General features: G+C 43.6%; 1 protein-coding gene, 1 long non-coding RNA gene and 1 other non-coding gene across 4 annotated transcripts; 1 reads left to right on the forward strand and 2 right to left on the reverse strand.

Moving 5' to 3' along the window:
- Positions 1-5,995: 5,995 nt before the first annotated feature.
- ANTXR2 (ANTXR cell adhesion molecule 2) lies at positions 5,996-115,537 on the forward strand. Of its 2 annotated transcripts, none has more exons than XM_061443894.1 (17): positions 5,996-6,302; positions 7,022-7,093; positions 9,398-9,469; positions 15,704-15,785; positions 16,787-16,894; positions 16,992-17,060; positions 17,838-17,918; positions 35,011-35,071; positions 37,612-37,707; positions 41,877-41,946; positions 63,889-63,967; positions 67,806-67,901; positions 74,353-74,394; positions 75,430-75,525; positions 79,726-79,893; positions 80,947-81,027; positions 113,655-115,537. In XM_061443894.1, exons 1-17 carry the CDS (start codon positions 6,157-6,159, stop codon positions 113,691-113,693), a joined length of 1,458 nt encoding a protein of 485 aa, XP_061299878.1. In that variant the 5' UTR covers positions 5,996-6,156; the 3' UTR covers positions 113,694-115,537. The 2 variants fall into 2 exon arrangements, with proteins under 2 accessions (XP_061299878.1, XP_061299886.1); XM_061443902.1 differs by lacking the exon at positions 5,996-6,302 and adding an exon at positions 6,544-6,819.
- LOC133264999 (5S ribosomal RNA) lies at positions 69,829-69,947 on the reverse strand. Its single transcript, XR_009741828.1, has one exon. It is a non-coding gene; the product is annotated as a 5S ribosomal RNA (ribosomal RNA).
- Positions 72,793-82,399, reverse strand: LOC133264028 (uncharacterized). Its single transcript, XR_009741594.1, has 3 exons — positions 82,301-82,399; positions 80,511-80,602; positions 72,793-73,021 (listed from the first exon to the last, which is right to left on the reverse strand). It is a non-coding gene; the product is annotated as an uncharacterized LOC133264028 (long non-coding RNA).
- Positions 115,538-144,179: the final 28,642 nt, after the last annotated feature.

A 144,179-nucleotide genomic window follows, 5' to 3' on the forward strand; every position in this document is an offset into this window, starting at 1 on the left:
TACTCTCACATTTATAGCTTCTCTCATCCAACATAGTGCTAATATGCGAGCTGCCTTGAGTCAAAATCTGGTTTTAAGCCAGAACAGCTCAAAGGTTCACATCAGCATTGCCGCTGCCCTTCGGTTTGTATAGCTCAGAGTGTCTCTAAGTGCTGGCTGCTACCTGCAACACACTGCCAGCCCCTGCTGCTTGGGAGCAGGCATCCAGGTATCCTAGACCAGAACTGAATGTATTGAGCAACAAAGACCACCCAACCCTTTGTAGTCTCTAGCAAAGGCAGCCCATGTGTTTGCTGACTGACTGTTTGACTTTGGTTAAGGCCAAAGGTCCATCCTCCTCTTGCTGAGTTCACCTTGCCATAGCAATAAAGTTATTTCCCACCACAAAGCACCACCTTTCAGCTGCAGCATTAACAATGATCTAAGGGCAGGGCCAGGCTTACAGCTTGAGTCACAGGTCATCTTCTCCCTCCAGCTACTTCTTTCTGACGTGCTGAATTGGGTGTGGCACACATACAGTTTGCCTAAGGTCTTTCCAACCAGCCTGGGCCAAAGAGAAGGTGGGAGCAGGTGGATCTTAAGGGACAACATGTGGGGGAATCATCTTCAAGTACTGCAGAAAAGAAAGAGAACTGTATAATCCCATACATGTTGTTAACTGCACTGTTTACTACCTTGCAGTAAATCTTGGCAGTGAACTTGTGTTTATCTGTGCATCAACTTTCCACATGAAAACTTCTGATTCTATTGCTGGGTTATTTTTAAGTTGTATTTAAGAGTTCTGTTTTAATCGACCACACCTTTTCTTGATCTGGAATAGCTAGCATTTGCTTTCATTATCTGTATTTGCTGCACGCAAAAGAAAAGGCTCCTCAGAAGTACTGCAACAGCAGGACCATAGACTCATCACTGCAGTCTCTTCCTGCAGTGTGGAGGTCTGTCTGGGTTCTGTGTTTGACGGACAAATACTGCCATACCCTCCTTTCCTTCCCCAGCTTGAATGGTGGGCAGAAATGAAACAAAACCCAGCACTTCTGAGAGGTAAGAAAAGTCTGAAAGGGACCAGCTGTCATTAGCCACTTCAAGAAGTTTTAGATACGCCCATGTTTTGGGAGATGTTTCTTTTAATTGTCCTCTCCAAATGCTGTCAGCTTTATACATACCAGGCACACCAGAGGATGCTTTCTCCCTCTTCCTGTTTTCCCTGATGTCCCAGGTGGGGGTGAATACCGTGGTGCAAGAAACCCATGTAAAGGAGGACAGCGAGTGAGGAAAAGCTGTTGCTAGTCCAGATGTGGAACCAACACCCAGAGCCAGCAGGAGGCTCGCCTGGTGTTGAGGCAGAGGTTTGCAGCTGGCTTTGATCCCTCAGTACAGGCAAGGGCATGAAGAGTTCCCTCCTTCTGCTGGACACCCCATACAGCTGTTTTTATACAAGCAAGCATCTCCATGGTCACTGGAGGTAGCAGCATGAAGATCTAGTTTGAGGAACATCTTGCAGTATTTCTCCCCTCAGCTCCATGAGTCTGTTCTTCTGCTGATTTGTATACAAACAGTCACTAGGGCAGTGACATTTCCCCGCACTGTGCTTCTCGTGTTGGTGTGCACACAGTGAAACCCACCCATCCCACTGGGGCTGGCTGCTGCAGTCCAAGATTTACTCAGTAGTGGAGGAGGAGGAAAGGAAAGAGAAGAACATTGTCTAATGAGTTCTGAGAACTGGGAAAGGAGGTCCTCAGGCCTTTGGGTGAATGAAGCCAAACACATATATACAGCCATGATACTGCCCAGTACTTCCCTCTGTACCTCCCTCTCTCTCATCTAACCTTTTCAGCAAAACAGGCATGACTTATCTGCCACTTCAGCAGAAATCACAAACTGAAAGAAGAATCCACATGCTTAGAAACAAGAGCAAACCCCACAACTGGCAGGGGTGGTTCAATCCAAACACAGCCAGTCACATGTGCCTGAAGTAAAAATTCCAACAGCTGGAAAACGTGATGTACTCCCAGGCGAGACAAGTGCTCCTAGGGCTTGGGGCTGACTCTGAGAGCTAAAGTGCAGCTTGTTCTGGAAAACCTTATTCAGCCTGTGCTGCTGTACCGAAAGCCTTGGCAGAGGGAGGGGGAGCTGGCACTGCACAGTGTTTCTGGGGTGGAACTATCAGCCTTCGCTTTTGTGGGGTCTTTGGCAAAGCACAGGCTGCTCGGTCCTTAATCTTCCATATTTTGTGCATCCACAGGGACTGTAAAACACCACACACCCTTCAGCCTTGCTAGCTCAAAGACATTAGGAACTTCATGAACAAGATCTGGCTGCCATAAATCACTTTTGGTCCCCAGACTTCTGTGAAATTTCCAACTTGCATCATCCTGGGGCTTGGCTTTGAATTGGATTGATGCAGGGAAGACACTGTGGCATGGATGTGTCAGGTCAGAGCACTGTGCCTGCAGGAAATCATCCAAAGACAGTAGGAAATGCGATGAAATGAAAAATCTCCAGCAAGCCACCTTTGACTGCAGCTTTTCCAGTTTGTCTTGCAGAGGGCAGAGGCTTACAATACTTTTTGGAGAAGGTGATGTGTCTGATTCATCTACATGGCCTGCGAGAGCTGCACAATCCTTGTTAGGTTCTTGCGTTGGTTAAAACCCAATTCTGTTGTGTTTGTGCAGCTGAAACTTTCAGTCACTGGTAGACTAAGATACGCAGACATGGTACAGATTTAGACTGAATTCTAACTGAATATAATTTTGTGTATTTATTTCACACAGTTCATTTTGTAAAGCTCTTTTCAGTGTTCCCATTCTAACTTCCTGACAGAGACACCTCATCTGGCTGTTTTATTTGCACTGAGAGCAAAATGAAATGATACAGAAAGGGGAAAAGAAATATTGCACCACCAGTATATATTTAACATTAAATTTGTTTGGGATTTAATCTATGACACGGGGACTGCCGACAGCAATCTGCAATCCTCAAGTCATTCCATCTGTAAGAAAGAGTACTTGTGTAAAGACTGAGGCTGTTTGAAAGTCTGCAGCAGGGAAAACAGAGGTAATTTGTTTGGTCTCACAGTGGTGGGGCTGCACTGTGACCTAATTTAACAAGAAAATCCTTGATAATCATAGAATCATAGAATGGTTAGGGTTGGAAAGGACCTTAATTCTGCATGAAGTCCTGTTATTCCAACCAGCAATTCATCCTGGAGACCTATCTGTTTGAAGTGACAAGAAGAAGATGGGTGTTAAAGATACCAGTTTTGCCAGCTCACCACTGGCCTGACTGATGTAAGATTCTTCTTATATCTTATCATGCATGAACAAGAAAGATGTTGACTGAAAGGTGGAGGCTCAACAAGGATAACAAATATCAGCCTCCCCTATCCTGTGTATTTTTCTCACCTATCAACAATGCTCAAGCTCTCTTGACTTCCCTGAACAGTATGCCAGACTTTATATCCATAGTGAAACAGAGATCCCCGTATGGAAGCCTGCAGTAAGCTGTGCTTTTCCCATAGCCACATCAGTTCTTGCCAGAGAGAAATACAAATTACGTGTTTCTCCTTTAGACTGTTGTTTAGTAACCCCTCCTGAATCAAAGATGCACCTCTGGGTATGAAGGACTTACCTGTGTGAGACACAGCATTGGGGTTTAGCGGCTATGGTGCATGAGGCACCCATACCTCTGTGTAACACCAGCAGGATGCCCTGCAGTGTGAGGATTATCAGCAAATTAAAAGCTGACAATGGAAAAGCCACTGTTGAAAGGGAAATGTAAATTAGATGGTCAACCTAAGTAATGAGGTAGTTACTATGAGAGTAAAAGAAAAAGCATCTTGGGAACAAACGGTATGGTTCTAGGTAATATCCCCTATACAGCCCCATAAAACATTAATTTAGTAAAAGCCATGAGGCCATGACAGCTTTCTGCCAGTCACAAACACACACCGCCTCATGAATCATTTATTGGGCAGGTGATGGGGGAAATCAGTAATTTCTGAGGTATTTTTGTCTTGGTAAATGGCTCAACCTCTGACCACTTCCACCACAAGCCAGAGCTGTCAGATTATGAAGGAAACATGGGTATTTGTCACAAGGCACAGGGCACCTCTGGACTGCGTTTTGTCTTTCCCCAGCTGGGGAGCTTTATTGACTCATCGCTTCTGTGATTGATGTTATGATGGGAGACAGATTTCTGAGAGCTCTAGCATGTTACCTGACTAGTAAAATGTCACTTAACACATTAAAAGAGAGAATCATAGAATTACAGAATAGTTTGGGTTGGAAAGGACCTTAAGATCATCCAGGTCCAGCCCCCTGACATGGGTAGGAATGCCTCACACTACACCATGTAGCCCAAGGCTCTGTCTACGTTGGCCTTGAACACTGCCAGGGATGGAGCATTTACCACTTCTTTGGGCTACCTGTTCCAGTGTCTCACTACCCTCACAAGGAAGAACTACCTTTTTATATCTAACCTGAACTTCCCCTGTTTCAGTTTACACCCAACACCTGCTGTCCTATCACTATAGTCCCTAATGAAGAGTCTCTCTCTGGCAATTCAAGAATCCTGAGTCTGGTCCTCATCTGAAGTCTCCTGAAGTCTCTGGTGCTCGAGAGCTGGATCCGGAGCTCCTGTGCATTGCAGTGGTCAGCACAGCCCCCTGTAAATCAAAGCTGCTGTTAAAACAAAGCACTGGGTACACAAATGGGGAAAGCCAGAATAACTGATTTCATCTCAAGTCCTCTTAACTGCTTGTCACATTGTGCTTGTGAAGAGAACTCCAGAAAGGAAACAAAGACATACAGGCTAGACATTTATTAATAACTTAGGGGATAATTTTGGTGTATGAAGCATACCACATGACTGGCATTTTCCTTCTAAGAAAATTCATGCATCTTTTTAGCCTTCAGATAATATTTTAAGTTTATTAAGCATGTTAAAACCTGAAACCACAGATGGAAAACTCTGAAGGATGATATTCTTGCAGCACAAAGCAATGCTTTCCACAGAGCCTCATGTTCGCTGTGAAGAATCCAGCCTATGCCTCAAATCAAATGTCTGCTCTGTATTTAGTTTTGCAAAGCCTGCTGTAAATCGGTGGTTACCACGTGCACTGTCCCAGAGCACCAGTTTAGAGCTATTGTAGCCAGTTTCTGACACCAAGGACATGGCCAATGTATATGGGTGTAGTAGGGGTTGCAACAGCCTTCAGCTGGCTGCTGGTTCAGAAATCTGTTTTATATGCAGCATCTCTGGCAAAGAACACTCAAGATTGTCCCTGTCCATGGCAGGGGTTTGGAACTAGATGATCTTAAGGTCTTCCAACGAAAACCATGCTATGATTCTACGATTAATAAGAAATTAAAAATAAAGGATTCCACCCCTGACAGTGCTCAAGGCAAAGCTGGATGGGGCTTACGGCAACCTGGTCTAGTGGAAGGTGTCCCTGCCTGTGGCAGGGGGTTGGAACTGCTTTAAGCTTTAAGGTCCCTTCCAACCTAAGCTATTCTATGATACCATGAGGTTGCTGGTTGCATCTCTTTGGAGGGGTGAGTGACTGGCTGAGCAGGCAAGTTGAGAATCGGATGCTGGTGAGAAGGTGTTTAGAGGGGGGTAGGGCTGAAGCTGCCTGCTCCCCCAGAGAACGAAAAGCTCATAAAGCCACCGGTTTTGTTACGGTGGAACGACATACTCCCACAATGTCCCCATCAATTCTGCCAACGGCCATGCCGGGGCCTTCCTGCTCCCCCGCTGACTGCCCCACGCGTGGGCCTCACTCCGCTGCCCCGCATTGACACCGGCTACCGGGACCCCGCCGCAGCCCCGCGCCCGGGCGGAGGGCTGGCGCCGTGAATCCGGGTCAGGCGCGGCCGCCGCCTGCCGGGGAGGTACCTTCGGCGAGAGGGCTGCAGGGCCGCCATTGCCCAAATCGCGGGTGGCCGCCACCACACCGCTGGGGCGGGTGAGGGACGCGGGAGGCGGTCCGAGCCCGCCCGGGCCCGGCCCCCGCCCCAAGCGCCGCCGCTGACGGTCGGAGAGGGCCGCGCCGCGCCGCGCAAATCGCGGCGGAGGGTGAGGGGCTGTCGCTTTAGCACGGCCCGCGCCCGCTCAGCGGCAGGACGGCAGCGACGGCCGCCGCGTTCCCGAGATTCCATGGCGGGGCCCGCGCCCCGGGGGCGCCTCTCGCCGTTGCTGCTGCTGCCGGTGCTGCTGCTGCCGTCGGTGCCCGCCGCTGCTTCCCCAGCCCCGGAGGGTCCGTCGTGCCAGGGCGCGTTCGACATGTACTTCGTGCTGGACAAGTACGGGGTGCTCGCGGGGATGGGGTTGGGGTCGCGGTCGCCGCCGCCATCGCTTTTGTTCGCGCCGCGCGACGCTGAGGGGGAAAGCGCGGGATCTGTGGGGAGAGGGAGGGGGGGCATGCCCCGTGCCGGCCGTAAAAACGGGCTAACGGCCGCCACGGGATAACTAACGGGGAACCGGGCGGCTGAGTCACTCAGAAAGTTTGTGTTGTCGGTGGTGTGTGTGTGTCTGTGTGTCTGTGTCTGTGTGTGTCTGAGGTAACTCCACCCGACGCCCAAGGAGATGGTGAAGCTCGCAGCAAGTAGGTTATGTTTTTTGTCCGAAAGTACGCGGGTGGATGTCTGATTTTTGAGTCAGGCCGCATCTGCCACCCTTCCCCCTCCGCAGCTGTTGTGTTACCGTGTTCTTGTGGTGAAGTTCGCGCATAGCGGATCGCCAGCAGCGCGGGGACCCCGGCTGGCCGCAGAAGCTGTGCTGACGGGCCTCACGCGGCTCCTGAGGCTTTCAGTTCTTAATGTACACGTTTTGCAAGACAAACCGCGACAGAAATACGCTGGTGTGGTGCTCACGTACTTGGGAACTGGGGTTTGTGGTAACTAGAAATAATTAGAAAAGCAAATAGCCCCTTATGGTGTAATCTCTCACTGAAATCGTCACGTGTCCTTGCCTGGTTACCTTGAACAAGGCATTACTGATGTGCTTTTTGTTTTCTCTTCAGGTCTGGGAGTGTAGCACAGAACTGGCATGAAATATTTGATTTCGTAAATCAGCTGACAGAAAGATTTGTGAGGTGCGTTTTGTTACTTGTGACATCTGTAGTACAGGCGTATGTTGGGAAAGCCCCTATGGTTTTGTAGTCTCTCACAAACATCCTAAGATTTTGGCTTCTAGCACCCATGTTGCTCAAAATAATGGGAACTTCATTTTCTCATGTTTGGAGCTCAGTATAAAGGTGGTAAATGGGCATCTTTAAATACTTAATCTCTAACATTACTCTCAGATGTGTTGTTTTTTTAAAAACTTTTTCCATGAATTTTTATATAGGTAAATATATGGTACTGGTCAAAAGTGAGTATCATTCAAGCTCCAAGTACAGGATGTTTACGCCATGTTAACCAAATATTTGTTGTATGTATATGTAACCAGCTTTGTACCCCAGTAGCAGTGTTGTCTTGCTGTTGTGAATACTGGCCAACTGCACTCTGTAAAAACAGCTGACGAGTACTGTGACGCAGCATTTTGCTTTAAACACTCCCTCCTCCCCCCAAAATACCCAGATAAAACAAAGGAAGCCCCCCAAAGACAGACTCTGTGGTAGGTTTTCTAAGGAAAATGAAGTGCAGTCGGCAGTTATTATCTTGGCTTGCTAACAAAGAGATACAGTTAGGCTTGCATAATTAAATATTGCTTACATTCATCTTATAAAAAGCAAATCTTCTGTAAACTAAGTGGGTGACTCAAAGTTTTGAAAAGTATTTTGTAAGTTCTATCATAATAATAATAAGAAAGAGCATGAGGATGCCTGAGTCCCTACAGAAAGGGTGGAGCTTGTTAAGTGTAAATCTTTAAGTTCATCATCTTTTATAGCCAGTTGATGCTCTCTTTTGCCCCAGTTGTGTGGTGTTCTGGGGGCATTACCTGAAATAAAGCTATTGAGTTGGCAAGTTAACTTAGCTGACCTGTCACACCAGAGGAGTATCAGAGAGCCAGACAGTCCAACCTACCAGCATCCCGCTTTGCACAACCCCTTCACAGCACAATGGCTCCTGGGCTCTTGTGGGAGCCTGAACTGTTCATCTCCCCCAGTGTTTCCCTCATGGGGCTGCAGTGCTGCTGGAGGCTGAAGAGGCTTTGTCCTGCCTTCAGGCCTTAGTATGCTTCTGGAATTGGGTGTGATATTGTTTGACCTTGCCCTTTCTTAAACTGAAAAGAGGAGTTGCAAGAAGGCGGCCAAGAACCAACTGGTAGCAGTTGCCTTGAGTCCTCACCTAAAGAATTAATGCATGGCAGTGCATCTGCTCTGCAGGTCAACTTGTCTGTAACATGGTTGCAGCAATAGCACTGCATGCCCATCACCTGGGTTCTGAAAGGCCTGTGTTTGGCAGCGCTCTTGGGTCTAATGGGTGTGTTCATAGGATTCTCCTCCATCCTCACAGTGTCTGAGTGCTTGGAGAAGGGGACAGAAATTGGGTGTCTTCTGAAGAGGACTGTTTATTGGTTGCTGCTAAAGATAGATTAGCTAAATGGTAACTTTGAGGTTATTACACAGGGAGAGTTGCATAAGAGAGAGGTAGGGAAGTCTTATGTTACGTGGACTAGGCAGTGATGTAATTGCCAGAGACTGGGTTTTGTTTAGCAATGGCTTGCAGCAACTAAGATACCATTATCAATTTACATTATCATTTAATTTAGAACATCTCAGAGGTTTCTATTCAGAGCTTTAACAGATAGACTGCAAGGCTGGATCTTAAATCCAGCACATGTGCAGTCCTGTGCAGACCTGCCCAGTACTGATATTTCCATGATGTCAATACTTTTAAGTTGCATCATTGACATAAGTCATAATATATTGGAATTGTCATGAATAAAAATTAAAAGTGGGTAGTAGAGATGTTGTTATATCTTACCTTAGGAAAGTTACTGTCTTGGGCTTCTAGAGTATCAGTTCTTGGGCATTTTCCATTGATAGTTGGATACGACTCCTTGTCATCTCATTGGAAGAGACAGGTGGGCTTCTTCAAAAAAAGGTTGAACTCCTTAATAAAATCATTTCATACTGTTTTTCTTTTTATAGTGACTTTTCCCCTGATACTTTTAAGGAAGATGGTCCAAATGTCACAACTGAAGTCAGGCAGAAAGGAATAACAACTCTGCTACTTCATTCTCAAAGCATCTGGGTGAGGGATAGAGGGCAGAAATCCTTTAATTCCTCTCTCCCTTTGGGTTTGCAGTTCAAAAGTATGTTCTTTAGAAGCTGGAGGATAAAGATAATACTAATGTAGCATGAATAAGTGAATGAAATGCTACGCATCTGTACATTTCTTTTCGTTTTCCTAAAATGTATTTTTTTTTTTCTCTTTACCTTTTTTAAAAGCCCCAAGATGAGATTATCATTTATCGTGTTTTCCACCCAGGCGCACGTCATTATGCCATTAACTGGAGACAGGTCAGTACACTGCTTTTTTAATTCTCCCTCTCTCTCCTCCCCCACCAAGAACTCTTATGAAATCAGAGAGACAGTAGAAGATACTGAACAATAACTGATACCTTTAACTGGTGGCCAGCTGTGAAGCCTTTGTTCAGAGCTGGATTTAATTTTGTGAACAAAGCAATGGATAGCCTAGTAATAAAGGAAAGAGAAGAATGACAGGAAATAAACTCTTGATATGAGCTCTGCCACTGATTTGCAGAACAACTGCAAGTAGTGCTTTCATCTCTGTATGACTCCCCATCTTCCTTGGCACAGCAGGAGAAATTATTCTTGCTTTTACTTTCGTAAAGCCCCATCTCTATGTAGGTATTCAGCATTTTTTTGTGTCTAGGTAAAGCACGCAATGGTAAATTAATGTTTCCCAAAGTCTCATATGAGGTAGGTATTTAGTTTTTAACGAATGGTACATAATAGCTAGTACAAGACTTACTGAAGAGACCCGTCTTTGGGAACAGACAAATGCCTCAGGCTACAGAAGTGAAATAGGATGTCTAAAACTCCAATTCTAAGCCCTTCCTGTTTTAACATTTAAAAAAGTGGTCTGATTTAGGAAAAGCCAAGTGTTCACTTCCCCCCATGTGCGCTTGGATACTGACAAGATCATAAGCCATTTTTCTTAATGGCTTGAGAGAGGTCAGGAGAGGACACTAAGCCTGTTCTGAGGACTGCTGAAGTCAATGAGATCCTTTCTCTCCATTTCATTAGGCCTTTAATCCATGTCAGAGGCCTACTCCCTATCAGGACCGAAGAGTAAGCACAGATAGGACACAGACTGCTTGAAATGCATGGGCAGAACTCTGGAGCCCAGTCACAGAAACACAAGCGCTTTTTTCATTGCGTGTCTGTGGCACACTTGAAGCTATTGAGAGGAAAATGTTTTTCTCGGAAGCCTTTTTTAAAGCATAGGGAGAACCTTCTTCAGCTCTAGTGAGTTCCTTTGTGGGACTTTTCTTTAATACAAAGTTTGCCAATGCTTTTGTGAGTGTGGTAGGGAAAGGAAATTACTATTAAGGAGGAATTATAAGGAGAATAAAGAACGAAACATTAGCAATTGTGACCATACATGTGTAGGTAAGAATGGATATGGTAGGAACAGCTGTCCTTCTAAATATTAATGAACTTAACAGGAAAATTTGTTAGAATGTCTAACTCCCATTGTTCCAAACAGAAGACAAGGATGTGAAGTACAGTGCAGTTTTGGGGATGGGTGTGTGTATGTGTGATTATGGGATATTATGGCTTAGGGGTTTTTATGTGCATTTTGGACTTGCAGGGATGTTTTTCCCCTTGACTACTCGCTAATTTCCAGAAGGCAGGAAACCACAATTCATTCCCAGCAGTTAGTTCAAAGTAGGGATCTCTTGTTTTGAAAGCCTTAGGCTTCTGATTGTTTCCACAAAGCTCTTGCTGGTTTTTACTGCGCAATAAAGCTGTGGACATAAAGAAGCTCGCACCATAGAGCCGAAGCACCCAGATTACCAAATATGTTGTGACTGTGAGCAGTGCTATGTGAATAACTCTGGAAACAGAAGACACTGCTAACCACAGTACACACAATGCTATAATAAATACATAGAAAAAAAAAAACCCAACATCCAGAGGACAACACTTCTCACAATGGTTATATTCTATTTTAGAGGTACATGTTTCCCCTGTCAAGTTCAGCTGTAAGCTGTAAACTAAGTGCTAAACAAAGATCAGAGCATTCATATTTGGGGCTCAGTTTTGCTACTAGTTCTGAAAAGCAAGTTGTTTGGAAAAGTGGATACTCTTACAAATGTCATCCAGATGGCACAATGAGGTCTGTGTTCTTTTCTGGCCAGCTGTATGCTGGCCAGCAGAATTCCAGGTGTCTGTAAATCCATTTCTGCAGTGTTTCACTGACATCCCTGGCCAGGAGCAGCCTTGCTGACTTTGCTTCAGTGAAACTCCTGTTGGAGCTAAAGAAAGATTGTATTAATGAGGGTGGAAAAATAGGACACTTGAGTATCTTGCTGTGCTTGTCTGTAGTCTGGTTAGAGATGACTATTCCTCTGTTGTACAGACACATGCGATCTAGCAAGACATGTATTTGAGCCTCAGTCACATGAGCTAACCCTATGCTTCGGTTCAAGAAACTTGCCAAAACACAGCCATCTGCAGAGCGCATGTTCTGCTGAGCGTATGAAGTACAGCAGAGTCAACCACTTAATGTGTTTTCCATCTGGAGCCCATGCAGGAGGCCTAAAGTTTGAAGCAGAATATTTATTATAATGGTACTGAGCCCTGTGTAGTATTTGAGAGATGCAGAAAGCAGGAGCCTCCTCCAAATTCTGCATTTGAGGATGCCAGTGTGCAGAGTTTACTTTCACCAGTACAACAGCTCTGTTGGTCAGGGAAGTAAGCATCCCTCTTTCTGATAAAGAACACCCCCTCCTGATTTATTTCACTAACAACTTTGTGTGTTTTCCTGTTGTGATACTTAGCAGCAAAACCCTAGTACTTGTTTTGTTTGCCTTGGTTAGAGATGAAGTGTGTTGCCTCACAGGCACACAGCCGCATTCCTGACAATAAATATGTGCTCATGGGAATCACAGTTTCCCTGCTAGCACTTATACTCCCAGCACAATGAAAAATGAGTCAAGATTCCAGCACTTCAATAGGTAGAATGCAACATGGAAAAGAAATACAAGACACTGTTCCCCATCCAGAAGAGCTGAGAACACCACTACTTGAAGCTGCATAGATACTGGTGGAGACTCAGTGTTCCATACAAAGCTAAACCTTTACCCAGCTAAGTCAGCATGACTCAAGGCCTATGCAACAACTGGAGCTGGTTCTAACCTCTGCAGCACTAATGTACAAGCACAATTTTTTTTTTTTTTTTTTAAGAATCAGTCCTCCAGCATGCTTTGCTTTCTAGCAAGTATAAGACTTTCTTTTTACACATTGAAGCTGCATATATTTCCTTTAAGGCAAATGATTGTCCGTTTTTGTTAAGTGTTCTTACTCTCAAAGACAGTATCATGTCACTGAGAAACTAAGGTGGCTTGTGCTGTGTACCTAATCTGCAGTCCTCTTAAATGGAGTGGGATCTACATCCTGCTGTAGTAGAAAGAAGTATTTATTGCCTATCTTCCACTGCCAGCAAGTGCTGGCTGTGGCCCTTTCTACACAAGGAGACAAGGCAATGCCTTAATCAGTAGTTTGACCACTTGGCTGCTGACAGCACTGGTTTTGGGATTGTGTCAATTAAACTTACTTGAAGCGAAAGATAAGACTAAACAATAATGAAAACAGTACCTGTTGAGTTGCTTGCAGCCTGGTGTGACCGAATTTATGCGGAGAAACCTCTCCTGCAAACTGTTGAATAGTTTCCTTGGTGTTAATTCAAACTTGGAAAGGCAAATGGTTACGTTTAGACCTGAAAGCAAATCTGAATTGTGGAGCATGCTCAGGTAAGGAGCATGTTTAATTGCAACAGTTTAATTGGTGTTAAATCGAATTCTTCAGTCGTTTGCAGAGCTGGGCTGCTTTGTTATGTCTCTTTACTAAATGGTCTGTTTACAACTCTAAGTTTAGTTCCACAGTGCCCTGCCTTGAGGAGGCACTGAAGATGTAAGACAAGCTCATTACAGACTTTGGCCTGAGCAGGGTTGGCACAGCCTCCCTGACAGCAAACAGCCTCTGCATCTGTGGTGCAGCAAGGTAGAGCACAGCAGAGTTCCCCAGACAGGTGAGAGCAGTGGGTGCTGCTAGACCTGCCACCAGAACCCCTCCTGACCTCAGCCAGGCCGGGATTACTCCTGCAGCCCCTGCTTATGATCTAGCCAAAAAGAAACCATAGAAGCAAAATGACAGAGAGCTTGTAGCTGTCATTGTGTTTGGCTGGCTGCTGCTGGAAGAAATATCTGAAGTAGCTAGAAAGCTCCATAAAAGAGAGAACAAACAGGGTAGCTATTAAAAATTAGATGCGCCTTTTCTGAAAAGCGAAGATGTGATGCAGCACATATGCTGAGTAGGGAAGAGATATTAAATTTGTACTCCTTCAGCCCAAACACAGACAGGCTGTGAGTTGCTGATTTTGTTTTGCTTTTTCCACCTCCTTCCTTTGTTTGACTTAAACCATGAAGCCAGTGGTCCTTCAGCCTGTATCACTGTTACTAAACTGTATTGCATCCAGACACCCAGACTGAGGTCATGGCTCTGTTATTTCAAGTGAAAAACAGACCTTCTCTGTGGATTTTTGTGGCTACAAAAAATTATTACAGAAACAGGAAAAGGAGACTTTTGAGAGTACTGAAGAGCAGGAACAGGGGCTTCAAAATGCTATAGCTGGTTGATTAAAGAGTCCCATTATCAGAATGATTTAGGCAGACACGACCTCATGTGCCCACCTTCCAAATTGGCTGGGTGTGAGCTTCAGCGTGAATGAACCAGCCTCTCTTGCTGTCTGGTAGGGGTTTTTTGCTGGGGCCCTAAGTCACACACCCACACTGGCGTTGTGACATCCAGACCAGGACTTGCTCGTACTTGACCAGCTTGGAGCTTGGTCGCATCTGGCTGGGCTTATCCAGCCCTAAGGGAAAGAGGTAGTGACTGATTAAACGCAGCTAAAAAATCTTAATGCTGCCAAAGATTTTCCTGGAACCCCTTGTAGGCAGAGGCTTGGAAACACCAGAGATTTCTCTGTGACCAGGTTGCAAGACATTTTAGATAAATAAAACTGAACTGATTGTACAAAAGCTATTTTTGCAAAATGAAATCTGTTTCAGAAAACTGGGACTTCAGTTGCTGCTTGTTTCTTGGCAGCAGAACACTTAACGCCTGTGATGTGCTGCCACTCATTTCTGGCAAGCACTAAGTATGTGATTTATAATCTGTGTTCATACATGATCAGTTTCAAGTTGTTTCTATAGATGCTGAATGTAAAATATTTGGATCAAGCAGATTGTATTATCTTACATAACTTCTTCCCTTCCATATATTCAACACCGTATTTCTCTCTTCCCCTCCCCTCTTGTATCGGTTGATCCTGTGACTGGGAGCTCATTCCAGCTACGGGTCATACTTTGAAACAGAGCTTCTAAACATAGAGGAAGCCTATCAGTGGAACAAATGACTAGTGGGTGGCATTCAGGCCGAGAGGCATATGCATTCTTTCTCATTTTGTATGCCCTAAGGAAAGCTTTCACGCATCCTACAATGTATTTTCCCCTCCTTTTCCTCAACCCTGCTGGTTTACTCTTTATTGCCTATGTTTGTTAGAGTGTTCTATATATTCTGGCCCATTTTTTGTCCCTACTTTGTTTTTACTTATCCTTTACTAGCACAACTTGCTGTGGGCTTCACTGGAAATTTGCTTGCATGAGAACTTGCAGATTTGATTCTTCAGTAAAGTCTCTCTGCCTTTCTCTCCCTGCTTATGCTGATTTCACTTGAAAGAATTCCTTTTGTGCTTCCTTCCAGCTTCTCCAGTCTTAACATCATAGTTCGGTGAGCGGCTTGCAGTCCAAGATGGATTTTTTAAAGGCCTGTGAGAGGTCACGCCACAACCTTATCCTTAAATATAAATGACCTGTGTAAGTGTGACGTCTTGTCAGAGGTCACACAGAAACAGCCAAAAATGTTGACCCCCCCCCCCAACGTGTTCATAATCCTGGTCCCTTCCTTAGATACAAGAGGGGTCTTGCAAACGCTGCATCTGCCTGTCGATACTTATTTTGCTAGACTAATTACTGCAATTCTGTGCTACTCCATTGAATACCTGCATATTGACCCAGAAGATTTCTCTAGAAACAGAACTGCTGTTTTAGGGGATTTCTTTTTTAATTGCAGCATGATTGGAAGTGAAGTTGGTTTAATTGAGCAAAGTAGACTTACTACAACAGCATTTCCACTGGGTTATTTAATGCTGAGGCTTTGTCACTTCTTGGCAATACCTACTCTGTCTGAATCAATTTTACTTGATTCTAGCTCTTTGACTCACTGAGGCATACTGTGTTAGTTAGGTCTAAAATATCTGTTACCACAGTGCTGCTTCCGTTGTGAATACAAAATCTGCCTCCACATGGTATCGCAGCTAAATGCTATATTTGCAGAATTGAATTTCGCATCTCCTCTATGACAAAGGCTAATTTTCGCATCAATAAACTAACCTCTTTCCCCACTTCAGATCATGCTAACAATCTCCTACCTTTTTGTTTTCAGGGAGAGAATCAAGAAAGGTCTTAAGGATTTGGAGGAGGTAAAACCAGCAGGTGACACATACATACATGAAGGTTTAAAACAGGTAGGTTTTACTCATCTTCTTGCAATCAGAATATCCCATGTTCTTACCCTTTGGACAGCAGCAGCTATAACCTGTAGCATAAATGGGTTGATTGTATGCCTCAGTCTGTTACACTCAAATCTTTTTGGTTTCCTATGTGGTCCCAAGATTACTCAGATACTATGCAAATCCCATGCAGAAGATTAGCCATCATAGAAAATGGCCATATGGAATTTCTTTGACTTGATCCTTCACAGAGAGAGCAGTTCTTTGTCGTGAATTTAACAGCTAACGCAGCATACCAATTACATGGTAAATAGTCACAGACAGCTTTGTAGGGCTGTGAGCCTTAAAGAGCCTTCTAGAACATGTACTTATGGAGAGTTGACTGCACAGATAAGCGTTTTCAAGACAAATAGTCTTACTTTTAGACTATATTAATTATGGAGTTCCCAACTGCTTGTATTTTATTGAGAATGTACAGTTAAAGGATGCTTTGTGATTTTGCTGAACCACTCAGGCCCTGAAGGTGACGATCTAAGTATTACTGATAAAAAATTAGTTTCTTCCTTTGGCCTATGAAGCCAAATTTGTACCTGTGATATAGGGGCTGAAAAACCAGACAAACACAAGTTGTTGCCGTGTAAAAAAAAACAAACAAACTTAGTTTTAAGCCATTCTTTTTATGTCCTGGAAGCTAATGCCTGGCATTTGAACTCTGGGGAGTAGCACAGGAAACCTTATGGTGGATCTAAAGAGAGGTGATCTTCACAACTCAGAGAGCATCTGTCCTGAAAAAATCAAGTGTTTCCAGGTGTTGATCAGTTGGTGACCCTGGCACTTTGGAAATGGGTTCATGATTTCCTTGTTAGTAGTGAGTTAAAGAGGGGCAGAAGATTGTCACAAGATGGGTTTGAAGATGGGGCTGAGTGTGGTTTCAGATGCTGCACTCATGTAGAAGATGAATCTTGGTTAAAAGCTTAGGTGTAATTTTCAGCTGGATAAATATTTTTTGTTTTCAGGCCAACATGCAAATTGCAAAGCAAGGAGCCTCAAGGTTTTCTAGTATCATCATTGCACTGACAGATGGCAAGCTAGATGGTCTGATTCCCTTGCATGCAGAGAAAGAGGTGAGCACTAGGTGAAAATGCATGTTATATTCTGAAGAGTTTGGGTGTTGCGTCTTGAATGAAAAATTGCTTATTCCTCTGTTTTATTTTGGGACAGGCAAAGAAATCCAGAGAGCTGGGAGCTAGAGTTTACTGTGTTGGCGTCCTTGATTTCATACAAGAACAGGTAAGAGCATTACTAATGTAGATTACTAGGCAGTACCTTGTCACAAGGTTGTATACATCAAAATCAAGTAATTTTACTTGCATTAGGCAGTATAATATCTTCTCTGGCTCAGGAAGCAGACACTCGGATGTGTACCTAGACATAAATAGAATGTGTGGGTGTTGTTTTCATTGCTGAGAAGACCTGTCGGAAATACCCTTGCTAACTAGTAGCTGCCAGCAGGAAAGGATGCTGGCAGAACCCCTTTCATTAAGATGGCAAGTAGATTAAGCTACAAGTGGCATGAACAGAGTAGCTATAGACAAGCTGCAAGCAGTATGTATAACAACAAGGATGAGAAAAAGGAAGAAGGATCCATGTCCTTCATTGATTGAAAGCTCTTCCAGAGTTGCTATGTCCTGATGAAGGCTATAGCTACTCTTGTGAAAGTGACTTGAATGGAGAAGTGTACAAAAGACTTTACTGTAGAAGCTACGTAGAAAGGCTTTTTAATGGAAGATGGAGCAAACAGGGAAGGTAATTCTGGAAAGTTACAAAATCACTGCCAAGGTACAGCTCTAAAAGGTTTCCTTAGTGTGGTGGTTTTGTTAGTTGCAGTATGTTGTAGTAAGTTCTCCCATTTAGAAAAATCAGCTGTGAGGGAGCTCAAAATTTTCTTTCTCTTTGCAGAGTGGATGAGAGTTTGTTTTAGACATTTACATTTTAAGGGTGAAAAGCAGTGGGACAAATTTTATTTGCCAAATGATTCACGTGTTTGAACATGTTTTCTCTCAAAAGCTTGAAAAGATTGCTGACACAAAAGAGCAAGTCTTCCCTGTCACTGGAGGATTCCAGGCACTCAAAGGGATAATCAATTCTGTGAGTATCAGGCAACAAGCTTACCACTTCCTCAAGATTACAGCTTACTCTCCTATTCCACTTACTTTTTCAAGCAGAACTGGTTCATAAAAAGTAATTGAAATATGTTAAGTTCTCTCTTCCTTATCTTAGACATGCAGTTCTGTAAATTAACATTGCCTGCCACCCCTGCACTTACTCATGCTCAGACCTTGCAAGGAGTTTGGGGCTCCATACAAGTGTGGTGAGTTTGAGGGGGATGCATTGAGGAATGACTGGTACAGGTTTAGTCTGAAAAATATCAAGCCTGTTAGGAGAGTTGAGAGCAACAGGTTAAAATCGTTAGGGATGAGAGCACTTCAGGAATTGCCCAAATCTTCATATACAGAGGAGCATTTTAAATACATCCTTCAGTCTTGACTTTAACCACTTGTTTTCCCAGTATGCAGTAGGACTTTCAGTTCCCTTTTTACAACTTGCCATGAGAAACTCCCATGACCATCAAACTGGTTACCCTGATTTGCAAAAAGGGATCAAAACAAGAGGAACATTTTGGTTAGGATCAGTGGCTTGATAGTATTTTAGATAGGTGTCAAGAAGACACCTTTAGTTGTGGGGAGGCAATTTATTTGCCTCATCTTAAACTAAAGATGCGTGTTTTATGCAAGGTTAACAGTGCTCCTGCTGCTGTGTGTAGGCAACATGATGGAATAAAACTTATTGTCAAAAGTCAAGTCAAAAGCAATAATTAAATCCTTTTTCTGAGAGAGATCCCACTATAATTCATTTCTTTTTTTTCTTTTAATAAAGGATATTACTCACATACAGGATATTATACAGTCATGAATTGATCACTTCCCTTGAATAGTGTGGTTTTTTTTGTGGAAGTTAATGTCATAGTGAAACAGCTTATTTTCCTTCTTGTTGCTTGAAATAAATGTAATTTTAGAATCCTCCTTGCACATTCTAAAGGAATATAATCAACCTTTTCATGCAGTGACATTTATTTTCTTGAAAAGAGGGTGCATCCCATGTGGTACTGTCTTTAAAAATCTCTTTCTGTGCCAATTTAAAGGTTTAGAAGTTACTCTGCTAGTGTGAAGTGAAGCAACATTGAAGCCACTAATGATAGATTTATTTATAAGAGCTGAATGTTTAACCTTGATTGATTATGTTATGTTTCCATGGAGACTGCATTTCAAAATGTGTGTGTCAAGACAGAACTAGATAAAGGGCTAAAGACATTTGTGTTCAGAGTTTCCCTTCCAACGGGGGTCACTGACCTGCATATTGGACCTTTCCAAGGTGTCAGGGTTCTCCATTCTGGTTGCTCCAAGAAGAAGCAGCAGGAGTATAATCGCTTAAGGTTTCTGAAGAGCTCAGCTTGAGGAGTCTTAATTCAAACATGCAGAAGATTAGCATAACCTGTGGGTTGTCTTGTTAGCCCTTCATCCAAGGTATTCTAGGGCAGCGTTTGGCTAGTAGCAGTTCCACTCTGACTCTTTTAGACCTCCCAGGAGCTTTCAAGCATCTTCACCTTTTTGTGGAGAGAGTGAGGGAAGCTTTTCTGGTAAGATTTGGCAGATGGTGTTTGCCCAAGCCTCAATCCAGCTTCTTCTGGCTCTTTTGAAAATTCCAAGTGTAAAACTCCAAGATTTGTGGATATTCTAGCTGTACAGCAAGAAAAGACACATAATGGCAGCATTATATAACAGCTTAGCGCTGACATGGACTGTAATGAAAAAGCATACTTCAAATACACTATTCTCTGTGTATTTCTATTGTCTGTTCCTTTAAACTGTGACTGAACTCCTGAATTGTTCAGGGTTTTATTTAATAGAATACAGCTGGAACACATATTCAGCACTTGGCTTACTGCAGATTTCTGTCCATAAAAAGATGTTGTGGCTGTCTTGGGGGTGGGAGGGGAAAGCAGTGGAAAATACTATTTCTGATAAAGGAGCATGAGAAGGCCTTTCTGATAGGAAACATATAAACTGAATTCAGTCTTACATGCATCAGTCTCGTTTGTGGGGATAAAGGATCAAACAAAACCAGTTAGTGCTAGTGACTGAATAGCTCCCAAGAGCTTTTAGAGGCTTGAATACTGTTTACAGCTTTCTGAAAAGCACTGAATCTAAATAGAGTTTCATTTAGCTGTCAAAGCATTTGGAGCAATCCTTTTACTCTTTTCTGGTAAGCACATTAAGTGTATTTGTTTGAAGTAGTGAGAAAATGTACCCTGACAATGTCCCTGTTTTACCACAGAATGTGGATAGAAGTATCTATAGATGAAGTTATTTTGCTTGATGGTTGGATTTTTTTTTGTGTCTGTGTGTTTTATGTGTGCTGGCTGTATCACCAACATGAGGTTTTGGTATGCTGTACTTTTAAGTCAATTCTTTTTGAAGGGGTTCTTAGCAATTGTGATGGTTCATTCTCATTTCACTATAAAATTTATAAGCAGGTTTAACTGAACATGAAATACTAGTTTTTCCTTTTTATTCACAATTATAAATCCATTTCAGTTTATAAGTTAGCTAGAGAATACAGGTTTAAAGAGACACTTCATCATAAAAGGGAAAGCTAATTTCAAAAGAGATGAAAATGAAATACATCACAAACATGCAGAAGTATTGCTCAAAGTGTGGTGTCTAAGGCGCAGTTGTGAAACCCTCCATGAACATTTATTGAACATTTCTTGTTCAGAAAAAAATACACCATTTACAGAAATGGAAGCAACCCAACAGTTAAAACCCTCTAGCAAAACTACAACCCATAACTTTTCAGCAGGAATGACTGGAGGAGCTGCTGTAAGCATTTACTTAAGTTTGTCTCTCCTAAACTCAGATAGGAAATCTTCTGGCTGCTGTGTAGTTAATACTTGTAGCAAATTCCAGAAGAGCTGATCAGTTACTTTGTTGATGGAGAAAAAGAGTGGGAAGCATAACCATAGAGTATCTGTTAGTACCTGCTTCTGCAGTGTTTAAAGTCTAAGCAATTATTCTGATTTATATTAAACAAAACATATTTAATTGTGGCAGGGGATTAACACTCAGGACAGCTGAGATTAGCAATTAGAGAAAACCTAGCTCAGATGTTGAAAAGCTTGCACTGTGTTTTGACCACCTTCTTAGTTCAGATAAAATCCCAGTGAAGCAAGTAAGGATTTAAGCACCACCATGCTGTGTTGTGTTTCTGTTGAGTAACATCAACACATGATTCAAGACTCTGCAGATTTCTGTAAAGAGATGACTGCTTTGTGAAGTTTCGAGCTCTTCTGGCATTACTAATACCTAACTTTATGAAGTAGTAACTAAACAGCAGTGTCAGGGTAAATAAATCTAAGTAGAAGTCTAGAGCTTGGAAGAAAAATGCTGAAGGCAAGTTATTATGCCATGAAGAACAGTTTACTGATGTAGTTTGGCTGATAATTATGGGCAGTATGGCCTCATGAGCAACCCATAGCATTGTGAACTGTAAGGGTTCTGGAATGCATAGTTTTTATCACAGTGTGGCAGTTTAGGGCTATATAAAGAAATGAAACCCATTCTTTTTACCCTTCCTTTTCTATATAAGGTTTATGTTAACTTTTTTTTTAATTTTTATTTTTAAACCCATTTGCTAAAGAACCATTTGGGAATTTGTTGTTTACATTGTTAGTTCCTAGTCCATCTGTCATAACCAAAATAGCACCTTCCTACCTGGCTCTGGGGGATTGTTGGTGAGGCTGCACATCTCTCAATACAAGGATGCTGAGCTGTAAGCAAGCTAAATCAAGAGAACCTCTCTTGCATCTCGCCAGATACCGTCCTAAACCAGTGCTGTAACCAGGAGAAACTGTGAAGACTTTGTGCTTATTAAATAGCTCAGTCAGACTCACTGTTTCCCTAAGGGGTCAGTTTCTGCAGGGCAACTAGAGACTGTAGAGCCAACAGCCTTGAGAGAATTGGGTAATAGCTCAGGCGTTGGGTAACTCTTTCCTATAACTCAGAAACCAGCATAGGACTCCCTGGTGAGGGGAGCAGAAGGTGTTTGTCTTCATAGAAGCAAGAAATGTTGGTATTCCAAACACTGCTCATTTGAACTGTTTCATCACCTGTGAAATAGTGACTGGGAGAATAACAAGAAGCAGCAGCAGTTAAATTAAGGACTGGGAGCCAAGGTGCTGCTACTGCTTGAATCAAACACATGGAGTCTTAAGACATGTACCTTTCCTAAGGCTGAAGTTTCTGTAAAGTTCCTGTAACACTTCACTGCAAATCAGTATGGTGTTTTGTTTCCATTTTTTTCTGCAGTTTTCTCCTGTTTCACCCTCTTCTGTGGCACATTTCTGTGCACGTGGTTTGCACAGCTCAGCAAATCTGAATTGTTTTTATGTGCCACATTCTGAGACACAAAAGCAGTGAAGGATCCCCACTTCCCTTTTGCTTAAGCAAATGCAAGATCTACCGATTTGTGAGTGCCTGGTTGTCTCTGCAGGCAGAATTGGACAAGACTTGCGCCTTTAAAAGTTACACTAATGGAACTCATTTGTATCTAATAATATTATTAGAGTGTGACAGTTCTAAGTAGACTTAAAAACATTTACATGCTGAAGTGAGTTGGCAGAGCTTAATACAGGAAGTTAAAATACATTTTGTACTTAAGAAACCCCACAAAAATCTATCAGATAAGATTACAGGAACTGAATAGATGCAGAACTTGAGAGAGTATGTAGTCAGTTTTAAAAAGTTCAGTCTAGAAGTGTTATATCTTTAAGAAGAATTCTACCTGAGAAGGATTAGAAATAGTATTGCTAAGCTCCCTTTGCTTATTCAGTTTGCAGGTGCTCAGTTTTGAATTGTTCATTCTATTTAAACATACTGGACAAACCCCCCCCCCCCCAACACTGATAAAGATGTGCAAGCTGAGCAGTTGCATCACCTAGAGCATTTTAAACTGAAGGTAAATTGTTTCCAAGATGGGGGAGCCCCTCAGGGAAAAACCCTAACCCTTAGCGTAAAGTTGTAGGTTTGGCCAAGAGAAGTTGCAAATTTGTAGATAAGATTGCAACTATCAGAGAATCTTAGTCTCAAACCTTTAGCATAGGTATGGAGAGGCAAGATGCCATAGAACAAGCTACTGATGGTGTGCAGATAGCCCCCCTGCAGCTCTAACTGGGTTGCTGCCTTCAGTGCTGCAGATCTCACTGCAGCAGCAGTGGTCACAACAACTGGAGGAAGAGTGACAGGGTAACTGCAAGGGAAGACATGATGGCAGGAAGGAGCACAGTAATAACACATCAGTAGTTCCTCCCTCAGGCAGAGCTTTTCTCTGACAATGCCTGCACTGAACTGGGTAGCACCCATGGCTGTGTGATACCTTACCCCCCATGATGAGATGTCTCAGTACTTACTCAAGTATCCACCTTCTCTGACCTGGGGAAAAGACACCGCAGTGTTTGCAGGATGTCAGCTCCAATGCTGAAGTGCAGCTACTTAGAACTATCAAATGAGTGTACTTAGAAGCAGCAAAGTTAAACAAAGAATTAAAAGGTTTTAAATTGAAATAGGGGAAGTTCAGGTTAGATACAAGGAAGAAGTTAACTTATGTGAGGGTGGTGAGGCGCTGGCATAGGTTGCCCAAAGAAATGGTGAATGCTCCATCCCTGGCAGTGTTCAAGGCCAGGTTGGACAGAGCCTTGAGCATAAAGAGAGGCTGAGAAAATTTGGGCCGTTCAGCCTGGAGAAGAGAAGCTGCATGGAGACCTCAGAGCAGCCTCCCAGTATCTGAAGGAGGCCTAGAAGGATGCTGGAGAGGGACTCTTCATCAGGGACTGTAGCACAGGACAAGGGGTGATGGGTTTAAAATGAAACAGCGGAAGTTGAAGTTAGATCTAAGGAAGTTCTTTACTGTGAGGGTGATGAGGCACTGACGTAGGTTGCCCAAAGAAGTAAATGCTCCATCCCTGGCAGTTTTCAAGGCCAGGATGGACAGAGCCGTGGGTGACATGGTTTAGTGTGAGGTGTCCCTGCCCATGGCAGGGGGTTGGAGCTGGATGATCTTAAGGTCCTTGCCAACCCAAACCATTCTATGATAAATGCATCCAGGGTTCTTTAAAGAAAATACATTCATAGCATAGCCAGTGGCAGACTTCTGGTAAAGCAGTGTAAGCAGGTAGTGCTGTAAAAATCTTACTGCCTAATTATAAGAATTCTTTCTAGTAAAACTCATGTTGATAGAGGGAAATCTGCTCCGGTTGTAAAGAACAGTCAGGAAATCCTTCTCATATTCAGATTGATTTGTGCAACAGTGAAGGGTATCTACTGAATATCCAGGGGGTTTCTGTGTCAGTTAGATGGTTCCTGTATCAGGCACCATGCATGACAGTGCGTTCCTACCTTTAAGTTATGTGGATGACAACCAGATCATCAGGGACATGTAAAATGTGTGGGGGCAGTGACACACACAGCAGCTCTCAATACCTGACTGGTCACTTCTCATCTCAAATGTGGTGCACGACATTTATACCCTAGTACCTAGCAGACAGAGGGGCCACACAGCTTGTTGATGAGACTGGGTGAAAAGCAGACCTGTACCTGCATGTATTACAGTCTAATAAAGCTCAGCAAGGAGAGGGAATTGACCTGTGTTGGACAGTGAGCTGGTGCCAGAAGAGGGGGAAAAGAACAGAACGTACTGAGTAGTAGTCAGTTATGTTCAGGTAGACAAGAGCTGCCTTCTCTCAAGTGAAGAGGAATTTTAGCCTCAAGGTTTGTAAAACTTACTGCAGGACTTTACAAAAGTGTGTTCCAGCCTTGCTGTCGGTCTGGTGCCTGCTGCATCGGGTAAGCTGTCAGCAGCACTTTTTCAGAAGCAGCAGCACTTCACCCTAGCTTTTGCACTAGGGCGATAAGAGTGAATTATTAAACTCATGAGTCAGTCAACATCTCCAGCTGTTACCTGCTGTAAGCAGCAAGACAGGTCAGCAGAGTTCATAGAGATGGGCTTAACAATGGCAAGTTAGTGCTCCAAGGTTAGACGTTCTGGCAAATGTGCAGTATGTCTAACCAGGAGCGTTTCCTGAGCCTCTTCTAAACTGCTTGTGTGTCAGTGGCCAAGTTGCAAGCAACTTGGTTAATGAGTTGTAACTGGGAACTGTGTTATTTTGAAGTTGTCAACAGGTCTGCCCTGAGCTAGCTCAACTAATGAGAGCTGACTACCTCCCTAGACTACCTTGCTGAGAGTGTGCAGCATCTGCTTCCCCCTTTTTTCTTAAACAGTGTCCCTCGGCTGCAGATTGAGGAAGAGGGTCAGCCAGCTGACTGCACGCTCTTAAGATTTTTCAAGACCAAAATGGGTTTAAACAGTTCATTATCAATTATGCATCAGCTTAATTGGATCATTTCCTGTAGGAAGAAAATATGCTCAGTTTGTGCACTGGGAATCCAGGAAGCAAACTGTTAAACATTTAAGGAGGCTGGGGGAGGAGAAATGCAACAAGTTACCATTAAATGAATTACTCTGTTTAAATCAGTCATCTTCTTTAATCCCCTTGGACGGTCTGATACTCAAGCTGTACTGGGTGCAAGGCTTAGAACGAACGCTGTGCTGTTTTCCGTGTGATTGAGACTGAGTAGGTAGTTTTGGGAATTACTGCATGTAGTTGTTAAAAGGAATCAATGGCCTGGAATAGAATGCTTTCTGCTCTATCCTTCACTGCTGTGCAGCCCTTAATTTGACATTCTCTGACATACTACAAACTATATAATGTTCTCCTGGAGAACAGAGAGCTTGATAAGCCAGCAACATAACTGACATGGTTCGAGTTTGTGTGAGCATGCATTTACTTGGGGATTTGGATTTGACTTGTCAGGTATCCCTGCATGGCTATCAGTTCTGTTACATAAGGGATGCTCCAAAAGTTGCTTAAAAAGAAGCACTCGCAGCTCCAAATGAAATTTAGTGTTACCTTAGTGATAAGTTTCTTCAAGATGGATTTTCCTTACTAGTAAAAAAAAGAAAAAAAATGTATGAAAGAAAAGAAAGAAAAGAAAGAAAGAAAGAGAGAAAGAAAAGAAAGGAAAGAAAGAAAGGAAAGAAAGAAAGAAAGAAAGAAAGAAAAGAAAGAAAGGAAAGAAAGAAAGAAAAGAATGATAAATAGCCTAAACAACTTCTGTTAAGGAAAGTAACTGTCTGGATTCCTATTTACATTACTTGATAAGTAATGGGCTTCAAGTTGTTTTTGGTAATTTGGGGGTAAAGGTTCTCATGCTTTTAAAATACACATCTTTGATGACCCACAGTTTTGTCATCTACATTTGTTTTACTCAGTGACTACAAATGAAGTACTGCTCAGACATTGCATAATTATAATATTCCCACTAATCTGACACTGCACCCAGCTTCTCTCTGATGGTTATTTTATTCGAGACCATATGTCTCAGGGATTCTTTCTTTTCATTTAGCTAGGGGACAGGACAGCAACCTTCTCCCCATCCCCTCCCCCCTTGCTCTTTGTGCAAGGCACTGCTGAGCAGCGTCAGGAAGTAGGCTGGACTTGGCAGTAAGTTGCAGTTAAGAGCACAGATGTTTGGCAGCAGAGGTAGCTATTAACTGCTGTAGTTCCCTTGCTGTAACTTTGCTGGAGAGAATCACTGACATGGTGTTTCCTATGAAAGCACATGTTTCATTGCAAGTTATCTTGGTTTGATTGTCTTCTGTCTAGTGTGAGGTGGTTTGTTGCCTCATTGCTTTCTGCACAGATCAGCACTGGGGGAAAAAAATGGAAAAAGGTAGGGGTTGCTTTCACATGAGACACATGATGTGAGACCAGTCCATATATACAGCATGGAATTTAATTTTGCACATGGATCCCATGGGTTTTGTGTTTTGGGATTTTTGTTGTTTTGTTTTTTTTTTTCATACTTTTCTTTTTCATTAAGTTCAGATCCTAATGAGATGGACCTTGGGATACTATCCAAAAGAATGCAAGATTTCACTTTGGAAATAAGTAGTTCACTTCAGGGAGTTTAAACATTGGTTGCTTCATGGAGAAGCTGGCCTGTCTAGAGCCTAAGGGGTGCTTTTGACTTAAAAATCCTGAGTATGATTAAGGGCACAAAAGTGTAAACGCTGAAAACAAGGGCTCTGCTTAGATTAACTTTCTCCTGTAACCTATGCCAGGTTTAAAGTTTACTCTTATCACAATATAAGGGGGCACAGCTCCCACTCAAATAGAAAAACACAGCTCTTGAATGAGAGAAACCTGTAATAATACTAACATACAGATAGCCACAGTTTTTCACCATCACATACTCACTTTCACATGCTGTAACATTCAGCAAATTCAGTGTGAAAAATACTGATCTATTGACAGTGAGCATTTCATTCTCTAAAACAAAATTAGCAAATGAGTTCATTTTAATTAAACACCTCCTCCTTTACTTGCATTTCCTGTTTACTGTCTCAGCAACAATGTGTGTGTATGAAGTTCTGAGTTACAGAAAAAAACCCAACCAAAAATGAGGAATGCAGCTGCCAGTAGTACTTTGAAATGACTGATAGAAAAATAAAAACACATGGAAACATGGGTTCAGTCCATTCCTAGTTCAGCCAGTTATCACAAAAGAATCATAGAAGCAAAATCATTTCCAGAACTAAACTAACCATCTGTGTGAACTGAGCTTTGATAGGCCCTGCTTGACTTGGGCTGGCCAGACAGGCCACCAGCCCAACCTAGCTCAAAGCTACTAAACAAACAGAACTAGAACGCTATTTTCAGTATTCATTCCTCTGAGGAGTTTCACAACTCCATGCTAGGACAAATCTCAAGAATGTATTAATTTACCAGAGAAGGGACTAACTCAAGAGCATTGTTCCACATCCTCCAACAACTCCACACAACCCCAGCCCAGAAACCCTAAACTCCACTTACAACTTCACAGCAACTGTGGTCCACCTAAATAGATTATACAGGTGTGTGGCATTCCCTGATCAGCACTTACTGGGAGGCAAAAGGTGTAGGCAATCCCAGTCAGTAAAGAACCCAGTAAACTTGAGCATCACACTTGGCAATTGCAACAGGTTTTGTCTATGTGCACAGATCCCACTGAGGCTAGTAATGGTAATATAAAGTGCTGTTATGTGATGAGGGCCCTCTCAGACATTGCTTTGAGTTAGCTGTTGCCTGTGCCATTGTCCCTTCCTGCAGCCCTTTTTTCAGTACATTTTATCAAATGAAGTAGCTGTGTTTGGTGGTAACAATTACAAGATTGTGGGTGACTAACTGCAGCATGGTTGCCAGTATGTCTTGATCGAGGGTGAAAGCGAGGAAGATGCAGCATTTTGTGATGCAGGTTTCATGGTTAACTGAGAGGTCCTTGGCACAGTACATGAGGAGAACCACATTCTCTTCACATGTCGCAATATGAACAGTTTTAATTATGTTTGCAGTTTACCGTAGTTCCTGTCTGCTTTCCTCATGGCTGCATTTTGCTCACTAGATGTTGTGTTTAGAGCATCCCTAGAGAAAAGGATGAACCCCACATTTGGAAGGAAGAGAAGAAAGAAAATGGGATGGAAATCCCCATAGAATTTACTGTTAGACTACCATTTAAGGATTTTATTTTAGTGCTGTTTTGCCATCTTTCTGAATTGAGAAGCGCACATTTTGCAGCGAATGTACACATGAATGGCTGGCAATGTATCAATAGGCCATGCTCCAGGCACAAGCCCCTCTGCACTGAGCAGGAGCTACTACTGCTGTGAATGTAGTTTTGCACACAGACTGTCCAAAAAGTGATTATATTGCGCTGACAGCATGATTTGCACATGTCTTGCCATATGTGGGTATAGCAAGTATTTTGTTTTAAAGGTGAACAGGGAAAGGGAAAGGTTCTGGAAAGAGCAAGTTAGAGGCATTTATTTTCTTACAATACATGCACTTCTGTTCACAGAACCACACGCCTTCCTCTGTAAAGAGCCAAGCTGGCCTGATGTGGGATTGGCAGCAGTTCACTGTTATGCTGGTGTTTTTCCTGGGAATCAAACACCTTACATCCAAATATCATTTTCTAGTGTCACAACAGTAGACTTACAAATTGTGATAGTGGTTCAATAGTGAATTCAGCTGTGCTGACGACCAGTCCCAAATCCTGACCTCAGTGTGCAGTTCCGGGGAGGAACAGATGCCACGTGAGTTATGATTTATAGTGCTGACCGCTGCCAAAACCTTCCTAACTGCATACTGGGGCTAAGCAAAACCAAATGGTGCTGGGAAATAACTTGACACTTAGCGTATTTTGTTAATTGTCGATGTACAGTTGGGTTGCTCCATGGCTTGTTGCTGCTGCATTGTTCTCACCGTTTCTTGGAACATGAAATTCATTAAAGTGCTGGAAGGGAAAGTTATTTCAGCCTGCATGTAATGCTGTACCGCATGTACAGCTCTGTTCCACAGTATGTTCTGAGTGCATGGTAGTCAAAATACTTACAAAGCTGCAGTGCTGCTTTACTGTTTCTAGTCCAAGAACCTTTAAGAGGCAGTAGCCAAGGTGAAAAGTGAGTCCACGCAGAGCTGGGCCCAGTGTGTGACAGTTTTAAGAGGTACTGGAAGATGCAGAAGCCATATGTTTTCAATGGGAAGAAATGTTTGCATAAAGCAGGGGCAACATTTATGACAAGGCAAAATTTATAAACAGAGGTGGAGCTTGCAAAGCCTGTAAGCACTAGTGTGCCTTGTATCATCTTGTGGTTTGGCTGCCTTTTTGCTGTTTATTGCAGGGACATCTGCCTTTTCTATGCTAGTGTAATTATTTGTGTAGGTGTATTGTTTCTGAAGCTTAAATCTGACAAAACATGATCCTGTTTTTCAGTTCAGACACATACAGGTCAGAAACCGACAGCATTTCTGTAAAACATCTCTAATAGAATTAAATGTTTTATTAATGACAAAAATGCTAAACCACTTCTTTAGGAAGGGTAGTCAGGCACTGCAGCTCAAGTCAGTGAGTCTACAGCAAGGGAGAATTTGGTTTTGAGTGCCCATGTCTCAGATGCCTTTATTCTGGTAACTTCTGTTTTCAGAAGTATTCCTGAGTGAATAACTTGCATTACTGAGAAGTGCTATGGAAATTGTACAGTATCCATTTGTTTAATAGCTGTAAGATGTGATTTCACCAAAAGCCTTAGAGGCTTCTCTGTCTTCCAGCAGTCCTCAGGAGCTGTGCTGAGCAGTGTGTTCAGCACAGAACATAAGCTGCCTTCGTGTGCTTGTTACTGAGGTAGCTGTTGTAATAACTGTGGAAAACAGCATGACGTTTTTAATCTTAGCTGCTCGGCTGGTGCTACTGCAATATGGCAGTGAAGTAACAAATCCTGTATATGGAGGAGCTACAGAAAAGGGTTTCCTCAGCAGTCTGTTGTTTTGTTGTTTGCTGTTAAACAAGAGGAAGTTTGGGACCTGAATTTCATGTCTCTTTTTTTTTGTTTTTTTTGAGTACAAGAGACTACCTTGAAGAGCAGAACTCTATTTCCTTCTCTTTCCAGCAGCCCCACATAGAATCACAGAATGGTTTGGGTTGGAAAGGACCTTAAGATCACCTAGTTCCAACCCCCAAACGTGTTTCCTAATGTGTTAAACTGACAAGCTTACAGCTGTGTTCATTATGGTTGGACTTGATCTTAAAGGTCTTTTCCAACCTAGTTGATTCTGTGATGTGACCCTCTCCACTTTGATTAGCCTCTGTGTGTAGAACTGGTGTTCTGCACAGCACAGTTCAGTCTCACACTTTGAGGAACTACTCAGAAGATCCGTGTTGTGGTTTAAGCCCCGCTGGTAACTCAGAACCACACAGCTGCTCGCTCACTCCCCCACCTTCTTCCTCCCACTACTCCCAGAGGGATGGGGAGGAGAATTGAAAGAATGTAACTCCCATGGGTTGAGATAAGAACAGTCCAGTAACGAAGGTATAACACAAAACCACTACTGCTGCCACCCATAATAATAATAAGGGAAATAACAAGTGAAGAGAATACAGCTGCTCACCACCCGCTGACTGATACCCAGCCTGACCTGAGCAGCGATGTAGCCCTTCTGGGTAACTGCCCCCAGTTTATGTACTGGGCATGATGTGCTGTGGTATGGAATACCCCTTTGGCTAGTTTGGGTCAGGTGTCTTGTCTCTGCTTCCTCCCGGCTTCTTGTGCCCCTCTCCCTGGCAGAGCATGAGACTCAGTCCTTGGTCAGAGTAAACATTACTTAGCAACAACTAAAAACATTGGTGTTACCAACGTTGTTCCCAGGCTGAAAGTCAAAAACACAGCACTGCACCAGCTACAAAGAAGGAGAAAAATGACTGCTACTGGTGAAAGCAGGACAGTTCTCCACACTTCTTCATTTCTGAAGCTGTAAGAAAACTGAGCACAGGCTAACTGGTTTCAATTCTGTTTTGTACTTGGGTTTTTGGGGAAATGTTTCTTTCTGGGATGGCTAGTGGTTGAGGCTAGAAGAAAAGTCTTTGCGAGCCTGGGAGAGGAGAGCCGTGTATTTGGTGTGGAGCTCTGGTAACAAAATGGATGACATGAACTCTCAGTGCATACTGTTAAACTAAGTGTCTTGGTTTAAGCCCAACTGGTAACTCAGAGCCGCACAGCCGCTTGCTCTCTCTCCCCCACCCCAACTTCTGGAGGACTGGGGAGAAGAATTGAAAGAATGCAAATCCGATGGGTTAAGAACAGTCCAATAACTAAAGTATAATACAAAACTACTACTACTACCACTAATAATTATCATGATAAGGAAAATAACAAGGGGAGAGAATATAAAAATAAGAGGGGAAAGGAAAAAAAAACAATAAACAGAAGTGATGCACAATATCATTGCTCACCACCCGATGACTGATACCCAGCGTGACCTGAGCAGCGATCCAGGCGTTCTGGGTGACTCCCTCCAGTTTACATACTGGGCATGATGTGCTGTGGTATGGAATACCCCTTTGGCTAGTTTGGGTCAGGTGTCCTGTCTCTGCTTCCTCCCGGCTTCTTGTGCCCCTCCTCACTGGCAGAGCATGAGAGACTGAAAAGTCCTGAATTGGGGCAAGCATTACTTAGCAACAACTAAAACACTGGTATGTTACCAGCATTGTTCTCAGAGTAAAGTAAAAAATGCAGCTCTGCACCAGCTACTAAGAAGGAGAAAAATGGCTGCTATCACTGAGCCCAGGGCACTAAGGCAATTTATAGCCTTATTTAAATCTATTTTCTGTCAGCAGACCTGTTTAACTAGCCTATCCAAGGATGGTCTTACATAGTGATCATTCCAACTTGCCTTGTGGGCAGCAGGTTTCTAAATAACGAATTTGCATTTGATTATCCTGAAATGGGAAAGAAAGAGTGTCATACAGTTTTTCATAGAGTTGATTTTGATCTTGCTGACTCTTCAGCCCAAGTTTCCACAGCAAAATAAAGTTTTTAAAAGGAGTGGGAGGGGCTGGTGTGGAGGAGGGAGGTGAAGTTATATACATGTTTTGGTTTCTATGTTGCCATTGTTAAATGTGCTTCTGTCACACAACTGGAGCTCCCTTAAAAGCTGTTACTGTTGGGATGGGTCAGATCCCCCATCTTGGGCTGCAGAAGTGGCAAGGGTACTAGATTTCAGCTGTGCATACATACTGTGTATGAGCCCTGGGCTTACCCCTTTAACTTTGTGGTGAAACACCAGCATCTTGAAAAGGAGAACTTGGATAACTTACATGCAACTTGGAAAATCCTTCATGAGCTGTTGCTAAAAGGTGATTTCAGTGTGGTACTAGAAGGGGTGAAACAGGAACAGCCCTGATCTAGAGATGAGGGCTTACTTAATAATGAAGATGGGTCATGAGGCAACATGGCTAAGATGCTTTCACTTCATTCCTAAAGGGAAGAGATTAGCTTTTTATTGGAATGCAGTGTGCTAGCTTGGAAGAAACAGCTTGCATGGAAAGAGTGAGAAAAAAAAAGAAGATTAAAACAGATAGATAGAAAAAAGTGAGAGCCAGAGCAGGAAAAGAAGAAAGACTCCAAGTTTCTATATATCATTTCAAGATGCAAAAATATGTTCTCCTCTCCCACCTGTGACAGGACAAGTGGTGATTGCTTGGAAAATATTTTCACGTTTGGCATTATGAAAGCTAAATACAAGTTACCATATTGTTGTGAGCCAAATCATTAAGAGTGGTGGCATGTGGTACAGTTAATGGGTTTTGACCCTTTGCACCAATGCTCTGATTTCAAAATCAGAAAAAAATAATCAGTAAATCAGTATTTTATTTTGCACATAATAGTCCTCCTCCCCCTCCCAACCTCTGCCCCAAACTGCATAACATTTCCTCTCTCTACACTGAGCTAAGAATCAAAAAGCTAAGTCCCTTTTAGGAATTGCGATGAGAGCCTCAGCTAATATAAACCGGCCAACTTGGACCTACATTCTTTCCAAAGTTCTCTCTCGCTGTGTCTCATCCAGATGTGTGTGCCTGCAAGGGCTCTCTTTTAAAATACTCCTTAATGTTTATAAATGGGGTTTTAAGGGCTAAAAAAGATGATTTGTGCACAACAGTTTGTGGGGAAACAGGTGATATGGGGAGTGATAAATGAGGCAGGCTATTCTTTTCCTTGGAGCTTGGCATGCTTTTTGTCAGCATAATGACAAATATATTGTTTCTGCTGGGCCTGGATTTCTAGCAGGCCTAGATTGCTGTGGGGCAACAGAAATCACTAGCAGTGATAAATAGACAAAATAAACAAGAGAGATGTACTTAAAGCAGAGAATGAGGAGTTAAGAGTAAGACAGAGTTACATTTACTGACATTCAGCCAGCTCATGAGCAGGCAAAATTCTGGCAAATGGAAATAGAGAGGGGATGAAAACAGGACTTTCCACTATGCACCTGATTGCAAGGGCCTGAATTGATTCCATGCAGTAGTATATATGAATGTCTCCTAAGACCTTTTGAGTTATTACAGGGAAAGCTATCTAGACATCACAAAAGTTTTCTGAGAGAAAAACTTAAAACCATTGGGGAAAAAATAAAATAAAATCACACATTACCATGGAAAGGTAGAAGGAAGTTGTGGATTGTTTATATGTCTAATCCTGAAAATTTAAAGAAACTCATTCCCCTTGAGTTAGCAGAAATCCCATTACCTGCTTAGAGAGGGGGATTAACATTTCTGTCATAGGTGTCACATCTTCCTCCTGGACAACAGTAATAAGCAAGAGACGGGCCCTGCTGTGGGACTGAGATCCTGGCAGTGATCTCACCATTACAATCCAGCAGCAGTTGTAGACAGACAAGCTTTGAATGGAAACTGAAGTGGTCTGCAACACCTGGTTGCTATTCATGCCTCTGCTTGACCATGGATAATGTGATCGCTCTGTTTGTAAACAGTAAAATGTGACTTGGCTGAAACTAAGGGTAGCATCTGAGACCTCCAGAAGTACAAATCTGTCAAAGGTGCTAGTACCTCCTTTCTCTTGCATTCCATCCTTTGTATTTCCAAGTCACCTGTAAGAGTGTTGTTTTATCCCAGCCTTTAGGAATCATATTCCTTGACTGATTGGAGAATCAAAGCAGGCTGGTACGGCAGTGAAAAAACCCCCGTCCTACAGACGGCAGCACGTCAAGAGCACTCTGCATTCTTGCTGTGCTTTACAGAGGGCATGATGCCAGTACTTGGAATAATGTGCACTTGGCTTGACATGCAGATTGTTGGAAGACTGCTTTTGACCGGATTAACTTTTGGATCAGGCTCTTTGTGACTAATTTTTGGCTTGAACTTTAGGATTGGGGTTCCTGGAAAATTAGGTTAGGGATCTGAACAGAAATTTAAACACAAATATCAGACATCATTGTTTACAAGACTGCCGTCGATTTAATGAACTGTCCAAATCTTCTGAACTCCTAGGAGACTTGACTGTGCATGTCTGCAGAAGTTCTGCATGGTCAAGGCAATACCCTGCAAAACGAGACTTAGGCTTATCAAACCTGTGGCTATGCACATCTTTCTTCTAGGAACAAGTGTTTGGTTAAATCATATTTCTCACTGAAATAGCACACAGACCTATCTGTGACTTGTTTCCTCCTTTATAATAGGTTTTGAAGCAGTCATGCACTGAGATTTTATATTTGGAGCCATCCAGTGTCTGTGTAGGAGGTGAGTTTCTATAATGTTAAAATAATATTTGATTATTATAGCATGGATTTCCTGAGGTACCTAAAAGAAAACCTTACAGGTCTCTAGAATAAAACATCCGTATTTGAAAAACCCTCAAGGAGTTAAAGAAAGATCAGATCCTTCCCTGTTGCCTCATTTTTGTCCTAAAAGAGGTGTCTTCCAGGGCCTCCTCTCATAGCTTAGGTAATATATGTGGAAGTTTTGTCCACGGGACCTGATGAAATCCATCCGTGGGTCCTGAAGGAGCTGGTGAATGAAGTTGCTAAGCCACTGTCCATCATATTTGAAAAATCATGGCAGTCAGGTGAAGTTCCCGATGACTGGAAAAAGAGAAATATAACCCCCATTTTCAAGAAGGGGAAAATGGATGATCCAGGGAATTACAGGCCAGTCAGTCTCACCTCTGTGCCTGGCAAAATCTTGGAGCAGATTCTCCTGGAAGGCATGCTAAGGCACATGAAAATCAACAAGGTGATTTGTGACAGCCAGCATGGCTTCACTAAGGGGAAATCCTGCCTGACCAATTTGGTGGCCTTCTGTGATGGGGCTACAGAACTGATGGACAGGGGTAGAGCAGTTTATGTCATCTACCTGGACTTGTGCAAAGCATTCGACTCTGAACCACACGACATCCTTGTCTCTAAATTGGAGAGACATCAATTTGATGGGTGGACCACTCGGTGGATAAAGAACTAGTTGGACCAGTCTGGTTCAACATCTTTGTCAGTGACATAGACAGTGGGATTGAGTGCACCTTCAGCAAGTTTGCTGATGACACCAAGCTGTGTGGTTCAGTTGATAATGCTGGAGGGAAGGAATGCCATCCAGAGGGACCTTGACACGCTTGTGAGGTGGGCTGATGCCAGCCTTATGAAGTTTAACCATGCCAAGTGCAAGGTCCTACACCTGGGTCAGAGCAATCCCAGGCACAGCTACTGGCGGGGCAGAAAAGGGATTCAGAGCAACCCTGCGGAGAAGGACTTGGGGGTGTTGGTCGATGAGAAACTTAACATGAGCTGGCAGTGGGTGCTCCCAGCCCAGAAAGCCAACTGTATCCTGGGCTGCATCAAAAGGAGTATGACCAGCAGGTCGAAGGAAGTGATCCTGCTCTTCTGCTCTGCTCTTGTGAGACCTCACTTGGAGTATTGTGTGCAGTTCTGGTGTCCTCAACATAAAAAGGACATGGAACTGTTGGAACAAGTCCAGAGAAGGGCCACGAGGATGATCAGGGGACTGGAGCACCTCCCGTCTGAAGATCGGCTGAGAAAGTTGGGGCTGTTCAGCCTGGAGAAGAGAAGGCTGCGTGGAGACCTCATAGCAGCCTTCCAGTATCTGAAGGGGGCTTGTAAGGATGCTGGGGAGGGACTCTTCACTAGGGACTTTAGTGATAGAACAAGGAGTAACGGGTTCAAAATTAAACAGGGGAAGTTTAGATTGTATATAAAGAAGAAGTTCTTTCCTGTTAGGGTGGTGAGGCACTGGAATGGGTTGCCCAGGGAAGTTGTGAATGCTCCATCCCTGGCGGTGTTCAAGGCCAGGTTGGACAAAGCCTTGGGTGACATGGTCTAGTAGTGTGAGGCATCCCTGCCTACGGCAGGCGGGTTGGAACTAGATGATCTAAAGGTCCTTTCCAACCCTAACTATTCTATGATTCTATGTTTCTAAGTTGAGAGGCATTTAACTGGCCCTCTACCCTTAGTCGTGCCCTCATATTCAAAACTATGGAACTTATTCTGTGACACTTGCATACTATCATGGTTTTAAGTTTGAGAATCCTGTTAACATATATGTTCATATAAATACATGACAATATTTCTAAGTGGCCTGATCCTAAGTCTGTGGAGTTTAAGCGGTAAAGCATTTAACTGCATTTTTGTGCAGCGAGGGGAAATACATTTATTAAGTAGAAGAGTTGCACAAAATTTTAAGGGCTGGTCTGCTTTATGGGTTTCACAATCTACAGATAAGTTGAGACCAATCCAAATCAGGGAGTTGCAAAACCTCCGTATTTTAATGTTTCTCTAACAACATGGATTGTTTCAATGAAACTCGTGGCCTTGATAAACCAACCATTTTCACTCCTCCTCTGCACAACTCACAAATAGCATGGCCCTTCCACAGCCTCCAGAGAAATAGCACTAAGGAGAAGTGTTTTCTTCATCTGGCACTTGAAGTCGGCCTGAGCCAGGTCTGGGGAGTCATCTAGTTATGAGACCCAGATTTCTCATTTATCACTGAAAGATTGTTTCTTACTGTGCAACTGAGCCCCAGATCCTGTTCACAGTCAGAATTAACCTCCATTTCAGTAGGGCTGCCTCAATGATTAAGATCTGGGAATAAATCTTAAGTTTTCCTATAGTGACCTAACTGATGAATGCAGTACCAAGGGCCACTTACAGAAAAGAGACCTGAGTAAGTTTTAAGCATTACTGTGTTTATTGCAAGCTGTATTGAAATTCTTGCCTAACTTACTGCAGTGCACTAAATTAGTGATTTTGGGTTTTTGCTTTTCTCTCCAGAGGAATTTCAGGTTGTTCTTAGAGGAAGTGGCTTAACTCTTGGAGGCAAAACTGATGGCATTAGTTGTACCTATCAAGTGAATGGAACTACAATTTGTAAGTATTCATGTTTGATATTATCTGCCTTGTTATTTCCCAGTATGTGATTTATTTTGTTTCTCATTACCTCATTTAATTAAAATCCAAAGAGAAAAATATCAAAGTGGAGGAAAACAGGAAAGGCTCTGAGGATTAGTAAAAGGATGCAAGTTATTTCACATCTTGCCTAGTGGCTTGAATTTGCTACTGCTTGCCATAAGCTGTAAACTGTGCCTGGTGTTTGGCAGCCCAGCTGACCATGTGAATTAACCTGGTGATAACTGTCTGGCTTCTGATGTTCAAGTAAGCAGGTATTTGCTGAAGGAAAAAAAATGACCACAGAGTATATCAGCTGAGTGCCCCTTCTTGTAAGAAGGCCCAAGCCAAGACGCAGGCTCTTATCATGATTCCAGAAGGCACTGTTTTGTTACGTTCACCTGCCTTGTTGTCCTGGAGCATCTCTGCCTGCTCTCTCTGGTGTACCAGAGGTATAGCCATTGTGCTGTTTGGTTCAGGGGCTTGGCAGGGTGTGAATGCCCCTCTGTGACATGGAGTTAGTCCTCTTCCTGGAGCTCCTGCAGCAGCACTGAATAAGGCCAAGTCAGAACAGTTGGTACTATTTTGTCCATATCTCACTGGGGAACTTCTACTGAATGGAGTGCTGTAGAAGGTAGAAAAGCTCTAAAAGTAATTGAGAAGTAGAGTGCAGACTATTTTCTTCTTGATCTCTGGTTAAGTAAGTATGCTCATGGGGAATGTAACTTTCAGCAAAAGATTCTGGACTTGGTCTTGTCTTGCTCAGTGCATTAACTTGCCCCAGGGCAGATGAAAAGTCATGCTGGAATTTGGGTTAGTGTCCTTGCACTGCTCTGTTCCCTGAACTGACACAAGGTAGGTGATGGTGAACAAAAAGCCATTAATAGAAACCTCTGCCGTTTTTTTATACTAAGGAATTAAATTGAATGGCTAATATAAGTACATTGTCTTTCTTGCTCTAAGTAGTGTCCTTTAGAAGCAAGCCAGACTAGAAAGAAAAAGTCCAACTCATTTTTTCTCTCCCTGCTAGCTGATTTTTATATTTGTCTTAAATTCCTCCCCAGTAGCACATGTGTTTTCCAGTACATTTTCTTCCTCACTTTGGATATCATATATATTTGAACAGACTGCCAATCTCTCCTGCCTGTTAAACATCTAAAATAATTTTGAAGAACAGTAATTCTGGATAAAGGCAACCTGTGTAAAGAACTGCTTGTTTCAATTTCCCTTTAGATGCAATTGTCACCTTCATTTTCCTATGTTAAACTGTAGCTTGCTTACTTTAACTTGTTGCATCAATTAGATTCAAAAAGAGCTACAGTTGCAGCGGGGCAAAATGACTGATGCAGTGATGTATTTATCATCACTCTGGACCTTGCTTACTTGGAGAAGTGGGGAAACAGTCTTAGTTTCAGATGACTAGAAGTCATCTCACACTATCTAGGTTAAACAGCTGAGACATCAGATATCTGACCTGAAGATAATTCAAACTGAAATTTCAACTGAAGTGGCTGGTTTGCAAGTCCTCAGGACTCCTTAGTTCTATTCCTGCTTTGCTCCTGACTTGTTGGTTACCGTGAGCAGTCACTTCTCTACACCCCAGTCTGTCTATTTGGGAAATAAAAGTAATAGCACATATGTTCTTTACATGAGTGTTTTGAGGCTTGCATCAACAAAGTTATATTTGTAGTGGCCTCTGTACCATTCAGGATCTTCTGATGGGGTGCTTTAAGGTACTGCTGGAGATAAGGACCTGTAGAACACAGCTTAAGGAGGGGTTTTGCCATCTTCCATAAGGATCACAAATGTAAACTTCCTCTGTCCTGCTGGTGGGTGCTATTACCAAACTACAAGTATTACCATTATTTAATAATAGTGCTAGCAGCATATACCAAATAGGCTTTCAGTACTTAAAGATTGGTAGGTTGCAGTGCTGTCTGACTTCAGACAGCTGTGCTGCCGAGGAACCCTAGGAAACTGGGATTCTGATGTGCTCCGTGCTACAAGCAAGGGACTCATTGTGGAGAGTGTCTGGAGGAAGCTGTCAAGGATGGGCTGAAATCCAGAGCACAGGCTGTAAGACAGGGAAGTTCACTTGGTTACACCTGCAGGAAAGGAAGAATGGCCAAAGTAATTGTGAAATGTGGGCTGCTGCAGGGCTGAAAATAGTAAGTTGGGCTGTCCCAGTCCACTGAAAACAAGAGGCAACATGCTTCACATTCTGCCACAGATCTATTGTGAAGTATTAGGAGAGTGGCTCTCACTGTGAACATTTCTCAGGCATGGAGCAGGCTACCTAGGCAGCCTTTCACCAGCTTAGATGAGTGTTACTGAAGAATGTCTGGGGCATGCTGCCTTCTTTAAATGACCTTTTAAAATGTTTTCTCATTTATATTTCTAATTTCTCTGACTTTTAAGTCTCTTATAGTTGTACTGCACATGTACATCTGTTTTGCCATCGCAGAAATAACAATTATTGGACAGGATGAAGCCCCAAGTACTTGCTAGCATCTGATGGGAGATTTTCCAACCAGATCTCTGTGCTGCCTTTTTTTGCCCCCCTTGGCTTCAGGAAAGGGTGCTCTAGAGCACACGAAGGGAGGGGAATAGCACACTGATGTATTTGTGTGCATGTTGCAGCATGAAAACACAATCTGTTGTATGGGATCTTGCCAGAGACCTGCTACCACCCACCCAGGTTCTCATCGTCGGCAGTGGACAACAGCAAATGTTTAGGGAGTAGTAGAGGAAGGAAACAGTGAAGTGTGATCCTTCCCCTTATAGGTAAGCTTGTTCTGTACAGCTTTGGGCTGGGCTCCTAGCACTTTTGTCTCAGAGCAAGGCTAGAAGAGAGCAGTGGAGCTGGGATGGATGGACAAAAAGGTAAGAAGGGCCATTTGAGCAGTAGCAGGAGGAAGGAGATAGTCCCAAGGAAAGGAAAATTGTTCATGTGTCATTGCATTCTCCTCTACAAAATGCTGGCAGTCTCTCAGAAGAGCCCTCACTATATAAGGGCATAACAGAGGGTATTGCATGAGAATGTACTTTCATGTCAGAGTTCCCCTGACTGATAGCTATGGGGCCAGCCTCAGAGCAAACCCCTATTTTGTCAGTTCTTCTGGTTTTAAAAGATGCATTTGGCGTGTTTCTCTTTTTGCATTTATAAGGAACCATTACCAAATGCTGGAAAGGAAACCTGCCAAATGTAGCTGTGGGATAGAAAAATAATCTAGGAAACATACCATTAAGACAAAAACATATGGCAATGTGCTAATCCCTCTTCCCCACCTCACAACTAGCCCCAAATCTAGGCCAAGCAGTCAGTGCACAATATTGCACGTAAGAAAAGCTCATTTATGCTAGCAGCTCCTCCTTCAGCTGCCCCTACATACACCCCTTGTCTGTCTGCCCATTCCCTAAATGCAGGACAGTCATCTCCATATTTATCTGCTCTCACCCCTTAATCAGGAAATAGTCCATGCTTGCAGGGGCAGCTCTAGTATAGAAATTCACAGTCCTGCCATGGGGAAGTTTGGGGGGATGGTTCTGCACACAGGAGCAGGTTTTTTCCCAGCTTATCAAACGCATGAGGTAAAAGAGCTCCCCCCTCTCCTCTTCACAACTGCAGAAAGGGTGTGCTCTGCTGGGCACAGGGTTCCACTAATAAATGCTGTCTAGTTTAAGAGGCTCTACAAGCAGCTAGAGACTCAAATCATGAAGAACACTGGCAAAATAGACATTCCAATCACAATAAAACAGTCCTTGAATATAGTGTGCAGCGTTGGAGCTAACTGGAAGCAAACTGGCATCCTCCAAATATTAGGAATCCTCTTCCAAAAACCCTGGTGATTCTAGGAAATGGTCTCTAGGAAGAGCATGAGCTGACTTGAGTAAATCAAGTAAGCAGCATAACATGGTTCACACTCACAGCTAAAGCCAACTCTGGGTTTCTGTTTTCAAGGTTCAGCTACAGAAAAGCAGCAGCTTTATTCCCTGACTTGGCCCTGCTTGCTTGCAAGCTCCAGTCATTTCCAAACCAGTACTGAGAAGGGAAGAGTCTTTACAGCATATGCACACATCAGCTTCTCATTGAAGCAGCACGGTGTATTAAGCTCATGTGATTGTTGATGGATTTTTTTTTTTTTTTTCAGATGAAAGACCAAAAACCGTGGAATCTGATTTTTTGCTCTGCCCTGCACCAATCCTGTACAAAAGTGGGCAGTAAGTACTTGAATCAAATGTTACCCTCTGTTTTGCTAGAATTAGAGCCATTATTGCTGATGTTAATTGTGGGGGGGTTTGGCTGAATGCAGCCTTTCATTGGGTTTATGTGAGGTGGTTTGTTGTTGCATTTGTTTTTCCCTGATTCTTGTGTTATTTCCTTGGTGTATTTACTAGCTTTGGAGTGGGCTTTAAATAGTCATCTGTGACCAAACTGATTTCGACAGTGTCTTAAAAATGAATATTCAGCCAGTTTATTAAACACTGAAAAGGTCTGGCTTGTCATAAGTTTTATGCAGATTAGCTGTTTTAACAGAGTAGAATATACAGTCTTCTGGATAATCTTTAGGCTCATTGTTAAATAGATTACATTATCACTGACACTTACAAGCTATTATTAAAATTACATGTCAAGATGTGTACCACTGCTCAACATGTAATGAGAACATGAGGCGCTGACATAAAGTTCTGACAGCACTGTGGCTAAATTGCAGCTCTAGTCTCACTGGCCATGGCTGCGCATTACTTCTGGCCCATTGAGAACTAATCCTTCCTTCCTCTTCTCAAATTCAGACATGCCCTGGGCTTTTAAGATCACTTCAACTTCATGATTCCAATTTGTGAAATCAGAAAAGCTAATGAGAAAATTCCATGTTAGATCCTGGCCCTGTAGCAGGGCAAAGGCTTTTGGGCTGTTGACTTTCTCTTAGTTTTGCAACTAGCTCTTCTCAGAGTTATTTGGGATGAGCTTAATACTATTCCAGTAGGAAGCGTAGCGAAAACACACACAGAGAAGACATACATGGAAAGCAGAGGAAGGGCATGAGCTTTTCACACTTAAGTTTTTCCTGATACTCAAGATGCCTTTTACATAGCTACGCAAAATGTCCATCTTGTCTTATGTACAGGAGGACTTTGTTAGACCTGTGTGCCTTTGTATTAAGCAGTGCAGTGGCACTGTTTTTGGTTGAGTTAAGCTGTATGTGGTTGTCTGGCAAGGGCACAAGAGAGCTGTAACAAACTGGTGACTTAGCTGAAACACATCAGCACTATGTGCAGCTCTAACAGAACTCAGATTTTGTCATCAGAACCATGTAAATCAGTCAGGTTAAGAACCCCTCCTCAGTGACCTGACCTTGCAACTGAGGAACAGGAGGCAAATTAGGCCCCCAGTATTAAGCACCCCAGAAACTGTAAATGGTTTTCCACACACTTTTAATTTGAGGGTATGTAAACAGCCTATCCTGACAAATGAATATGAAACACATGGAATATTTGTATCGATGGAAGTTACATGTTTATACAGATGCAATACTTATGTAATGGAAATTACTTGAACATGCTGCATTTTTCTTACTCTGTGAAGAGCTTGTTTGGCCTGTGAGGCATTACTGAAATAGACTATTCACCATATTGCAATTGCACTGTAGATGAAACATGTGTCTTCTCAGCAGTGTTTGTGAGGAAGGATGCATAAACAATACACATCAAGTTGTACAGGTTCACAGGAAAAAAAAACCCTCACATCTCTTCAGGAGTTAGTATGTGAAATTTACTTCCATTACCTGATACTGAAGTAGCTCTGGCTTTGGCCTAGAGATAAACAGTTTGCTGTGCAGGAGACTGACAGCTATGAGAGATACTTACTTACTTGAACTCCTGACTTTCCATTGGCACAGCTCAGACTATTGCTGGATAACTCCCAGTAATACCTCATGTAGTGGAGCTAATATTAGTCACTAATGTAGGAACAGCTAGTCTGTTCTTTTTCTAGTGCTCTTTTTAGTGGAATTAAGAACAACACAACCGAAGTTGTTAGCTTTGTGACTTCTAAGCCTGCAGCTTAGTTTCTGGTAAAGACTCCTTTAACAGGTTTCATTCTGTTTTTCTAATTGGAGATACTTCTTGTTGACTGATCAATTTGTAGTTTACACATACAGAACAAAAACCCATGCAGAATAGGTAAAATGCCCAAGATGCTGGTTTGGTAAACCCGTGGTCTTCTGCACATAGTTCATTGTGTATTTCTACTTATTTTTCAGCTGCTGGCTGTGTTTAGTTCAGAGCTTGTAAAATGACAGATGTAGATTTAACCAAGCGTTCTTTTCAAAACCCACTTTTTCACAGTACCATGTAGCAGATGCATGGGGTATCCTCAGGTTGTGTGACACCGTAACTATGCTGCTGGTGCCATTTTGGATACTTTCTTATCGAGCCACTTCTGAAGTGCAAAATTACATGGGCTTCTTACAAACCCAGCCCTCTTTAAAAGACCCCTAATCAAGCTAACAGATGAGAATTACTTGGGACTCTTACATGAACAACCTGTGCATTATAAAAAGTGTCAGAAAGTACTGAAATACTTTATAAATACAAGTACCAGGTACACTGCAGAAGGAGCATGAGGAGACAAACGCAAGTTGAATTGCTTTGCTTCATGTACTTTGAGAGATCTCTTATGTATTGTGAGAGGAGGTGGGATGTTACAGCTAAGCTGGTTTAGTAATAAGGACTCAGATTCTACTGCATTGACCATTTGAAAGCCACATTTTTAGAGTCTTGAAGAATATTTGAGAAAATCAGTTCCCCTTTTTAGGGCAGGCTTGAATTTGCTGTCCTGACACAGCACAAAGGAATCAAACTGAATCAGTTTTCTTTGACCTCTTCATTACTTTTGATGTTTCTTGGGTTAGTGTATTTGGGAAAGAAAATGAAGCCCTTGTCTCTTTGGAGAAGCAGTACAGGAAAACAGGTCTATTTCTAGAAGTCTGCATTCTTGTGCTACTTCCCTTTTGTTTTCTTCATTTTGCTCTTAAGTTCCTTGAGTAGACTTTCCAAAAATAGTTCTGTAGGCTTGACTTCACAAACAGATGGCTTGTGTTCCTCCAAGCCAGTGGTAAAAACCCCTCTGCCTTCAGTGGAGAGGCTGTCAGAACAATATGCATTTCCTTACTGAACATTTACAAATTGTGTTTTATTTGATGAGTGGATGACAATAATAAAAGTTTAAACTAGCACAGCAGTGTGCTATTCTACTGAAATATTTGTGGTTGATATTTACATGTCTACTACTACCTACCTCAGTTTGTTTGATCATTACTTTCTCCTTGTATTATCACAGTAAAATTTTGGATTTGCTGGTGCCTACCGAAAAAAACCAATCTGATCTTGTGCAGATGCTCATCTAAACAAAGCAAGAAAGTTTAGGTCTAAGCAAGGTGGGGAATTGTTAAAAGTGCAACAGGCAAAGAATTAACATTGTTCTTAAAATGGTTCAGAGAACTAGAGAGGTTTATTTTTTAATGCAACTACAGTGTCCACCTTCACCTTCCACCTCCACTTGAATTCCAGACAGTGTTTGCTCCAAGATTAGCTCATAAACTGAAGTGAGCCTTTCCACCTCAGTCTAACAAGGTATACAAGCTTCTCAACATGAAACACATTGACTAAGCTGTCCAAGCATCTGTACAGAAAGTTGGTGATGTGTTTCAAATGACCAACAGAAGGGCAAACATCGGGTCAAGTGGGATCGCTCATTTATGTATCACATGGTCTCCATCTCTCACCTGAGTGATATTCTGACCCCATTGCAGTGAATGGCACTTGACTACCTGAGGGGTGCCCTGGGATAAAATGGGGCGGTATCTTCCTCCTTGGACTTGTAAACTTAAGGACTAATAAAGCCAAAAAAGAAAAACCCAAACTTAAGCTCTCAGTTAGTTGAATTTGGAGGCAGATTGTTTGTAGAGATAGTACAGTCTGCATGACTGCTTTTTAATGACCTGATTTGCCCTCAATTCAAATCATGTTGGCTTCAGCTTGCATATATTCCTTCTTACATCCTGTCCAACATGAACAGCTGCTGGCTCTTTTAAGAGCAAAGATTAAATAAGAATTACTTTTTTTTGTGGTAGAAAGGAAGATGACTACGTTTGTATTCCCAAATCCTGAGTTGCCTCCAGTTTTCAAAGTAGCTGACTGACTTCAAGATCCAGCATGCAGTTCACTTGAAACAAAGCACGCAACAACACGTCTTAACCTGTTAGCCAGCATCATATATTGGTTTTTTTAATGTATTGGTAGTAGTAAGAGCTCCTGGCAATAGCACAAGTTTAATAGTCACTTTAAATGCTCTTTCTATCCCACATTCATAAAAGGAGTTATTGAAGGAAAAATCAACCTTACTGAGCAAGTCCAATGAGAATATGAACGTAACTAGAGAATCAATAGCTCAGACTCTTGCAAGTGTAAGAAAACTAGGGATTTTTGTCCTAGAAAGAAAGCATAATGGGAAATGATCTCTAGGACTAAGCACATAGCTTTATGTTTTGAAGCTGCAAATGCTTCCTGGAGACATGTTTTTATTTGGCTATTAACCAGATTTCTCACAGGAGGAGCCGTTAAAGTCTTTGTTCTTCTGTTGACAACAGCTGCTTGGCTTGTTTGGCACTCGATTGTGAATGGGATGGCAGCTCAGAGGGAATGCAGAACCACCACCAGCGTTTTGTGGTTTCTGCACTGTCACTTCTCAGGCCTTTACATAGTAATTTTTTGCTGTTGTTGCTTCTGGTTTATAATTTATTTTCTTTTGATCCTGTCTGTACAGCATTGCTATTATCCCTTAGACTTTTGGGATAAAAAGGTGAGGGAAGAAACAAGTAACCTTCTCCTTAATTTATGTAGCACCACCAGGCTTTAAGTAACCTATTTTGGGAATTAGCTTAACACCTATTGCATGCACATGTCTTCCTCTTAAGAAGTTTCTCAGCTTCTCTACAGATGAAATTTTTTTTTTTCTTTTTTTAGGTTCGGTTTCACTTGCAGAAAATCAGTTGTTTTTTTTTCCACAGCAACAAGTCAGTCCTGTAATGTTCAGTAATGCTGTCTGGCTGTTGATGTTTGACTGTTCACATCACCTGCCCTCTGTCTACTTTTGTTTGAGCTAGTGCTAAAACAAGCTCCACTTCTCCCTTTTATACCTTTTCTTGTAGCCTGTGATAGCCTGAATGCAGGCAAGAGCTTTATCATTCTTTAGCCAAAGTTTTGGTAATAAGATTCTAATATTCCAAGTACAGCTTTAGGGCAGAGTTAACTGCTCTGCTTTACGCTGTGGGTCACATGCAGGGCTGAGGGTTGAGGACAATGGGAATTAGCCACAAGCTTCAAGTTAGACATAACTTTGAGAGCATCTCTCAACAGGGGCTAAAGGAAAGCCAAGGCCTGTCTTCTGGAAGAGCTTGTAGTTCTGGGCAGTTGGAGAAGCAGATTTGTAAGCCCAGTTTCACGGGTTCTGACAAAGTGACTTAAAACCAGTTTAAAACAGCACAAGGAAAGTCTATATAAAACATACTCAACTGCAGTTTACAGGATGCACCAAATAGTTCCTGCTCACTACTTCAGGAGCTTTGAACTTTCTTCACAGCAGCTATGCAGGCAAAAGCTAAGACAAGATGAAAGCCCAGGAATTCACACCTAAGCTGTCACTGGCACTGTTGCACTAGGTTTCTGCCTCCCTGGGAAACAATCTCTCAGTACGAAGAGAAAGCACACACGTCATGTTTAGTTCTAGGTGCTTTGAGTGAAGGATGTTTATGTGACAGTGGTTCATGAGTCTCGCTTTCCAGTTTCAAAGTGTCATTTTTATTAATACCAGCACCAGACTTTAGAGGAAGATCATAAACACATGAAAGAAGATGGATGGATTGTGGGTTCTGTCCTGCGGATTACCTCATTTGGTTTCTAGACAGCTACTCCCATTCAAGAGCAGCTGAAAGGTGTTCTACAAAATGGCTGTCAAGGCAGGCTTCTAACAAAGCACCTCCCTGGTCCCCATTAGCCCGAAGATAGAACATATTATGCCTTTGCTCCATCCACTGCTTTTGTGACATGAACCTGGGAGCCAGAAACCTAAAAATCACCTTTACATTTCATATCTTGAGGAAGAAGAGCATGTTACATTGGCTAGCAATGTTTGCAAGGTCATGATGCAGGGAGAAGGCCATGCAAGCGTGGGCATATTCAGGGATATTACAGTACATGCAGAAGCAATTGAAGCCATCCTTTTTCAAATTCAACTTCAAGGAAAAACTTTTTCCACTGTTAATTCCCTTGTTCTTGCCAACACCTGTGTGTCCTTACAGTCTTCCTGCTTCCTCCCATGTGCTAGTGCACTTGCAGTATTAAGAAGCACATAGTGAAGGCAGTTACCTGGAGCACTGCCATTTTCATTAGTGCAGTGATCGGATTTCCTACCTATTTTTTTTCCTGCAGCTTCTTTGTGGGATCTCTTTTTTTTCCCCTCCTTTTTCCTGTGGTTGTTAATGACTCTAAAGTAGTAAAAGCAGTGTTAAAGAAGTGATGCTTTGTAAGGTGACTGATACTTAGTATGTTTGAGCAGTTAACTAATGGATAATAATTCTAACCCATTAAGTAGCTAGTTAGTACATTTCGAATAAACGCATCTGGTCCTGTCATGAGTGAAAGTTCTGCCTGCGTGTGAGTGACAGCTGTGATGTTTCCCCAGTGCTCTCCTTTAAATAATTAACTGCATACAGGTGAAGTAGCCTTAGCCAACCAGGCTCCAAGGCAGCTGCATGGTCTCATGGCTGTGGACATGAGCCTCATCTTGTTAGTCTGCTCCAGCTATTTCATTCTCTGGTCTTTCCCATTTCGTAAGCTACATGTAGCTTTAAGAAGCACCCTTTTAAAGAACTTTGGACTCTCTGCTTCTGGTCTGAAAGGCAGTAGCAGCAGTAGTAGTATTTCATACCATCCAAGGGGCAAATAGTTGTGAATTCACCAGCCTTGCAGATTGATCTTTCTTTGCGAAGGGCAGTGCCACCCTGCTGTGTTGTTACTTGGAGCTGGTTGGCTAAGTTTGGAAACAATGTTCTTCTGAAGGAAATAATCATCTCAGGGCAGCCTACTTCTTTATGTAGGCAGTAGCTTCTTTGGCTGTAACAGCTGGCAGTTCTTATCCATTTCAGAAGTGAGAAAAGCTAGTATTAGTTACATGCAGAAGAGAGCATTCTTCCCAGCTATGCTGTCATTTTGATTTCTTCAGATTTTCTCTTTTTGGGATGGGGCTGTTTAAAGGGTTTTCCCCCCTTCCCCAGGCAGAGGAAGGGATTATGTCACTAAATTAAACAGCAGGATATTTTGCAGTAGGCTGATTTGCACAAATGTCAGTTCTTAAAACATGAGACTTGAGTTCTTGCTTACCAGAGGGCAAGGTAAGATTTATTCCTATTTCTGAGGGTCCATGAAATCTGGTTGTTGAATGCCTATTCCTTAGTGGTTAACACGAAGCTGCCATTAGCTCCAGTGATATGCCCTCAGTCTGTGACCTTTGTTTTTTAAGGCATCAACAATAGCACAGCTGCCCTTGCATAGCTGAGATCTCAAACCTGCAATTTGGCATGAGGAACAGAACAAATTGGATAAATATACGTAAACACATTGTGAAGGAAGGGAAAACAGAACAGAATGAACCAGAGCATCATCCTACAAGTTGTTTGATAGGAATGATTTAAGTAGGCATATGGTATAGTTAAATGTGCTTTCGAAAACATTGGCCCGATTCTGCAAGCAAATATGAAATAAATAACCAAATAGAAAGTGAGCTGATAGAGTATCATCAGTTCTCTCAAAGGAGGCATGCGAGTGCCTTTGGAAATGTGTGCTAGTGGGGGCTGGGCGTGAATGATAACCAGATTTACATTCCCACACAAAAAGTGTCATTTACTTATTGTTAACATGACACAGTTGTACTTCTTTCTAACGCTGCAAGCATTAAAAAAACAAGCATGCAATGAGCTAATATTTAGAGGTAAGCTAGCACCAATTTTCAGTTCTCATGAGTTCAGTGTTGTTATAGCAGACGAGCACAGCACTGTACTACCTCTCACAGACCTATTTCCACCCAGCAGTCACACTGCCTACAACACACATATTCCAGAACTCAGAATCACTGCTGTGTTCATCCTGCATTGAGACCTTTTAATGCTGTGGTAGTTAGTAACTCAGTAGCAATTGTAAGTTAAATTTAGCCTTTGTCTCTGCATTTCTTTTACCCCATGGAAAGAAAAATACAAAGTGGCTAAGCTAAGAAACACTTAATGCTTTACTGCAAAAGAAATCTAAACAGAAATAAAGGATGCTCTTCACAGGCTGGATTAGGCTTAATGTTTGTTATAAATATTAACTTCCAAAAATATTTTAGAAATACATTTAGTTTGACACAATTAGATTATAATGGGAACTATTCACAGATGGTAACATCCTCAATGAATTGTATAGGCTAACTGGCTCCTTAGACATACGGATCTGATGTTAAGATCAGTAGTAATTTCTAACGCAGTCCTTCACATTCCTCAATAGGGCACAAAGTGTTCCCAGAGCATTAAGAAAGAGTGCGTGAGCAGAACTAAGTGCTTAATATTATGCAGTGGACATAGTATCCGGAGCTGAATTAATAGACTAATTTAACATAATGATGACATTTCATACCCTGTTACTGCAGGTTCCCATGATGCCATGAGATCGAGCTAACGCACTGCAGGCTCCCAGTTCTTTCAGATTCACTGGCACTTCCCCACATTGAAGCACTCAGGTATCACTGCACTGCTGTCTGTTTGCTGTGGAAAGCAAATATAGGCAGTGTGTTGAATACTCTGCTGAGAAAGCTAGATAGTTCTGAGGTAACAAGAGGGGATCCTGAGAAAACTATAGTTTGCATTTATGTCATTGCTAAGCTACATCAAGAAGGAGACAGGGAAGAGTTTGTACTAACTCTTACCAAAGCCCCCAAATCTCTGACCATTTATTGTAACTGCACATTAACAACTGTCCCCAGTACAAATCCCATCATCTTGAATGGTGTGTGAACCTTGGCACAGTGGAACCACACTGCATATTTGGCAGGCAAGCTTGTAAATCTGTTCCAGGGAAACTCATGTTCTTTATGCAGCTGGAGCTTTTGATATAGGAAAAGCAACAAACCCAGAAGCATGGACTTGAAATGCCTTCCTGCGTGGCTTTGTGTGGCCTCCTCCTGCTCCATAGATGTATTCCTAGATGCAGAGAGTCACATTTGTGGTCCTGGAGTGTTTATTAATGGAGAACAGGGGAAAGGATACCCTGTGCTTTGGTGGTGAGAATTTGTGGGTGAGGATTCTGTACTGTAGTGACAGGACAATAGGTAACAGGTTTAAACTTGAACAGGGAAAGTTCAGGTTAGATATAAGGAAGAAGTTCTTTACTGTGAAGGTGGTGAGGCACTGACACAGGTAGGCCAAAGAAGTGGTGAATGCTCCATCCCTGGCTATGTTCAAGGCCAGGTTGGACAGAGCCTTGGATGACATTGTCTGGTGTGAGGTCTCCCTGCCCATGGCAGGGGGTTGGAACTAAATGATCTGAAGGCTCTTTCCAACCCAAACCATTCTGTGATTCTATGGTTCTATAAGGTTAGCTGTATCCCTAGCAAATAATGGCCAACAATTCAAACTTAGGCTGGTCAAATGTAACCCCTGTGTCCATACAGAGAGGCTAAAGCAGACCCCACTGAGAACATCAGAGTCCTGCAGCCATCTCTCCTACCGTGTACGTGAGCATGAGTTGTATCACAGTATCACAGTATGCTAGAGATTGGAAGGGACCTCAAAAGATCATCTAGTCCAATCCCCCTGCCGGAGCAGGAACACCTAGATAATGTTACACAGGAATGTGTCCAGGCGAGTTTTGAATGTCTCCAGGGAAGGAGACTCCACAACCTCCCTGGGCAGTCTGTTCCAGTGTTCTGTCACCCTCACTGAGAAGAAGTTTCTTCTCAAGTTTAAGTGGAACCTCTTGTGTTCCAGTTTGTACCCATCACCCCTTGTCCTATCATTGTTTGCCACTGAGTAGAGCCTGGCTCCATCCTCGTGACACTCCCCCTTTATATATTTATATACACTAATAAGGTCACCCCTCAGTCTCCTCTTCTCCAAACTATAGAGACCCAGCTCCCTCAGTCTTTCCTCATAAGGGAGATGCTCCACTCCCTTAATCATCTTAGCTGCCCTGCACTGGAGTCTCTCCAGCAGGTCCCTGTCCTTCTTGAACTGAGGGGCCCAGAACTGGACACAATATTCCAGATGGGGTCTCACCAGGGCAGAGTAGAGGGGAAGGAGGACCTCTCTCGACCTACTAACCACCCCCCTTCTAATACACCCCCGGATGCCATTGGCCTTCTTGGCCACAAGGGCACAGTGTTGGCTCATGGTCATCCTGTCATCCACTAGGACCCCCAGGTCCCTCTCCCCTACACTGCTCTCTAACAGATCGTTCCCCAACCTATACTGGAACCTGGGGTTGTTCCTGCCCAGATGCAGGACTCTACACTTTCCCTTGTTATATTTCATCAAGTTATTCCCTGCCCAACTCTCCAGCCTGTCCAGGTCTCGCTGGATGGCAGCACAGCCTTCTGGCGTGTCAGCCACTCCTCCCAGCTTAGTGTCATCAGCAAACTTGCTGATAGCACACTCAATTCCCTCTTCTAAATCATTGATGAATATATTAACTAATACCGGTCCCAGTACTGACCCTTGAGGCACTCCACTAGTTACAGGCCTCCAACTAGACTCCGCCCCATAGACTACAACTGTCTGGCTTCTCTCCTTCAGCCAGTTCACAGTCCACCTCACTACCTGATCATCCAGACCACACTTCCTCAATTTAGCTGTGAGGATGCTGTGGGAGACTGTGTCAAATGCTTTGCTGAAGTCAAGGTAGACCACATCCACCGCTCTGCCATCATCCATCCTCCGTGTTATTTCCTCATAAAAGGCTAAGAGATTGGTCAAGCATGATTTCCCCTTGGTGAAGCCATGTTGACTGCCCCTCATAACCCTCTTATCCTTGATATGCCTGAAGATGTCACCAAGGTTAAGGTGTTCCATCATTTTCCCAGGGATGGAGGTGAGGCTGACCGGTCTATAGTTAGCCGGGTCCTCCTTCTTGCCCTTTTTGAAGACTGGAGTGACATTTGCTTTCCTCCAGTCCTCAGGCACCTCTCCCGTTTCCCAAGACTTGGTAAAGATGATGGAGAGTGGTCTAGCAATGACTTCCACCAGTTCCCTCAGCACCCACGGGTGCATCCCATCTGGACCCATGGATTTATGGATGTCCAGATTGCTCAACTGGTCTCTAACCCATTCCTCATCGACTAAGGCACACCGCTCCGTTGACCTGACTTCATCTAAGGTCTCAGGGGTACCGGGCTCTTCAGGACTGCCTGCAGCAGAGTAGACAGAGACAAAGAAGGCATTCAGTAACTCTGCCATCTCTGTATCTTCTGTCACCAGGGCACCCATCCCATTCATCAGTGGACCTACATTGCCTCTGGTGTTAGTTTTATCTGCCATGTATTTGAAAAAGCTCTTTTTGCTGTCCTATTGACCCTTCTCACCAGGTTTAATTCTAAGGAGGCCTTAGTCATCCTAGCTGCCTTCCTACATCCTCTAGCAGGAGCCTTGTATTCCTCCCAAGTGGCCAGCCCCTCCTTCCATGACCTGTAAACTCTCCTCTTCCACTTGAGCATACCCAGCAATTCCCTATTTAGCCACGCAGGTCTCCTGGACCTCTTCCTTGACTTCCTACGTGTCGGGATGCTCTGATCTTGAGCTCGGAAAAAGCAGTCCTTGAATGCTAACCAACTATCTTGGGCCCCTTTACCTTCAAGCAGCCTTGCCCATGGGATTTCCCCTAGCAATTGCTTGAAAAGGCCAAAGTTTGCCCTGCTAAAGTTCAGGGTTGCAATTCTACTTGCTATTCTACTGGTCCTACCACACAAGATCCTGAATTCCACCATCTCGTGGTCACTGCAACCAAGGCAGCCCTCAACCCTTACTGCTTCGACCAGACCCTCCTTGTTAGTGAGGATGAGATCCAGCAGCGCTCCTCTCCTGGTTGGCTCATCCACCATTTGCGTGAGGAAGTTATCATCCATACACTGGAGGAACCTCCTGGACTGCGGCTGGGTTGCCGAGTGGTCCTTCCAGCAAACATCAGGGAAGTTAAAATCCCCCACGACAATCACAGCTTGTGACTGTGAGGCTGCTGTCAGCTGCCTGTAGAAGGCCTCGTAAACTTCCTCACCCTGATCTGGTGGTCTGTAACAGACACCCACAACAGTATCCCCCCTGCCAGCCTGCCCCTTAATTCTCACCCACAGACTCTCAACTCGCTCATCATCTGTCCCTGGACAGAACTCGGTGCATTGTAGCTGCTCCCGCACATAAAGAGCAAACCCACCACCCTGCCTGGTTGGCCTGTCTTTCCTGAAAAGGACATAGCCCTCCATGACTATATTCCAGTCATGTGAGCTGTCCCACCACGTCTCTGTAATTGCCACCAGATCATAGTCTCCTGACTTAACACAGGTTTCCAACTCCTCCTGCTTATTTCCCATGCTGCGCGCATTGGTGTACAGACATTCCAGGGAGCGAGCTGAGCACACCGATTTCACCCTAGGATTATAGGAGGCCTCCCAGTCTTCATCAATTCTGGAGTGCTGCCCCACTGGGGCAAGCCCAGCTACAACCCCATCCCCCTTCGAAACTAGTTTAAAGCTCTCCAAATGAGCCCTGCTAATTCGTGCCCCAGCATCCTTTTGCCTCTGTGAGATAAACCTTTCCCACTTGTCATTGTCCAGACTGGTGCCCTATAAAACCAGCTGTTATCAAAGAATCCAAAGCCCTGCCTGTAGCACCACTCTCGAAGCCAATCGTTTATGGACTGAATATTCCCATTCCATCCCACATCATCAGTGGAAGATGGAAGGAGTGAGGAGAAGATCGCTTGAGCCCCAGACTCTTTCACCATCCGCCCCAAGGCCCTGTAGTCTTTCTTCATCCCCCTCAGACTGCGGGAAGCAGCTTCCCCCTCACCTGTCTGGAAGATCAGCAGCAGGTAGTAGTCTGTCTATCCCTGGTGTGCTACTACCCCTGCTTTTCAGCCTTCATGCAGGGAATGAGGGGTGGAATGGCAGAGCCTGCCTCAGTCTACCTCCAGAGATGAGGTGGGTATTGTTTGGCAACTAAGTTTTTCCTTTGACCTCTAAACCACAAAATACTTGCACTGAATGACACATCCAGCTGTATTTGCTTCTGCTGTGAACAAGGGTGAATATATCTGCCTTAAAAACCTGAACGTGATATTGTCAGTCACAGCATGTTCCAGTTTCCCTGACCTTACAGTAACCATCAGAACAAAGCATGGTCATGGTGGCACCCCTTTGTACTGCCAGGCTATTGTGTAGGGGATAGTAAATTACACAAGGGTGAAGTGATAGGCATGCAAATAATTACACTTAGATTGGTAGTTCTGCCAACCCCCTTTCCCACCCATTCCTGCTTTCCCAGTGAGTGATTTCTGTTGACATGTAGATGTATACAAACACACAGGTGCATTCTTTATGTATAGGTACATTTAGAACACATACGCTTACTTCTGGCTTTCCAATATTAACTGTGTAGTATACCTATATATTCATTTATGGAGATAGTTTTTTAAGGGAAAACATCCTTTTAAATACTAGCTGTATTTTCTTCCTTCCTACTATGTACAGCGTTTTAGCTATTTTAATGCTGGCACTCAATTCTGAAATACCTTTGTCACCGGAATTTTAGTAACTTTTTGAGCAGTTGCCAGTTTAATTTTCAGTGTGTGAAAATTGAAGGTAAATTATTTATTACTTCCAGCAAATGCCTTTCGCAATTTTATTTAATTTTTTCATCTTTTTTAATGGCTCATAAAATGGCAGCCTTTCATTGGGTACTCATAAAGTAAGGAGCAAATGAATACTTTGCTAATAGGTTATTGTGGATTGAAATGTCAGCTGTATTTCACAGCTTTAGACCAGAGCTGGAGTTACATATGGCTTTGGGCCATGGTCCTCTTCTGTAACAATACAGCAGCAGTGGGCATAAAGGAAGGAAAGAATTGCAATTGTTTGGTCTTCTCAAGTTACATTTTTTGGTAAATTATTTATTAGAATAGCCAGTGGGCAGTGGCTGATGTAGTTTAAAGTTGCAAGACTCTTGTGGTTAACTTTGGTCATAAAAAAGAACATCTTTTAAAAGTTTTTTTTTGTCAGACTAGGTTTTCCACGATTGATTCGCATCCAAGAAGTGATATTTCACAGACAGCATTTAGGAAAATCCTTTCGGCATTGAGCAAGGGCTATTAACTGTAAATAAAGCCCACAGACAATGAAATAGCTTTTAAAGTACAGACCACTAGAAAATTGCGTATTAGACCTGTGGTACATAAAAAGCAAGAGAGTGTGTGGGTAGCTGCACAGTGTGTTAATTACACATGCTTGTTAGCTCTGTTTGCCATCTCTTTGATTGCCCTTTACTCAAGCACTGTGTTAGCAGTGATCAGAAGGTAGGAACGAGTGTCATGCCTAAAAGCCTTAAGTAGCTTCTGGATGTGGGTACTGCTGTGTTCTGGAAGAACAGTGTGGAGGACTGCCCTTGCCTTTCCTTGGAGGCTTGTTCCCACAGCTGTGTTTTTCAAGTCAGGCAGAGAGAAGCTGGTCGACTCCTTGTGTTCTGGAGTGTAACTGCAAGAAGGCCTGAACCAGCCTCCGGTATCAGAACCTCTGGGTCTGCTTCCCCTTCTTGTGTGCACAGCATGGGAACACCACACCATGACCCATGTAGCATGTGTCAGGCAGCAGAGGTGAGGTGTTAGCTGGGCACTGAAGGGTGTCTTCCTGGGTTGCTATAGCAACATCAACATTTACATTTCCAGATTATTTGTGAGTTTTATCTGGGGTTGACTTGAGGAGATACTCTGTTCTTGCAGCTTGCAAGAACTTGACATTTGGTTTTGTTCTGTGCGGATATGAAATACGTATCACTCTAACCCTCCCTTGCGAAATAGGGTTGTGTCAGAATGTCTGTTGTACCTTAGGGACAGTCTGCCCTTCTGTGTATAGTTGTGCCTTTTATGTCACCAGGTTCTATGAAACAGAGCCCAACAAGCGTTCAAACATGGGCCTCACATGGGCAGCTAGTGCCTGTGGAGACATTTCTGAAGCATTTCTGACCCACTCCAACAGGAAGACTGAAGGTACGATCTTATGACTGGCTGACCAAAACCTGTGCTGCGCTTTCCCTCATGAGCTTAAGCCTATAGTGAAAAATTACTGCAGCCTCATAAGCCTTTAAATGGTTTTCCTCCAGTCTATAGAAGAAACGGCCCCCAAGATTTCCGAGCATTAGCTGTGACATGGGCTGGTTCAGCTGTTGGCTGATTTGAGCTTTTCTGATGGAACCCAGCACTTGTGAAATACAGTCACCAGTGGGAAATGAAGGTGCCCAAAAAATAGAATCACTGCTGGATGTTATTTTATTTTCAAAATATTTGAGGTTTATGCAAGAGTACTGAGCTAAAAGCCTCACACATGTAGACAGTTAGTAGTAAATGATAGATGTATTTATGTAGATGTCTTTCTTGTGGATGTTTGTGAATGAGCGAGTGGAAGAAATAGGACACCTAGTTTTTGGAACTCCAAATTTGAAGGGGTAGTGTTTCTATGAATTAGCAGCACACATAGCCCATCAAACAGGTGGATGCTAAGGAAATGAAAAAACGTGTTTCTTATCCCCTACAGACATGACAGTTTCAGGAAGGGACTGATTTTGTATGTTGACAGCTTCACCCTTTTGAGGATGAGGTAATTATCTGTCTGAGTTCACTTCTGTGGCTACTAGAACTGAGGGAGTATGATCAGCTCCTAGGAAATAGCTCATCCCTGCAGCAGTGTATCAGCATGGAAGCTGATAGGGAAACTGGTTGTTCTGTATTTGCTCTGATAGCTGATGTGCTTGCTCAGTGAGCCTGTTGCTTGGGATATTTGTCAGACAGCCTGACAGCTAAAGGTTTGCGGAATGCAAAGCTCCACAGAGCTGAGATGGCAGGTGGCACCAGGGACTGGAAACCTACAGAATCCAATGAGCAGTGGGCCTGCTTCTCATTCAGACACTTGTGGTGTTGATGCCCTTTTCTGGGTATGGCCAGAATGGTGTACAGAGGTGTTGCTGTGAATGAGTATCAGATCTGTAGACCACACTGGAAGTAGAGTCAGGCCCAGGGGGCAACAGGAGCTTGCTCCATGGTACCTCCTAAAAATATGGGTATGCTCCCCATTTTAGCAACCATCTCAAGAACTGGCCTTCAAGAACCAGCCTGAGCAGACTTCACGGTAATCACAGAATCATAGAATGGTTTGGGTTGGAAAGGACCTTAAGATCATCCAGTTCCAAACCCCTGCCATGGGCAGGGATGACTCACAGTAGAACATGTCGCCCAAGGCTCTGTCCAGCCTGGCCTTGAACACTGCCAGGGATGGAGTATTTACCGCTTCTTTGGGCAACCTGTGCCAGTGCCTCATCACCCTCACAATAAAGAACTTCTTCCTTAGATCTAACTTCAGCTTCCCCTGTTTCATTTTAAACCCATCACCCCTTGTCCTATGCTACAGTCCCTGATGAAGAGTCCTTCTCCAGAGTCCTTCTAGGCCTCCTTCAGATACTGGGAGGCTGCTCTGAGGTCTCCACACAGCCTTCTCCAGGCTGAACAGCCCCAATTTTCTTAGCCTCTCTTCATACGGGAGGTGCTCCAGGCCCTGATCATCCTTGTGGCCTCCTCTGGACTTGCTCCAACAGCTCCTTCTTATGTTGAAGACATCAGAACTGCACACAGTACTCCCAGTGGGGTGTCACAAGAGCAGACCACACCTGAAGTACTGTTCAGTTAATGGCAAGTTTCTTCCTGGTCAGTTGTGCCGGACTGAGATTTCTGTGGCACTTCTGAGCATCTGTTTTCACCAGCTCATGCACTCTAAAAGCAATTGTTTATTTGTCATGTGCCTGATGCCTGACTGTGGCTGTGTTCTGACACTAAAGAAAAGAGCTGAGTTGTGTCCCAGGGACCACACCTGCTCAGCACACCACCCCTCTGGGACTGGGGCAGGTCACATAAGAGAATAGATTACAGATGTCCATACACCCTTTTCTCCTAAATCCAAGGGGAAATACTTAGATAAGTGAATAGAGCTGGAATGCAGCACTCAGGCTTAGACAGCACATCATCCAAGCAAATATTTTTGCTGGGGCTGGAATTAAAAGCTGCTTTTTCTAGTAGAAGACAGAAGTCTTCTGTAGTGTTTCATCCATATGTGTTTCAGGTTCCCATTTTGCTCAATTTGCTAGCAAAGACCATCTAAAAAGATAGTTTCTTTTCATAATAATTAAGTGGACAGACGTTGCATGCTGCAGCCAGGACTTGTTGAGCTCACAGTGGCAAATAGACTATCAGCTACAGAACACTCCTAGAAAAAGCCTCATTCAGCTGTTACACACAAAGGCAAGAGAGAACTGCCCCTAAAAATTGAAGAAAATAGTATGTATTGAAGCAGGAGAATGTAGTTTGGTGCACAACACAGGGAAAGTAAAAGAAAAAAGGGTGACTTTTTCTTCAAGGTTTAATGCGTAAGAGGGAAACGGTGTGAGAAGTTTAACAGGGTTGACTGTTAAGGCTTGAAAGCTGGGCTTTTTCTAAGGCAGCCAAGAAACTCCAACACCTAAGTCACAGGTCCAGGAATTCGCAGGGTACGCTGTCTGTCTCACACACTGAAGCAGTTAGTGTGAAAGGCAGTACTTCAGCGAGTTAGAGCACCCACCTCCAGATTAAGGCATGGTGGCACGTAGATTTTTGCTGACAAACCAGTCAAGGTGTGGAGGACATCCTGGAGGGGATGGGAAGCATTGCTGCAAAAAGCAGGAGTTTGTTTCCTGAAGAGCTGTATGGGTATGTGGAAAGAGGGTATGTGGAAACATGCTTCTATGAATATCTGTTTGAAATAATTTCCATTATCATTCTAGTGGACTTAGCAGTTTGGTTGGTTGTTTTTTGGGTTTTTTTTGGTAGTGTTTGTTATACAGGAAAATGAAACATAAACGTGAATTAAACATGAAATTAAACATCATCAGGGACTGTAGTGATGGGACAAGTGGTGATGGTTTTAAAATGAAACAGGTTAAATATAAGTAAGAAGTTCTTTACTGTTAGAGTGGTGAGGCACTGGCATGGGCTACCCAAAGAAGTGGTGAATGCTCCACCCCTGACAGTGTTGAAGGCCAGGCTGGACAGAGCCTTGGGTGACACAGTCTAGTGTAAGGTGTCCCTGCCCATGGCAGGGAGTTGGAACTGGATGATGTTAAGGTCCTTTCCAACCCAAACCATTCTATGATTCTATGAGTAGCATTTAGTGATACTGGTAGGATAGTGAGAACAGGCCTCAACAGCTATTTACTTCTCTTCTGAGCTCTCAGATGTGTTTTGTTTCCTAGTAGCTCAGATGAAAAACATGTGATGCCGAGTAGATGACATTTCAGATATAGTACCTGCTAGTGCTGGCAGCAGCACTCAGCCACTGATGCACCCTCCCTTTCAATCACATAGGTTTGGGACTGGTAATGGCACATTGCACAGATCAGCAAACTGCTGGAGGGTAAAAAACCTGGTGAACGATGCTAGAAGATATTGCTGACTGACAAGAAGAACACACATGGGTCAGAGGCAAGGTTGATATTGCCAGGCAGCAAAAAGGATTTGCTTGGATAGCAGAAAAAAATCCCATGGGAGATAGAGGATTCATATTCATTTCTTATTTTTGTTTTTTTATATGAAATGGGGAAAAAGCAAGCATCTGAATGTGTTTTGGAAATTTGGCCTCAGTAGCTGGCAGCAGTTCTGGTCAGATGTTACTGGCCAAATCTAGCAGTTCTTCACTGCTGCAAAGGCACAATTATTTTTTCTTTCAGTGAGAGTTTTGTCCAACAATAGACTACAGAAATAGTTCCAACAAAAGGTAAAAGAGCTGAGGAAAAGGCTACAATGTATTTAGACACAGTTAAAATAGGATTGGAGATCAAGTCAAGCAGAGGGTACATAAAAAACTAAGTTCTTAAAGAATGTGATATGTTAATTTAAAAATCAAAATTGGGTGGTGGACTATCTGTGGATTTAGAGCAGTTGGAAGGGTTCTTCCCATGAAAGCAGGCTCTGAACCATCAGTGCCATCCCAGCTATGGCACACACCATTACTTCAGAAAGTTCAAAGTAGAAGGGCTGAACAGCTTTTATGTTCAGGAAACTTGGAGCACTGTGTGCAGTTCTGATGTCTTCAACAGAAGGGCATGGTGCTGTTGGAGCAAGTCCAGAGGAAGCCACGAGGATGATCAGGGGCTGGAGCACCTCCTGTATGAAGAGAGGCTAAGAAAATTGGGGCTGTTCCACCTGGAGAAGGGAAGCTGCGTGGAGACCTCATAGCAGCCTTCCAGTATCTGAAGGAGGCCTAGAAGGATGCTGGGGAGGGACTCTTCATCAGGGACTGTAGTGATAGGACAAGGGGTGATGGGTTCAAACTGAAACAGGGAGTTCAGGTTAGATATAAAGAAGAGGTTCTTTATTGTGAGGGTGGTGAGGCACTGGAACAGGTTGCCTAAAGAAGTGGTGAATGCTCCACCCCTGTCAGTGTTCAAGGCCAGGTTGGACAGAGCCGTGGGCGTGGGCAACATGTTCTACTGTGAGTCATCCCTGCCCATGGCAGGGGTTTGGAACTGGATGATCTTAAGGTCCTTTCCAACCCAAACCATTCTGTGATGCTATGATTCTATGAAATGTGATCGCAGTAAATGCCCTTGCTCAGGAGTAACCGCTTTTGGAACTTCGTGCACAGCCTGTGGAATGTTTCTCTGAGTCTTGCTTTAAAAAAACAAGGCTAACAGGGGAAAAGAAAACATTTAAGAGATTAATCTTTCCTCTCTAAATTTGTGCTTAACTGAAAAGTTGCTATCCAAAACTATATGTGTGTGCTGTGGATTCCTCAGTATTTATGGACTGAATTCTGTTACTCCCTTTCATCTTGAGACATGCTATGATTCTGTGCTTGAGTTACACCCAGTTATAGGTGATGCAGTGCTTTTACCTGGGTGCAGAAGGATGTGACCCCAGGCCAGCAGAGTGAGTCACATCACTGTAACTGGGCTGTAGGTTAGCGACTTGAAAGCTTGGTATGATATGCTTATGGTGCACACATCTCCAGAAGGCTGAAGAGTTTAAACGAACACATTTCCTCAGGGACACTTGTCAGGATCTGGGCTTTCAACATCACAGCGTGTGCTTAAGTCCTTTATCCAGAAACGGTACAGCATGAGATTGTCCTGCACTGCAATCAGGAGGGTTCTTCAGCCTAAGTCAAGCAAAGTTGTTGTGCTTAAATTTCCCACAGCACTTCTGATTGAAATGGCAAAGCAAAACATGGGAAAAAGCACCAAGTGTAAAAAAAAATTCATCACCAACAAAAGTTTGGGTATAGTTTGCTTTATTTAGTGTGCTGGAAGGGAACTGAATTAATTTTTTATTTTTATCTGTTCTGATTCACTTATTCCAACAATAGTTAGAAATAAATGAGAGTTATTCTTTCTGTTAGATCAATTATTCATAACACAGATCATTTAAAAATTAGTTTAGCAGACACAGCTTGCTTCATTTTTACTAAAACTGAAAAAAGAAATTAGCCAAATTAGTTAAAATAGCTTTGAACTCCATATTGACAAAAGCATTTGTGCCAGAATAAAAATTCATGACATATAAGAATGGTATAAATGATTAATCATGTTATTAGTTCATGGATATCTATATTTTTATTTAATTACATCTATGCATAATATAAACTGTCTGAATCTTGGGAATCCAAGCCAGAGAAGCTGAAGAGTCATCTTATATTTAACATGCACCATGTGTTGTTTTCTTCTAAGGTTAATTTGTAAAATGTAAATCACATACTATTTGTAAGCAGTGTTGGAGTACTATTTATAGAAAGTCTTGACCATTTATAATTATCTGACATTTTTATCCATAATGTCTGCTATGACTAAAGAGTTGCTTATGGAACAGACAAAACAGTGTTATTTTTACAGCTGAACTTCATTTGATTTGATGTAAAACTTTTCAGAGTAATTTATGCCCCATAAAGTAGTGAAGGGTTTTTCTGTACTCTGATAGTTATCTATCAAGCAGACTATTTCCCAGTAGGATTCAACACAGTACCCTGTTGTGGTTTAAAACCAGTCAGGCAGCTCGTTCACTCACTCCCCCCCTTCTTTCCCTCCCCCTACTCCCAGAGGGACGGAGAGGAGAATCGAAAAGAATGCAGCTCCCAAGGGCTGAGATAAGAACAGTTTAGTAACTGAGGTATAACACAAATCACTGCTGCCACCACCAATAATAACAATGATAAAGGAAATAACAAGGGAAGAGAATACATCACCTCATCACCAGCCAACCGATAACTCTGCCCCCCCGCCCCACCAAGCACTGACCCATACCTCCTCCAACCCTGCAGACTCCCAGCCCTTCCGGCTAACTCCCAGTTACATCCTGGGCATGACGTGCTGTGGTATGGAACACCTCTTTGGCTAGCTTGGGTCAGGTGTCCTGTCTCTGCTTCCTCCCGGCTTCCCCTCCTCCCTGGCAGAGCATGAGGCTCACAAAGTCCTTGACCAAACCAAAACATCCTTGTTATCAGCTCTGTTCCCGAGCTGAAAGTCAAAACACTGCACTGCACCAGCTACCAAGAAGGAGAAAAATGACTGCTACTGCTGAACCCAGGACAACCCAAAACTATTTTCTGAATGCCCCAAGGTCCAACCCTGTAGCAGCCAAGTCACTCCTGATATCTAGAGCAGCTCAATTCCCATTTCCTCTCTTGGAAAATGTTCTTTGTTGAACACAGTCTGTATGGACAAGTGCCTCTGTAGCATGTATGTGTTGTTACTGACTGCTTTATGGCTACTGATTCTTGGTTTTCTCTTTCTTTCTTTACAGAACTCTGGAAGTGTTGGTGAGTTTGAGTGAAGGGCAATCTTTCATGTCCAGCTCATTAACAATCACAGCTTCAGAGTGTGTAAGTAAGCGGATAACATCAGTCAGTCTAAAATCCTGAAATCCAGTTTCTCTTTTGGCTTTACCATTGCACAACTTCTCAGTGCAGAGAACCTCAGCGCATGGCAAGTCCTGGTGGACATCTGGAGCACCCAACTACAAATACACCTGTGCAGACACATATAGAATAGACAGAATTCTATTGATACCTGAGTTCTTAATGTGTAGTGCTCACATATATGTATGTCCTAAGATGCTTTCTCTGTATTTTGACACACGCTTAGAATCTGTTTTATAACACACAACAAAGGGTTTTCAGCTAGTTCTCTGATGAAGCATGTGTGTATGTGGGGGTTACAGACAAGATTTTTTCCTGTAGTTATAGAAAACAATTCCCTTAACTCTTCCCATTAAGCTGGAAAACGGATTTATTTTAGGAAGATCTTTTTTTTGCAGGACCCTATGTAAGTGAAGCATTGCTATACGTATCATATGAGACTTCCTAATAACACACAAAAGCCATGTCTCATGGGGCAGGCTTGGAGTTTTACCTTTGCCTTCTGATATAGGCTCTAAGGGTTTCTCCTCTCACTGATGTTGCATGTGTTCTGCTAGCTGCTTCAGGGGTTGCTGATTTAGACCATCTGCAGAACAGTTTAAATAGAGGAAAAGCCCTGGAAATCTCCTCTCCCAGGGTACTTCAGCTGGCTCTGGCTGTGAGATCCAAGTAGTGTCTGTGTGTTTGTGGTCTGGGCAGGGCTTGTATTTTTCTGGAGCTTGGGAATTGTATTTTGCTAAATATATTACAACAAATGACTTTAGCACAATGTGCAGCTGAGGCTTTCAAAATATTGGGAAGCTTCCATGCCATCAGAGATTTGCTCACTTTAACAGTAATCATTTGGTAAGAGCCAGGTGTGAGACAGTCACCTCGGGTCCTGTTCCAGCACAGTCCACTTCCGACATGCTGTGGGATCAGTGGGAGCAGGCTGAAGCTGAGTAGACAGGACCTTCAGACTTCAGCCTGGTATTGAAGGTGGTTATAATCCTATGGGAGGATACTAATGCCACGTAACTTTACATACCTGACTTTGATGCCCAGATATGGAGTGCAGGCTCTCAACTCTGTTAATTAGAGGAGATAGTCTTTGTCAAAGCACAGGCTGGAGCACTTAAATTTAGCCTAGGCTTAAGGTAGTGTGAACATCTGGCTATGTTTTCTCATAGGCTTAGAGAGAAGTTAACAACAGCTTCTAGGATAAACCACATACTTAGCAGTCAGTGACTTTCCTAATGTAATATATCCAATTTCTTACCTCACATTCCCGCTGTCTGTTAATTTCCTGTCTCTTCTGTATTATGTAGGCAAGAGAGGTGAAATGTTTGCAGTTTGACACCAGACCACTACGTAGGGCTGGAGGTTTGGAAAGCGTGCTGTGCATGGATACCCTGTTTCTTGAAATCTCTCTCATTTAATAATTGACTTGACTGCAGTTTTTCTGTCAGGCACAGAACATACAGAACAGTACCTGCTGCTCATTAGCATATATTCTTCCAACAGTATTTGGTCACAGAATCATAAAATCAAAGATTGGTTTGGGTTGTAAAGCACCTTAAAAATATCCAGTTCCAAACCCCTGCTATGGGCAGAGACACCTCACACTAGACCATTTTGCCCAAGGCTCTGTCCAGCCTGGCCTTGAACACTGCCAGGTGTGGAGCTTCACCACCCTCACAGTAAGGAACCTCTTCCTTATATCTATCCTGAAGTTTCCCTGTTTCAGTTTAAACCCATCATCCCTTGTCCTGTCACGACAGTCCCAGATAATGAGTTCCTCTCCAGCATCCTTGTAGACCCCCTGCAGATACTGGAAGGCTGCTCTGAGATCTCCACCTTATTGCTCGTAGGTAATTAACCTAAGAGAAAAAATGAGATTTTTCTTCTGTTCATTTAAAACCTAAATACTTTTGTAACTGTAGAGATCCAAGTCATGTCAGTTCAGCCCTTCAGTTACAGGAAGAAAGCCTGAATGAATTGAGAGCTGAAGAAACACATACTACCCGAATCACATTTCTCTGTTTAAAGGCTCTATCATTCAAAAGCATTTCAATCTTACCCCAAAACATGCTGAAGCAGCCTCTCGACATGGTAATGTAAGGCCAGTACAGTCACAGGAGGATGCTGGAAACTAGCAGAGGGCTGTTTTTATCTAAGTCCATTTCCAGTCTGTCCCTGTGCCCCCTTAAAAATGGCTAGGATTGCAGAGATAGGTAAAAACAAAGCATCGATGCAAAAGCACCCTACCACACTGCTGGGTCTTCCCTTTGCTGTGCTGTCTCAGTCAGAAGTTTTCACTAACAGGAAACACAAAGAGTGCAGATGTGCATTGACAAAAAAAAATTGTTGTACTTCTGTTCACCCTCTTTTTATTTTTTTCTTTGCCTTTCATACACGTTGCAGCAAAGACAGCTCCACACAAGAGAGCTGCTGTTTCCATAGTAGCAGATGGGCAACTGCAAAAAATGGGTCATTGCTGGAATTGTTCCACTAATTCTGATAGCTGAGCAGCTGATGGCTGGTTGGTGTAGATGAGTTATAAGTTATAGCCTCCCCTAGCAAACACACGGTGCTGCAGTGAAAACAAACAAAAGATATGTGGCATCTAGGCACTGTGGCACACATCCCACCTGCTTCTCGTAAACATGTATGAGTCACTGCATCTACGTGTACTTACTGTAGAATCACAGAATCCCATACTCGTTTGGGTTGCATAGGAACTTAAAATAATCCAGTTCCAACTCCCTGCCACAGGCAAGGACACCTTCCACTAGCAACTTCCAGGTTGTTCCAGGCGCTGTTGAAGCTGACTCTGAACACTACCAGGGATAGAACATTGATCACTTCTTTGGGCAACCTGTTCTAAACTTGGAACAAAGCTCAGTTTCACCTTCCAGTTGTAATGGTGTATCTCCAGTACAACCTCTTTCACTTTGACAGGACTACTCACACTGTATACCAGCCTTAGTGACTTCAACTTTGTTTTCTATCACAAGTCTTCGTGGAAAAGGAAAATTCAAAAATTACTAAGAAGAAAGCTTCAAATTCTCTTAGTTTAAAAAAATTAGCTTCCTTTCCTTTTTCCTCACCTGAAGTCTAAACAACTTCTCTTTTCCCAAGGCCACTGTTGCACTGTTTTCTGCACGTTGTACTAAACCAGCACAGCAGCACGAAACACCCAAGTGTAAGAATAAAAGCACCTACAGGATGTGGTTTTGAGGTGGTGGGAGATGGGCTGCTCATGTCTTTACTAAAAGCACTATTGCTGGAAACAGTAACACTTGGTCAGAAAATCTCAGGATGGTGGGTTCAGGTTCAAACAGCACTACTACAGATATTCAGTGTGCTGTATATAGAATCATAGAATGGTTTGGGTTGGACAGGACCTTAAGATAATATAGTTCCAACCCCCCAGCCATGGGCAGGGAAGCCTCACACTAGACCGTGTTGGCCCTATGCAGTGTGAATGCCCCAGGTGTGTGGGCAATAAGCATAATAGCCTTATATGTGTATTGTTAGGAGAGATTCCTTAAAATTCCACCCACCAATCCATACAGACCTGTGTTGTCACAGAAAGAAGAGGAAGGTACCTCTCATCACAGACTCAGGAGGAGTCTTACTTTGTTTGTGTCCAGCAACAGCTCATTTCTTAGCAGTTAGTGTACACTTTGTTTTCTTCAAGTTGGGCCTTACTCATTTGGGATTTTTATCATTCAGTACGAAGCTGTTTTGGAGTGAATGGGAATACTGGCAGCAGTTGTTTGCAACATCCACTGACACTGTCTTTCTGCTTTCTTCTCAGTCTAGTGGAGTAGCAGCTCTTGTTGCTGTTCTTGTGTTGTTACTGTTAGTGGCACTCGCTCTGCTCTGGTGGTTCTGGCCCCTCTGCTGCAAAGTGGTGAGTAAAGACTGTTGGAAACTGTCAATGCATGTCTGACTCATGATGATAACTCATAGGGAAACTCAGGCTGGGAAACACAGATACCATGGGAAACAGGTTTATTAACAGGAGAGCTACATGTGACATATGCTGTCTATTGAGGGAGTTTTCTGTCATTAGCAATACACACTAAATGGAAGAACAGATCAACTTCAACGCTGAGGGCTGCACTCTTAGCAGTGCTTCTGGCTTTCTGAGACTTGCACGCAGGGAAACCAGCACCAGCATGCTGCTGTGATGCTCATTGGCTTTCTACTGAGTAAGCACATGTTCTATTTCTGTAAAAGTCTTTCATAAAAGCCTTTTATTATTTGGAAGTTGTTTGCCATAGTGGTATGAAGATGTTACCCTGAAATCGATATTTTAGAAGTACTAGCACTTAAAATTGATATTTGTAATCCATTAAGGGCTCTCAAGGTAGAAATCCCTTATTGTCTTAATAATCCTTTGCATACATTGAATCTCTCTTCATCAGAGTGCATGTTTATTATTCATCCAGTTCAATGACAGTGCTGAGGACTTGGGGAATGGAGATTGCTTCCAGGATGTTAACTGCACTCCTTGTCTTGTCTTGGGCTTGTCTTGGGGACAGCAGAAGAACCCGTTTCTGATTCTCACCTGACCATGCTGAAACGCTTGGGTGCGGTCTGTCAGACCTCAGGCTATCCTAGGGCAAGAAATCCTCAGCTCCCATCTGCATCCTCATGGTCTGCGGTTTCTGTGTCCTCTATGAACTCATCTCTAATAAGAAGACTCTCTTCTGTCTCATTCTTCAAAGTACAGCCCCATCACAAATCTCAGGAGTTTGCCTGTTAGCTATTTTACTTCAACTTTGTTTTCTATCACGAGTCTTCTGTAGAAAAGGGAAATTCAAAATCACTAAGAAGAAAGCTTCCAATTTTCTTTATTTAAAGTAATTAGGTAACCTTAACTCATAGGACCATCTTCACACTTCTTAGTTTCTATACTTTCCAAATGTAGAAAGCAGCTACAAATAGGCTAGTTTGTCAGAGCTCTCAGTACAACTTACCTCGCCTTAGTAGGGGTTGTCACTAGCTGAATATGACTGTCAGAACATAATCCGTGTGTCTACAATTTATGTTAGCCCAGAATCAGTCTTTTGCATCTGGAAGTGCAGTTGATCACACCATACTCAGTTGTGCATTCAGTTTTCCTCATCTGCCAAGTGGATGTTTGAGGGTTTTTTTCAGCATCAAGTTTACACATGCAGTGAAAAAAATCCAAATACTCTTCATATTGGTCAGTGTTCAGAAGTGTCCTGGGTTCAGCAGTAGCAGTCATGTTTTTCCTTTGTGTTAACTGGTGCAGTGCTGTGTTTTGACTTCTAGCTTGAGAACAGTGTTGGTGAAGCCGATGTTTTTGGTTGTTGCTAAGTGATGTTTACCCTGACCAAGGACTCTGTGAGGCTCATGCTCTGCTAGGGAGGAGGGGAAGCCGTGAGGAAGCAGAGACGGGGCGCCTGACCCGGGCTAGCTGGGGAGGTATTCCATACCACAGCACGTCATGCCCGGGGTGGGGGGGTAACTGGGAGTTACCCAGAAGGACAGGGGCTTCCGGGTGGAACTCGCTTTCTTGCCCGGTGGTATCGTATTCTCTTCCCTTGTTATTTTCCCTTATCATTGTTTTAGCTGATAGTAGCGGTGGTGATTTGTTGCTGGACTGTTCTTGTCTCAACCCGTAGGAGTTGCACTCTCTCGATCCTCCTCCCCGTTCCTCCGGGAGCGGGGAAGAGGAGAGCCCCGGTGCGGGGGGGGGGGGGGGGGAGGGAGACGGACACGGACCTCGATTGTTGTCAGCTCGACACCACTCACTGGGAGTGAGTGAACAACTTACCTGACTGGGTTTAAACCACGACAGTTCTTAAAGCCTACAGCACCCGGGATTCCCAGGCGGTGTCCCATCCAAGTACTAACCGAGCCCGACCCTGCTTAGCTTCCGAGATCAGACGAGATCGGGCGTTTTCAGGGTGGTGTGGCCGTAGGCTTTAAGAACTGTCATGGTTTAAACCCAGTCAGGTAAGTTGTTCCCCGCAGTCAGCGGGGAAGGGGAGAGCCCTGGTGCGGGGGGGGGGGGGGGGAGACGGACACGGACCTCGATTGTTGTCAGCTCGGCACCACTCACTGGGAGTGAGTGAACAACTTACCTGACTGGGTTTAAACCACAACAAGAAGTCAATGCTTGTCAGTGGTCAGTTCTCATGCTGTAGTACAACCTCATATACTGTGCATTTTCCTTTCATTACGGTAAGAAGTGACTGCAGTATCTCATCCTCTTGAGAGGAGGAATTCTCTTCCCAGTGGTGACTCTGTAATGACATCAGTAAGGTGCTTTCTGGATTTTTTGATGTTCAAGCCCTACATTAAAAAAAAAGGTCAGATCTATAGTTCTGCAGGTTAATTTCCAGTCCTTTTGGTAGTTATGCTAGTGTAATACATTAAAATGTTAGCTGCACCAGCCTATGCCTGTTACAAGTGAAAAGAGTTCAGTTTATATTACAGGTATACATCAACACATGTGCAGAGCTCTGGAGGGGTATCTCAGATAGGACCCAATTCATGGGAAGAGATGCCCTTTATAACCAATTACAGAGTGAAGATCCTACATTGGGTGCCGAGGATGCACTGTGGCATTAAGGCAGGGTTCTTTCTGGACTGGTCTCTTGTGTGGAGATACATCTCCACAAAGCAGCACTGAGCTGTGAGAAAAAATCCCTTGGTTCTCACTCACCTTGGGTTTAAGTCTGTTCCTTTCTGATGCATACTTTAAGGGATGGTAACTTACCTGAGTATCTTTCCTGGATATAGTGTTTGATACAGGAGTAATTGGCTATTTCTGGGGACGTCTTGATCTATGGATGATTGGTAAATTATTACTAAGAAGCAGCCTGACTTCTGTGGGCCCAATAAAGCCACAGCACTTTAAATGTTAGTGCCCTCTGTTGTCTTCGCCCCACCTCTTATGGATATTATTTGTTTCTTTGAAAAGGAAAGGTAATTTTAGACTCACTGCTACAACAGTACTGAGTTCGAAACCCATATATTCTTGCACTGAACTCTTTTCCTTTCCTTGTGTTTTGATGTCTGTTTCCTCCATCCATTATACCATTCCTCCATTCTTCTCCCTCTCTTCTGCACCTGAGGTTCTCACAGTACATGTTACTGCCAATTCTGGCTATGCAGCTTTGGGTTTTGGTGATGGTGTCCTTGATGAGAGGCAGCAAATCAGGCACAGGCAGGACCTTCTCTGACTCTGCTTCCCTGGCAGAGTGCAGCGTCTAGTTTTGTGGGACAAAGAATAGGAGCAAAGGAGAAAGCAGCAGCCCTCAAGCCTTGTAAACTTCCCATGCTTCAGAATCAAATGGGAGAGAGGGAGGCAAAAGGTGTCCTGGACAGAACACAGTGAGTGTCTGGAGCCACATGAGCAAGTAATCCCTTCCACAGTAAGCCTCAGCTGATTTAGGCACTCCATTCTTGCTGGGCCTCAGTCCTGACTGTGTTCCTCGCTGTAAGGTCGATGTTGGGGTAGGTGGACTCCTTTTCCTTGTTCTTCCTCCCTCCCACCCTTTTTTTTTTTTTTTTAAAGCAGTTTACTGTTGACAGTTCTTTCACTCTTCTTCCCTCAATATCAGAGCATATGATCGCATCAAGCTGGCTTCAGGCTCTGGTGCTGACATTTCCTAATGCCCACATCACGCGAACATTTGAAAAGTGTTAATGAGCAGATCAAAGGGACTGTTGCCTGAAGCAACTAACTTTTTTTTCTTTCTTTAAGAAATCAGCTCTCCTCCAAACTCAGTTCTTCATTCTTTGCAACTAAATAAATGAGATGCAGCCTTTCATGGTGATGATGATGCTGATAAGCCAAAACAAAATTAGGAAGTGAACCCTCGCTACCTGGGGTTAATAAGACAGCAGCATTATTCAGTCTTCCCTATTTAAACCATCTGAATCAAGTTCAGGGAAAGGTAATTTGCAGTATTAAGATCTCCAGTATGTGCAGTTTCATGCTACATTTGCATTCTTTTCTGCCAAAGCTGCATCAGTTCCTTGGATTTCTGTTTCTTAAAAATGGCTTTCTACTAAAAAATGGCTTAAAAGTGGCTTTCTACTGATTTCACTTGAAATATCACTCAAGACTGAAAATAATCTTTGTGTGTGTGCGTGTGAGAGAGAGGGAATGTGTGAGGAGCCTGTAGAAACATAAGGATGCAGGCATTTGCATTCCACTTCTGTCAGCAGGGGTGAGTATCTGCTACTCAAAGCAGACTATTTTCTCACACCACTGTCACATTTAAAACAAGTTTCATTTTCTGAAGCTATTAGAAATAGCAGCTAATTAATGTATTGGTTAGCTTCAAGCCAAGTGTACCCTGTAACTTCAGGGAGCTTAGCAGCTGGCACAGGATTAGATCCTTCATTTACAGAATCAAACTGCCACTGACTTGGCTCTTTTGAAGCCCAGCGAGGTATACCTGTAGTTCTTCTTGGCTCACTGGGGTAGAAATGTTGATTCCGTAAATATCAGTATGCACAGGGCCCAAGAAAACTTTAGTATGTGCCACAAAGAAGTTTGTCTTTGCTTGGGGGAGATGGCAAAACTTCAGAATTGTTGAACTGTAGAAAGTGGAGTGATAATACCATTTAATGCATATTTATATATGCATATAATACCATTTAATGCATATTTCTATAAAGCCACAAGCTAGCTAGGCCTTCCCCCTGTACAAGCTTGCAGTCTTGGCAGCAAAATCCATTTTTTGAGCTAATCATTAGAGATGGGCAAAAGGGAAATAGGAATGTGAATTAAAGAAGATAAGGTGACCCTTAATACACTGAAATACTGCTTTACCATTTCCAGTCTTTTAATTGCTTTCAGTGAGAATTAAATATCTTCATGCCCTGGAAAACCTTGCTCAGCATCCAAGTATCTCACAGAATCTGTCCTGTGATCCCTCTGTGTTGTTTGCTCTTGTAAAATGAGGGCAGTAATTCCAAGCTAGTTCTCAGGAATGTTTCGCTGATTAAATAATCCATTTCTGTTAAGTAACATGAAAATTCCTGATGGGTGGAAAGAAAAAGTTTTCAGCACTAATTCATGAAAAGTAATGTCTGACATCATAGCAGCAAAGGATGCCTGGTTAAAATCCATAGTTGGCTTTTCAGTCCACTCCAAGTGCTCTGAGCTTGCTTGACAAACAGTTAAGTATCTCAAACCTGAAGTGCTATGGAAAAATATTTCTAGGGGTGCTGTAACTTCTCTTATTTGACATAATTCCTGTATCCAGCGCTAAAAGTCCACAGGCAGTAACTAGTGACTATCTTGGTAGCACTGTGTCTTGAAATGGAAATCAAGAAGGAAAACTCTTGATTATTGGTCAAGAAAAGTACATTTCTTTTATGTATGAGGCTATGCATCTCTGCAGTGACATTATTTATCATGGACATTGGTGGTCATGTTTATGTAATACTAAGGCATAGCTGAAACAGACTCCTTGATACTCATGGGGCATTTTTTAGTCATTACTATACAAAAGCCGAGTGCAAAAGATGACTTGACATCACTAGAATACTTTTTAGCTCACAAATCTGCTTTTTCTGTTGAAGAATGGCTGGCATTCACTTTTCATCTGAATTCATCCTCTTCCCCTCTCTATTCTGCTTGGTGGATTCCTATCAGTAGCAAGGAACTCCCTGAGATGTACAGTATGTATGTGAGAAAGAGAACAGGAAGAAACTATAGGTAGAGGTTTAAATATAGCTGTAAGTAAATTATCCTAAGAGCAGGTCTTATCCAGAAGCCATTTGAGAAGCCTCATGACTCTCCCTGCTGCTGGCAGGAGTGCCACACTGAACAGTCAAGGAGCTACACACTTGAAATGATTAGATCTCAAATGTGAGATCTGTGGAAACACTCTAAACGTCTAGAAGTGAAGCCTGACCTACTAGCAGGCATTTCACACTTATCATTCCGCCAGAAATTATTCAGTAGCATGGCACAAGGAAGCCGGCATCTTGGCCCCAGATTAATCAAGACCTCACATAGACCTTATAATGCTTTTCTTTCCAGGCTTGCTAATGAACTCCATAGAGTTTAATCACTGGCTATTACTTTGAATGACTGAATCCTGTCCGATCAGGAAGCAAAGTGGCAGACACGTATGCCCAAAGAGTGTCTGCCAGTCAATGGATGTTATTTTCTATTAGATGGATGGTGTTAATTTCCAGAAGGCCTTGGTAATCGATACCCAAGGGACTTGGCAGCAGCAGTTGCCAGTTTGCAAACAGATATAGGGGACTCAGATGGAAACAGTTCACTCTTAAAATTTTCTGTTGGGTTTTGGATGCTGTCAATGCAGTTTCTTATGCTTTTGTATGTTTGGCTCTTTCAGGTCATCAAAGATCCCCCTCCGTCTCCACCAGCTCCCAAAGAGGTATGGTATGATGGTGCTTCGCTCATCACACTGCTTAACACCACACCACTCTGTGCTTTCCTGTGTTCTGTGACTTCAGCTCTTTGTCCTAGCTGCTTCGGAAGAAAGAACTACCCTGTGGGAAGCCTTAAGATGAGAACAGGATGGCTAAAGTCCAAATCTCTGTTCTGCCTCACTCATCTCAGTGTGGCATGAATTAAGGCCAAATTCACAGAAATATCTAGAGGCTTTATCCCAGTATAGCTGAACGTTATTTTTCCCATTCTGGAGCGAAAACAGAAAGACTGACAAGCTCTTGTTATAACAATCAAAAGACTCCTGTATGACTTAAAGAGCATTTTCCCACAGCTTTGCCATTCTAGACACTGAACAAGCCTTACAAGGGAATTTCTCTCCCTCTTACGGGCAATAATGTGCTAGAGGATGTTCTGGTGTCTTCAGTATTTTTCCCCCTTGGTCTTGATTTAGATGATTGCTTGAGCATAATCAAGCATACTCTGACAGTTAGGTCCATGATGAGGCACACTTGACTGAGCTGAGGCAGCCAAGAGCAAGTTTGACAAAGGCTGGCTTAGGAAACTGTGTAACCTTTATCTGCAGATCTGCTGAACACCGTCTGTTGAATCCAAACGTGTAGGCCTGATGATCTGTCTCGCGGAAGACATTATATTTTCTGTAGAAGAAGCCACTCCAAATTCTTCTCTTTGTGTATGTTTTGCTTATTTTTATTTGTGGAAAGGAAAAGGATGAAGCAAATAAATGACTGCCAGTAGAACGCACAGATTCTTCATTTGGACTTCACTGATGGTCACCACCAATGCTTTTGTCATGCGAAATACTAGAAGTACTTCCAAACATGACCAGATTTTGTTTGGAAGTTGCTGAACCCTTGGGAAAGTTAAATATCTGAACTTTCACACCTGACACGAGAAAACTTACTCTCTGTGGACTTTAGTGAAATATAGTTAAAAAGACAGTTAGTGGGGAAAGAAAAAATTATCTTTTGAAGTAAATGTTGTTTGAATTTATTGACAGGAAGAAGAACAAGAGCCCTTGCCTACCAAGAAATGGCCCACAGTAGATGCTTCTTACTATGGTGGACGAGGAGTTGGAGGAATTAAAAGGATGGAGGTTTGTGCAATGGGGAGATGCCAATTCACTGACACACAAGCTCTCTGAGGCTACAAGTGGTGGACACACAGACTTTCAAAGTGTACTGGAAATACAAGGGCATAATATGTACTTCCTTCCAGTGACGTAAGCCTTGAAAACTCTTTTACTGTATCAAACAATTTTGACCTTGCCTATGAAAGAACAGCTTTCAGTAATTCCATTTGACTGGAACTTTAAATAGCTGCCTGAAGACATGCTCTTTCCATCGAGCTAATGAGAAAGAGAGAGTGAGAGCCTTTTCTCAATGTTTTGGAAGAAATTACAGTGAAACATAAGTCCTCCAACTGCGGGCCAGCCAAATGAGCTGACAATGGTGATGCGAAGGAGAGGCTTGATCCCAAAGGAGCTCAGAGCGACAACAGTGCCTGTCTTTGAAGAGACACGATAGCATCATGTTAATTAAAACAGAATGAAAAATGTGCATCCTTATGGGCACGTCCTTATGTCAGATTTTATAGTCAAGTCAGCCTTTATGGCATTTGCAAAGCAGTTTTCTGCAGCTTTTAACTTCATTCTCCATCTGAAATACCCACCTAGGTCATATTGATGTATCTTGATGAAACTTTAAAGGTATCGGCCTAAGAGTCAGCCTTGCTTGAGTTCTTTTTAAATGCAGCAGAAGAACGTGCAAGTTTAAGGTTGTGCTGCTTAGATGTGTTTCCTTCAGCAGTTCATCATTGCTAATTTAGAAGTGATACAGATTCTAGAAAAAGAAAACATTCTGTGCAGTTCTTTTCAGAGACAAACTAGATCATACTTTCCAAATTAAAGAATGCAAGTCTGGATTTTCAATGGGAGCTGTGATGAAGCTCTGGGAGGGGTTCCAGGGTTTAAATCATTACAGTTTGTAAATGGGATCTTGCACAATGAAACAAAAACCTGTTAGATAGCTGGTGAGCACAAGTAACATCGGTACTATCAAGAAATCCTTGTTCATCATGTGGGAAAAATACAGTATTTCCTCTTCAGAGTGGAGATCAAAAAGTAATGATGAGGTTAGAAAACTTGATCTGTGTGAGGAATTGTGTGCAGGACTAAGGGCTAAAGATGTAAACCAACTGAAACTGCTGATAAGGCAATAATGGGCTCTTGAAGGGAACTGCATTCTTGGGAGCTGTGTCTGTGTCCTTCTATGGGACCCAAGAATAGTAACCCAAGAGATTCAGAGCAGCCCTGCAGAGAAGGACTTGGGGGTGTTGGTCGATGAGAAAATGAAGATGAGACAGCAGTGTGCACTCGCAGCCCAGAAAGCCAACTGTATCCTGGGCTGCATCAAAAGGAGTGCGACCAGCAGCTTGAAGGAGGTGATCTTGCCCCTCTACTCTGCTCTTCTGAGACCTCACCTGGAGCACTGTGTACAGTTCTGGTGTCCTCAGCATAAAAAGGACATGGAACTGTTGGAACAAGTCCAGAGAAGGGCCACGAGGATGATCAGGGGACTGGAGCACCTCCTGTCTGAGAATAGGCTGAGATAGGCTGAGAATGTTGGGGCTGTTCAGCCTGGAGGAGAGAAGGCTGCATGGAGACCTCATAGCAGCCTTCCAGTATCTGAAGGGGGCCTATAGGGATGCTGGGGAGGGACTCTTCATTAGGGACTGTAGTGATAGGACAAGGGGTAATGAGTTAAAACTTAAACAGGGGAAGTTTAGATTGGATATAAGGAGGAAATTTTTTCCTGTTAGGGTGGTGAGGCACTGGAATAGGTTGCCCAGGGAAGTTGTGGATGCTCCGTCCCTGGCAGTGTTCAAGACCAGGTTGGACAGAGCCTTGGTTTAGTGTGAGGTGTCCCTGCCTGTGGCAGGGGGGTTGGAACTAGATGATCTTAAGGTCCTTTCCAACCCTAACCATTCTATGATTCTATGATTCTAACAAATTGTGGGGTTGGGTGTCACATCGTGAACACCTGAGCATTTGAGTATGGAGCTTTACTTCTGTCCTGTTTCACTCCTGCCTTCCCCAGTAGCTTCACCCATTTGCGACAGTCCAGCATGTAGCCAGCATTGTTCACTCTTCGTAGATCTGCCTTTTGGCGTTACTTTAAAAGTTTATGATGACATTTCTAGCCCCACCTATTACAGGCAGTCAGTTTTTATGTGAAAGTTGTGTCGTCATACTCCACAAATCCTGGGTTCTTTTGGGTGAAGTCACTTTATTCCAAAGGATAAGGTCATCTTAGCAGCAAGGAATCCACCATCTTTCTCTAAATGATTTTAACAGTGTTTAAAATAGTTTTTTTAACAGCCTCGTAAAAAACACCATAAAAGTACCATTGATCACTGTGCAAGACACAGATGCATTTTAATGAGGCAGCAGGGCCTACTTGGACATGAAAGCCCATTCTAATATTGCAGAGAGTGGATTCCCCAATGAGGAGAAGAAATTAAATAGCAAGCCAAACAGTAAGGTCCAAAATAACAGAAAGGTCCAAAAGAATCCCCCTCCTGAGAAACAATGGTGTGTTTTACCAAGGTGAGTTACAATATTACAGACCAAATTAAGCTCTGTTGTAGTTTGCTACTCTCACTCTTTATACTGAGATTACATGGGAAAAACACACTTCCTGGTGGTGATAAAATGACAAAATTTTCCTCCAGAGTATTTCATTTTTCTGAAAGGGCCTAGACTCTGGCATGCCTACATATTTTCTGCACTTTCTCTGTCAGCACATTGTGCGTATGGTGCTGATGAGGATGAAGTCAGGCTGCTTCCTTCTCCCATTCTATGCCATACTTATCCCAGCACATTACAGAGTGTCCCTAGGAGGACCTGGAGAAGTCTTCCCACTCCCTCTGGGCAGCAGAAGGAGGACCAGGGGCATGTCTTCTTCCTGGTGAGCAAAACTGTTTTGCATCCCTTGGCAGTGGGACAGTTGTTGCACCCCAGTTCTTCTGCCTACTTTTCAAGTGCTTGACCTGGCAGGTAGCAAGAAAGAACTGATACGCACCTACTAAGCAGCGTGCAGTGATGCTCCTAATGCTTTCCTTCAGGGTGGAAGGTCAGTCTTGTCTGACTTTTCTTACTTAGGTTCTTCTCTCTTCATGCCAGGAGATCCCTGAGAAAAAGGAGTATGCTGGTGAGGTCCTGCAGGAACCTGTTTTCCACTAAGTTTCTTGACTCATCAGCGTGTCACATTTACCCAGGATGTAATGTCAGAATTTGATTTCCTGAGTTTAGGTCTGTCAGGTCCTCCTTACAGGCTACATTGTAGCAGATGGCATGATTTAGGAAGTCTTGCACTGAAAATTAATCCAGGCCATTTTTACCAAGAACTTCCAAACACCAGGCATAGCTTTTAGATGCTCTTTTTGGGTCACAAAGTAACAATCTTATCTAGGTTTGCTGCTTTGTACAGTACAGCAGACATCCTTGCTCAAATTGCTTCACAGTGTTTCCAATGAGAAGATGAAATAATATTACTGTAGTAAGACAAATCATCTCTCTTAGAGGGAAGTTTGGTTTGTTGGTTTGGTTTTTTTTTTCCTGTATTTCCTCTTTACAGCATAATAAGTACAACCTTTTATGGAAATGGAAATAAATGCTTGTCTTACCAAGGGCAATAACCCAGGTGTCCTTTCTCTTTGAACTCTTTGTATATATTCTGTATACTTAGGGCAGTGATAAAATATACATTGCTACATGTTTTACATTAACTTACCATGCATGTTAGACTACTTTATCTGCATTTGCTCCAGTATGTATCTTCATGCAGGACTACTTGAAACCTGAGTAGTTTCAAGGAGCTTCTGCTAAAACCTGCTCAAGTATTGCCTTCTATTTAATTGGGGTTCTCAACAAACATGCTGTGTTAGGAAATCTGGGGTGACAAAGATCTAGGCTGTCATCAGTGCCAGGTTAAGGTCTGGTATTGTAAGATAAATCTGAACTAGAAATAATACCTTTACATCATTAATTAGATGATTTCCTGTCTCCTATACAGCCTGTCTGCATGGTACAGTTGAATTCTCTTTCAGTATTTCTCTTGCGTTTTCACTACTGAGAGTGCCTGAATGAAGAGGGAACATTTTCCTCAGTACCTCCCGTCTTATTTATTCAGAACTTCTTCCAAATTTAAATGTTTTCAATTACTTCTGTTATTTGCAACAGTTCCCTTGTCCACTGCATACAGCACCTTCACATCTGAACTCTGGCTTTCCTTAGGTTCGCTGGGGTGATAAAGGATCCACTGAAGAAGGGGCTAGATTAGAAAAAGCAAAAAATGCTGTGGTGAAACTCCCAGAAGAACCAGAAGAACCTTTTTATCCAAAGCCACCTAGACCAAAGCCTACCTCACCAGCCATTCAGGAGAAGTGGTATACGCCAATTAAGGTAATCTTTGCAGTCTTCAATATAAGAGAATTCTGTGCTAAAGGCTGGATTCTGCCTTACCAGTCTTTTGCATGCTGAAGCGTAGATTATTTTTCAAGTATTCACATCCAAGTGAAATGTACTATTCTCAAAGCAAACACCTACTCAGGATGAATAGCAAGAACAGTTTTTAGCCCTAAATACACTGCGTCATTAATGCCACATTCTGTTTTCCTTTTCCTGGTAAGAGTACTAAAATCTGTGAGGCCTTTGTTGGCATTTGGTCTATCTCAGTGTTCAAGGCTGGGTTAGACAGAGCCTTGGGTGACATGGTCTAGTGTGAGGCGTCCCTGCCAATGGCAGAGGGGTTGGAACTAGATGATCCTAAGGTCCTTTCCAGCCCAAACCATTTTATGATTCTGTGATTCTGTAACTAAGCCTAACACGCCACCTTTTGTAGCTGTTTTAAACACACTTACCAAGAAAACCATGCAACCAAGAAAAGCAAAAGATTATATAAAACAATATAATGCAAAAAGTCTGATAAACAAGTGAAACATAATAAATGGCATAAAATAAAGATACTGATTTCCGTAGGTGCTGTGAGTTGTGTAAGAGCAGACAATACATGGGTTTACCTGGGAGTATGGATGTTCTGCCTTCACAGCTGTATACCACATCCCTGGCAGTTCGAAAGCTGCTTGAGAACAACCAACCTGCTGTATACATGCTGTAAGAACAAATACATTGATGTGAGAGAAACCTCAGATGGACACATGGCAATTCAGCCCAAAATATTGGTAAATAAACATATTACTTCTAGATGGCTCAGAAGTAAATGTGGGTTAGGTCACAGCCACTGCAGGGCAGATAAGAGCACAGTACCTGCCATTCATTCACTGATGCAGCCACATGGTGTAGGTGACATAGCTGAAATCTGTCTGGCCCTAGGGAACTGGTGCTCAGTGCTGCCAGTACATTTCTCCATGGAGCAACGTGGATGGTAACTTAGCAGGTGTGCTCTCCATTGACTGATTTTGTTGTACTGAAAGTCGTGTTGCTCTGTTGCCACAGGGTCGACTCGATGCACTGTGGGCACTGTTACGAAGACAGTATGACAGAGTCTCTTTGATGCGACCACAGCAAGGAGATGAGGTTTGTGTGTGGTGTGTGTATCTGCTATGGTTAGCATGTCGCAGCCAGGCTTTAGCACCTGCTGAACGCTGGCAATCTTGTGACATTAAATAAGGAAAGCACTGCAGCCGAAAGAATGGCACAACAGGAAATATAAAGCATGGGGGAAACAAAGGGCATTGAGAAATGCATCACCCCAGCCCCAAGATATTGCAGAAACATAGATCTCCTGAAAGCAGAGTGAAGGACTCTTTACTTTGTGTGTGTTCAGCTAGAAAACAAAAACATGGCACACACTTCATTCAGTGTAAACTTTCTGTAACAAATACCAAGTCTTTCTTAGAACCAGCTATTTAGAGTAGAGGCTGGCAATCAGAACACTAAAACCACATCAAATTGAAGTGACCATCTGACTTCCATGTAGTCTGCTTCTCATAGCCTTGCACTTCCGTACCAGAGGCAACTTTCACGGAAAGGAAGAGGTAAGGAAACCTTTTCCTCAGACAATCCTTTCTTCTTCACCTGTGACCCATGAAAAAGTGGCCTCCACTACAAAGGCTGCTATGACTGGGAAGCAGAGTTGTTACTTGAACCTTTTATAGTGAAACTACATTGTGTATTTCTGGTTGTTATTCCTCACAAGAGTATTATTTTAAATCTTAGCATTCATCTGAGGAACTGATTTATCTTCAAAATATTTCTGTCCTCCTAGGACCATTTAGCTTCCTGTTGCACATCTGAAGAGACACAAGAGCAAATGATTTCCTGTAAATGAGATGGCCCTGGATGGGTGTTGACAGGTCAGGTTCTTTCATAGAGCAGTAGCGTGCAAGAACACTATTTCTGCAACATACACCATAAGGGTGACATGAAACTAATTAGAGGGGTTAAAAGGAGTGTGTTACCTTTGGGAGAATGAGAGGTAAATCGGTGCTTGCATTTTTTAATTTGGATGTAGTTTGGTACTGTTCTAAAGAAGGAAAAGGGGAGACTGAATTAAGACTGGTGTTGAAAGAAGCAGAATGTCAGAGTGCAATGCTGGAAATAGCATAGTCAAATACTTGTGTTAGCATTCTAGTTGTTAATGTTGGAAAGTTACCATTTGCACAAACCATGCATGTTACATGTAGCAGAATTAACAACAACAAATCTACATGAAAAATAAACAGTACAATACAGCTTAACAGGTAAAAATCAATGTAAATAGGAACATAGAACTGTTGCATGACCAGGCTAAAGATTTTTCAGCCAGGCCTTATTTTAAGGATTTCTGACTGTTAAGACAGGTAGGTACCTTAAAAGTTACCTGCCAGGGAAGCCTTTGCTGAGCCACCATGGAGTCAGGCATAACACCTTCTCAGAACTTGACAGTAAGACACTGATCCACATCCTGTTTTCTGAAAACAGAGAAGTAGCTCACTCATCATCAGTTTCCTCACTAAAAAAGGAGTAGCATTTGTAGTGATGAATAAAGGCTGAACAAATGGTTGTTAAGGTGTGACACAGGGCACTGTGAGAGTGCAATTTGTGTCTAGTATGATATTTTTTATCTTGGGGAGTGTGTGTGTGTGTGTGTGTGTGTGTGTGTGTGTGTGTGTACTCTGTTTACTGTTTCCTGCCTTGCTAGTCAGAGATCTCATGGTGTACCCTGGTGGATTTAAGTCAGTGAATAGCCAAGCAGTCACACGTATGTACAGTGAGACACACACAGATGTAGTTATGTCAGAAAAACTGTTACGGTGAACAGCAGCCACATAGTTGTTTTGCTTTGTTGTCTTTCTGTTATGGCTTAAGAACTTGGTAGTTGCCACTCGTAGAAGAATTCACTGCTGAATTTAAGTCCTTTATCAAGTAATTGAAATTTAGGCATGAGGTATCAAAGATCAAAGCAGAGTGAGCCGTTTCTTCCTTCTCCTTCTCCTCTCCTCTGCCACCTCTGCCACACTGCCAGGTGATGCTGAAGGTGGCCTAGTTTGAGGACTGAGCACTCTCGCTTTGATTGTGGAAGGAAGTCCTTGGAGTGATCCATTTTTCAGCTAACAATCCGTGAGATTAGGGAAGCTTGTGCAGGTGTGAGCTAGCAGGTTGTCACTGACATCTGTTCTGAGTGGAGGCACAGGTCCTCGGCAGCCTGCAGCGAGGTTGCAGGACTGTCAACAGATGTAGTTAAGAGTGGCAGAACAGTTTTGGTCTCACATTTGCCGCCTGGGGGCTGAAACACTAAAGGTAGAGTGGGGGTGGACACAGCTGTGCTCCCAAACATGCCTCAGGCACAAATGAAGAGATCCAATATAGTTTGACTCTGTTGTGGTGGAGAGATGAGGACAGAGAGCCACTTCAGAGACAACTTTGCACTACAACATCTGCTGCCAAGTTTCCAGGGAGTGACAGGGGACAGCAGGTACAGATCGAAGTCCCCACATAAACAGCCTCCATTAAGCCATGAACTCTTTTGAAGGGCTCCCATCAAACATCATTGGGGAGTCCGCAATGGGAGATTTTGTTTTCAAGCCATGTTTTGTTTTCTGCACTAACAAGCTAATTTATAAATGATGCATTACCCTGTGTTCATACTCCTGTCTGTACTTCCTTTTGTTATTAAAGGGGGAGAAAAGAGGGAGCCACAGTAGTGTTGGGGTACTTTGATAAAACAGTTAACTGTTTGAGGATCTTATCTGAGATTGTGGCAACCTTCAATGTGCAATGTCGCATACAGCCAGGAAGCAGAGTGGAATGCGCACGCCATTGCCTCTTCCAGGGAATCATTACTGCATGAGAACAGACCTTGGCACAGGTTCTCAATGCTAACATTGGGAACTGGTCTTTTCTCCAAATCCTGGTGTTTGTTTTCTGATTCATAGCTTAGCACCTAAAGGTAATCATCAGGTCTCTTCAAATTTGTTATCTGACCATGTTGCTTTGTGCAGTTTGATAGTAGCTGAGATTCTGATCCTGTGCATGTTAATACACACAATTTTCCTTTAAGTCCACAAAAAGCCTATGGCACTTATATTTAAAATGTTGCCCTATCAATATGCAAGTATGTGGGACTGGTAAAAGGGAAAAAACATCAGTAGCTAATCACAGAAGAATTTCTATAATAGAATTAGAGAATAGCTTTTTAATGTTACAAAATGGCCTAATAAAAAGGAGGACACTTAATTTTAAACCTGTTTATTACCATTTGCCTGCTTGAAAGATTCTTTCGTAGTAATGGCTGCAGAATTAATACAAACAAGTGTTTAAACTCATGTTACTTTGTGAGCATATCTATGTTACACAAATGAATTATACTCTGCATTGTGACTTGGTTAGCACCACACAATTCACAGTTAGAAACACTTTGTCAGTATTCTGTTCTCTGAGACGAATCCCATGTTACTGTTCCCTTTGTGATTCTTTGGTAATTCCTAAACTTGGCACAGGCAGGAAATACTAAATCATTAATTGTTAGAAGGCTGAGGCTGTAAGTGCCTTACAACTGAGAACAAACACTCCATAACGGCAGTGCCATCATCCCCCTTTGCAGCAGAGTTGCCCCTCAGCCAGCACACTGCTGTCTTGCCTAAGGGGGGTAACGGGAACAGGAATGAGACTAATGGTGGCAGCATTTTTTAGTTTACTTCTGTATTCTCTAAACCCAGAACTATTTGTCCATTCTCTAACCAAGGGGGACCTCCTTGAAGAAAATGAAGGTGATTTGGCTCCTTTTTTAGCACTGCAGGTTGCTGAAATGCATAGAGAAATAACAAGTTACAGTTAGAGAAAGGTTACTGGGGCTGCTTAGAAGTAGTACGTGTTTTGGCTTAAAATTAAACTGCACTAGCAGTAATTCAAACTACAGTATAAGACTCAGTTCAATGGATCTTCTCCTTCAATGATAGTATACCCATTGAGCAAAGCATTTAAGGTCCTTTCCAACCCAAACCATTCCATGATTCTATGATTTTATGATTTTTATGAAAACCAATTGTCCCTTGGCATGCCTAAAAGCACTGCAGTTCTTACCCCCCCTCCAAGCTATACTAACAAATTATTTGGCAATACAGTTTTTATTAGTATCTGTTTCACTGGGTATGATTTAAAAAGGAAAAAAAAATTTGTTTTTTTGATTCCTCAAACATCTTTTTCACGGTGTGGAGTACACTAAAAGCCGTTGTAGTTAATAGCTACCTGGCTGCGAATGAAGAGGGGGCAGTGTGTGTGTAACCAAACCTGGTTGTAAAGCACAGCTCCCAGCTTGAGCACAGCCCTTCTGCAGTTGATGTTCATGATGAGCATCTTATTAGTCCAGTTTAGGAAGAGAACTTAGTTTCAGCTTAGGCAGCGAGAAGCAAGCTGACAGGTTCATGTAGTTGCTCCTCTCCAGAAGAGATGTGGGAGCTTTAACTGTCTTGGGCGCACAGATTTATTGAGTAGTCCGATGCTCCTAACCAGATTAGTTCCTTTTCCATTAAGTGCTGAAAGTAGGGCAGCTGTCCGAGCGGCTGGTTGTAAATTCGATAATGTCTGCTGTGTTAATCTGTAGGCTTTTCAGATGAAGAAGGCAGCAGATAACAGGATTAGTTTCACGACCCAGGGTTTTCACAGCCCGAGACTCGGGCATAAGGGGATAGAGGATGACTTCTGTCATTAATCTTAATTGATTGCCAAGAGATTTTAAATTGTGTTATTAATTAGGAAGGTCCTTAACACACTGTCTACATATCAACATCAGATGCTCTTTTGGGACTTTTGGGACATATGGCCTATCTTATATTTACATTCACACAATTTACACATACATACATTTCGGTATGAAGAAATTCTTATATGTATATATGCATACAAATGGCTGTGGGAGCACTTGCATGTGCAGAAGCAGCACTCTCTCTTAGGCAAAACATAATGAAAGTGAAAAACCTGCTTCGAACAAAGGTTACATTTCCATACAAGAAACGTGTATACCTCTATTTAGGGTGATATGTATATTAATCCATTTTGGTTATAGATGCCATTTATCTTGATTACCTTTGATTTGCAGATTTAAATCATGTTTAACACAAGCACAGCACATGTCTCTGTGCCTCTGGCCATTCAGACACAAATCATGACTAGAAATGTTACCTTTTTATCTTTCCCAGTTTTGGTGAGTTAATGGTCGGGCCTTCACTTTTCAGTTTTCTTATTTTTAAACAAGTTCCTGCTGGACAGGCAGTACAAGTAGAGGTGCATCTTTCTATAGCTGCAGCTACCTAACTGTGTGATAAATCCCAGTAACATTTAACAAAGTCCTGACTGCAGGAGAAAATACTAAATTATGATTTGAGCATATAAACTAAGCAAGAAAACTCTGTGATAGAGTTGCGGCATTTGGATTTTGTTCAGATTCAAACTATACTACACATTTTTGCAGTCTTTCCTTTCTTTACAGAAGATTACTTATATGATTAATCCTAAGTATGGAGATCAGTACAAATACTTTGTATAAACAGAGATGAGTGATGATGGAAATCAACAGACCAGAAACTAGAGAGTTTCTGGGATGGGAAACTTGGTAACAGAATGATGTGGAAAGAAATAGGTTAGTTTTCCTTTGACTTCCCTGGGCTCCAGTTCTCTAACCAACAGTAGAAAACATCTTGAAAAGACTGTTTTTAGAGTTTTATGTGTCAGTGTCACTTGCAGGTAGCTGTGGCAGCCCAGACCTCAAGGAGGTTCCCTCAGGGTGGACTTTTTATAAGCTTGTGCTAAACTGGAGCTCATCGAGTTCAGAGTATGTTTAAATACGCCCACCCAGGTACCCACTGTACCAGTGCAAAGGCTTTAAAGCAGTTGTACATGATAATCACTGCCTACATGCAGATTTTTTCATGAGCTTTAATACAGTATTCTCAAAAAGAAGGTGAGGTCAGGGTACTGTTCCCATGGCTTGACATTGATTGCATAGCTCATGCAGAATCAAGGCATGAAGAGGAAGGTTAGAAGTTGAGAAGGCCTATAGCACATATGCTGCTGAATGGGACAGTTGTATATTATAGGTGGACAGTGGGGAGAAAAAAGAAGAATAATAATCAAAAATTATATTTATTGCTTCTGATCTTTTTCCTGTGTTCCAATAATTCAAAATTATTTCTGTTGTGAAATTAATTTTTCAATGTCCAGGTCCATTTATTGGTTTAAACTGAAACAGGGGAAGTTCAGGTTGGATCTAAGGAGGAAGTTCTTTACTGTGAGGGTGGTGAGGCACTGGCACAGGTTGCCCAAAGAAGTGGTGAATGCTCCATCCCTGGTAGTGCTCAAGGCCAGGTTGGACAGAGCCTTGGGTGACAGGGTCTATTGGAAGGCATCCCTGCCCATAGCAGAAGATTGGAACTAGATGATCTTTAGGTCCTTTCCAACCCAAACCATTCTGTGATTTTATGAAAGCCAAGCTCTCCCCAGCATTACAAATGGTAGCACATCTCTACAGAAATCCTGCTTATTGCCGCCAAGAACAACTGCTCATCTTAGGAGAGAGAGGGTTCATTGTAGGGCATATCCTCGCATCAGGACTGCTTCCACCTCTGTCCCAGTTCCTCCTTGTTGCCTCTTTCTGGTTCCATTCCTCAGCTAGCTCCATTTGCCATCACCACAGGAGAGCTTTGAGTGGCTTTCTTAAACCTAGAATATCTATCACAGTTGAGAAGATTATTTATTCTATTTCATTAACAAAATGACATCTACAAAGGCTTCTGCCCACTAATAGGCAGTTGGAGTCTCAGACAGTTGATGGGAATGACCTTTGTGCAGTCATTTTTCCATAATGACACTTGGGGTGAGGCCTGACAACCAATCTGCCATGCATTAGTTGCAGACAGTGGTTCCCTTTGGTCACACGATAGGGATGGACCCCAAGCAGATGGTCAGAGATCATAGCTGGCTAATGAATTTGATGGGCATTTTATTAGGATTATGAAGACAACTAAGTAAGACTTTTTCCCTCCGATAACAGCATTTCTAATAGAACAAAAAGAAAGGTGTGCAGAGGAACAGGAGAACGCAATGGACCATGTTTCTGGTTGTCCTGGTTTCAGCTGAGGCCCAGCAAATTCTCCCACCAGGCAGCAGCAGAGGCTGGTTTGGGCACAGAGCTTGTGTCTGCTGTTGTGGCTGGGTCTTGCAGAGACTCAGGCTTCAGCTGCCTCTCTTTCCTGATGGATCCCTGGGGAAATGGTGGGCTTCCTCTTCCCCAAGGCAAAGCATAGAGGCCAACTACCTCAGTTCTGTGGTGTAAACAAACTTCCCTTTCCTCTGGCTATGATAAATGCACACCCCATCCAAACGATTGTAAAGTCACCCAAAACCCAGGAAAAAGATTGTGAGAAATGACTGGTAATCTCTTTTTTTTTTTTTTTCTTTTTCCCAGTAAATGCTCTGATGCAGTGTTCTCTGTGCTTTAGTCAAACATTACTTTCACTGGAGATCACTCAGTAAAGCTAGTTGAGCAGCAGTGAAATGGCTGGTAGAAGGAAATACGTAACAGCAACAGGAAATGGTGCTCTGTGGTCACTACAGCTTCTGGTCGATGGTCTCTCTCCCCAGTTGTGGTTCACTGGCTGTCCTCCACCTTCTGGAGTAACCTACCACTTGTGACACTATTACTACGGAATTGACATACGCAGTAGCAAAAGCAGCAGGAGATTTCTATTTTCCTATTTGCAGAAAGTTACACTATACGCATATGCTTAACCTTCTTAGAGTTGTAGTAAAATGGTGGTGGTTGGTAAGAGAGGAGTGCTCACTTCCCTTTTGGCATGAGTGGTGTCATAGTGTCAGTCCAGCCGTAAATCAGAACCACGTAGTCTCCCTCTCACTCCACCCCTTCCTCCCCGCCCCCTCTTCCAGAGGGATGGGGAGGAGAATTGAAAGAATGTAACTCCCATGGGCTGAGATAAGAACAGTCCAGTAACTAAGTTATAACACAGACCACTACTGCTGCCACCAATGATAATAAAGATAAGAGAAAATAACAAGGGAAGAGAATACAACTGCTCACACCTGCTGACCGATACCCAGCCCAACCCCATCAGTGATCTAGCCCTTCTGGGTAACTGCCCCCAGTTTATATACTGGGCATGACGTGCTGTGGTATGGAATACCCCTTTGGCTAGTTTGGGTCAGGTGTCCTATCTCTGCTTCCTCCCAGGTTCCCCTTCTCCCTGGCAGAGCATGAAACCCAGAAAGTCCTTGGTCAGAGTAAACATTACTTAGCAACAACTGAAAACATTGGTGTTATCAGCGCTGTTCCCAGGCTGAAAGTCAAAAACATAGCTCTGCACTAGCTACTAAGAAGGAGAAAAATGACTGCTACTGCTGAACGCAGGACAGGTGGATACAGATCTGTTTGTTTTGGTGATAAGTTTAGTCATGCATGTTTTAAGGTTTTGAGGCTGATATTTTCAGATGTGCTACTCAAATCTATTTTTAGAATTCTTCATGCTGTTTGTGAAGAGCATGCATTAGGATTTTAAAGAACTGCTTTGGGAAGCTATTATCAGATATTAATTATTGAACACTATACCTTCTGGAAAAGTTGTTTTATCACTGGAAAGTGACCTTGTTAGAAGAAGCAGAGGGAAAGAGAGGTGTATAGTGCCTCCTGAGATCAAGTTGAGTGATGCATATCAAGAGGAGACACTAAAGATTTATTGTCTGTGGCAAAAGAAACACAAATCTCTGCTTGTGAAGTGTTTTTGACATCATACACCATAAAGAGAGATTGGATACTCTAGGCTAAAAAGCACTTCACTGAAAGTAAGTAACAGACACTTTCCCAGCGCTGATTTTATTAAGCCATCTGACTGCATGGCAGTGTAGCCTACCTCGTCCTGAGAATTTGGTGGGAGCTGAGTCAAGCCGGTTGTGTGATAAAAGGCAGCTGAATATTCCTAAGAGAGGATACAGAGAATTTACCTAACTAAAAGGAAATGTAAAGGAAAAAAAAATCTGTGTCTGTTTTTTTGTTTAGTTTTGTTTTGTCTTTTTCAGGTTTACAGTTTAGTGAACAAAACCCTCACTGCAGCCTTTCACAGCTGCTGTTAGAGAAGACGCAGGGAAAGTGCAAGTGGCAGCACTGCTCAGGAAGATCGCACAAACTGTACTGCTGTGACATTTGTGACATTCTCCATTATATAGCAAAAGCTATCTTTGCGGTTCCCCTTTAACATGTACTGAAAAAGCATAGATCCCTTTTGACCTTGGTGATTGCTGGTACAAATTCTTACTGTGTGTCAGCCACACCACTGGGGAAGTCCAACATCAGCATTATTTGGAAGCCTTACATGGACATTTACTTTCATCACCTCACCCTGGCCTTCTCCTGGAAGCTTCTTATTTTCACAGATGTTTGTGCAGAACTGTGCTTGGCTTGCAGTAATTATACCTGTTTGGAGTGTTCCCACTGCTCAGTCAGCTGGAGTTGTTTAAAAAAACAAGGTAAATAGGAACTCAGTTTAAAACAAAAGCTGGGGAAAAACGACCACTCAAACTCATCTCTCACTTGGGTTGGACAGCAAGCATTATGGCCAGAGAGCCTTTAGATAAATCATAATTACATACACATGCAGATACATCAGCTAGGCCTAGGTGCACAATTAGGCACCTAATTATGTTGAAAATGCAATTGCACACTTAGCTAAAATAACCACACTCCCTGGGAAGCCATCCTGTTGTTCCTGTCCTGTCTGCAGCACGGCTTCAGCCTGGTTTTACTGTGGGAATGGAGAGGACAGGACCCTCAGTTCAGCTGGGAAGGAGCCCAGTGCCTTTTCCACCAAAGCAGACGTTTCAGAGGTGCCAGGCTGCTTGCACGTGTCAGGGAAGATGTAGCCAGGTAGAAAGAGATGTTACGATGTTGCCTTGGAAAGGACAGTCTGCAGCAAGAGGCAACTCTGGAGGCCATGCTCCGTTATCGGTGTTCTCCAGGTATCATCAGTACATAAGAAACCAGGCTGCGCCGAGCTGATGTGGGACTGTTTGTTTTTGAGGAATTGGATGTGGGGTCATCAGAGGGTATCGTGAGAAAAGAGGAATCAGTAGTTCCCAGCATCTTTGTCATTGGGCCATCTTGGCATTTATTGAACTGTTGTTTTTTTTTTTTCTCTTTCTGCTACAGCTTCCTTCCTTCCTTCCTTCCTTCCTTCCTTCCTTCCTTCCTTCCTTCCTTCCTTCCTTCCTTCCTTCCTTCCTTCCTTCCTTCCCTTCCCTTCCCTTCCCTTCCCTTCCCTTCCTCCTTCCTTCCTTCCCTCCCTCCTTCCTTCCCTCCTTCCCTCCCTCCTTCCTTCCTTCCTGTTTACAAGAACACTGTCACAATTCACTATTCAGGGACACCATTTTCTTTTTGGAAATCTCTTATCTGAGGATGTTGATGATCTGCTCAGGGCCTAATTGTTCAGCCACTACTTTGAAACCAGAGAATCATAGAATCGTAGGGGTGGAAAGGACATTAAGATCATCCAGTTCCAACCCCCTGCCATGGGCAAGAGCACCTCACACTAGACCATGTCACCCAAGGCTCTGTCCAACCTGGCCTTGAACACTAACAGGGATGGAGCATTCACCACTTCTCTGGGCAACCTGTGCCAGCCCTTCACCACCCTCACAATAAAGAACTTCTTCCTTAGATCTGACCTGAACTTCCCCTGTTTCAGTTTGAACCCATCACCCCTTTTACTATTGCTAGAGTCCCTGACGAAGAGTCCCTCTCTAGCATCCTGGTAGCCCTCCTTCAGATACTGGAAGGATGCTCTGAGGTCTTCACACAGCTTTTCATCTCCAGGCTGAGCCTGGAGGTGAACAGCGCCAACTTTCTCATCCTGTCTTCAGACAGGAGGTGCTCCAGCCCCTGATCATCCTCGTGGCCTCCTCTGGACTTGCTCCAATAGCTCAATGTCCTTATGTTGAGGACATCAGAACTGCACACAGATGACTTCTCACTGGCAAGACTTGTGTGTGAGACTTTGCATGTTCAAAGGAATAGTGTGTGAACTGGGAGGTGAGGCTGGAAAGCGTGTGTGTGTGCTGGGGGAGGCTGTTCATGACTTAATAAATCCATCTCAGCTTCACAGTCAGTTCTTCAGAAGCCTCTCACAAGTATGACATTACAGCAGTGTATTAATGCCTAGACCTCCAAAGGTGGGTGCAGAATAGCGGGAGCCCCATGGTACTACCTAAGGCACAGGAAGGCATGACACCCAGCCTGCCTACCTGGCAGCTGACAGCAAGAGCTAGCCAAGCACTGTTTGATCATCCTGCTTGAGACAGAGATCACCATGGCAGAGCAGGACCTTTAGAGCAATAATGCCAAAAGCCATAGGTGAGTTACAGCACTTAATTTTACCTTGTAAAAGGATAGCAAGGTGACCAGAATTTCAAAGTTAGGCATTCACTGAACTACCTTAAAAGTTCAGAAGGAAAAAAGCTAGATCCTCATAAGGCTGAATGTTTCTGTACACAGATACATGCACACACAAACCCAGGCTTGCCTCTTAAGGACAAGAAAAGCAGGGCTGAGCGTGCAAGTGCCTGGAGGTGAATCCACAGCACGGCCCTGGGGCCCAGCCAGGGCAGGGAGCATTGCAGTGGCAGTCAAAGACAGGAAAGATTTCTCCAGCAGTGGTGGATATGCTAAATGTGTTTAAGAGCTTAGCAGCCTATTGAAATTAAACTGCAAATGCATTGTGCCAACATTTCCTATCATCTGCCAAAAGGCCTGTGAACTGCCTTTTCCAGCTACCACTGTGCTCGCCTTCTCTGCTATCTGCCAAACACAAACCTGCCCTCCGTTTCCCTCACCAAAATTCTTTAACTGCATCATTTGCCACGGAAAATGAAGATGATTTTGCTTGTGTTTAAATATATAGATTAAATTTTTCCCCCTGTTCTAATCCTTAAATTGCACAGATCCCTGCCTGTGAATTAAGTCACCTCAGGTGGTATAACCCTGCTGTGACTGCATCATGCCTTGGGTTCAGCACAGGACAGGTGTTCTCACATCCTTCTCTTCTCAGGATTCCTCATCATGTGTTAGTAATCTCTGTTACAGACGAAAATGAGGCATGGTATTTTCTTATTGTCACCGTCAAGTCTGCAGTGATTTATTCCTATCCAGTGTGTAACTGAATTAAGATCTTAATTAGGCTTATGCCACTTTTTTCTTCTTTTAAATAAGATACAGCCAAACCACTTATCTATAGGAAGGAGTAAGAAAGAGGTAAAGAGCAGAAACAGTTTTTTCTGATCTGTACTTGCAGTACTGAAGCCTTAGTTAAGAACATCCTCTCAAAGGGATATCCAAGGTTATTTTTATTTTCTTTTTTATTAAAGATAAGAATTTATTCCTCCCATAAACTTTAAGCCTGCTATGCAATTACATGCTATGTCTATGTTACATCCCTGGCTGTTGTGATTTCAACAGCTTGCAGCCACTATGGTGTTGTGCCTGGGCACAGGGCTCCAGTGAAAAGCCAGAACTTAGCCATATGCCATGACTTGGTCATCAGCACCATCAGTTTGCTAGTGAGCTCCTATCCAGTCTCTTCCCAGAGTAAATGTAACACATTAACAGGAGTGCTCTTGTACAGGAAACCTCAGTAATTCACAGAAATGTTTTTCCTGAGTGTTTCCTGGTGTTATTTTCACACCTGGCTTTCTAGAATTCTTATTTAACTTATAAGACACCAGGAAATGGATGCTACATGGCAGCAGTGAGGTTTTTATGCCTGTAGCAAACACTGCTTCCCTCTAAACCAATATATCATAGTTAAATGGATAATTAGTGGTGGTTTTGGCTGGTGGTACTGTACAGATGTCTGTCCTAGCTTTGCAACTCCAATCTTTAGGTGGAAAGGGTGAGCCTCTATGTGCTTCCCCTAATCTATCCCTTCTCCTTCCCACTCACGTTTCACACACAACAAATGTTACACAGATTACAGGAGTTTCCCCCAGCAAATTAAAAGTTTGTACTAAACTCTCCTGAAATAGCAAATGATGCCATCAGGGAAGTGTAAATCCTTAACTTCTAGCAGTGAAAGGGGTTTTGTTTGGTCTGCTTTCAGCATTACCCATTTCTTTTCCTCTTGCCTCAACCTGCCTCTTCAAAGGCTACATCTGTGTGGAAATGTGTAAGCTGGCTTTTCTGGGGACACCACAGCTGGGGCAGTGTCCCCCTCTGCAGGGTGCAACCCTTTCAGGCTTTCGACTTTCCATGGTCTGTGTTTAGCCAAAGCTCTTTATATGCTTTGTGTTGTGTATAGGGGTAGGATTTCAATCCATGTTAAATTCTAATGTTTATAGAATCATCAAATCATAGAATGGTTTCAGTTGGAAAGGACCTTAAGATCATCCAGTTCCAGGCCCCTGCCATGGGCAGCGATGCCTCACACTAGACCATGTCACCCAAGGCTCTGTCCAGCCTGGCCTTGAGCACTGCCAGAGATGGAGCATTTACCACTTCTTTGGACAACCTGTTCCAGTGCCTTACCACCTTCACAGTAAAGAACTTCTTCCTTGTACCTAACCTGAACTTCCCCTGTTTCACTTTAAACCCATCACCCCTTGTCTTATTGCTAGAGTCTCTGATGAAGAGTCCCTCTCCAGCATCCTTGTAGACCCCCTTGGTCTGTAATCTAATTTCCTAATTCCTCTTTGTTGCAGAAGCGAGCTTCTGCAGCTTCCTTAGTCTTTACAAAATATACTATAGTAATAAATAAAACTTTTATTAATGAGTCTTAGGAAGAAACTCCATCCTCCTGAGTGCACGCTCCATGCCCTACCCTATGGAAGCATGAAGCACTCCTTTCATTTCAGTCACCTGTTTACTGAGAAGCCAGTCTTTTGTAGTCATAACTAAATGTACTTCTTTCCACATTAACCTCATTATTTGAGTTCAGTCTGTGCTATCCTTTGGGAGAGAAGGAGCTCTGGCATGCAACTGTTCCAGTGTCCAACTGGCAGACTTCCAAACACGCAACCCAGCTCTGGTCTGACAGCTCTCCCCAGCTAGGCTGACACTCTGTCCTTAGCCCAGCCTCTTGTGCACAGGTACAGCAGCACGTATGGTACCTACCACCACGTGCTTTGCTGCAGCTCTGCAGGAATGGCAGGGGAGGTGAGAAGGGTGGGAGGGATTCTGCTCCAGCTCCAGCCTGATGTGCTGCCACTTGGGGACACACTCTGTCCCACAGCATGTGTGGAAGAGAAGCAGCCGTCACAAGAAATTCAACCTAGTCTGAAGGAGAATGTCCTTCACTGGCAAGTGCAGTAGCTTTTGAGATTTTCAAAAGGGTTTATGGGATGCAAAGCGCTTCAGTGGGACTTGGGAGACTTTAAGTTCTTCTGCAAATCTCTTGCTTAACATTCGCATGTTGACATTTTCCACTTATAGGGCTCTTTGGCATTAATTTATAATGCTGCAATGGTTGGATTGCTGTTTTAAAAAGACTTTTGAAAACAGGTTTGGATAAGTATAGAGATTGAGCACATTCCAACTTCTGTTAGTTTTTGTTTGGTTGTGGGTGTTTTTTTTTTGTTTTTTTTTTTTTATAGCTAGATTTTACAGATGTGTTTCCTAACTAAATTTTTATCTCTTTTCACATATTTTAGTGAGTATGGTATGATACTTGCAATATTCTGTGTGCCTTCCTATGTTAATAGTGTATTAATATAGAGTCATAATGTCATAGAATGGTTTGGGTTGGTAAGGACCTTAAGATCATCCAGTTCCAACCCCCTGCCAGTGGCAGGGACACCTCACACTAGACCATGTCTCCCAAGGCTCTGTCCAGCCTGGCCTTGAACATAGCCCCACTGACTTCAACAGTCAAGGAAAAAACCTCACCTCACTTCTCTTCTGTTTAGCTGAAGCATCCTGTTCACATCATTCTCAGAGTTTATACCTTTCAAGATTATGGGAGCAAAAAGCTTATGCTGTTGGGTTGGCCACTCCAGCAAGTCAAGAGCATGTACTAGCATGCGGCTGTAGCCAAGCTGTGGCGCACTCTCTTGAAAGGGACAATACCAGCAGTGTTCTGTCTTAGTCCAGCTTAAGTGACAGCAGTGGGGCTTGAATTTTTGCACTGGCATCCTAATTGTGATTCACACGCTGAACCCATGGTCGGTTTGCAAAGGGGTAATTAGAAATGAGGACTTCTAGACAAGCAAAGTGAACAACAGATAGGGCTGTTCATTTCAGTAGGGCCTCCACATGCAAATGATTGATAGACTGGCTCCATTAAGTTCTGTTACAACTGGTACAAGACCCCTTATCAACATGCCTGGGGCATTTTAAAATGTGAAAAATAATTTAGCTTGAATCAGCCCTTTACTAACTGCAGCTAATACATATAAGGCAGTTTAAGATGGTTCCCAAAGCTGTCTTTACTAATTTCACTACACTTGTTTGAAAATAGAATTTGAAATGGGCAATTACAATAAAGAAACTTTTATTTTTTCAAGTGAACTTTTTTTTAAAGTTTGTAATTTAACAGTTTAGTCTTTTATTATGGTTTCAGCTAGAAATAGCTGTCATCCTCAGTGATAGAATCTACAAAAGGCACCAGTCTACCCATACTGCAGTTAAATTCCTGCTGAAGTGTGCGTGTGCCTCCAGCTTTGGAAGGTAATTGTGCACACCTCATTGCTCTTTACTTCTAAATGTTGTTGTGGTCATTTACCAGGTAATTTCAGAGACAAGTTCTAAATTACCAGTGATTTCGAAAAGTTTAAAACATTCACACCTAGCTAGAGGATGCCTCCTCCCCTCAATGGCAAATTAAATAGTCCTAAAACAGAAGTGCATGCTTGGGAGCAGTGCTCACCATTCACTCCACTGAGTAACAGCAGCAGTCACTGACTTCATGTTTGTATTGCAAACAAAGGCCTGCTCATTTCCTAAATTCACCAATTAGACTGACCACAGGGTTGTTAAATCTGAGCTCCATTTAAATGCACTGTACCACTTCCCTACTTTTAAACAAGGATCTTTTTGTGGGGATTGTTGGTTTTCTTTTTACTAAGTAACAAAATTAAATACTTCAGTCTTGAAATAGACTGGGAGGATGGCTGCTGTTTCTTTCACATCCCTTAAAACCTTTTCTCCTCCTCTCACTGAGATTTCTGAGTGTCTCTTCATGCAGGGAGAAAGGAGTAGGCTCAGGGCAGAGCCACCCTACACTGCATGACACACACACCCACCCCCCAAAACCTAGGCTGAGTTTATATAAAATAATGGTGGCATATATAAGATAATTGGTAGCTCTTTGGTTCACATTCCAGTGCTGCAAGGTGGGTCACGCATGCTGCTCTGGCTGTGCGGCCCAGGTCTGTGCTGCATTCCAGTTGTGGCCTGTGTAAGCAATGAGTGCTTCTATATACACAGAAGCAGAAGAACAATTGGAAAACCCATGTTTTCCAGCAAGGGAAGTGACAAGAGGTGTTGTTTTGGTCAAAGGTAGGAACCTACACATTTGGCAGCCAATAGTCTTTTTTCATCTGTACTAGAGCAGTTTGTTAGTACAGGCCAGTTTAAGCATTATCCAAGTATTCAAGGGCCAATTCCTAAATAAAGTGTAGGGGCTTCCTTCCTTCATTACTAACCTGCCAACCCTAGCACCACCTGGGAATGGCTATAGCATCGTAGAATAATGGAATGGTTCAGGTTGGAAAGGACCTTAAGATCGTCTAGTTCCAGCCCCCTGCCATGAGCAGGGACGCCTCCCTCTGTCCAGCCTGGCCTTGGGTGGAGCATTCACCACTTCTTTGGGCAACTTGTGCCAGTGCCTCACCGCCCTCATAGTAAAGAACTTCTTCCTTAGGTCTAACCTGAACTTTCCCTGTTTCAGTTTGAACTCATTACCCCTTGTCCTATCACTACAGTCCCTGATGAAGAGTCCCCCTCTGGCACCCTTGTAGGCCCCCTTCAGATACTGGAAGGCTGCTATGAGATCTCCACTCAGCTTCTCTTCTCCAGCCTGAAAAGCCCCAATTTTCTCAGCCTGTCTTGATAGAGGAGGTGCTTCAGCCCCCTGATCATCCTTGTGGCCTCCTCCTCTGGACTTGCTTCAACAGTTCCATGTCCTTTTTATGTTGAGAACACCGTAACTTCATACAGAGCTCCAAGCTCTGACAAGCCTTATATATGCTGCAAATGAAGAACCAGATGCTAGCTCATTCCACAGCTCCTAAAAGTTAGTTTCACTGACTGAAATTGTCCTCAGGGGTGTTTCCCTGCAGTGTGTTGTGGTCTTTTTTTTTTCAGTCAGCTGCTAGTTTTTTAAGTATAGCATACATTTAACATAGAACATATAGAAAGAAAGAAAAAAATCTTGAATTACAAATATTACATTCTTATTAGAAAAAGATTCCACAGTGTGAAATTGGTCATTCAGAACAAAACTAAAGAAATAGTATATAGAAACATTTACAAAACTAGTTCTAGTTATTATCTTATATATATCCTGATGGAAACCTGAAGTAAGGCTGCTGCTGGGAGCCTCAGTCCTCCTGCTACAGAAACACCACAGCAAAAGGCAGCCCATAGAGATTCTGGCTATGCCATTAGTTTAACTATAAATTGCTATAAAGTACCTTTGGTGAAAGGGGACATGCTGCACATGTGTCAGTTGCAAACAGTTCCACTACACAGTATCAGATCTCAGTATAACCATGCTATGAATGGGCTGTGCATCAAACAGGCGCAAAACAAACTGTTCTGTCTGAGAGGGTCTACTGGAAGGTCAGCCTCATCTCAAGGAACACTTTACAAGTAATAGAGTGGGTACTGTCTAGGCAAACACAAAGATGCTTCTTTGTGTTCTTCTTTGGAACAGAACCCTTGATTCATCAGCCTTGGCAGGAACTGTGTTCAGCTTGGAGGTGGCTCCTTACCCCCTCTACTCTTTCTCTAATGCAGGTTAGGCTGAATTAAGCACGTCAGCTTTTCTGACAGACTGACATTGTACTGATTTAATTAAAGTAATTTTTAAGCCAGATAATTCTCTTTTAAATTCTTAGCAGACAGTTATGTTCAATTTAAGAACTCTTTCATTTGTTTTTATATCTGCTCTTTTGTATTTTATACCTACCTCCTTAGGACAAATTGGTCCAAACTGCTGTCACCTAAGAGTATGCACAAAACTTATTTTTCTTGGGTTCAATGAAACTGATCTGAAACTAAAAAGACCATAGAATGAGGAAATCTTTGCTTTTAGTTCACAGTCTCTTAAATTACCAGATTCTATTCATCTGGACAAGGGTGCTGCAGAGCTCGGAGCGCTGGCTCTGGGTACTGCCTGTTGGTCTGTGTCCAGCGTGGGCAGACCTGGACCATGATACTCTCCTTGGCTTTGCCAGGAATTCCCTTCCCTGTGTTAGTGTTCAGCCTTTCCATGTCTCCAGATACAGAGCTGTACAGTTCAGAGGCCTTTCTCCTTAGGCTACCTGGGCCTGGCTAGGCAGCAATCCTCCAACGAGGTTACTGTGCTGCTGCTTATCAGTGCTCTCACTTGCAGCTCTTCGTTTATTATGACAAACAATGCAGCAGACAATTAAAAACTAGTAACAGAAGCAAATGCTCACCTCTTCCTTTAGCTATAGGGAAGAAACCATAGGAGGCTATTTCACACCTAAGTTTCTTTGAGCAGCAGATGACTGAATAGGAAGCAAAATGCCAAACCCAGTAGGATGACATCTGCATTCCTATATGCAATCAATATCCTAAATAACCTTCAATACAAGCTGACAGATTAAAGGCATCATTCGGTCCAAACTTTTTCTGAGCAAACTGTAACAAGATGCAATGGAAGGTGACCATCACCAATGCAAAACTGTCCTTCAGTAGGTTTATCTGTTAGGTCCTGCCAGTTTGTCTTTGGTCTAGAACACAAGGGCAGGGAGAATTTATCTGAATACCACAACAGGATGAAGCAGCTCATATTTAGAGAAAAGGACTAAGAAGGGACATGGCAGATTCATCAGCAGTTGAAATGAGGGACATCAGTGCAGGTGTCTGTGCTCCCCACTGCATCTTCCACTTTGAGATCTGTTAGTGCCAGCAGCAAACATAAAGCTCTAGGTACCATCCTTACTATGTCTCTTCCTCCTCCCCCCTTTCTTTCTCTTTCTCTCTCCCTCTTTTTTTTTTAGTGCACTTCCAGATAAATGCCAATCATTTGGCCAGGGCTAACTCACAGAAGGTACAGCAGGCACAGATGGTACTAATGCATAAATGTAATCTAGCAAAAGTATGCCAACACCAACCCAGAAAAGGTTCCAAGTAACTGCAGTGCACTTACAGGAATACAGTGATTGGCAAGGTGAAAGCTGAGATTTGCAAGAGCTTACTGTTCCCAAATCAACAATAGAAATTTTACAGCAAATGAGCATATTTATTTCTTAATTTAGAAAATGCACTTAATACCAAGATCTCCTTGCATATGTATAATAAAGGCTTACTAAAAACCAAATGCATTATACAGGTTATACTGATTTTAGTAAAATAAGGGAGAAAGGTGAAGATGGAAACTGGAAACCAGAACCAAATCCAGCACCATACACCCACTCCCCTGTGTTTCTCTGGAGAGTTCCTGCGAGGAAAGATGGGCAGTGCAGGGGGACTTGTAAGTCAAGTGATACAGCGACTGAAGCTAATCCCATGGGAGTGTCTTTCCAGACCATACCTGCCCTATTCTTCCTCAGGATTCAGAGCCTAAAAACATCCACACCAAATCCTTTTTCCACTAGTAGCTGGTAATGTACACTTAGGAGAAATGTTCAGGCAAGAAGACAAACGCAGCTTGACAGGGTCCCTATGGGACACTTCTCCCAGCTTCTGGAGAACATGAGATCTCCTCTAAGGACATCTGCTGCAGCATGTCCAATGAGAAAAGGTATTTCAGAGAGCACAGACTTCACCCCACATTCCCCTGTCCACAGGGAAGAAAAGTACCACTTTTGCAGTACTCAGATACTATCTCCTTGCTGTGTACACATCCTAGAGGCTGCCAGCACCATGGGTGCCTGGCCAGCTGCTTGGTAGTACTGAAAACGAGCCTGCAATAGACACCCCCCTGTCATACAATCTGAGGACCAGCTTCTAATCTTATTCCCATGAGCTTTATGCTGCTGACTTTAAAAGAACTGTTCCTGATTTCCAGCAAGACACAGGAGATCAGAAGCAGTGTTTAAAAAATCAAGAGAAGCTGGTGTGACACTAGTATGAATTGTTTGCAAATGCCTTGCTAAGGTTAAGTAAGGAGAGTATTTCTAGCTGTCAAGACAATCCAGGACAAAACTGACCTCTTGGCAAAGAAATACTACAGAAACATGCTGCATGTGTGCTACCCATTCTGTCTTGCTTGCTGTCATTACTTCTTGCAAGAGGAGAGCTCTCACTCTGCTGGCTACTGACCAATACTCACCTGCTGTCAAGTAAGAGCTTTGCTATTCAAGGGCTGCTCTGACCTTTGCCTGCTATGAGTAGCTACTACAAGTAGCTACAAAGCACTATGTCCCCTAGCAGCATCTCTTCTGTGGTCTGTAATGTTCAGATGTGAAATTAAGCTTTAGTTTTTTCTGCAGGGGGGCAGGCATGGAACCCTCACTTCTAACCGTTTGTATTCCTGGACAGAGACAATAACTCCTACTTCAAAGGCTAGACAGATGTAGAAATCCACCCTGGCATTTCATCTTGGTCCCCATTGATTAGCATTAGAAATCAGCACTTGTTATTATAAGGGATGGGTTGCAGCCATGTACAGTGGCTAGGGTTTCAACCAGCAGTCATGCTAGCAACAACCACCATAAATTAGCACTGTCTGAAATATGCCTGATGTACAATTAATAGACATCCTTGCTAACTGAGAGCAAGGCAGACTGACAAAGACACACATGAATATAAATCAGACAGCTCCACAACTTCTCTCTCATAACTCAGGAGGTCTAAATCAGATGTAGAGCAGGCCACGTAATAGATCCTGCGGTCATTTTAATGATGGTGTTGTGTGAGGGTTTGGCTTTCAGAAAGGATTTGGGCCTTCATCCATTGTTGGGAATTCTGGAGCTGCCACTTCTAACACTGCTCTAAAAGGAGAAGAGCTTTTGTTGGCTAGGGGGCGGAGGAAGGAGGGGGGAGGGAGATGTCCAAGTATCTGTGAAGTTTATGGCTACTGATCCATTTGAATTAAAAGAGAAGCCTGATGATATGCTGTGGGGTTTTGTCTGCAGGAAACAGAGCTGACTCAGTGATGTATACTCCTTGCACCATGGGTTGAGGGGTGGGGGAGAGGTTTGTCACCCAAGCTTGTTCCTGGCCCCAGTGGTCAGGGTCTTTAATGCTGAATTCTTTCCCACTGTGAAGGATCCAGTGGTGAGTAAGGCTGTGAAGGATTTGGCTGGTGAAGTGACAGCTGAATCACAGTGGCATCTGGAGGGTTGCCACATGCAGTGGTCCCTGCGGGCCTCTGTTTTGCTGTCTGCAGGGCTCTGTTTTGCTGTCTGCAGAGCCATCACCATCAGAGACAGAGCTGCACCCTCACACCGTGCTGGGGCCTTTTAGTCTTCCTCCTGATAACCCACTTAAACACTATCTACATCTTCAAATTCATATTTTCCCATAGAATTATAGAATGGTTAGGGTTGGAAAGGACCTTAAGATCATCCAGTTCCAACCCCCTGCCATGGGCAGGGATGCCTCACACTAGACCATGTAGCCCAAGGCTCTGTCCAGCCTGGCCTTGAACACTGACAGGGATGGACCACTTCTTTGGGCAACCTGTGCCAGTATCTTACCACCCTCACGGTAAAGAGCTTCTTTAGATCTAGCTTCAACTTCCCCTCTTTTGGTTTGAACCCATCACCCTTTGTCCTATCACTAGAGTCCCTGATGAAGTGTCCCTCTGTAGCATCCTGGTAGGCCCCCTTCAGATACTGGAAGGCTGCTCTGAGGTCCACGCAGCCTTCTCTTCTCCAGGCTGAACAGCCCCACTTTCTCAGCCTGTCTTCATACAGGAGGTGCTCCAGCCCCTGATCATCCTTGTGGCCTCCTCTGGACTTGCTCCAACAGTTCCATGCCCTTCTTGTTTTGAGGACACCAGAACTGCACACAGTGCTCCAAGTATAGTCTCATGAGAGCAGAGTAGTGGGGCAGGATCACCTCCTTTGACCTGCTGGTCACTCTCCTTTTGATGTAGCCCAGGATACAGTTGGTTTCTGGGCCAAGTGGAATTTTTTCCTCCCAATAGCTGTGTCATAATTATTTTTAAATCATTTACATAGCATCCTACAGTCTGGGGTGGCTTCTCTCTTTACACATAATTATCATACGCCAGTCAGATACCACAAAATCTTAATGGGCCAGGTTTTTGGATGGGGTAGAAATGCTACGTTACTGCTCTGTCACAACCTAGAACACAGCCCCAGGATGACTTAAAGACCTTAGAGCTGTGGAGTGTCTGCTTCTTGTACTCATGAGCCATCTGAAGATGCTAGCATCTCTTCAAAAAAGCCCAGTTAGAGAAGTCTGTTGAGAAAAGGAGACAGCGAAGTATTGCTAAAGGAGGGAGATTTTAGGAGGGGCTTGAAGGGTGGTCATGGTGGAGGAGAAAAGTAGTTTGAAAAGAACATTTCTTCTGACAGTTACAGTTTATCTGTTGATATCTCTTATTTCAGAGAAAGACAAATTGCATTATTCTCCCTTGGAGCAGCTGCACAGAGGGGAGCAAGGAAGAATAATAGAGATGTCTGACTTTGCTTTAGAGATGCCATCTCTAGAAACTGTAAATTTCTGATCATATTGGTATTTTTAGCTGAAAATGACCCCAAAGGGCCAGATTTTGATGTTTGTTGGTCTTAGTGGGTTTAGAATTGTGCTGTTTCTGACTTTACAAGGCTTTAAATGTGATGCATCTAGTAGCATTTTCTCTCTCTTTTCTTCCTAAAAAAGATGTAGAGGACTCAAGGAGTCATTTAGGATGCTCACATGAGGAAACCACTTAAGATTAGGCCTGATACCAGTTTGGCTGGAGTGTCCCATAACACACAAGGGATTCCCAGTAATACTTATTCCTGACAAGGATTCATCCCACAGTTCTAAGAGAGTTCAAAGAGCTAGGAGGACAATTCTCAAGAGAAAACTCCTCTCCTGTTCCACACCCCAGAGAAAACTCAGGAAGAGTTCTTGAAGCTTCACCTGGAAATGAGTTTTAGAATCTCACCACCCCAGTTTGTCTCCTGAGGAGAGGGAGCTCTCTCAGTGACAGCCCAGCCTACCACTGGGGATGACGGGAGAAGTGGTGTCCTGGTTCTTGCACCCACGTGAGCAATTGAGTGCCAATATGGGGTTAGGTGTAATGGGGGATGGCTGTCAGCACAGGGATCACTTTCCCTCTGGCAGTGAGAACAAGCTGGATCTGCCTTCCAAGGCATGATTAGACCTGAAGGAGAAAAGCCCTCCATTGGCAGGTGCCTGCAATGGGGAAACAAGATCGTGTCCTTCAGGAAAAAAAGGGTCAAACCTTGCCAGGCCATGGAGGCAGCAGTGTGTGTGAGGGAGGCTTATTGCCAAGGGGTCAGATTGAGAGCGTTCCAGAGAACCTGTGCTAGAGAAACAGGGACACTCCAGGCCATTTCCACATCCTTTCCTTTTGCATAAGCAATGTTTGCCTTGTATGAGGAAAACAACAAACTCCTGCCCTCTAGAGACAGGAGACCTCCAGCTCTGCTGAATAAAATATTTGCCACAACCTGCTTTTGAAGCAGATGCTACAAATGCATACAGTTTTATTCTCCCCTCAGGCCCACACAACTGGCTTAGCAGCTCATTGGGCTCTCCACTCCCAGACCTGGAAGGCCAACTCACAGGAGGGGCAGCTTGTCACAACCACTCTATTTCAAGGCAGTAGTCTATTTCCAGAACTGCTGAATAAAGCAGTCACAGAAAATTTGGCAAAGGAAGATAAATCCCTCCCTTCCTCATTACCAAAACCTGTCTAGGCAGGACAGCAAATGCTTGTGCTAGCTGAGCACTTGCTTGCTTTCCCTTCCCTGGCTGCCTGCATGCCTCTGCAACCCACTCATAATCTCATCTTTCTTGGAAAACCAGGCTCCCTGGCATGTCAATGACAGTGACTTGGAATTTCAAAGGTGGTAAAACAGTGTTTTAAGTCTGTCCCTGCATCTTTGCTCTCCACTACCAGGAGTCTTGGCAGAATAATTCCTCGCAGTGCCACACAGGATACCGAGCTACCAAATCCCTTCAGTACTGGGTAAACATGTACTTCAAAGATTTTGCTCACTGTAGCAACTGTGCCGAAATATCCATATGTCCAGTTACAAAATAAGCGTTATTACTGAGGTGAAAAGCTGCTGTTAATAGCATTTTCTCAAAGCCTTCAGTGTTACTAAAAATACAACAGATAATACCTCTTGACTCCTCGCTGCGGTGCACCCAGTGTTTTCATTTACATCTAAGCCAAGTGCCCCCAAAGCAGACAGCAAGCCCTGCCAGATGACATAGCAACACTTGATAGATGTGTGTAGGGAATGTTTGCTCCCAACCTTTAGCAAACCACATCAACACAAGATCTGCACTTGAGAAAACCCAGCACACCAGAACTTACAATGGTGTTCATCAGTAGTGACCTCCTATACATATCAATGGGTTTAAGATACCCAGAGGGTTTCCCACCACAAATGAATACTTATTGCATATATTTATATGAAGTTGAAAGCCTGACGCTGATGGCTACAATTGAGCTGTATATTTTCGTGTAAGAAATACTTGTCTGCAGCAGCAGCAGGCTCTTGGCCATCCATGACATATTTTATGTATTTACAAAGCATCATTAAAATAAATATTTTTAACCTATTACTGACAGTTTTGTTTTGTGGGCCTCTGTAATACAGTGCAGAAAGAGAGGAACTACCTTTTAAAAGAAATTAGTCCTGTCCTCCTGCTCTTCACTTGCTTACAAGTCCAGCATGACCAAGGAACAAACAGGGGCTACCAAGTCAGACTTGGCTCCTGAGGCACCTGTAATAGTGCTGGCACATGTAAGTTCCTCTAAGCAGTCTTTTTCTGAGGCAGATGATGGCAGGCTTGGTTGTGAAACTCCTGTTCTTCAAATTCAGATGTTGTGACTTGTGAAAGTTCACCTACAGGGCCACTAAGATAGCTCCCAACGATCATAAAGTTAATGCACAGATGCTGAGGAGGCTTATTTACACAAATATGAGGACAATAAACAAGTTCTGTGCCTTTCCACTTAGGTCAGATTACCTGCAAATACTACTGGAGTGAAAAAAAAAAAAAAGATCATTCTTAGGGTAAAAATATATAATGCCATTCATCTGTAGTTTCTTTCTTTCTATTGTGTTGTTACTTTAGGGCGATTTTGAGCCCATCCGATCATTGTTTTGGGGGTTCAGAGCTTATCTCACCTCTGTCAGTGACATTTCATTCATCAGTTAAGTAATTTTGAGGAGAAAGCCTACTTGGACAAGCCCTAGAAATGGTCCTGATGTCTGCGTCAGTAGTGATGGGCTCTGAGGCAATAACACCAGTTCAGATCATTCCTCTAAGAGATTCATTGCTGATTTATTCTGTGAAAAATGATACCTCCAGTAGTCTACAGCACTGCAAGTCATCTTTTCCCAGGTGCTAAATGTCTACCACCACAGTGTGGGGGAGGGATGCCAAGTGAGAGTTGCTTTGGGATGTCACATGGTGATGGCACATAGTGAGACATGGTCATGGAGACCCATCACAGGGGGGAAGGCCTTGAGCAGTAATGTGACATGAGCAAAGACAGGAAATTCTGACAACTTAGAATGGGGTTTGCTGAGGTTTTATGGGAAGATCAACCTGAAATGAAAACCAGGCATCTGCAGAGATGGGGCTTGAGCTCTAAGATCTAGGTTTCTGTTAGCAGGGGTGTAAAGCCAGTTCCAAGTTCTTACCACATTCTGAGCTGCTTGGGTCTCTGAGACAAAGGATTACCTGATGGCCAGTTTGAATCTCTGAGCACTGCTTAGAGCTGCACAGGACATGGGTGGGTTAGCAAACCCTCTCTGAAGTAAGCATATAAATCACCTTTTTTAATATATATATGAAATATGTATATATAAACTTAACTTCAGTTGTATGCTCCAGCTTGTCAACATACATTTATGAGGTGAGCATAATATTATAATGGTTATAGCAGTGAAATACATCCTGAGCCAGGGAGCTAGTAAAGACGAGCATGGGTGTTAATGCCAGTGGAATTCTAATGCCCAGGAGATGGGGCAAGGTGACATTACCTCCAGTTAATGTTGCTTTTGATGGCTACAGTGAGGGGAGATCCCTGAGAACCCTTTCTGATGGCTGTAGACAGCAGGGCATGAGCTGCTGCCCTGTTCCAGTCACTGGTACCAGCTCTGCTGTGGGATTCTTTCAGTAAGGAAAGAGCTCCTTCCTGTTCAGCCCTTGTTGCAGGGTGCTAAGGTCCAGCCTCTCAGCACCTGGTTTGAGTCACTGGCAGTTTTATTCCATTAAAAGGAGCTTTTATTGTTAAAACTGTATGAGTGTGTGGGTCAGGAGCTTGGGAAGGAGTTCATTATCCCCGGTAAGTGTTATACTAGGAGTTAATGATCTCAGAGAGGTTTGGGAAGCAGGAAATTGCCTGTTCCCTTGCATTAGCAAAGGAGAAAAAGTTTGCACAGGCCTCCTTTACTGAAAGGGCTACAGGGAAGAATTCCATACGCTCATCTTAGATTCCTTATAGAGAGGCAGATGGCTGGTTGGGCAACAAGGAAAACAAGAGTAAGAAGAAAGAGAACCAGGTAAACCAGGTTCTCATCTGGTAATCCAGACTGCACCAACAGTCTCAGCAGCCTGTTGCGAGGAGCTGTTGTGAGAATACAGCTTCCTGCTTCCTGGTGAGCAGCTAACCCAGGCTCATGGCAGTGCACCCATCACAGAGATGAAAGATGCTCTGATAATGCTATGGAGACACGGCCAACACTAATGACATTGCTAAATACATGTCTCAGGAGTGACATTATTCTAGAGCCCTCCTCTTCCTCCTGGCTCTGTGGGCACTGATCAGTTGGGCTGGAGGGCACAGAGCTCACATGTTCCATGTAACTGACACACCCCCAAAGGGTATATTCTCTTTATGGGATTATTGCAGCTGGGAGTAGAAGCACACAATCCTCAGCTTCTGCTGGTATGTCAGAGACAGACAGTGGAGGATCTTGATCGTTCAAGGTCAAAGTGAGCCAATCTTTGACAACATTGTGTATTATAGGCGGTAATGGGCAACATGGTCTAGTGTGAGGCATCCCTGCCCATGGCAGGGGGTTGGGACTGGATGATCTTAAGGTCCTTTCCAACCCAAACCATTTTATGATTCTGTCTAATACAGCTGTTCTGGACAGAGCTGTAAGTGCTCCTTTGGAAAATGTGGTTGTTCTTACCACTCTGAAGTTGGATGCTGAACAATTCAGCCCTGTACAAGGAACTTTTTCCTACACGTACAATTATGTCACATGTTAAAGAAATTAAGTCACACACAAGGACAAGGTATGGATGGGCTGTTACAAGTACCTGACAGTGCAGTGCAAGCTGAGTGGCTGGGTATCACCACATCCCATCTCACACTCCTTGGGGTGCCCTTTCTGAATTGCTGAAGAATACTGCAAGTGAGGCCAAACTACCAAAGAAAAGAATAGCCAGGACAGTGAGTTGAAGGTAATAATATATTAAAAGCTGCTTCTTTAGATCAGTGACCACCCAGCAGCAGCCAGCTGCTTAAAAGCTAAGTGAATGATTCAAAGTCCTGTCTGAGTTGTCCTTTCAACTTTCTGTGTCATATGGGTGTCAGTTCATAGGTAGCCTGAGCCTACTGGCTTAGTAGCATTTGGAGAAAAGCTGTGATGAAGGATCCACAGCCTCACAGGAGATAGATCATGTCTCACCATGACCCTTGTGACAGCCAGAAGTTGAAGTTCAAGGTTTTAGGTAAGAGAACCCCAGTCCCTTAAATTACATCCTTTCAGACAAGTACACAACACAGTAAAGAAGAGCACAGCCCATATATCCCTATCTCTGTATTTGTCTCTCCTGGGAGGGGATTTTTTCTACTGACCCTGGTGTATGGAGACAACTCCGGTATTTCACACAGAGCTCAGGGAATGCTTGCATAACCCATTGTTTAATTACACTAGTCCTAAACCACTAATTTAGTTCAATTTTGTACAGACTACATGTTGGTATTGTTAAGGTTTATGATCCAGTGATTTACAAGGCATGATACATCAGATTTCAAATTGGTTGTATTGACTGTTTAATTGAATGCGGGGACATGAGGGCAATATTAGTGCAAACTTGTGGATCACAGCAGTGCTGTGATGGTGGTAATTCACTGGTGTCATCAGTTACACAGTACAAGCATGTTGAAGATGTGAAGGCCAGAACCAGACTGATGAACTTAAATAGTGCTTCTGTTTAACTACACAGTCCTTTTTGTTGAGATTAATCAGAAGAAAAATGTAATATTCAGTTTCTAAAGGCTGGTCTTAATGATGAAATAGCTATCGCTACATAGGAGGTTTTCAGTTCATTAGAGGAACGAATTGACTTACACACTGTGCATCTTCTTCTCAAAACCACCTTGCATGAAGACAGTGATACTGGTTGCACCTACTTCATATTGGTTTGATCCTTAGGAAATAAAAGTTAGTCTTTTTATCTTCTGCCTACTTCAGTTTGCCCTTCTAGAATGTGAATGGTTTAAAAGCTCACTTAAATTACTTATAGTGTATGTGTTATTACCTGTTACTGTCTGGTACGGACAGTGGTTGGATAGCTGGTATTTCTTAGGTGCTCTCAGATTCTCCTGTTAATGGTGTTTTGTCTGCCTGACAACACACAATTCCTTCTTTGTCTCCTTCCTCCCCTGTAAGTCCTCGAGTAAGGAGTTTGGGCCAGAGACCATGGGAGATGAGTGGGGAACCAGAATGGGAATTGTTCATTTAAGGCTCTCCTCTGTCCTTGCTATGTCTGGAGCCACTCATCCTGGAAACAGAAACCCTGTAAAGCCAGCATTTAGGGGAAAGGTTTATGCACATGAAACCAACTATGGAAAGTACCTCCTATATGAAGACAGGCTGAGAAAATCAGGGCATTTCAGCCTGGAGAAGAGAAGCTGTGTGGAGACCTCAGAGCTTTATTCCAGTATCTGAAGGGGGCCTACCAGGATGCCGGAGAGGGACTCTTCATCAGGGACTGTAGCAATAGGACAAGGGCTGACGGGTTCAAACTGAAACAGGGGAAGCTGAAGTTAGATCTAAAGAAGTTCTTTACTATGAGAGTAGTGAGGCACTGGCACAGGTTGCCCAAAGAAGTGGTGAATGCTCCATCCCTGGCAGTGTTCAAGGCCAGGTTGGACAGAGCCTTGGGTGACATGGTCTAGTGTGAAGGCGTCCCTGCCCATGACAGGGGGGTTGGAGCTGGATGATCCTAAGGCCCTTTCCATCCAAACCATTCTATGATTCTGTAAGCATACTGAGAGAGAGCCTTGCTGGTAGACATAGATATTTTTTTCCTAAGAAATACTAATATAAAAGGTATAGATGGTAACTGTGCAAGTTAAGACTTAAACTGCAAGAGTGGAGAGAGCTCAAAGCCCTGTACTTTGGCTTGAAAGCTATTTCTGAATGCACTTCATGTGTAGGTATTGTGAACTCAAGGCACCCTGTCACATCCCATTACCTAAATGTAAAAGCCGTTCTCTCCTTTGTCGTCGTCCTGTATTTGCTGTTCCATTAATGACATGGCAGTGTTCCCTACCTTCTCATTAATTAGCACTTTCAGTGTATTTTCCAAGATCCTGATTTCAGCTCTGTCCTCTCTGAGCATCACACTGCACACAAAAAATGGCTGCTTACACAGAAGGCTTTGTTTCATTTGAAATCTGTCACCTTCCAGTGTTCTTAAATAAGTAAAGGTAGAAGGAGTCGCCAGTACAGAAATTCACAGAGGTTCTAGCACAACCTGATCATACATCACATCTACTGACTAACCTCATGCCTGCGGGGAGGGTCAGAGTGGACCTGACTCCACTTCTGGTAGAAAGGAAGAAAAGATGTATCACAGAAATATCTCCCCAAAAGCTTACTAGAGTGTGGCAGAGAAGACGTGTAGAACAAAATACAGTGTCTTTTTCTTAATTCTAGTGAAAGCCATGACCTGTAACTACTAAGACATCACCTTTAAGTTATATTTTAAGGCTTAACAATTTCTCAATTTATTTCGGAACAGGTTTACTTTTCCTTTCCTCATTAATCCCCCTTCTATTGTTAAAAAGTCATCTACCACACTCATGGTCAGCCTTTAGAAGACGATGGACACTCCAAAACTGTAGGGCACTTACGACAGGGCACCTGGACAGCAGAGCAGGACTCCGTGCTACAGGCCTGCATGTGCCAGACCTTATCTTTAATTCCAGGGATTATTTCAGACCTCAGGTAAAGTACTGAGCCACTAGATAAGTAATAGCCCAACACCAAAATAAGTAATAGCCCAAAACTCCTCTGAACTCAGGCACTGGTAGCTACCATTAAAGAACAGTGAGAGAGCCACAAACAAAAGTAGAAATGTTGTATCAATGAGTAAATTGTAATATCAACGAAAGCAGACAGGAACTACTGGAATTCCTCACTACCTGTTTTCTGCCAGGGTTTTGCAGTCTTGATTTTCCATTGTGGCATTACCTTGGGTGTGAACATCCTTACTGTCAGGGTTCATTTAACATCGACTCTGTTGTCACAAGTGCTCAAGCTGCACAGCATTTCTGTATTTTATGCTCCAGAAACACTTTGCTTCTACCACAGAACTCATTTTAATATGTTTAATTAAAAAAAAAAAAACCTTCACAAAAACACAAGCAAATGAAAAGGTGCATAAAGATGTCCAGGCCTTCAAAGGAACCTCTTGGCACTAGTGATCTCTTCTGCATTAATTATATGGATGGTAGCAGCCAGAAGTTACTACGATTACAGCACCCATTCACTAGTTTTAATTATTATACATGTGACAGAAGCAGAATTAGGAGTAGGGTGTTAGGAAAAGAACTGCCCTGATCAGAAAACTGCCCCTTCCATGCCAGTCATGTGCAAGTGCCAAGACTTGCCTGAACAATGCCAAATAGCACTGTGTACCATCACTCTCCCTGTTAACCAAAGCATTTAGGTTTTTACATTATAACACCAGGTTGAATAAATAAATAAATAGAAGGAATATGAAATTCAGCCCTAATTACTTTTGATAATTCCATAATCTCCGAGCTTTAAGAAGAAAGCAGTAATTTTCCCTGAACCACCTGTCTTTGAAAAGAAACAAGGATTCAAAGCATAACCACAGCTGCCTGTTCCTGTTTACTTGGCTTCATCTTTGACAGTTCTAAATTGCTTCACAGACACAGCAATTTCAAAGTTCTTAAGTAGGAATCAAAGGGACAGAGAACAAAAAACACACTTGTTTTTTTTCCTTTTAAGGGACTTGCACATGAAATCCCTCTAAAGTATGTGAAACCTGCAGCCCTACATGCCTTTGTGGACGTCTGAAGAGTGCAGAGATAGCCACTGCTACTGCAGACCCAGTTAAGGAGTCATGGCTTCTCACAGGCCACTGGGGTAGGATTCTGTGTTCCAAGGCCCACTCCATGGAGACTTTGTGATCCATGGAGAACCTCACACCAGAACATGCAGTACCAGCCAGCATGCACTCATTGTCCCACACACACTGTCATGTCTTGAAGAATGGCTTTCTCCAAAGGTGGAGAGGTCCCCCATCACAGAGCTCTTCCCATCCCAGAGAGAAAAGGTGCTAGGTCCCGCTGCTGTGCCCAGGAGAGCTGTTGAACAAGAGGAGCTGTGCTCTCGGGAGCACACCCTACCTCAAAAACTCTCTATCACTTTAGGCATTTAAATAAGCCACTTGCAATTTTCAGGCTTTATCCAAATGAATAAAAAGGGCTCATGATTTTTGCTATTGGATTTGTTCCATTCATCTACACCAAAAGCTGTCAAGATTTATCTGGGCCTGTTTATGGGAGAATGGTATTTACTTGAGAATAACATCAGGAGAAACCACTTTTCATTTTGGTGCACAGCAATTTTAAGGTGCGTAAGAACGGAGTTTATAGATGCAGAGCTCAGGATATTGCTAATAAAACACTGTTTCCAATCAGCAGCAGCTCTGCTAACTAACAGTCACGTTCCTCTGTGTACCGTGTGAGGGTTTGGCTCATGGGGAGATCTGTGGGGAGAATCTGCCTTTGCCAGGATCTTTCTTTACCATGGTTAGAAAGGTTTGAGTTTGCTCACTGCAGTTACTGAGATTTTGTAAATGAGCCTCACAGAAGACGTGAGAGCATTCAAAATGTGCTTTCCTAACATTGTAAATTTGTGAGTCAAATGTAGTGCCTCACTCTGGATAATTTCCATTAAATCTTAAAGGGTTTTGCATGGATATGTTATTTGCACAAACACTGGAATTTAAATTACAGCTATCTAATATTCAGCATTCAAACATCTCAGTTGCATGTATTACTCCACCAGTAAGAGCTTCTCTTCTCTTTTCCCCCCATCAGGGCCGATGTATCAACTTCACCCGAGTTCAGTCTCAGTAGAGGAGGAGAAGAAGGTGTCAGGAGGAAAGATGGCCACATTGCCACTTTTCAACTGAGCAGAGAGAACTAAGCATTTGCTCACCGCATTCCTTGGACCACCTTCAAGCCCAACCCATAAGGCTTCCATGTTCCCCATGCAGGAGCTGGCATCACTGTACAAGCTCCTGCACTTCACCCCAGCATGTCGATGCTCTGTGACTGGCAAGTGCCAAGCAATGAAGCCTTGACTTGCAATGCCCATGCTTCTCCAGAACACACAAGGGAGGGAACACAGACACCAAAGATGATCATGTTTTTCTAGTTTTGGTATTTTATGTTTTTTTTCTTAAGGACTACATATTCTCAGGATGCAATGTGCTTTTAGCAATGATGCTGAGTTTCTCCAGTGCAGAGAAGGCACGTGGTATTTAAACAGGGACTACTAGCTAAGGGCAGGGTTAAAACCTCCTACCAGGCTAAGCAAGAGCTGAGTGCCTCACAGCCATGTCAGATCACAAACCCTTGCGAGCGAGTCTCCATCGCATTGTGCCTTACAGGAACCTTCTGACTGGAAATCTTGTCACTCTAACACTGAAAAGTGCACACGCATGACAAAATGTAGACAGGGTGCCTCGAGGTATTGGTAGCAAGCAAGACTTTGCCCTTTAGTTTTTGAAGACACCTTTCTTTCATTATGCACCCGGGACAGGGAGAAAATTAATAGAGCGTTATTCCATGGGAAGACAGCCTGTAACCAGGGATCTTGAGCGCAGTTTGAGGGACTGATGCTTCAAGACCTTGACACTGGGGCTGGTGGTTTTTCCCCCCTTTCCTGCATTCACAGTTCAGTAGCGCATAAAATATCATCATCTATAAACGTACCTAGCAGTCCTAGAGCTTAGCTGTTTTTAATCTTTTCTTAGATTAAAAAAAGCAGTAGCCACTAAACTGGTATCTCAGGGTTCTCCCCCCACCCCCAAATCTCCAAGGGCTCTTCAGCGACACAAGCCAGCAACTCTCTTTGCATGAGAATTTCAAAGTTTAATTAATATAATTAAAGGCAACAGCAAGCAGCAGCCTGTGAAGATTTTGCTCATCTTTTTTTATGCCTTTTGACATTGAATGACCTATTACTGTATGTGCATTACTGGGTTTTCAAGGGGGCACTGAGCACTGGTTAGGATTCAGCAGTGGAAAAAAGACCTTCTTCCATCGATGGAGAAATTAAATGTAGGGGATGCCGGCTATCAGAAACCATTGACAATGTATGTATTCTAATTTTTTAGAAAAACCAGTGTCGTGTCACGTCGACGATGCCAAATTATGTTAGAGTGAGCGGAAACACTGTGGGGGAGGAAGGAGGGAGCAGCTGAAGAAAAAGGCTCAAATGATCCAGTCACTTTCGATACTGTACTTCAGATGCAGAATGGATATTCGAGTCGAAACCTGACAAAGCGCGCCCGCTTTGATGGGAACTGGTATAGACAATGACCAGTGGCTGGGTCAGTGGGATGTCTCTCTGTGAGCAGGGAGGCTTATCAAATGACACTAAAAATAAGTTCAGCAACCGTCACGTTGGAGGGGAAAAGGCGAACATTTCACATTTGGTGGGCACAAATGCGCGCAAGATGGAAAGAGCAATGTGAAGCATCGTGGTCTAATTTTCTCCTTTGTGCTACTCTTTGGAATTGCAAGGGACAGAAATAAGTCTCTTGGTTGATGTCCGAATTTGTGGCACTGCTCAAAGAAGCCTTTACATGTATCCACTCGCTTACCTCTTTTGCTTGACTTTATTTATGTCACTGGTAGCCTCATCATCAACAGCCATTTGTGCACATAAGACTATAAATAAAATTATTAGCTAAGTTTAAGCATTATTTCCTCTTCTTCCTCTCCACCTAGCCTCCTATCCTCATTTTGCCAGGTCACCCTCAATACCAGCTCCAACAGACCACTACCCTGCCCAACACCGGCTGATAACAGCAGGTACCATTAGTCACATTCACAGGTCAATCCAGTGCCCACAGATATGGCTCATCCTTCCTCTCCCTCATGAAACTGCACCTTTGATCCCACCAGCTGTTGGCTGGGGACAGTGCAGCCTACTTGCATAAAAGAGGTTGGTTTCATCCATGATGCCCAACCATCCACAAGTCTTTGGATTGTTTCAAGCCACCTCTGTGTTCCTTCCAGCTGCACTCAAGATGGAGAACCAAACTGGGCAGGTTTGCTAGGACACAAGTGAGTTTCTGTACCACTCCTCCAGATACCGAGGCAGCAGAAACAGCCTATTATCAGACACTAAGTTAAAACCCTGCTGCCTCTTACTTACCTTCCCTCCATTTGTAATGCAGACACAACACTTGCTGTGAGCTAAGGCTGGAATTGGCAGCCTGCATTTTGAGCAGCGTGTTGTTCAACAGGAACCATAGAATCAGCCAAGTTGGAAAAGACCTTTAAGATCATCAAGTCCAACCATTCCCGCAGCACTGCCAAGGCCACCACTAAACCATGCAGCTGAGGGCCTCATCTATATAGCTTGTGAACACTTTCAGGAATGGTAACTCCACCATTCCCTGGGCAGCCTGTTCCAATGCCTGAGCACCCTTTTGGGGAAGAAATTGTTCCCAATATCCAATCTAAACCTGCAGATGAAGAGGATTTCTTCTTCTCACATGTATCTGCTGTCTCTCAAAAGAATATTTGTAACTAGGAGAGACAGAGAAATAGAAATCCACACATCATCCTTTGTCCTCTCTAGCTGTCTAGCCATGTTCATTAAAAACTGGAACCCGCAATTTTTCACAGAGCGGCTGATACAAAACCATATTTCAGGTATCTGCACTGATTTTCCCATCTAATTGGCATGGTAGTACAGCATGTTATACTTCTTATTTAGATGAAGATAATAACCTAAGAGTTTCATTATTGCACAGCGTGGAGTATGTCACAAATAACTGGGGGGTGGGGGAGAGTGGGGGGGGGGGCAAGAGGCACAAGGGAAATAATACTGTAAAACCCACTGATGCAAAATGACACAAAGTGGGACTTCTTGGCACAAGAGTTCAAAAGCATGATGGGTTCAAACTGAAACAGGGAAAGTTCAGGTTAGCACTGAGGAAGAAGTTCTTTACTATGGAAGTGGTGAGGCACTGGAATGGGTTGCTCAAAGAAGTGGTGAATGCTCCATCCCTGGCAGTGTTCAAGGCCAGGTTGGACAGAGCCTTGGGTGACATGGCCTAGTGGGAGGCATCCCTGCCCATGGCAGGGGTTGGAACTGGATGATCTTAAGGTTCTTTCTAACCCAAACCATTCTGTGATTCTATGATTCTATGCTCAAGCAAACCTCCATCGGTAGGTTCAGCAGAGTATGTTCCTTGCATGTGTTCAAACTCTGGGGGTCTCCTTACAGAAAGATCATGTCCTGACAACACTGCTGGGATCTGTTTTAGCCAGCATAAGAAAAGTGAGTCTCCTGAAAAAATAACTGAGCACAGAAGTCATCCGGAAAGCATTCTACATGTATAAATCCCACAGTCCAAAACGACTCTTAGCAAGATGTGTGGTCATTGGTATCTATTTCCATGTCAAAAAGAGCCTTAAAATACAGGTGACAGAGCAACTACAGGCACTGGGTGATGAGACCCTTTGCATGCCAAACCCAGTTAGGAATCCTCTGTTTTTTAAAAAGTACCCTAAACCTGAGACTCTGGTTTGGTCTCTAGAGACTTTACACTGAGAAGTACAACTCGCTTGGGTGAGGGGGTTCTGTGTTGTAAAGCACAAAGATTAACATAGAACAAAGAATAAAATCCCCATGGATATGTACAAATGCCCTGTAAAGTGGCACCAAGAGCCACATTTCTCCCCAGGAGCATCTTGTTTCACATCCCTGCCGATGGCCTGTATTGGAAGTGCTCATGGCCAGGTTGGATGGGGCTTTGAGCAACCTGGTCCAGTGGAAGGTGTCCCTGCCCATGGCAGGGGGTTGGAACTGGATGAGATTAAGGTGCCTTCTAACACAAACCATTCTATAGGATTCTATGATTGCTTAGACCCTGAACTTTCATTTGCTCTATCGCTGAACCCCAAGTTCTGCCTCAGTGGTATGCACAGTCACACCTCGTGCACAAAGGCAGCGTGGATGTGCAACAAAAGGGGAATTAATTCCAGGGAAGCAAGTATTAGTTCCAGGAGACTAGAAATCTAAAAGGCTTCTCACACAGATGCCACCAACTACACTGAAACCTGGTTCGGTGGCAGGGTAGTGGCTTAACACTCCATTCCCCAGTAACCTGGGATGTCTGCAAGCTCCTCAAACACGACTCAGTCTGCAGGAGACACAAACACCACTCTAGAAGAATCTCTCAATTCTGAAGGGATTTACTGATGCTCCTTTTTATTTGATCATGTGGAGAAACAGAGCACACACCTCACTACCTATGAGAGTATCACCAGCAGCAAAAGCACACTGGTGAAAATGTTTGGGTGTTTTTTTTTCTCTAAAGAGTGATGGACCAACTGGACAAAAATACTACCAGCCAGTCCTTGCAGAGGCGCTGTTACCACCAAGATAAGGCAGGGAACAGGAGACATGAGGATACCCTAAATGTAACAAGGATGGTTTTATTTGTTTGCGTTTTGATAATTGCAGAAATTAATTGGTGAGGGGGTGTTTAAAGGCAAAAGAGAACATTATTTTTTAACTGTCTCAGTAAATGGCAAGTCTTATTCACATCCCTGCCCCATGATGTGATAGACTCCGAGTACACCATTATCCAACCTCTTAGAAATCCGTGGTGACACAGGGCTGCCCTGGTAAGTGTTTTCACTTTTAAGTGTGTCCTTACAATTCAAATCATGTTGACATACTTAAGGGAGAAAAAAAATGCAAGTTGAAATCCCCACATAGGGTAGGTTTTACCTTTGCTTTTCCTCCCTGCATGTGGCAAGGGAGCAGGGGAGAAGGAAGACACATAATAACCTCATATGTGAGTGCAATAGCGAGGGATGCACCTTGTTCGAGCCACCTTCCCTCCATGTACATACCATCAGGCAGGAAAACACACAGATTTTCCAGGAGCCCATCCACTTGGTGTAACAGGAAGGTTAAAGATTCCTTACAAGTCAGAATTTTCAGCCTGACACTACCAGCAGAAATAAGCAGGTCACCCACTGCTGGAGCCAAGGTGGGGTGTTACAGAAGAGCAGCATTCCATTTCAGACCTCTAACAGAGAGGCTTTGCCATTCATCTTCAGCAAAGAGAAGAGGATCCAGCCCAAGGAGCTGGATTTGGAATTGACACCACCAAACTGGCAAGCCCCAGATGTCAAAGGAGGCAGACGCACCATACAGAGGACAAACTAATGCAGGGAGAAACACTGATCAGGATTACAGCAAGCAAGTACTGCATTTGCAAATGAGTATCTTCTAAATATCTCTTGTGCCATTGCAAAATGACTTAATGTCAAAATCTCTAGTAAGAGCCTTATCAGACCTGGCATGTACTATTTTACTTCACAAATCTGTTTTGCATTGGCTCAATTAAAATTGTTATATATTTTTGGGTCTCATGTAGGTGCCATCTGTTTAACAGTACAAGGAGGTCCTGTGATACACTTGTAAATTCTCTGCTGCAATAATTTTTTTTTTTTATATATAATGGCGGACTTTGGATACAAGAAACTGCCCATACTCAGTGATTTTTTATGGTTTTGGCAGTAAACTTACAACGATTCTTACCGTGTCACAAGGATGGCTCTGCAGCTGATGGAAAACCAAAGAACTGATCTATATGTTTGCACCAGAGTCATGTTATTTATTTCATACTTAATTTTTTCACTTCCTTGTTTTGTAAATGAGCTTGTTTTCCCAAGCCGGAGGATTGCTCTCAGCTGGTTTCCTACGTCTGCAGCCACAGCCTTCAGCAGAACTGCTTGCACCACACATTGACATCTTCACCCAAGTAACCATTAGTACAAAGATTTGTAGGTCCAGGAAACAGAACTAAAACATTTCTTTACACTTTGGGGTCTTTTTAGCTCTTACTGTTATGTCACAGGAACTGAAATGCTGTTCCTAAATCACAGTGAACTACAACAAAACCCCAAGGCCAACTCACTAGTTGCTTTTCCTTTAAAAAAATACAGCCTCAAAATCTGCTGCTAAATTCTGCAATATGTTGCAGCAGGAAAGTATTTTCAATGACAATACTGCAGCTTGTTCTTAAGTCCTCAGTGTTGCTCTACAGTCAAGAGAGGGATGACAGATTTAAGAACAGAATTTGTATGTGCAGAACTGCTTTTTTCCATATGTGGTCAAACACTTCAGCCACCTGCACAGCTGCTTTAGGATGCTCAGCAGGACTGTCCTGCAGTGGATATCAGCAGAAAGAGAATGGCTCATTGTATCGTAGTACCTCAGACGGACTGTAGTACCTTTGCCACCTCAGGTGATGCTCGTTTTCCCTCTCACATTCCCTTCACACTCACCAAGGATTATCTTGCTCAAGTGTGGCACAGAGCAGAGCTCTCCACAGTAACTAGAATGAAAGATGAAAACTTGTTTCTAACACCTCCTTCTTGTAGGATACCTTTATAGGAAAATGGATGTACCCAAAGTACCCTTCTTGTCTGTTTCTGGGCTTTACTATAACTGGCATCAACCATGGAGAGGTTCCTCCTTGGCCAAACATGTGCTTTAGCCTTACTCAAGACCCCAGCAGCCAAGGATCACATCAGCTGAGTGAGCACCAGCTACGTCCCATACTCCCATGGATAACTGATGGCACATTGAAACCTGTCTGCTCTGGCTGCAGTGCCAGAGCTCAGCCTCTCATCTACCAGACATCAGAATGCCACAGCAAGGAGCCTGTACCACTACAACACACTGGCACAAGAGCAGTGAAGGCAGCAGCCCAAGATGCCTTCATTCCTTCCAACACCCTTTCCATGTTATCCATGCCCTCAGCAATTCCAGCTGCTCAGGGCATTGTCAACACCCAGAATACAACGTGTCTGTTGACAGAACTGCAAAATGCTGATTAAATTATGTGCCTTAAGCCAACCTGGGTAGAGAAAATTAATTGAACTGCATAACTGACGGGTTCAGTGTTACCTTGTTGGAACGGGGAGGCTGGGCTATGTAATGCTTGATGTCCTTTTATTTGATTAGGCAAATTAGGAAACAACAGTGTGAAATGCATTATTGTACTAATATGATGTCCAAAATACGAATCTCATTAGAGCTCTGGCCTTGATGCTTTTTTATTTGTTTCTCTGTAAGCTGAGGGAGAATAAGTAAGCCAGAAACACACATTTTTGGAATTACAGTGGAACTGCTCAGTACTAAACATCATATTCTGTACAGACTTTAGTCACTGCCATCAATAAAGGGCATTTCTAACCTTTGGAGAAATTTAGTGCAAAATGTACCAGAAATGGAGGATACACAGTGTAGATGAGGTTGGAGCCAGGTGTTATCTACTGATAAGTAAGTTCACTGAGAGCTGAAAGCTGGCCTGGAGAACAGGGTCTCTGTGGGGAAGACCCCATGGCAGTGGGGCACTGGAACTCCCCAAAGGAGGAGAGATTTGTGTGCAGAACACGAATGTGTTCTGCAAAACTCACCTTGTGTATTAAAGCTATCTGGGGAGAAAGAGGGAGGAGAGAAGCAGGGATGATGGCCTGAGACAACAGCAGGCTCTTCTGGGGAAGGTTGGAATTCAAGGTCACTCTGGAATACTGGGGGAGAGCAAACATATGGCGTAAAGGTAAAACAACACTACATTTCATCTGTAAAAGGGTTTTATGAGAAGGGCCAGTTCAGGTATCAGTTGGTAAAGGGTCACTTCACAATATAGCCCTTTCAAATTGCAGTTCAAACTTGGAATTAATTATCCTTTCACTGTCTTGGGTTTTCTTTTCTTCTTTGCTTCACATTAACTGCAGCTGAAATGATTTTAAAGCAATGATCTTGAACATCATGTCCTTCAGCTGGCCCTGCAAATCCATTTTCTATGGAAAATCTCCTTTCTTTTCCAAGATTTCTGTGAGTGTATAAGTGTATAAGGCTCATTGAGGCTCTGGTTGTCTATGGGTGTCAGATGCTCCAGTAATACCCAGGTGCCTGCCTGCTGGACTGGCTCCAATATACTTTATTAGCATGAAGAGGCCAACTGGAAAGCATGTTTAACTCCTTTGGCTTTCAAGGATCCAGCAACTGGGGGATGCAGTGGGCTGGGAGCACTTTGTACCTCATTTGCCCTGCACAGGGGAGGCCCAACAGGCTCTAAAAGCAGAAAGAGAGCAACAGTTCAGAGTTCTCCCCTCCGTTCCCCATGCTGTGACCAGGGGATGGGAGTGGACATATGAACCCTTACCTTGGGGATGAATTACTCCTTGGATGTTGCAGCTATGGCCCCATGTCTATGAATCCAAAGAAAACACTTTGTGCTGCCAAAGCATTAGATAGTCTGGTAATAGAGAATTAGGGAAGAGCTGGCAAGTGTGAGGTTTCCTGTCACTGGGATCTCAAACATGAGATCCCAGAGATGACTGTGGAGAAGAGCAAAAGGAAGTTTTGCCCTCTGCAGAACAGGGTCCAGAACCCTCAGCAGTTAAAAGGGGAAGAGAGAGGGAAAGCTATTAGCTCTGCATTCCCCCTGAAAGGAAATTCAGAGTCACTGTAAGACCAGGGAGATAAATTAGGTGCCAAGGAAAAGCTCGCGCAGTGTTGCTGCAGTGCTCTAGCTAACCAAGCTTCTTCTATCAATTATGTCCTCCCCAGTCCCCAGAGGTGCCCCAGTTCTGATTCTGATTCAGGGCCAAGAGCCAGGCAGATGCTTCCTGGGAAGCATTGGCTGAGCCCATGGACCTCCACCTCTGCCGCTACCATCCAGAGGTGCTGTGATAAAACTGGAACCATTCACAGTGTTCGTTCTCCTGCCAGGAGAGGACTGTATCAGAGAGGTTTACTTGACTGGGACCCGGTAGTCTTTAAGGTGAGTTGCCCAGACAGGCCAACAGTCAGTAAATTCACAGTGGGTGGTGTCTCCTAACAGCCTTGCGTACCAGCAGCAACATCCACTGCCATCATCTCACAAGGTCATGCTCACTGAGCTGTCCAAGATCAGGCCTTCTTCTCCCAGATTGGCCCAAACTGCATTTCACTCCTCTCCCTCCTAGGGATGGGGCTGTGCCCTCTGGCATAAACCACATCTAGAGGAACTTGTGCACCTGCACAGAGTGGAAGAGGACTTTCTAAAGCAGCTGATCTGGTTAACTCCGTCACCCAGATGTTGTGTTCGGGGTGACTGGTGGCACCAGCTGACCTTCTCATTCAGCCCCAAACACACCCATGGCTCGGCATTCACCAACAAAACATTTGCAGAGCAGTAGGACTCCCCTTTTGTTTATATTTGTTTCCCACTGTGTAGCTGCTTCAGCCAGCAGCTGAAGTTTAAACAGGACTGGCTTAAAAGGTAAACATTTCTAACAGCTTTCTCATCAACTATATTAAATACAGTCATAAAAAAAAAAAAGCCCCACAATATTTTCTGTATTTGCTGAAGGATGATGTCCTCCTTGCCTTAAGCGTGTGCCAGATTACTCATAAACCTGGACCATATGCCACTGCAATTTACTGATGGGCCCAAGCTGTTTTGGTGGATACAAAATCCGAGGGGATTAGGGAGGCTCGATCCATGCTGAAAACAGAACAGCGGCAGTGGGGCAGCTGCTTGCTCTCTTTGCTCAGTCTCAATTTAGGTCAGTAGCCATGGACCGCCCAAATGCAGTGCTCTGGAGTGGGGCTGTGTCATGCCCAGACACATGGGGGACCAGCCCAAGCCCAGGACCCAGCACCCACCCCCACTGCATAAAATCACAGAATGGTTTGGGTTGGAAAGGACCTTAAGATCATCCAGTTCCAACCCCCTCCCATGGGCAGGGACACCTCACACTAGACCATATCACCCAAGGCTCTGTCCAAACTGGCCTTGAACACTGCCAGGGATGGAGCATTCACCACTTCTTTGGGTAGCCTGTGCCAGTGCCTCACCACCTCACAGGAAAGAACTTCTTACTTATATCTAACCTGAACTTCCCCTGTTTCAGTTCGAACCCATCACCCCTTTTACTACCACTACAGTCCCTGATGAAGAGTCCCTCCCCAGCATCCTTGTAGGCCCCCTTCAGATACTGGAAGGCTGCTATGAGGTCTCCACGCAGCCTTCCTTTCTCTAGGCTGAACAGCCCCAACTTTCTCAGCCTGTCTTCATATGGGAGGTGCTCCAGCCCCTGATCATCCTTGTGGCTTCCTCTGGACTTGCTCCAACAGTTCCATGTCCTTTTTATGCGGAGGACACCAGAACTGCACACAATACTCCAAGTGAGGTCTCACGAGAGCAGAGTAGAGGGGCAGGATCACCTCCTTCGACCTGCTGGTCACGCTCCTTTTGATGCAGCCCAGGATATGGTTGGCTTTCTGGGCTGTGAGTGCACACTGAAGCTGGCTCATGTTCATTTTCTCATTGACCAAAACTCCCAAGTCCTTCTCTGCAGGGCTGCTCTGAATCATTCTATGATTCTGTGATTCTGTTATTCTATATATATGTTCCTTGGCCTGCAGGGGGGTCTGCTTTTCAAGAAAAGAAGGAGGCAGCTCAAGTGCCTGAAACAGGGCCCTCTCTGGGTAGAAGTTACGCATTGCAGTGGTGATCCCTGTTAGGCAGCGCAATCTCTCAGCTGTGGGCCTTGGCTTCTCCCTAAGGAGACTGATACTCCCATGAAACATCAAGCGACATAAATCATAGAATCAACAATGTTGGAAAAGATCATCAAGTCCAACCTTTACCCCAGCACTGCCAAGACCACCACTAAACCATGTCACTGAGGGCCTCGTCTACACAGCTTGTGAACACTTCCATGGACAGTGACTACACCACTGTCCTGGGCAGCCTGTTCCAATTCCTGACCACCTTTTCAGGGAAGAAATTGTTCCCAGTATCCTGTCTAAAACTCCCCTGGTGCAACTTGAGGCTGTTTCCTCTTGTCCTATCACTTTTTACTTGGAGACTAATCCTCACCTCACTACAACCTCCTTTCAAGGAAATCCTATTTAACGTCTAGTAGTACACACAGTTCAGTTGGAGCAAGCAGCTACATATTAAACAACTTCACTAAATTAATGCAATCTCTTTCCCCTCCACATTATTTTAAATTTCTTCTTTCCCAAGGAAAAGGACAAACACCTCCATGTATTTCTCCTCCTCTTGCCAGGAAACCTGGGCCCCATGGTGCTGCATCCCATATTGCTCCTATGTCTTCACGGATGTTAAAATCCCTTTTTATCATCTGGCAAAGCAGAGAGTGTACCCAGCTCTGTGACACTGGGATGGACTGCCAGGAAGTAAGGACACCAATGCGTAACTGGAAAGATATTTATCTGTCCTCCTCAAGTTTCTCTGTCACTCCTGCATCTCAAGTGTGACCCCAACACTCTTCCGCCTGCTCTCCTGGCCAGGGGAGCCCACTACTGCTCTTGCTTGGTGTGTCCAGATGTGCAACGCAGATGGGGCTTGCAGAAAGGGACATGGTCTGGCTGACGATAATTGTTTACAACTTTTATTAAGCCCATTTTCATTTTCTAATTATTATAATAGCTCCAGGAAACATCGCCCATGGACTTTTAAGTGCTTGATGTTTGTGTGTTCAAATGAAAGCTGTGGAATGATCCTGTGCTCAGTGCCACATGGTCACACAAAGCGATGGAGATGCTAAATAGTTTTAAAAAATTTATAGTTTACAAGATCTATGTCCCATCTGTAGCAATACAGTAGCTCCCAAATGCACTAGATTTCACTACATTAACAACACCTCTTAAAAACAATTGGCTTAACTCCACAGGGTGGTTTCATAATGACCTGAGAAGCGCATTGCAACATATACGCACGTTGAAGATTAACATTGTTCAGATCAAATGCTACCAAAGCAAATTAACTCTTCTTCCAAACCAAGTGCTCTTCTACTTCCAAGTAACTCATTGCTGTTCAAAGCATTAATCCCATTAATAGAGAGAATGACGTTCCTTCTGGCAACTCTGCCGAAGCTCATCCCCAGCACCGAAGCTATGACAACAACAAAAACCTGTGGAGTTTCAAGTGTAGTATCTAAAGAATGGTTAATCCTGAGGGTGAGATTACTACTGACTTTTCCTTCCCTTCTCTCCCCAGAGACGTTCTCTGCTACGAGGCAAAAACACACAAACTGTGCCCAACTTGAAAATTGATTTTGGGATGCAAGCCAGACCAGATGGTTAGGAAAGCTAAATACTGCTGATTTATTTCTTACCCTTTACAAAGCAATATTAGAGACAATGGACCTTATCAGAACAAACGAGAATAAACATGAGGATGCAGACTCAATAGAGAATTAACAATCAAAGCTACCAAATTCCATTATGCTATGATTAATTCTGATTTTGTGCAAGTATTAAGCAGCAGCAAATGCGTAGCTTTATCTAATGAATCCAGTGCCAAACAAGACCACCTTTCAGTTAGTGCTCTGTGACAACTTCCTGTGGCTCTAAATGCTGCTTCGGAAGTTACAAGGGCTTTGCTCACAGTGCCCATGGTCACAGCCAGCTCAGGACACTGGGATGTGGTGGGTACTGAAGAGCTTCTGCAGCTCTGGCCTGTGCCTCGTGTGCCTCAGTTTCCCCATCCCCAACCCATCATAACTGACATGCCCACTGCAGAGAGATACAAGACGTGAGACACCTTTATTGCTTTGAAACCGCCTTGTGGTGCTCCTTGTAAACAGCTTACATTAATCACTTAACAAATGTTTACCACTGGCTTCTATCACCCCCAGGTTCAACCACCTCTGCAGAGCCATGATTCAGTGCCAGTTAACTGCTGCCGGCAAAAAGAGGAAATGGGCTTCCTGATGGCAATGCTTTAAAGCCCGGTAGTTGCGCATTGCAGCTGAAATGGGATGTAATAGATTTAGCCCTGTTGTGCTTCATTTACCAGAGCTAACGCACACAGTAAAAGTTTGGTTTATACTCTGGTGCTGCCATGCATGAATATCTCATTATCACTTAAAAGACCTTTTATTTTTATTGAGACCTGTAACAGCATTGTGCTGTGTTAATTACAGCCACGTAACACAAGTGCAGGGAGGTTTCTTTCCTTCCTTTGTACCCCCATAATGAAAACTGAGGGGGCCTGTGCATGTGTTGGTATTTAAGCTGGCATGTTTTATTCCATTCAGGCTGCAGTTAATAGGGATGGGGAAAACCACCTGCACTATGATTTCTGCTATGGCAAGAAACATCTCTTACAGTCCTTCTGATTAAGGACCAGGCTGCTGCAGTGTGCCCCCCCCTTTGGCTTGGGCAGGGTCTCACCACTCTCCCACAGCTCACAAGATGTATGTAAGATGCACTTGATGTGGGTGTGACCTTTCGGACAAAAGGAAAGGAGGACAAGGGCTGGCAGGTCAGCAACTGAGCAAAGACAGGCACAGAATGCCCAGGATTCGGTAACAGCATAAAATGAGAGGTTTCTAAAGTGCCCTCCTTGGTTTGGAAGTGGGATTAGATCTATTTTAGGACATCCTTCTGTGCTGGACATCCTGGTATCGGGAAGCCAGGCTGCTGCAGTCCTTCATGTCAGACTCATCGGTGAGACCACAGAGGTGACATCATGTCCTAAAATATTACTGGCAGAAAAAAACCAGCACATTATTATATCCTGCCTTTCAAAGAAGTGGTTCCTTGTGATTCCTGGCCATTTTGGGGAATGGGCACCATTGCCCATTGGCAACATGCCATGTGTTGCTGGCTTCATGATGGTTTCTTAGGGAGGCTAGGATCTTTGTCAGGACCTTGCTGAAAGCTGGGACCTTGCTTCTCCTTCATCTCCATGCAGCTGTTTTCCTGTGCAAAAGGACTTCTCTGAACACAGCTTATCTGCTCATAGACTCCGCAAGGTCATACTTCCCAGCTTTCCCGTAACATCCTTAAAGCAGAACCAAAAGAGAAAGGAGCAACTGAGGGGGAAAGGAAGACATTTAAGGAGTTCTTGCAAATGGTACACATTTTTTTTACTTGTGAAGAGCTGAAGGCTAACTAAAAAAGGGACAAGAAAGAAGCACTGAGGAAGGAAATCCAAACCCAGAGAAAGATGGAGGCAGCAGATGTATTGAAATACCAGCACATGAACAATCTGGATACTTGTTAGGTAACATAATCCTCCAACCCAGATGTCTTTTACAAAGCTGAATCCTTAAAAAACACTCAGTGTCTTTTTTTTTTCCCTTTCATGAACAATCATGTTTTGGAAACCTCCACCCTGGAAGTTGCTCACACTGTGAATGCTCCCAGTGAGTCAGGGCTGCACGCACTGACCTTTGGAAACCCTCTGCACAACCATGCACTCGCTGCAATGACGCCAGTGAAAACGGACGTAAAACATCCTGCTTTAATGGTCTTAAGGCTCAGATCCAACCTGAACAGCTGCAATGCTACAGGGCAAGAGGGAATGTCTTTAAACTGACAGAGATTGAGATGGGATCTTAGGAAGAAATTGTTCCCTGTGAGAGTTGTGAGGCACTGGCACAAGTTGTCCAGAGACATTGTGGCTGCCCCATCCCTGGCAGTGTTCAAGGCCAGGATGGACAGGGCTTGGAGCAACCTGCTCTAGTGGAAGATGTCCCTCCCTATGGCAGAGGGTTGGAACTGGATGAGCTTTAAGGTCCCTTCCAACCCAAACCAGGCTGTGATTCTATGATTCTATGACTTTTAGCCCCAAAAACCAGTTTTCCAGATTTGCACACAAAAGAGAAAGAGATGAGCAGTGGCTTGTCCTGTGCCTTCTTCACCCATCAGAAAGGATTGCACTTCTCCAGATATACAAAATTATCCCCGAAAAGTTCATGCAAAGGTTTTCAGCTCAAACCAGCAGTGAGCCAGGGGACAGCTTCACTCATCCACAGATCTGTAAAGGACTTTCTGATCTGGACAGCAAAACAGGAACATTCTTTACTGCTTCTCAGACTCTTTCAGGCATTTTATTGCTCTCCTGTCCACCGTGACTAGTGACTAAGTTGCACTGCTATGCACACTTCATTTTCTCCAGTTTGGGTTCTTTAACAGGTCTCTCCTAAGAGCTGAGTAAGGTCTGAGCTGCCATTTGACTCTGCCTGACCTCTTCTTTCCTTCTTCACTTTCAAGCTCCCGTCATCAGAAGGGCTTTCTAAATCTTCTCTGCTCCTGCATGGGTCTTCAGTGTGGGGTACTGGGCTACATGATGTGGCCAAAAAGCAGTTACTGCCTCTATTTTCATGGGGCAGGCTCCTAACCTGGCAGAACTGGGCTGCCCAGGGCAGTGTAAGAGATCCTCCTGGTCTGATCTCAGAAGATCGAAACAAAAAGCTTTGGCAAACCCCATTCACATTATAGAGGAAACATGATCCCTTGCAGTCTGCTCGAGGTTAGACTGCTCAGTAGAAGTGCACTGCTTCTAACTACTGCACTCATTCAAGTACAAGGTCTAGGCTGCAACATCCTGGCCCTGACAACACCTAATGAGCTATACATAATGTACTTAATGTAACTTCACCTTTGCAGCACTCCCAGCCCAGAGCCTGCAAAGCTTCTTTACTGCTTATTCAGGCCAGCAAGGCAACATTCCTGAAACTTCTCCAAGTTTGCTGGACTCATAGTTTGGCTCTGAGTTTGTACTGACCTGCAGCTACAGCAACGAGTTTGAAGCCAGATCTTTGATTAACCAGAAAGATGGCATCCCCCTACACATCTCTTCTGTATGTGGTTTTGTGCAGCAGTTACTTCATCTAGTGTCACTTCCAATTTACACTCAGAAACCTGCCTCCAGACCCATGCTTTGCATTTTGCAGTGTACAAAAAACTTGACAGGGGACATAAACACCTGCCTTTGTGTGCCTTTGTGATCTGTGGTCAGTAAAGCTCAGGAGATATGATTCTGGCAATACATGCTGTTGGCTTGACTGCAGAAAACTGCTGGTTGAGAAGTTCAGCGTTTTTTGACTCTTCAAAGGGAACAGCATAGCTCTTAAAGCTGTACATGTACAATGCCTAGATGGGAGGCAATGGAATTTCTCCCTAGCCTTTAGGAAAAGCCAAATCCAACTCACACCATATGAAAGTCGCTGCTCTTAAAGTTGGTGCCAAGCCACTGAGAAACTGTACTGGGAATTGCACTCTGAGCACTGCTGTGGAGATGTTTTGTGAACTGGAAGCCAACAGTACTTCTAGAAGGGGAACTCTATCAATAAAACAGAACATAGGTGTGCTTCTTGGCCTTTGACAACAACTGATTCCATAGTAATCATTGCAGAATAACACATCACCCCACTGGTGCCCTCCTGGCTGTATTCAGAGCCTTCAGCTCACCTTACTATTAGTGAAGTGCAAAACACCTTCACTCTGAACTGTTGACATGACAGGGCTGCCCTGTGGCTGTTCATTTTATCTGTTACAGCTCATCTTCCATTCAGTCCTGCACCAAATCAGATCAGTGATGACGCAGGCATGGTTTTCCCCTCTCTGCTGCTAGCATCACAGAATATGGCTCCATAGGAGAGCAATATTCTGCTGTCTGCATCACCTTACAAAGTGCAAAGGCACATCTAACAGCTGAGGCTTGGTCCATGTTGCCTCTTAGCTCATGAGAGGCAGCCTGTGAGCTGCAGACCTTTCTTTCCTCCCAGCTTGTGAGACTGGACAAATCAACCCCTCCTTGAGAGGCAGCAGGAAATGGGAAACAAAACTTACTGCATCTGCTGTGCAGTGTTACATGATGATATGGAAGTGGTGCAACATAGCTGGCCACACTTAACAAGCTTCTTTCTGCCTGGAGTGCACAGGCATGTCTCTTGGGGAAGGGGTCATGTCTTCTTAATCCCACCTCCCACCTCCTCCTGTGGCAGGGAGCACGCTCTCCTTCATCCTGCTGCAGGGGAAGGGGGCTGGATGAGACACGATGGCAGACAGACATTACACAGCTGGCTCTGGGTTTTTCTTTGGCCCTGACAACACACTAATGTTCATGCTCTCTCCTTTCCAAGAGTTTGTGTAATGAGAGCTGCACGATTAAGCCCATAAACTTGGAGCTCTAGCCTGATTACACATGGAAAGAGAGCACTTAAAACCAGAGCCCAACAAGAGAAAAAACCCCACCAAAAGAGTTGAAGATGCATTCAGAACAAATGAAAACAATGCTGGCTGCAGTCCTAGAGCCTGAGAGCTCCTGGCTGGGATGCTCTGGTACATGTGCATCTCACTTTGAGGAGGTGTTTGATGACTCAGCCTCCCTGACCATGGCAGGGGGGTTGGAACTGAATGATCTTAAGGTCCTTTCCAACTCAAACCATTCTGTGATTCTGTGACTCAGGTCACTGTGGTGCTGGTGGGCAGCTGTGGCTGTAGCTCTTGGTGACTTGGGCTCAGCAGGTACCGACAGGCACAGACAGGGCTGTGTGACTGACCAAAGTGAACAGGGACATTGTATTTCCCTTCAGTGTGGTCAGAAGCTGAGCCAAAGCCTGCCATGGGAGACAAAATGCAACTGGAATTTGAGTGATGCCTCTGCATGGATGAGGGGAAGAAAGCAGCGGCATCCTAATGTGAAACTACACAAAACTAGGGAAAGCAGTCACCGATATAATGTCCAGTCAAATGTCAGGCAACTGTCTGGAAAGCACAACTCACAAGGCTATGGGATGCTGCAACCCAGAGATGGGTCTCAACACCACCAAAACTCCTTTTGGGAGCCTACACTGGTTTCCAGTTCCATACTGCAGCTTTAGCTGACCTCTTCTCTATCACACTCCCACATCACAGCACTTGACATCCTGCAAACCCCAGTTCTATGCCCATGAAGGATGATGCTCTGTTATACTTGCAGTTACGGGTAATGTGAGAATGAAGGAACATGCAAAAGGGGAAGGGACTTGACAGTAAAAATCGTGCCCCATGCCTGGAAACTAGCAAGATCCAAGTTTAAACTGACCCCCTGCAGCAGAGAATTGAGTGGCTGAGAGCTTTCTTGTTGGACAATCCTGCCCCATTCGGGTTGCTGCTCAACAAAAGGGATGAGCTTTGTCCTTTTGAGACAAGCAGCAGCATTTCCTAAAGAAATAATAAGGTAGCCATGCCTGAGCATCACAGATGAGGTATGATGAGCACCAGCCAGAGTCCTGCAGAGAATCACAGGTTTTCCAAGTGGCTCTTCACACTCCAACAAACTCAAACGCTTGCAGCCCTGGGGCTCAGGTTGCACACATTCAGGGGACTGTGTCAGGACACAATGACTACATTCATCCTTGCTCCTATGACTTCTGGAGAGCAGGCAGAAGCAGACTGGTTGCTTGCATCACTAACAGTCCCCTTACCACTCCTGAATGACAAACATATCATCAGGACTGCAACACTGACAGCTCTCCTTTGGCTGCAAGTCCCCTTCAAGGAGGAAGCCATGTGAAATGATGGGAGATGCTGAGAGTGGGACACTGGAGCCAGCCAAGATGTCAGGGCTGGAAGGAGGTAGACCCAGGCACTGTGCATGCATGACCAGTGATCTGTGGGTGTCAGCTTCTCAAGGTCCTCACACTTGGCAGCCACTGCTCCCTGCCCTGTCTGTGCAGACACAGAGGGAGGTGCCAGAAACACTTCCCATCCTGGATGTGTTTCAGATGGTGAGGGGAAGGCGAAGAGCTAGGCAGCTTATGAGCCACTGTGGTTTTCACCCAAGAATCCAGTCTGGTGCCACCTTATCCTATGCAAGAAACTTGCTTATTAAAGTAGCATCAAGTTTATAAACTATTTTCAGCCATTTGACACTGATTTGGTGTGTGTGTGTGTGTGTTTTGGAGAACAAGTCTGATGAGGAACGGCTGAGGGAACTGGGGGGGTTTAGTCTGGGGGACAGAAGGCTCAGAGGGGACCTTACTGCACTTTGTAACAACCTGGAAGGAGGTTGTAGTGAGGTGAGAGTTGGTCTCTTCTCTTAAGTAACAAACGATAGGACAAGAGGTAATGGCATCAAGCTGCACCAAGGGAGGTTTAACTGGATATTAGGTACAATTTCTTCAATGAGAGGGTGGTCAGACATTGGAACAGGCTGCCCAGGGAAAGGTGGAGTCACTGTCCCTGGAAGTGTTCTCAACCCTTGTAGAGGCCCCCAGTGACATGGCTTAGTGGTGGTCTTGGCAGTGCTGGGGTAATGGTTGGACTTGATGATCTTAAAAATCTTTTCCAACATAGCTGATTCTATTATTCTATTATTTTGTCAACTAGGAGTCAGTAATAGCATTAGATGAGGGGGTTCTGAAGTGCCCTCCTATCCACTCACTCTCTGGGCAATTCTGACCTTTGGCAGAATCTGTGTTTTACTTTGACTGCGTCCCTTGGCCAGGGGAGCATGGCAAGGTGTGTGGGTATGCTGCAGAAGCGTCAGTATTATGTTAGGCTACTAATAGCTACAAGCTTTTTCTTCTTTTATACTTGAAAAAATGTGAAAAGAAACCCCGAAGAAACCTCCAAGTACCTTAAACAAAACCCTGCAATTCAGTGCTTTACTAAAGAGAGAGGAAGCTGAGCTTTCTTCCCCTGATTGCAAATCTGAATTTAAAAGTGATGGTGTTTACAATCTTTTACTGTTTTCCTTCACTAGGACAGTTCTGAATATAAACAAAAATTATCAACAAGATGATATGCTACCATTTGTAAGTATTATAAATACTGGTCTAGTGTGAGGTGCCCCTGCCCATGGCAGGGGGTTGGAACTAAACGATCTTGCGGTCCTTTCCAACCCAAACCATTCCATGATTCTATCTGCTACAGTGAATAAATGCAGCAGGAACTCAACAAGGAAGGTTTGGGAAGCATGGAGAAAACAGACCCCAGCAATGACAATGGTGGAAACAAACCAGCAAAATTCTATTGTGAGCTATAAACCTAAAGACAAGGGAGTTACACACAGCACTACTACCCTCTCTGCTCTTCAGCAGCAGTAACCACACCACAAGGCATTGCTAACAGGCACACCTGAGAGCAGAAAGGCAGCACAACTACTTTAAGTGTGTGTCCTGGGTTCAGCAGTAGCAGTCATGTTTTTTCCTTTGTGTTAGCTGGTGCAGTGCTGTGTTTTGACTTCTAGTTTTGAGAACAGCGTTGGTGAAGCCGATGTTTTCGGTTGTTGCTAAGTGATGTTTACCCTGACCAAGGACTCTGTGAGGCTCATGCTCTGCCAGGGAGGAGGGGAAGCTGTGAGGAAGCAGAGACGGGGCGCCTGACCCGGGCTAGCCGGGGAGGTATTCCATACCACAGCACGTCATGCCCGGGGTGGGGGGTAACTGGGAGTTACCCGGAAGGACAGGGGCTTCCGGGTGGAACTCGTTTTCTTGGCCGGTGGTATCGTATTCTCTTCCCTTGTTATTTTCCCTTATCATTGTTTTAGCTGATAGTAGCGGTGGTGATTTGTTGCTGGACTGTTCTTGTCTCAACCCGTAGGAGTTGCACTCTCTCGATCCTCCTCCCCGTTCCTCCGGGAGCGGGGAAGGGGAGAGCCCCGGTGCAGGGAGGGGGGGGGAGACGAACACGGACCTTGATTGTTGTCAGCTTGGCACCACTCACTGGGAGTGAGTGAACAAGTTACCTGACTGGGTTTAAACCACGACAGTGTGATTTGTTAGAACCATAGGGCACCTCCGTCCATCAGCACATCACCCCAGTGCACGGATATTCACTTTCTGTAACTGTCCTGTGTCTTTTTTCTTGGCTTTGGCACCACCAAATGCTTCTCCACTCGACAGCTTTGCATAACAATAGGCTGCACGCAAATGAACTCATTCACAAGAGTAAAAAAAAAAAAAAAGGTCAAAAAAGGCACATTTGCACTTGCTGTAACATGGTTCTCAGCTGGAAGGGACCCGGATCTAGCATCCTTTCCCCCACGGCCATTGCAAAAGCCGTTTTACACTCCTGCAGTAACCAACTAGTCATATATTTCAACAATCCTCCTCTCCAAAACTGCAGGAGACACATTGTTCTCTAAGGGAAATGTGAATCTCGATCCTACATCCTAATTAGGTGGATATCTATTGGAACGCCTGAGAGGGGACAAGGCATGCTTGTCGCCTGTTTCCTGTTTAAGCCACACACTTGGTGACAAAGAGTATTTTCCACTGCAAAGGTCAGGATCAAGGAAGCTGTCTCCATCACTAGAAACTCTTTTTTAAACCCAATCAAATGCAAGGTAAGGACCACTGGCTCCGGGAAGCAAGCTGGGATCCTTAAAACAACGTGGACTGCTCAGCGAATGTTATTGCAGATGTTATTGCCACCCAGATATAAATATGTACATGGGCTATCATTTTCTTGTAACAAACAGTAAAAGCTATCTTGGTGACAGTGAGGCAGTGCTGGAGAAAGGGGGACTTTATCACCTACCTATGACTATGTTTCCCAAGCAACCTTCTCACCAATCCGGAGCTCGGTGTGATCATTAGTTCCTGCACATGCCAGCAATGAAATTGTCCCTTAAAGTAAATCATTCAAGGATTTTTATAATCTGAAATAAAATGTTCTAATATTTTTTTCCTAAGTTTTCCAGGTTTAAGGTTTTAATCTTTTATTATTTATTGTACAGCAGTTGTGAAGGGCATGATGAGAAGCCCTGTGTAAATAGCTGTTGTTGGAGGATCAGCGCGTGACAATGCTGCATGTAAGAAATTAATGATTCCTTTTCTTTTTCTTATTTTCCTTATTCTGTTCCTGATTTCTTTATTATTCCTTATTCTCTCTGAGGGTTTTCAAACACACACAGTACCTGTAAGAGTAAAACAAAACAAACTAAGCTGCACTGTGGCTCCTGCATATTTTCCTACCCTGTGGCTGAAGTTGCTGATAAATATTCCCTAGAAATGGCACTGGAGGAGGAGAAGGACACATATATTTTCTTTTCTTCCCTCCCACTCAGAGCATCAAATTCACAAGGCGACAATTTCCTCCTGTTTGAGATGCAGAGTATTCCCCTATTTTTGTACTCTCTAGGATTTATTGCTCTCTTTAACTATTGCAGATGCAATTTAACCTTTGCTATCTTTACCTCTGGTCCCGCTAGAGAATTAATGGACAAAATACTGGTCATTCTCTTAGCTGTGGGCTTAAAAATAATCCTCTTTCAGTAGAAAAAGACATCAAATATCTCATTAGACCAATAGCACTAGCAGGCACAATCCATCCTAGAGTATCAAAAAAATTTATGTTACGCGTCTTTCTACCTAAATTCCCTGACACCTGGAACTCAGAGAGGGAATGTTCTGGTGCGAGTCCATTGCTGAACTGATGGTCCTTTATCTCCAGAGCATGCTTTGAGGTCTTTGTCCTGCTCCAGTCAACCAGGCTTGGGCAAGAGTAAGGTCAGAGCTGCATACAGAGGTCTTCTCAGCTTACTGCAGCACCTGACTTGCATATTATGGATTGTGACTAAAACATCAGATTTGGCCCTTTATTTCTAGGTATCACATTTTTATTCATATAGCCCTTCTTGTCCAGTACTTCACATGAGATGTGTAATGCCATGTAGGACAGAGGCTCTCCTTGCTACACCTACTTGTACTTGATTTTATAAAGCAACTGTAATACCTTGGCGGCTCAATCATATAAAAATACTCACAAAAGTAGCCTGCTTCTCATGAACAGCTCACACAACTAAGTGCTTTTAGGATCTGTCCCACTGTGGCTTTTAGATCTTTCTGAGTAAACCGCCATTCTCAAAGCAAGGCAGCTTGAAGCATCTCCACCCTTCTCTGTTCTGTGCCCTTCACAACTTTTTTTATCTGCTTGACTGTATGTCCTACATTAGGACCAACTCCATACAGCAGTGAGGACATATAATTCATCCCAAATGATCAAGGATAATTATATGCTTAAAGAGCAATATGCAGAGGTTCTCCTACAGATAATTAAGGAGAAAGCTCACAGTTCACCCATGTGGGAAGTTAGCCAGGAAGTGCAGACATACTTTGGGAATTCATCCATTATTTATAATCTGCAGTGTCTTGTCAAAAACCTTAAATGAGAAGTTAAAGCTTTAACACATTCTGCAGCATACTGCCAGGCCATCGCCTCCCATTAGTTTTTAACTAACATTCCCATTGCGCCAGATCCATCACAAGGTTTCGTGGCACCTGCTTCAACTCGCTGGACCTTGGCTCAAGAAAACTCTGTATCAGCACCATCGCCACCCTGAACCTGGGGTTGTGCCAGATGTATGTGAACACATGAGGGCTTTGCTCTGGGTCTCAACCTCACATGAATTTTACCACTACTGGGCAAGGACCATGCCAACCACTGGAGCAGTCAGTGGCCAGACAGCTGCTTACGGCCAGCATAGAGTCATAGAATCACAGAATGGTTTGGGTTGGAAAGGACCTTAAGATCATCCAGTTCCAACTCCCTGCCATAGGCAGGGACACCTCACACTAGACCATGTCGCCCAAGGCTCTGTCCAAACTGGCCTTGAACACTGCCAGGGATGGAGCATTTACCACTTCTTTGAGCAACCTGTTCCAGTGCCTCACCGCCCTCACAGTAAGGAACTTGTTCCTTATATCTAACCTGAACTTCCCCTGTCTCAGTTTGAATCCATCACCCCTTGTCCTATCGCTACAGTCCCTGATGAAGAGTCCCTTTCCAGCATCTTTGTAGGCCCCCTTCAGATACTGGAAGGCAGATATGAGGTCTCCACACAGCTTCTCTTCTCCAGGCTGAACAGCCCCAGTTTTCTCAGCTTGTGTTTGTACTGGAGGTGCTCCCATATGAAGTCACAGTCCTACATACCCAACTGAACTGGGGACACTCAAACCCATATACCACTGGTGACAACACAGTGTGTTGTTGGTACTGCAATGCTGTCATTTGTTTCCTTTTGGAAACAACCTCCCATTTGATCTCTTTGTATTAAAAATGTGCAATAACACCAGGGTGTCACTTCCCCTGCGGAAGGATCCTACAGTATTTCAATTAAAATATCTCATCTTTTAGACCCTTTTTTTTTCTTTGCTGGAAACCCCTACACTTCCATTCAGAGCTGAGGCACAAAACCCAATTAGCTATTAATTGAGGCATGTTAAAATTCATTAACTCTGCTTATGAAGCTTAAGCTATAATTAACTGTCTTCCCAGGCTTTTGTTCTTTAATCTCCAGGTAGAAGGAGCCCCTGTTACTCAGTAAGCTGAGGCACAACCCTACCAGCTCTCCAGCGGGCTGGGGTGACAACATGACACTTACACCAGTGGTGACTTCCAAAGTTAATGCTATTGACCCATCAGCTCCTGATGACCCCGTGCTATGAGTGAACTCGAGCATGTTTTGAAACACTAAGAACACAAAAAAACCTGATGGAATTATTTCAAACACGCCCCCTGTCCTGCAGTCTCATACTGCGCACAGCTCCTGCCTTCCAGATTCGCCTCTGCAGCAATTTTCATTTTAAAGAGCTGCCGAAAAAGCAGCTCAAGGCAAATTCTAGTTTCAAATATGAAACAGCATGAAGACAACCTTTATTTTAAAGCAAAATGAAAGCAGAAATTAACTTACATGTCAAGTTCCAAGGCTTAATATGGCAGCACTCACTCTGGCATTTACATAAATTTCTGCTGCATTTCCGCTCACTCACTATATGGATGCCCAGCATGAGGAGGAAATCAGCTGAAAACTAACCTGCATAAAAACTGCCTTTTCCCAAATGGGACTGCTTTTGGGGTGGAATTACAAGAACAGTTCAGTGAAAGTGACTTCCTGCTTCTACCATGAACTGCCTTGGCAGAATGGAAATATTTTGGACTTTAACCTGGAGATGGTAGATTCTGTATCTATAAGCAGCATCAGTGAAAGAAGAACATAAGGAAAGAGAGTAACTGAAAAGAAAAAGGGGATTCCTTGTGCTTCCCATCCAGGGGATGGGGCAGGTCAGAACAGGAGGCAACAGAGCCAGGACTCTGTTCCCACTCATTCCTCTTCCCCCCTCATTTCCACAATGTGCCAGCCTACACATTGGAGCTGGCACAGAGGGAAGGCAGCTGGTGCCAGGAAACAAGTCTGGTGCAGATTATTTCCCTGCTGGAGGAATGAGGAAGCCGTAGAGACACTGGGAGTTGCAATATGGTCACCAACCCCATTCCTGCTGCAATGCAATCACGTGCTGCTGCTGCTCACAGGCTCAACCATCTGCAGGACCAAGGAACAGCGAGACCATATGACTGATGTTCCCAGGCTCCAGCAAAGCTTCTGGAGTTACATGAATATCTGCATGAGCTCCATGAGCTCATCCAGTTGCAAGGGCACTCAAGATAACAGTCTGGAGACAGTCGAGGCAAGGACCATTTCCTGCTTCTGGAGCCAGAAGTAGCAGGAGCAAAGGAAAATGAAGCTGGACATCAGAGAACAGTCAAAACACAATGCAATGTTTGCAGCAACCATGTAGGTGAGGCCCTCACTGGCATGGTTTAGTGGTGGCATTGGCAGTGCTGGGACTTGATGGTTGGACTTGCTGATCTTAAAGGTCTTTTCCAACCTGGCTTATTCTATGATTCTATGATCCTGTATGCACACTGTAATTTGCCATGCTATTTCACCTACAGAACATGTGGACACCATGTATCTGCCCACACAGATGGGTCTTCAAAAAGTTACCCTGCACCTCTGTCATGGTATGGCATCAGCGACTGCAACTCTGCCTTTGAGGGGTGGAACCTCTTAGTACATTAGTCTCTGGAGCCAGCTCCATCAGACATACCAGCTTACCTGTACACTGTTCCCTGGCTTTCTCTCTCCGGGGCTGGTGAGCTCATGCCATGGATCCTTGGAGGACACTTTGCCCACTGCTTGTCTCTGGAGGGCAGAAGCTCAAGCAGCAGCTTCAGACCCCACAGAAAGGCTGTCTGAAGGCACCACTTGGACAGAGACTGTCTGTCGGGCAAAGTCAGTGCAGTGGGCTGCTTATTTGTCTTGCCAACTGACTTAGCAGCAGCACTGATGGATTCATTTTTCATTGTGGAGGAGCCAGAGAAGCAAACAGAGCTTTTGTGAAAGCCCAGAAAAAAAAATTGCTGTGACCTTGCACAATTTTTTACGTGCCTCCGTATCAATCATGCATGTCTTGTCCTCGTAAGCTGGAAAAGTAGCTCTAATACTAATATTGATGATGCTGTCAAGCCTTCACAATAGGTGTCTGACAGCACCAATGTAAGCCAGAGATATGGATAGTTTGGGCAATCAATAGCTTGAGAAAAGTCTCATCTGGAAACTGCCATTCAGCGTAAGTGCAGAAAAGACTATGAAATGTTTTTCCTCCTTCCTTTTCTAATCCTGGAAGGATGAGCAGGAAGTCACCTACCTTGAACTCCACTAGCAAGATGCTTGTTTTCACAAGAGAGGACCAGAAAAACTAAGCCCTGTTGGGTACCAAGGAGCAAAAGGAGTTGAACATTTGCAGCTCTCTGGTGTGAGAAGAGCTGAAAAGAAAGTAGAGGATGGCAACCATCCTGGTGGATGTCCACCTTCGAGCCTGGGAGTGCTGCGGTGAGCTCCCTCGCCACTGCTGGGCTGTAAGCTTACAGCTCACCCCACCGAGAAGCCCATCTCTGCTCTAAACCCAGGTGTCTTCATTACTCTATCAAAATATTAATTGCCTTGTTAGAAGATCAATATTTGTTTTGCCAAGAGCAAAGAATAATGCAAACAGTACTGCCTAAAATCATGACTGTTATTTAGATCAGAGCTGAGAGCCACCCTCCGATCCTGTGCCAAAACTGGAAGAAAATGAAATGTATTTTGAGCTGGTGAAATGCAACAGCTACAGAGGCACAGAGAATGAACCCCTTTGTTTATCAACAAAACCCAGCAAGCCAACAGCAGCACCAAACACTCCACTTCTCCCTCTGCAGCCAGCGTCCTGCAGAGGCTGAGGAATGCTTGTTTCCAGAAAGAAAGAAGTTTTCTGGTTTGCTTCTTTGTGAAAGCAGTGACCCAAAACCTCTGTCATTAGTAATAATAATTAAAAGGTGCAGTAAGAGGGAGTGTATGGATGATTGACACTAAAAGAAACATTCTCATTAATTTATTACAGAGTTTTTAGCTTTGTTTCATTAGGACATGCCTGTTGGAGGCCATTTAGGATTCTGGGGATATTTCTGTACTTGAAGCTCCCTCAGTATTGTCAGGAAGAAGGAAGACAAGAAAGATCTGCTGGCTGGCTTGCAGCTGTGTCTGTGCAGGCACAAAGTTATCCTTTTGCCAGTCTTCTAGCCAAGAAGCTGGGCCCTGACCCGCTGTGCAGCCACCTCAGTATCATCCTCTGACATTTCCAGTCTCACAAAAATACCAGTGTGACCCTGAAGAGGGGAGACAACAGGCTGTCTTGAAAGCAGCCTTCTTTCCGTGGCATCTAGATACCTCAATCCTTTCTACTGCCTGACTCCTTTGCAACTATTGGTCTGTCTGATTTCCCTGGTTGCCCCTTACCCAGGACCGGCCCAAAAGAAGAAGGAAACGCTTCTGGCAGACCCCTTGGCTCCGTAAGGGTGGTTCCACAGGCAGACATATGAAGTTAAGGGGAAAGAATTTTAGAGTTGGAAACTAAGTTGTTCTAATGAACTTTCAGGTATGCTCTGAGGTACGCGAGAGTCTTGCAATGTTTAGAGGGTGCCTACAAGAAAGCTGGAGAGGGACTTTTGGCAAGGGCCTGTAGGGACAGGGCAAGGGAAATGGCTTTAAACTGACAGAGGGGAGATTGAGATGAGATGTTAGGCAGAAGTTCTTCCCTGTGAGGGCAGTGAGACACTGGCACAGGTTGCCCAGAGAAGCTGTGGTTGCCCCATCCCTGGCAGTGTTCAAGGGCAGGTAAGATGGGGCTTGGAGCAACTTGCTCTAGTGGAAGGTGTCCCTGCCCATGGCAGGGGGTTGGAACTGGGTGAGCTTTAAGGTCCCTTTCAACCCAAACCATTCTATGTATGTCAAAAGAAGTTGTGTGAGATTTCCTTTAATTTCTTAGCATGCACAATCTGTGACCTTCCTGTGCTTTCATGTGATGAGCAGCAGGCTTTGCTCCTATCCACACTTCTCTTCTAATGGTACTCAAGGCTCAGGTCTTTCATCAGATACCATCCACATGGCATTATAAGGGTTAATGGTAATGCCACACGGCATGATAATGCCACACGGCATTATTCAGGGTTAACCACCCTGGATGGTTAAAGCAAATCAATCTAGGCTGATAAACCCAGGAATCTGCTCAAGCGCCACTCTGCAAAGATTGATTCCTGCCTCCCTTTGGCCTGTCACAGTGTCACTGCACCCAGGCATTTGCTTGTGTTTCCAACTGCAATGTAAAGAACTTTCTACCTTCTGCTAACACTCACCATGCAACTAACAAGCTTATACAGTAAGGGATCTTTCATTAATTTAAAGTACTATCTAATGCACACATTTGTATTTCATCAGAGTGAAAGTGCCACCAGTCTTCCAAGTGCATGCAGTCACCCACATTTTAAATAGCAAAATAAACAGAGAAGACTCACATATCCTAGATTACTGTGCATCTAAAGTATTCTACTTCAACCACAAACAACTGTAATAGCATGCTTCTTTTCATACCCGAAGATCTTTCTCATTATCAGACTAAAAATGCTGGGTAGAAAACTGGGATGAATCTCTGCGGAAAGGCAGAGGGTTGCTCCAGGCAGGTATAAGCACGTCTCACCAGCACATTATCACTATGTAACTGGGATGTTTATGGAAGTGTGTTTGGAGCTGTTCTAAAGCTCTGGGGTGCAGGGTCTACCTACTGGCTGACCTGATGCCAGCAAATACATGGAGCCCTTGACACTTGACCCGAAGCGCAAGCTGACCAGATTTATGGAAGCAAGCGGGTTCCTGATATTACAAGTTTCCCCATAGAGCAAAAAAGAATTATCACATCTGAAGAGGGCCTACAAGGATGCTGGAGAGGGACTCTTCATCAGGGACTGTAGCAACAGGACAAGGGGTGGGTTTAAACTGAAACAGGGGAAGTTCAGGCTAGATATAAGGAAGAAGTTCTTTATTGTGAGGGTGGTGAGGCACTGGCACTGGCTGCCCAGAGAAGTGGTGAATGCTCCATCCCTGGCAGTGTTCAAAGCCAGATTGGACAGAGCCTTGGGTGACATGGTCTAGGGTGAGGCGTCCCTATCCATGGCAGGGGGTTGGAATTGGATGATCTTAAGGTCCTTTCCAACCATAACTGGTCTGTGATTCTAAGCCAACACTGTGGCCCCATCTTGCAGCTAACAGCCTGGCAGTTGGGCACCTGTAGATCCAGGGCCAGGCAAGAAATTCATGGTTTATGACCAGAATCTAAAGCTGATTTTATTGGAAGCTTTTATACTTGTAGGTTTGAGTAGTTTTTATAGAGAGGGGCTCTGAAAACTGCCATAAAATTTTGCCTTGGGGGTTATGATCACATTTGTATCTTTCCCAAACTTAGATAAATAAAGGCGACAGTTTTTACTGTGGAAGCTTAAAAGGTTAGAGTAGTATTTGGTCTGTGATGAACCTGTTATAGATATGATGTTGTAAGAATTTATTCTTAAATATCAATAAAAAAATCAACAACATTTCTGATAAAGCAACGGTGATTAGAAAAGCACTGTCGAGGAGGTGGTGGCATTGCTAGTGGCTTCCTTTCTGCTAAAATAACCCTTTATTACATTTTGATCACTAGAAACAGTTAAATGATTTGCATTCTATCGGAGGAGAAACCTTTCCAATGACAATGCACTGTGGTGTCCTGTTGTGAGATCCACCTCTCTCCTGATTTTGTGGTGAACTGATACAACCCCCCTTTACAAGGAACTGGCAGCTCATGCAATTATGTATTTTCTCATTATGCTTTATGCTTTTGGGAAGAGAAAATGAGAAATGCTACTTGTGTTTAATGTAGCACATGCCAGGCTAAGAATATGGAAGGTCTCTGTGCCTTTGGCCCCATGACAGCCCTGAAGTCTCACTAACAAGCCCTGCAGCTGCTGCTTGTACCCTGGTTTCTTGCTGATGCTTTTGAATGTCCTGTGGTTCTTACATCTGCCCTTTGCCCAGTGTTGAGCTTACTTTAAGTTCTTGCCTGTACAATAGCCCTGTGTGACTCAGAACATTAAAGAATCAGTTGTACCACAAGAATACTCCCCCCATTTCTCACAGGAGAGGGTCATCCTGTTGAAAGAGGACAAGTCAGGAGCTGCAGAGATCCTGGTCCCTCTGAAAAGCCACCAGGGTCCCTGCTCCTTCTGGCTCCTCCCTCCCTCTCATCCCTCTTTCTCATCACCCTTTCCCCATCCGTGCAAGCATACCCATTGCCAGTTCCTCCCCGACAATCATCAGTGAAAGGAGCGCAAAAAACAAACACAGTTCCAGCTGCACT

The sequence above is a fragment of the Pezoporus flaviventris genome, unplaced genomic scaffold (assembly GCF_033815535.1).
Source record: "Pezoporus flaviventris isolate CSIRO_AGI_PZ_B2104156 unplaced genomic scaffold, CSIRO_AGI_Pfla_v1 ptg000002l, whole genome shotgun sequence".
Taxonomy (NCBI): domain Eukaryota; kingdom Metazoa; phylum Chordata; class Aves; order Psittaciformes; family Psittacidae; genus Pezoporus; species Pezoporus flaviventris.

Excerpts from the sequence above, each read along its gene's own strand:
- ANTXR2 (XM_061443894.1), top strand. The coding sequence starts at position 6,157 with ATGGCGGGGCCCGCGCCCCGGGGGCGCCTCTCGCCGTTGCTGCTGCTG. Across the intron at positions 16,895-16,991 it reads CCTTGCATGCAGAGAAAGAG|GCAAAGAAATCCAGAGAGCT; the intron begins GTGAGCACTAGG and ends ATTTTGGGACAG. Across the intron at positions 81,028-113,654 it reads GACCACAGCAAGGAGATGAG|GGCCGATGTATCAACTTCAC; the intron begins GTTTGTGTGTGG and ends TCCCCCCATCAG.